The sequence below is a fragment of the Saccostrea cucullata genome, unplaced genomic scaffold, assembly GCF_032062105.1.
Source record: "Saccostrea cucullata isolate Sc308-1 unplaced genomic scaffold, CSIRO_AGI_Scuc_v1 ctg962, whole genome shotgun sequence".
Lineage (NCBI taxonomy): Eukaryota > Metazoa > Mollusca > Bivalvia > Ostreida > Ostreidae > Saccostrea > Saccostrea cuccullata.
Genome location: NW_026925544.1, coordinates 96,315 through 240,493, shown reverse-complemented (window position 1 = coordinate 240,493; position 144,179 = coordinate 96,315). Strand labels below are relative to the sequence as shown.

Below are 144,179 nucleotides of genomic sequence, written 5' to 3'. Positions count from 1 at the left end.
AAACGGAACGGAAAGTGGAACGGAACGGAAAACGGAATTTTCTGTCAAGCAAATAACATATAGATTCGATATAAATCAGATTAAAGAGCAATATTCTTGTTGTAAAAGTCATTTCTAATAAAAATTATTGTAGACTTTTACATATTCATGAGTTATACACACCCTCCGTGGAAAAAAGGTACTGAAAGAAATTCACCCCCCAACCCTCCAACTCGAATAAGGATTATCGTATTTGGGCGAAGGCGTATTCCCCTTTTTTCGCTTGTCAAATAAGTTGTATGTTGGAAATTATTTACTGACCCCTCCCCCATCTTTCTATTTATTTCCAATGTCAATGTCTATAAAGGCAAAAAGAACTAGTTATGATATTCAGATTATGCACGGAGTGTCAAATTCGCGATTCATGAAAGGGGGAGTGGCAGTTTCGGATCTGTGTAGGGGCCCACAGCCACATTAAAAATTGATTTATTAAACCTTACACAAAAAGAGGTGGAACTATAATAACTTCTCAGACTTTTCCGATTAACGGGAAAAAAAGCTCATTTTACGGGGTTATTCATAAGCAGCCCCTACCCACATATGTGCCGCAAACAAACAAAATTTAACTTCATTGAATGCAAAGATTCTGCATTATATATCAATCACATGAAAGTTTTCCAACTTTGTGTCTCCAGAATTTAAATATATTGAAAGCAACTCTATTTTGAATAAAAATTTTAACAACAGTGTGTATAAGAGATGTTTATTCGAGCGTACTGTAAAGGTTTGCCCTAACCGTAATCTTAATCATTATTTTTAACATTTTATTTCTCTGTCCATGGTTCATCTAGATATCAAATGTTTGCCGCCCTTTACACCCCCAGTCATAACCTTTTTCCCACGGAAATGTTCGTTCAAGTTGATATCGTTGCACTTTTTGTGAATGTTATTAATGTGGTAGTTAATGTAGTCTGAAAGATGCTGGAGTTGAAACTTATCCCCCCTCCCGAATCAAACAATTGTTTCTTTTTGTGTTTTATCCCCCTCGCGAATCAAACAATAATCTTCTTTTTGTGTTTTTGCTTGTCAATACTTTTATAGTTCGTTTACCCCCCCCCCCACCCCTTTCAAATTCAATTCTAGGTGACTGATATGTTTGCCATTTTCGTAAATAAATGAAAAAAATTGTATATTTTAAGTGTTTTAATCCAAAATAATATATTCCGTTTTCCGTTCCGTTCCGCTTTCCGTTCCGTTTTCCGTTCCGCGTTTTAGCAACACTTATATATAATGTATGTGAAAAAAGTCTTATAGGCCCAGGTTTTATATAGGGGGGTTGTCCTGTCCTTAAGTATCTGTGGACCAGACCAGTCTACCTTCGTCAGCTACACAAAACAACACCAGGCCGCTCACAGTCGCTCATCTTTGTGAAAAACATGAACCGAGACGACATCTGACTATTGCTATATCCTACCAAAACACACATGTGTCCGACACTTTTACTTGCCATTAACCCTTTGAAAATACAAACTCACTCAGAGACTTTCTACAAATGGCGCAAACTTATGTGTTGTGACGTCACGTCTGCTTTGATATTGAATACCCTCTTTGTCGGTAACGTCAAGGTATATATTTATAAAATTTTTCAGTTTTTTTGTGCAATGTATTATATTTTCCTCTTATTTCACTGGCTATATACATTTCTGGATTATCCTTACCTCTTATTTTAATGGCTACAGACTTTACTGCATTATTCCTACCTCTTATTTTCAAGGGCTACATACTTTTTCTGGATTATTCTTACCCCTAACATTAATGGCCACGGACTTTTTGGCTATTAGGTCATCCCTGACCCATTTTCCTTCTTCCTTCACTTGTTTTAACACTTCACAGGTTAAGTTCCCCGCATCTGCCTTCTGTACGTCTTAAATAAATCGAAAGAACAGAGGATGTTTGTTACATGAATTATGCATATCAAGGTCAGGATCTAGAAAGAGCTATGCAACTGCATTAATATGTTTTTACTTTAACCTTTCCTTTGACTTTGACCCCACTTTTAACTACATAATACAAAACATATTTACCAAACTTAGCATTCTGATACGTATTTGTAAGAACTATTCAAATACATCAAGAACGTTCCGGAGCATTCATGTCTTATGAACATATTTGTAGTTTAAACTGTCAATGAAATATGAAAAAATTCAATGAAAAGTTAAGAAAAAAGTCATGAATATGCATTCACGTTAGCCATAAATTTTGAATAGTTGGTGCTAGGGCTTTCATATTTCACAGGTGCATTTCTTGTGACAAAACCTTTATTGGTTATAGAAATATTTTACCCATTAACCCAAACCTTACAGTTTGGCCCATATTCAATTAAAACAAATTTAACCTTGACCTTGACTTTTGAACCGTTAGTACTAGTTTTGACATTTGATTATCACAACTTCATTTAAATTATTTCTTAAGGTAGGATTCTTCTCACACGAAACTGTATTTCTTGTATTTAAAAATTAATGAAATTTTTACAGAATCAAAAAATTTGTGACGCCAGAATCCAAAAAGTTAAAATGGGAGATTTATTAATAAATGAACCTATTACAGAAAAACAAGGGAATATTTCCTTCGGAATACATCAATTTTCACAAAAGACACAAAAATAATTTACTTTCAATATAAAAATCGTATGGGCTTCGTTTCCACAAATTCTTTTCTTCACAAGATAAAAATTGCTGAAAATATTTTTTTGGTATTTCTGTAAAACAGATCCAGGAATTTTGATTTATGTTTTTTATGATTGTATTCATGTTACCATATTTTGGAGAGATTTTGAAAATTGGTTTCAAGCTATTGAAAATTTTTATGTTATTTAAAAACAAAAGGTGATGCTGGGTAATATTGAAGGAAGTTATGTAGAAAATTTGCTCATCTTGTTAGGAAAAGGTACTTGTATTACTCAAGAACTCAAAACATACAATACCTAGATTTACAGAAGCAATTAACATTGTTAAGTATTACAGGAAAATTAAAAAAAAAATTGAAAGCAATTTTCATTGTAAAACTCTGAATAGTTGTTGAACAAAAAGTCTTTAGAATCCTGAGAGCTTTAAGATGAGATCAAGAAAAAGGGACTGGGCACCCAAATTAGGGGCCAACTAAATTGTATAGTAAATGGGCGATGTTTAATTTGATTTGCTATACGTAAAAAAAATTCTTCTTATCTCTAATTAGATGTAATAATGAACAGCTGGCATTTTGGGAAAGGTGCACAGAGTGCATGTGGTGTGTTACGTTTGTTAGGGTGTGTTCGTCTATATATGTTTTGTGTTTTTTTGTTCTTTTGTATGTTTTTTTTAAAAAAATCATAATAAAAAGAAAGGTCTTGTCACAAGTAATATACATTTGTAATATGAAGACCCTATCTCTTCTCATTCAAAAGATATGACCAATGTTAAAGTTTTTGTGACGGACGGACAGAACTACAGACTAGAGGGTTCTTCTCTGGTGTCTGACTAGATGAAATATTCAATGTATATTTGCTTATATATCTCTTATATATTTAGATGTCTGAGATTTAAAAGATCTTTTTTTTTCCTCATCACAATTGTACATCCTCGAATAGATATGTTAAATTACGACCTTGACCTTTGACCTTAAAATAAATAGGTTTTTTTTTAAGCCAAGGGTAGTTGTGATATGAAATATTATTGCAACATCTCAAAGGTATCGGATGGAAACGAAAGTATTAAAACATATAAATATTAAAAGTGTTTTTATTTATGACCTTGAACTTTTGACGTCAAAATCAATAGGGTTCCTCCTTAAGCCATGGAGATTATTGTGTAAAATTTCATTACAAAAGCTTAAAGCTTTCGCGATATCGCTTGGAAAAGCGTTACGAACAGACAGAACTACGGACGGAAGGCCAGCTGGACGGACAGACAGACAGAAATTATCATATTAATACCTCATTATAATTATTCTACATAATGTGTTTACTTATTTGAGTAGTTATAGATTATCACATGACCGGGCTATTAAACTTCATATTTCTCGGTCCTTAGCATGCTTTTCATCATATTCCACCACTTCGGAAACCTAGTGCATTTTCCCGCAACATAGTTAAAATGATATCGTTGGAAGAAAACACTCTAGAGAAGTAGACATACGCGTCAAGATAGTCTGGTTTACGTCACAAAACTGCTTTTTAGTGATGTGTCAAAAATTTGGTTACAGTAACTTTACATTAAAAATGAGAGTGAATTTGAGAACGGTGACGAATTTGAAGTTTATGTTTATTTAAAACTTATAATTATTAATTTACTTATTTCGGTATAATAAACAATTCATTGCATGAATGTTCGGGAAACATAAAATTTTATTCAGCCAAGAAATATCTCATCCTCTCGGATGTAGCCGTCGGGGAATAAGATTTTTCTTGGCTGAATAAATCCTCATAGCTCCATCACTGTAATGCAATAAATGTATAACGTTCCCCCACTTTCAGCGGGGGATACTGACATTCAAGCAAGTTTGTCTTTGTAAGGCAGATCGACTCCAATTCCAAGATATTTAATTTCATTCATAAACAAGTAATTACCGAAATTTCACGATTTTGGGGACACTTTTTCATATAGAGGCCTAAAGAGAAAAGGGGACCCCGCTAGGGACTTGTACCTTCTTATGCAATACTCTCAGAATGCATGTTCCTAATGTTGAGGGAAAATAAATGACTTTGAAATGACCTTGATTCCAATACAGATCGATCAAACTTAATTTCAGTTAAAATAATAAATACCATCACTCGGTCATGTTGTCATCTTGAATCAAAGAAAATACAAGAAACATAAGAGGAATCCCTCTTTTAGTAGTCCATTTATTATCGCGAAACTACTTACTTCTTACGGTAAATTCTAAGCTGAGGTTGTTTGCCTGAGGGGAGAGCACACTACAGGCATACTTGTCGAACATAGAGGGCTCCTCGAATTCACAGAGACTGGTCAGCTGGCGGCCATTGTGGTACCACCTGACCTTGAGTTTACTGATAATGTCCAGGGCAGACAGCCCGGGTATGTTACACAATGCCGTTAAGTTCTCTCCCTTGTTAAGCATGGCTGATGCAGGTGAAATTAACACTGTATACTCCTGAGCCTGAGCCATCCCTATACATAACATGATTATTACATTATGAAGTAATTTTTTTTTATGTATACAAAATTTTATTCACATAAGTGAATGGGATTGGGCAGCAGGCAAAGCCTATTTTAGCCCTCTCCCTACAAGGTCAAAATGAACACACAATATATAGATATAAAGATAAATAGACAAACATAGTAACAATACATACAAAAGTAAATCAAGTTCATGAGTTTGATCACAATCAATAATATTTTGAATTGTTTGGAAAAGTACATTTCTTGGAGAGTTATATTTTGGACAAGCAAAAAAATAATGATGAGCATCGTCAACAGAGTCAATACAGTATTCACACTTTGGTGTTTCTGATAAAAATTGGTTATATAAGTCTGCCTTTAAATTACTTGCATTATTTCGCAATTGGCAATGTATTATATTGTACTTTCTTATTCCAAAATGATAAATTTCTTTACCTTTTTTACAATAATAAGAATTTAAAAGACTTTTAAATGAAGATATTCCAGGGGCATTTCTGATATAATCAGGCAAATCATTCCATAGTTTAATAGTTGATGGGAAGAAATTTTCCATATATGATGTAGTTCTAATAGAAGGAATTTTGAATTCTGCATCATTATTTCTAAGATTATAGGGGTGGTTTGTAGGACGAAAAGGTTCAATCAAGTCCTTTAAATATTTAGGTGAATAGCCATTTATGATTTTATATAATAGTAGCAATTTATGAATATTCCTCCTAGTTTGTAAAAGATTTAACCCTAATTCATCATACAATTTTGATCTAGAGGAATTTGATCTTAATCCAGTAATAATTCTACCTGCTTCAACTTGGATATCTTCTAAAAGTTTTGCATCTTTTTCACAATTGTCCCAAACAACATCAGAATATTCTAAAACAGGTCTAATAAATGCAAAATATATCTTAATAAGTGTTTTTCTTTTCACCTTATACTTAAGCATTCTGAGGATATTTAGTCGTTTTGTAGCTTTTTCATAAATTAATTGTATATGCGAAGTCCAGGTAGCATCACTTTGAAAATGTAATCCGAGGTGGGTATGAGATGCATTTTGAATAATGGATGGGCCATGATGACCAAATGTTATAGGCGGATATTTTATATTTTTGCGGGTGAAATCAACATTTACAGTTTTGTTTGGATTAAAGTCAACAAGCCATTTTTTTTGACCATTTATCAATTAGGTCTAGATCACTAGTAAGCGACTGTGCTACATTTGTGGCTTCTTTTTCTACAATAGCATATAAAGAGGTGTCATCAGCAAAAAGACGTATATTATTTGCTAAATCATCACAAATATCATTTATGTATAGGAGAAAAAGAAAAGGTCCCAAAACAGAACCCTGGGGAACACCAGCATTTACTGTCTCATGGTTTGATGAAAAGCCATCAATTACAACTTTTTGTTGTCTATCACACAAATAATTCTCAATCCAGCCTAATATGTTGCCATTAATACCATATTTTTTATATTATGAAGTAATGATTGCTGGGTGATGAAGAAATTGCCACGGTGGCAGTGGCAGGCTTTTTGAAATTGATATTTATAACATCATTACATCTAGCAGTATCTCTAAAGTGGCTTTGACCTTTCTGTATCAATAAAAGAAAATCACAGAAAATGTGCAATTTACGGCGCATGACTTTTTGCGTTTTGTTTGGGACAATTTCTCCACTTTCCAACTTTCGTTAATCATCTACCTTTCATCCCCTAATTTTAAACACATTCTTAAACTAATTTGTATATTTCATCCATTTCTCAAATCTTTATAGTCGCCTCCTCAGGCGATAAACTGGCTTGATTTGAATTTTCTGAGGGATTGCAGAAAATTATAATTCAAGCAAGTTTAAAGCTTGTAGAGATGACTATTAAGGGGTTGGGATGTGGATGAAATATACATATAAAAATATGTCATAATTGATGGTGGGAAAGGTAGATGTTTTACAGATTTTAGCTCACCTGGCATTGTTTTACAGTTTTTAGCTCACCTGGCATTTTTTTTTTACAGTTTTTTGCTCACCTGAGCTCAAGTGAGCCTTCTGATCACCCGTTGTCTATCGTCCGTCCATCCGTCCGTCTGTATACTGTTTACATTTTTAACTTCTTCTCAAGAACCACTGGGCCTATTTTAGCCAAACTTTGCAAAAAGCGCACTTTGGTAAAGGAAAATTTAAATTGTAAATATAAAGGGCCAAGTTTCCTTTCAAGGTAAGATAATCAAGGAAATAGAAAATAGGGTTAAATCATTAAAAATCTTTTCCTGAAGAACTATTTGACCAAAAAAGATGAAACCTATGTGAAAGCATCCTGGGGTAGTGTAAATTCTGAATTGTTCAAATTATGACCCCAGTGGTAGGACAGGGTCAAAATAGGGAATCCAAATTTAACATTGAAATGTAGCATGTGTAGTGGGGAAAAACTTTTTAAAAATCTTCCTCTCAAGAACCCCTGGGCCAGAAAAGCTAAACTTTATGTGGAAGATCCATTGGTAGTGTAGATTCTAATTAAAAAAAATTATGACCACCTTTGGTAGGGCAGGGTCACAATAGGGATTTCAGTTTTACATAGAAATATATAGGGAAAAAACCCTTTTAAAATCTTCTCAAGAACCACTGGACCAGACAATACTGTAACTAAAAAGCACAGAGAATCCAAAAAAACCCTGAAAAATACTGAGTGGTACTGAGAAAACTCTGAGTGGTACTGAGCCCGGTATTGAGTAAACAAAGGTAGTCCTGAGTAGCACTGAGGTTTTCACTGTGTACACTGAGGATATACTGAGAAGCAATGAGGTTGACTCTGTTGGTACTGAAGAGGTACTGAGGGATTTTGAGTTGGCTCTGAGGTCACTGAGCTGATACTGACATTATTAAGAAATCAGTGATCCAACCACGTCTAGATTTTGCTTTTCTATTAAGAAATCAGAATTTGTTAATACATTGTTCGAATTTTGTAAGATTTATCATAAATGCTTTGTCCTTCGTTTAATTTAATGAATAAAAATCATATAAGTGACAAAAATGCATTTGATTCACTTTTAAAGGGTTAATTAAAAGCAGATTTGAATATCTATTCTTCAGAAGATTCAGCAGTATCAGGATATTTTGATGTGAAAAAAAAATGGAGTGAATCCTTTAAAATATTAATATTTTTATTTACGACATTTAAACTCAAGCAAACTTTTTGTTTTATTCTGACCTAGCGATGTTTTTATATACAGTGTATTGTAATATTTTTATTCGGAAAACGTGGTCTGAAATCAGTGTATCTTTTTTAAAGTAATATTTAATTTTTGTCAACGTTTACTCCTGCATTAATTTCTGGAAAGGAATAATTTTATTGAGATAAAAGTTACAATTGCCACAAAAACAGTGCAAAATCCTCAAAATGAAATGCAGCGAAGAATTATTCAAAATAATGTAGAGGATTATTAACGTGAAATTTTTAATAAAATCTGAAATTGTCAAAAAGGTTTCAATGTCAACAAATGAAAGACAAATTAACAGCTACCGAAAAAATTGCTTTTTTGCACATTTGGAAATAATATTTTAACATGGTTTCTATTTTGAGTGGCTAGTGTTACAAAATATCTATAGTACTGGGAATGTAAATGGTCTTAACATGGTAAAACAGGCACTTGTTTCGGAAATAAATTTTTGACCCATTTGACGAATTACACTCAGTACCCCCTCCCCATAAACGCTCTCATTTACACTTTCAAAGGAAATGCATTGGCAAATTGTTTATTACCAATATCTTCTACGATAATTTATCTACACAACCATATATAGCATGCGAGTCTTTGTTTTCATTCATTTGCGTAAACAGCATGAAAACCCTGCTCACCGGGTGAAAAGTCGAACTCAACCATAAAACGGTATGTGCTAATCCCGGGCAAAGAGCAAAATTAGAAAATGAGTGGGTTTAAAAATTCAATCCAAATTTTTAACTATTGCTTTGAAGAAGTAAAATTTGATTGTGACTCATTTTTCTGTAAAACATTACGACATTTTTCTGATGTATTCTAGAAACAGATTTTTAGCCAATCAAAATCACTGTGTGAGATATACCGTTTCATGGTTTACAGTATACATTCCGATTGACAGTTACATATATTTACTGAACAGCTAAATAACCACAATGTGGACATAAATTAAAAAAAAAGATAACTTTTCTTTAAGCGTTGAGTAGCCGATTACTCATTTGTTGAGCACTCGTGAGAGCGGAAGGTTTTACTCATTAGTTGAGTAGTATTTTGATTACTGTAATTTTGTATATAGTTTGTTTATCTTACTTAGTATTTTTTATAGTGATTTTTAACACTGATTTGTTTTGTTAGTTAATTAAGGGTAATCATTTTTTTTTATACAAGAAATGGTTTTGAAATTCAAAATATACTTCACCGTTTTCTATATTTTGCCAATTATTTTAAGGTATTTTTTTGAGTCTCAATCTCAGTTTAGTTACTGAGGGATCCAGTATCAGAAGAGAACATGTTACAATATCTACTTTTTAATGTGCCGCACAACTGCTTAAGGGGGGTCGACTAGGGTTTTGTTGTCTACAATACAGAAACTCTTTATTCCATACCATATATAACTTACATTGACTTCAGTGGACATGTAAATTTTGGGGGAAAATCTACCGCCTAGGTATTTTTAAGGGAACGTCTCAAATTATAGGTATTTTACTAAAAGATTATAGGGAAAAGTGCAAAATTTTTGCTCTTTAAAGGATATTATGCAAATACTGCTATAGACATTTCGCTCAAACTATAATATATGACGAATAAAACTATATTGTGCATTATATGTAAGTACCACAAAATTCTACCGCCTTGTTTCCAGAGGGGACTTCTCAAATGCAAAGAAATATCAGTTTTTCATGTTTTCACATAGTACTATAAAATATGACGAGTACAAAGAATTTATACCAAATAAAAATATAAAAATGATAGAGAGATTCTCAAATTTCTATGTTTTAAATTTCAAGTGTATATATTTATTACCTTTCCTTTTATAACATTTTTATTATCCCCTCTTTAAGACTTTCACCAATCTCGTATCAGTTGGAAAATCGCTCTAAAAATCAGTTATTTAAAATTTTTATTACATTTCTAAACTGAAGTTTCTTAATTTTGTTATTTTTTTTTAAAAAATGACAACATTGCTTTAAAACAGTAAAAACTCTTCATTTTACAAAGATGCGTAAAATATTGCGCAATGGAAACCCCAGTCGGCCTCCCTAAATGTTATTAATATAAATAAAATTAAAAATATGCAATGAATGATTTAAATAAATTTTTTATTGACAGTATGCTTTACAAGGAAAGGTGGTAATATGTTTATCAAAATTTTCATGTGTGTTATGCAATAGTATTTGGTATGTTAGAAACATTACCATTTCCCTGAAATTAAGGACTTCTGCGCCGCATAATTGTATCACTTTTATTAAACTTTCAGGTGTGGTTCAAGAATCCTTTTAAAAATTCCAAACAAATTATGTAAATAATTTTATCAATTAAATGAACAATAAGGAAAAACAAATTCAGTTTAATTGTTGACGTGTTTCAAGATACTTGCACCTACACATTTTGATTTGACAAGAGTTTAAAAACAAGATGTGTTTGTGAAATATGAGCCCGGCGTTTTCAAAATTCAAAAAAGCTATTTTATGCATATACTGTAAAAGTGGTTATTTACACTGGTTGTTAAGTATGCGCTTGTGACCATCAAGCATTGCGCGTGGGTGTAAAATACGCGGTCGCAAGAGTTGTAACTAACATCGAGTAGGTCATGGTCAAAAGGTCATTGACCTTGGAGTTATTTGAAAGAAATTCTATGTTATTAGTGGAGAATGCATACTAAATATGAAGTCTCTATCTCTCATGGTTCAAAAGTTTTGCCGAAGGTTCAAAAAGGCATATAGGTCACAATCAATGTCATTGTCATTGACCTTGGTGCAATTTAAAAGAACTCTTAAAATTAGTGGAGTTAGCGTACCAAATATGCATTCTCTATCTCCTATGGTTCTAAAGTTAAGGCGAAGATACGAAACCTCTATTTGAGCATATAGTTCACATCCAATGTCACAAAGTTATTGACGTTTGTGTCATTTGAAAGAGCCCAATTAGTGGATTTTGGATATCAAATATGAAGTCTCAATTTTTTTATTGCTCAAAAGTTATGGCGAAAGTTAGGGTTAGGGTTGCAGACAAACAGACAGAACAAAGACAATATGAGCCCTGAATAATGATCTGGTTGCAAAATGAAAGAAATTTGACCATTAGATTACAATAAAACTCATAAGAAAAATAATTAATTTTTGAAAAATAGCCTCAGTGTAACTCAGGATTACCACAGTATTATAAACCTCAGGGCTACTCAGTATCAGCTCAGTGGCCCCAAAACCACATCAGTATCCCTCAGTAATCCTCAGTACCACCTCAGTACCAACAGATTAAACCTCAGTGCCTCTCAGCATGGTCTTCAGTATCTACAGAGAAAAGCCTAAGTGCTACCCAGGACTACACATTACCTCAGTTAACTCAGTACCGGGCTCAGTACCACTCAGGGTTTTCTCAGTACCATTCAGTACTACCTCGGGGTTTTGTTTGATTCTCTATGCTTTTCAGTTACAGTTGTGAGAAAAGCTGAAACTTGTGTGGAAGCATCCTTGGGTAGTGTTAATTCTAAATTATTCAAATTATGACACATAGGGGTAGGATGATGCCATAATAGGGAATCCAAGTTTTACATTGAAGTATATACAAAATAAAAACTTCAAAAATCTTCTTTTCAAGAACCACTGGGCCAGAAAAGCTGAAACTTAAGTGGAAGAATTCTAGAATAGAGTAAATTCTTAAATGTTCGAATCATGACCCTTTTGGATTGAGCAAGGTCAAGATAGGTATTACAAAGGGGGAAATCTGGAAAATAACAGAATGGCCAAATTCACTCAGGTGAGCGATGTGGCCCATAAGCCTCTTGTACACTATTGGTATAATTTAGAACATCGATAGAATTTCTGTGTATTGTTTTCACCTTCATGTAGATATTTAAATAAAATGTCGTCTCTAATCAATATATACACTGAACAAAACTTCTAAGGGCTCACCTTACATTTTTTACGTTTTAAAGAACAAAAGCTTACAATTAATAATTTCTTTCATTCATGGTTAATGATTGATGTATATTTCAGTTCCATGTTAACGTTTCATGTAAGTATCTTGTCAGAATTTTAAGCAAACTGTCAAGGAGATGATGTGCCATCAAAATGAAAATTCACATAAAATAATCTCTATGGAGTAAGACCACCACTCGCTCTAATTATTGCAAGACACACTTTTCTCAGGGATACACATACATGTCCAAGAACGAATTTGATGTCGAAATCGACGATATCGACAATATTATGTCGATATCGTATCGATATCGATGATGATGAGCACTGTTAATTTGAAATACTTGGTACCATATATGACTTTGTGCTATGTCGATATCGTCGATATCGACAATAACATGACGATATCCTATCGATCCTTTTTATAGAATTTTCATAATGTGGTATAACATTATTTTTCAAGATCACAAGTGATATCAAATTCATTATTAGCATGAATTTGTAATAAAATTATGATAAGGAAGAGGTAAGTGGTTGTTATTGATTTATGTTAAGTTCAGAGCAAGATGTTGGGTGAAGGTGAAAGTTGTTAAATATATTTAAACAATCATGATTCGATATCGATACGATATCGTCGATATCGACAGTAGGGTAAACTAATTAATCAGAGAGTAAATATACAAAAGCGTTGCATGAGGAAATAGAACTTATTGTCATGGGATATGTTAAAATTTTAGATTTTGTATTAGGGTGAAGGTTGGTTAAGTAATATATTTTAACAACTATGAGTCGATATCGATACGATATAGTCGATATCGATGGCAGGTATAATCTTTATTTAAGTAAAGTAACTGTTATTAAACATAAATACACATACAATGTAACGGGGACGGTATTTACAAGGAAGTGAGCAAACATGATTCGATATCGAAGCGACATCGTCGATATCGACGATATCGACACTACAGGGAAAGTTTGATAAAAGGTAGTTTTCAAATAACACGTTAAAAATACAGTACTTGTATTATAGATGGAAACCATAATTCTTTGAACAATCATGATTCGATATCGGCACGATGTCGTGGATATTGAAGGTAAGGAAGACTTTTTAAGACAGAAAGTAATGTAATAAACACACAAGAAATGTTGTAGTAAACTATAAAATAGTAATTTGTCGATATCGTATCTACATCGTGTCTTGGACATAACTCGGGATACAGTGTACCTATAATAGATTGACCCATCTACTGCCACACCTACTGTATGGATCAGTCTAATCCGTTGAAATTGTGTGGAGGACGAGGGTTGGGGTGGGGGGATAACATTCCTTATAAAATTCCCAAATGTGTTCAATGGGATTCAGATCAGGGGATTTGGCAGTTCATCATCACACAGATTCCTTTTGGTCCATATCCTAAGACATTTAGCTCATAACTTCAATGCTTTAAGAATGAATGATTCAGACTGTTTGAGATGATATTAAACTATCATGATTACCATCTTATTATTATTATGTCTTACCATTATCTTACCATTGAATTTGTTTATTTTGATGTTTTTAAAACTATTTCAGGCCAATGTAACTGTTACAATCTTTTGACCTGGCTGTAACGCGAAACCTAGGCCCCAGGCAAAAATCCAGATCACTTCCGGTTCGGTTAAATGTTGTCCAATGCTTTCAATTTGTGATAAGTTGGCAATGAAAATGACGCACATCTTATAGAAAAATGATTTTAAATAGTTAATTTTTTACGAGTTTTTTACTGTCAAAAGTAATATCAAAGACAAATAAACACTATGAAATAAAAAAAAAGCGTAAAACATGGTGCAAAATAGAGTAATCCAGATATATCAATATTCCAACGGCGCTCCCTCCTATTTCAATGGTCATTTTGCCAATGTTTTGTTGTTTTTTTTAAAACAGTTTTTAAAAATTGATAATTGACACAAAAAGATGCTGATTACACAAAACACGTGCCACAAAGTGAAAATTTATTGTTTTTACGTTTGGTCACGGGAGCTTGGTTTTCATCGTTGATAATTGCATTTCTTTCAAAAATTGTTGACAAGATTAATTATTGGTTATAATAATTTAAAAATATCACACCATCATAGTATGTATAGTTTTAAACAAATCTGACATTATCTCCTAAATTGCATAAACATTACACATAAAAGCGTGTTGCAAAATAAATTCTGTATTACAGAAATTTTTTTAAAAAAATCAAATCTCTGAAAGAGTTTCTTTTGTCCAAAAAAATTATAATTGATTAAAAAAGCTAATTATTTTGGAAATCAAGGATTGCTGCTTATCATAATTATTTTCATGAGCTCTACACACCTTCTATACACCTTAAAATTTTACTGCAATCATTCATTAAAAATTCTTAACATTGTACTCTTTTCAACGTTTGTTTTTTTTTAACTGCAAAACATAAAGTAATTATAAAAATGATATACTCACCAAATACAGATTTCATTAATAGAAGGATACATATTTGTAAAACAACTGCTGTATTGACTGCACGCAACATTTTGAAGAAACTGAAAGTACTAGTATCGAATTATATCTTTATGTCAATAACAGTACTTCCTTTGCCGTAGAAAACTCATAATTAAGTTTCTTTTTATGTACAGTCAGTGAAGAAGGAAATGAACCTTTTTCTAATTGTTCTTCTCGTGATATTATCCTAAAGTATATTTTTGCTAAGTGGTTGAACAAGACACTTAAGGTTAACAAAGTAAACTTTTTAAACAGGATTTAACATGTTTAAGACTTATCTTTATAAGATAGCTTATAACGTGTTATTTTATATATCTACATTTGCAAATATCTTTTTAGATGAACCTATTGAAGAGAAAATATGTTCAATTCTGTATGAACTTCATTTCGGGGTCAGAGGTCAAATCCCTACCCAATCCCAGAGTGAGATGATATTTTTTCTACATTTTCTGTCACGGTGCAACTTGTTTTTAAATATTTCTAAGTTAATAACGACGAAAAAGACAAAATGATTAAATCAGTAAATCTTCTTTCGATGTAAATAATGTTTTGAATCCTGTAATTAGCCCAAAATCGCACTTACCTTTTTAACCCGAAATTCCTTTAGAGTTATGTAAACTAAATCATGCAATACCACCGCTTTTGACTTCAAATATATTAAGAACTCATGAATTAGTAAGATTATTTTCAGAAGCGATTACCTTGCATTGTTCTTTCACAATATATTTCACATATTTCACATGTATATTCCTTGAGACAAGAACTTTCTTTTGATACCACCAAATTTGATCTTTTGACCTTGACCTTGGGAGTTTAACCCATCTTTACATAAAAAATCAAAACTTTTACTTTGGTCATATTTTTTTAACAGTAGATACCTGGGCATTTATACTTCACATATGTATTTTCTGTGGCAAGACCTTTCATTGAGTATCAACAACCTTGACCTTTTGACCTTAGAGATTTCTATACTTATAAAAAAACTTCAACTTTTGCCAAAACTTTTGAACGGTAGGGGCCAGGGCTTTCACACTTCACATATGTAATCCTTATGAAAAGGCTTTATTATATAGCTAGAACTTTGACCCATTGTCCCTGACCTTGGAGTTTGACCTATTTTTAAAATACAAACTTGACCATAATTTTGAAGAGTTAGGATTCCGGCTGTCATACTTCACGTATCTAATCCTTGTGACAAGACCTTTCATTTGATATCAAGAACTTTAACCCTTTGACCTTGACCTTGGAGTTTGACCCATTTTTACACAAAAAATCCAAACTTCTACTTTGGCCCTACTTTTTAAACGGTAGGTACAAGGAATTTTATATTTCAAATATTAATTCACTTTCACTTGAAACCAACTATTTTGACTTTTTGACCTTGGAGATTTCCGTACCCACGAAAAACTCTTATCATTGCCACAACTTTTGAATGGTAATGGCTGGAGCTTAGTACATAATTCATATATGTTATCCTTGTGAGAAGACCCTTCATTTGATATCAACAACTTTGACCCTTTGACCTTGACCATGGAATTTGACTTACTTTTAACAAACTTTAACCTTGGCCATAACTTTTGAAAAGTAAAGGCTACAGCTGTTATACTTCACATATGTAATCATTGTGACAAAACCTGTCATTAGGTATCAACAACTTTGACCCTAGCCTTTGACCTTGACCTTAGACTCTGACATACTTTTTACAAACTTAAGCCTTGGATATAACTTTTTGAACGGTAAGGGCCAAGGCTTTCATACTTCCCATATGTTATGTTTATAACAAGGCCTTTCTTTAGAAACCAACAACCTTGACCCTAGGACCTTGACCCCGGAGTTTGTCCTACCTTTAAAAACGTAAACCTTGGTCATAACCTTTGAACATTTGGTGCTAGGGTTTTATATTTCACATTTGTATTGTAAAAAGGCCTTACTTTAGGTACCAATACATTTGATCTGCATTTGAGAAAGCTTAACCTTCGCTATTTGTTGCCAAACGGGGACATCAGTGTTTCACAAACACATCTTGATTGTTTCTATCTCACTTCTACGGACAGATCACTCTAACAGTAATTGTATAGTGCTGTAAATATTTTCTGTTTGTATCTTCTCTATACTGTTTTTACAGTTTAAGTAAATAAATTTTTGAAATTGAAAACTACACTAAATTAGAATAATTTAGTTTGTAGTGTTAAGAGCTTCCTAAAGTTTAATATCGACATATATTTTATTTTTTTTTTGTAAGTGCATGTATTGATTTTCTGAATTGGAAATACATGTATAATTATTTCAAACACTTTTTGCATTATATATATTCCGGGGAGAGAACAAAAAGCATTTTAATAATTATAAAATTCATAGCCTATAAGAATATATTTCTGTTTGAAATTAAATATTCCACTGAAAAGGAGACTATTTACTTCCGAACGTTCCAAAAAATGCAACCGTGTTTAACAGACACCAAGTCCATACCATACAATTAGTTTTGTTTTCTCGATCGCTAATTTTATTACTGTTTTTTTTTTCTCTCACACTAGAGATGAGAGTATCTTTGTTTCTGATTTTGCATTCAATTTTCCTTCTTCCTGATTTATAAATGTAACCTATCTTAAGGGGACAACAGTGTACTTCACTTCTCCAGCATGGCTGTAATTGGTTATCTTGATGGTTATGGAGGATCAGCCAGAACTACTAGAAATACTTATGTTCTTCCTGAAATCAGCCTTGTCCGCACTCTCCTCAATCTCATTATCTTTGAATCTGACCTTTCCTTAGTCAATTTGAAAATTATACATTTTAAACTTAGCATCTTCATCTCTAACGCCATTATTTTGCAAAGTTAATGGAATAAGAATAAATAAAAAGCTGCTGTGATTTTTCCCGCCATTCACAGTAATAGAAATCCAATTATAAAAATTCATCCATGATAGAAATCTTTAGAATCTAAAGAAATATTTCCAATTATCTATTAATATATGGAATTAAGTAGTGTTGGCAAATCGGTCGATTTTTAGTTACCGGTTACTCCCTTCATCTTCCAATCGAGTACCCGGTTACTCGGATGATTTTTGTTTAAAGTATCATTATCTATTATTTATCCGGTCGGTAGTAATGATGCACAAATATACTGCATAGGGACAATACACACATTCGATATCGTCAAAGAATTACGATTTCAAAATAAAGAAAATTAATACGGAATTCGACACACAAAGACAAATAAAGACGTCATCGTCAATCATCATTTTACACTTTTCAGCCCCCGAAGTATGTCGCAATGGAGGAGAATAATTATTTACATACTCCATAATTAATAGGCGGCATATCATCAAATTATCAAATGAAGTAATTGTAACTCAGGCCTTCAAAATATGTATACCCCAAGCAATCAAAGCTATCAATTATGTAAACTGTGAAAACTAATCAAAACAATTTGATTCACTATAACCATGCACTAGATCAAGTCTAACGGTACCTAAAATTAGGGAAATGTGTAAGTTAGTATACATCTATAAATTATAAAACATTTATTTTAAATGCCTTTTTTATGTAGAATTTATTTTATCCGAGCAACCGAAAAGCAGTTTTACTAACCGATACTCGAAACGTTCGACGGTTAACCGTTAACGGTTAACTGGGTACTCGTTGCCAACACTAGAATTAAGACATGAAAAGTAACAACAACATTAATTTAATGAACATATTAAAAATACATTTTCACAATACTAAGCATTCAATAGCTTTCTTTCATTTGCTTGCAATATGAGAATACACAGTATTTGATAATAATAAAAAATCAACATACTCTTGATAAAAAAAGATACAATTACTTATGGAACAGGCAACAGAAGTATATTAAAATGAATATAAAACTAGAGGTACTATGAGCAATGAGCTCACTAAATAATACCCCCGCCTCCCATAATGTCCAAGTGTTGCTATATATTGTTTTACGGTTATGTGTAAAGAGGAATAATTCGTCCTATCAACTGTTATCCAGAAACTTCTATGTGACGTCTTAGGTAAACATATAATGACAATGTCCATATTTTGCTATGGGAAACCTAAAAACCTAAAACACCAGTGAAGTTAATGGAATTATTAAAAGTGTATGTGAAATGTATGGTGGTTCAGTGATTCCAACTTCTAAATTTTTTGGTCGTGGAAATCCCAAACAAGAGTATTATTGGAAAGACAACATTCATCTGTCAGACAGAGGTACAGCAGAACTGCTAAAAATATTCCATCAATACGTGAGTATCCTCAAAGTCGGAAAGGTACATACGAATGGTGAAGAATCGGAAATACTTGGCAGTACTTCCTTCCGCCGTCCAGCCTTCTGTTATTTCTGCGGGGAAAGTGGACACATATCACGACACTGCAGACATGGAAGAAAGTTGGACTGTTGGAACTGTGGGGAACTGGGTCATAGAACCAAGCTTTGTCCGAATGGACACTAGGAAACTGGCAACGAATGTGTAGCCGACCATAGTTCCCATCGATTTCTCTTGACAACAATGTTTATTCGACTCTTAGTAGATTATGTTCAGAATGTAATAAGATCCACTGTTCATGCAAACAATGTGAATATTTTTCTCTAGATTTGTAACAAATTCAAAAAATTTAATTACTTCACCAAATACATCTAAATTCTCAAAACCAGACAAGAATACTCATAGATTTCATACCAAGAAGGTTTCACAATCTGCTAATCATACTATATCTAAAAATGAGAATATACATGTACCACATGTACTGAGCAATAATGGGTTTGGTTTGGTGAAAAAAGGTCTAAGATTTGGAAATCTAAACATATGCCACTTATTGCCTAAAATTGAAGAAATTAAACTATTACTTCATGACAAACAAACTGTAAATATTTTAGGACTTTGTGAAACCTTCTTGGATGATCAAGTCAGTGATTCTGAATTGTATATTGAGGGTTTTGATATGGAAAGAAAAGATCGCATTTTGAGAGCATATGGTGGAATTATTGTCTACATTTCTAATAATATAAGATATAAACATAGGCCTGATTTTGAAATCAGCGATATTGAAACAATTTGGCTGGAATTAAAAATTAAAATTTCTTAACCAATTTATTACTGTTCAGCATATCGTCCACCCTCTGCTCCCTCCTGCTGGGCAGAGGACCTGGCTAGAGAGATTAACTGTGCCTCCTACTGTGACGATGCAGAACTTATCTTAACAGGTGACTTTAATGTAGACTTATTCAAAGAACCCCATCAAAGTTGGACATATGCTATGGAAGAGTATGGTTTATCACAATTAATTACAGCACCAACCAGAGTAACTAATACCTCAAGTACCCTAATAGATCACTTTTACACCAATAAACCAGATAACATGTGTGAAGTAAATATACCTTTTATAGCCATCTCTGATCACTACCCAATATGTGCCACTAGAAAAACAAAATGCATGCCGCAAAAAGGAAAACACATAGAAATTCAGTATAGAGACTTCAAAAAGTTTGATGAAAATAAATTCCTCCAAGACTTAAAACATGTAGAATTTAGCAATCTCCTCCAGATGCATGACCCTAATGAAATACTAACTGAATTCTATGAATTATTCAATAGCGTACTTGACCAGCATGCACAGGTTAAAACAAAACGAGTAAAGAGTGAAATCCGTCCTAAATGGATGACACAAAAAATAAACAATGCTAGACATTTACGGGACTTTTACCACAAAGAAGGAGACATGGAGAACTATAGAATTTATCGAAACAAAGTTAGCGTTCTTATAAACAAATCAAAATCTTCTTACTATAAAACAGCGATTGAACAGAGATCAAATCCCAAAGAAATGTGGAACTATCTTAATCAATTAACATGTAATCTTAAGAATACAACTCCATCTCATGTGTCTTCTAATGGGGAAATTGTTGATAATTTACAAGATATTGCAAATACTTTTAATAACCACTTTACGGATGTCTCTAACAAGCTTCTATTGGAAATGCCAAAACATGATTATGATCCTAATATATTATGTAATTTTGTTAGGTCTAAACTTGATGAGGAAACCTTGTTTAGTATTCATCAAATTGAGGAAAGTGAAGTTTTTAACATATTAAATTCTCTAAATATCAATAAATCAGCTGGCATCGACTTTATTGGACCGCGTCTTCTGAAAGTCACATCTAAATATATATGTAAACCTATAACTCATCTTATTAACGCTAGCATAGTAAGTGGTATTTTCCCGACAAATTTAAAACAAGCCAAAGTAACACCTATTTTTAAGACAGGTGACAAAGCTGACCCGAATAATTATCGTCCTATTTCTATTCTACCAACAATATCTAAATTGATAGAAAAACATGTAGCTAAGCTAATACACACAGGATGAAAAGCCAGGTTTCCCAAATTTGGAAACCCGATGGAAACATATGGGAATCGTGACATCAGTAGTTTCCATATAGTTTCCATTTTATGGAAACCACATAGTGGTTTCCACATAGATTCCCGACATGGAAACAATCAACCTGTGGTTTTCCGTACGTTTCCCAAGAAACAAAATTTCACTAAAGAATTTGATCTACTAACACAATCCCAGTCGGGGTTTAGGAAACTCCATTCCTGTCAAACTTCACTTACAAAACTAACAGAAAGTTGGCTTACTGCGATGGATCGTGGTGAACTAATCGGTATTACATTTATAGATTTTAGTAAAGCATTTGATTTAGTGAATCATGATATTCTTCTAGAGAAATTAGCCCATTACAAATTTGACCAAACAGCTATAAAGTGGGTTAAATCATATCTCTACGATAGGACCCAGTGTGTTAAATTTGGATCATGTGTCTCCAATATTCTACCCGTCAAAGCAGGAGTGCCACAAGGGTCAATTTTGGGCCCACTTTTATTTTTATTGTACATAAATGACCCTCCATTACATGTAAACAATTCAAATATTGATATGTTTGCTGATGATGTAACTCTGTATTCTAATGATAATAATGCAAGATGTTTAGAAAATACACTAAATTCAGATCTTAATGAGATTGAGAAATGGTGTGCTCAAAATCAAATGGTTTTAAATGTAGATAAAACAAAATGTATGTTAATGGGAACACAGCAAAGAAAATCAAAATTTGATAATCCAAATTTACAACTTTATGCCTCAGACAAAACAATTGAAATGGTTGAAACTGAAAACATTCTTGGTGTACACATTGATGATAAGTTACATTATGCAAATCATATTGATTCGGTTTGTTAAACGGTAAATTATAAGTTATTTACTCTTCGAAGGATTAAGAAATTTCTCCCTCTACATACCAGAAAACTATATTACAATGCTTATATTTTACCATCCATTAACTATTGTTTGACTATCTGGGGTAAATGCCCCCAAGCAGGACAAGGACAGACTTTTTTAAATTACAGAAAAGGGCAGCAAGGATTATTCTTAACGCAAGTCCCGATTCTTCTTCTAAACCACTGTTTGAGAAACTTGGATGGTTAACAGTTTATGAGCTAGTTGATCTATACAAATACATATTATTATACAAAATTTTCAGTGGAACGACTCCCCAATATCTACGTAATTTATTTGAATTTCATTCATCATCTTCTTATAACCTTCGATCTGAAAGTAATTATGATCTAAGATTGCCGAAATTTCGTACAAACTTATTCAAGACATCTTTTCAGTATTCAGGTGCACACCTATGGAATAAACTTCCCAACACCCAACACATTAAACTCTCTCAATCTCTAGGAGCATTTAAGCGTAATATAGAAAATTACATCATCAGCTGCCGCACAATTATTTGAGCACAATAAGGTTTCGATATTGTATAATGATTGTTAATTAACTATACATGGACACTATATTCATAATCTTGTGATTGTAATTCCTTAAACATATAACTATTACTAATGTTGTATTGTATCCAGTATATTTTTTGTATTTGATATATATAGAAGGCCCTGGGGAAGAATAGTGCATGCACTAACCAGGTTACCTTCTTTAAATAAAGTATTTATTATTATTATTATTATTATTATTATTAATAATAAAAAAGTAAAATAGGAGGTGCAAAATGGCAATATGTAATAAAGATTCTGTGAAAGTTTCATTAAATTGCACTCAGTAGTATAAGGGCAGTTGCAGAAAAGAGATATAGCGCAACAGACGGACGGACGGACGTACAGACGGAAATCCCGATCACTATAAACCCTTCCACTTTTCAAGCGGGGGGTATGATAAACCTTAATGCTGAACTGTGTTTTGCTAAAAATAACGAAGAACTATATTTAGATAAAGAATACTTCTTGAAACATTGAAGAATTTGACAAAGACAACAACAAATATTTTTTTATAAATACGGTTTCCCTTAAATAACCATTATTTTACATCTTTTAAAGGTCAAATTTATTAACAATAGGTTTATTGATACAGTCTTAATACTTATATATACATGTAATCGACACATTTTAATATTTAGTGAATATGTAAATGTATATCATAAGATGTCCTGCATTCATTTACATAACATACATTTTTAAAAAATTCATTTATCTCAATGTACCATTTAAAAAAACTTCAAAAAAATGAAATATAATTTCAACTTTATTTACGCCAAAATTTTCAGTGACATTCAGTTTCCTTTTCTTAATAACATTTTCTGAGCAAAGATTATGTCTTTGGTATTCATTTGTAAATGAAAAATAAATTTTATACATTTGATTAGCACTTCATAACTTATATAAATCCTCTCTACACTTGGTTTAAGGTGACATATTCTCAAATCTCATGAACTTTTATCATCAATGAGAATATTACACATATTGAACAGCTGCAATATTGAAAAATTATATTTACATTAATTAGGATAAAAATTTAAGAATTGGCTACACTAGAAGCATTATTATAATGATTCGTTTACTTACATGTAACATAAATACGGTCAATGAATGCGATGTTAACACTGGAATGTAATATATACTAAAGTCACAATGAACTGAACAGACAGACTGGTTCACAATCACCCTTAAAAGCAATGAACTTTGAGATATAAAACAAGAGAAGATAAAAATTCATGTGAATATGACAGCAAAATGCTAATGCACAATTGATATTCTAAACAAGCATACAAGTGACATGTGTATCTTTAAATTTCCATACTTTTATAGATCTTCGAAGACAGAAGATAAGCATGGGTTAACCCATATTATGTACAATTTGCTACTTTAACTTCCACTAAGACAAGGGAGCATAGAATGGGACTTCTAACAAGTTGTAGATCTCTAAAACAATTCTGGCAAATCCTTCCTTGCTTTATCTCTCATAAATCCAATGAGGTATGTACATGATGAAGAACATACAGTCTCTAAAATTTGTTCCTTTGTTTGCAGATTTCAGAAAATTAAAGTCTGACTCAGTATTTGTTATAAAAAATAATACAAAGATTTGAAAACAAAAATGTAAGAATCTATCTCTACAAGTAGGCACGAGTTGCTGTATTCTTGCGTAAGTTAATTTTTAAAAAGGCCTATGGCAGTGTACGTGCGTTACAATATAAGAGAAAGGGTCAAAGATAAAAGTGACACGAAAAGTGCTGATGTTGTTGTCATTGGCATGGCAGAGTTACTGTATTCTACAAAATAAGAAAATTCAGAATTATTACAAAAAAAATTGTATTAATGACCCATAAAAAATAATTTATTTACAGTTTGTGTATATTTCTTTTTACCCGTGGCATGCTAGTTGTACAACCTATGAACCATGACTTTTTTTGCTGTTGTGCGCCTCGTATTAAATTCACATAGTTTACATCAATAGACACAATTACAAAATAATGACTCACCTTGTGTAATTGAGAGTTGATATTCATTTGTTTTTGCATTGGGATCATTGTAGATAACCCGGAATGGAGTTTTGAAATCTTCCGCCGTAACCTGTTTGATCTCCATAGTTGTTACTAACTTATCATCACCCTCTTGCTGCAAAAATGAAATATTTTTAAATAAAAATAAAGCTTTTGAATGGGCTTTTTTTTTTTCATTTTTAACACTCATTTAGTGAGTTAAACATGTTAAAGTTATCTTTCTTATGCCTGCACTGTGATGGTTTTACTCTCACAATATTTAATACACTCTTTGAGTCAGTTAGAGCTATCCTTCACAGTTACCCTTCATTACATATAAGCCTGCCCTGTGACGTTTTTTTTACACTCACCATACATTCTATATTTAGTCGACCGTGGTCGCCGGGTGGATACGACTTTCCATCGTTGCCGCGCTTCCACAGAACTTTGTTACACATGATGCCCTCCACCCCGAAAACCTCACACTTAACCTTATGTCGCTTGTTGTTCACAGTGGCGGAATCATTGGTGCATTTGAATTTGGGATCAACTGGAATAAGATAATCATTATCATTATCTTTTATACTTAATACATAAAACATGACATAAATTTTCTAAAAATTCCTTTTTCATGGAGGAAGAGATGTACTATTATTGAGAAATACATGCATATACGGGTATTATATAAAGCTATGGGGACTGCACAGAGAAAGACTGATCAGACACAAAATTATAGTACAGTTACAACAACATACTTACTTGTACGAACAACGACCCTGTATGTCCTTTCCTGCTTAGAACCTGGTAAACCATCGACACTGGCTCTGCACATTATTAGGGTGTCAGTGTTTCCTGTCAAAATTCAAGTAAAATTTATGTCAATTCCATCAAGGTTCACACCACTTAGAATACTAGAAAGTTCTTCTAAAAATATTTTTAGTATAGTTTATTGAATAAGTATACCTTTGTCACCTACTAATTTTTATTCTCACATTTTCAAACATGAAAAGCACTGAGATGTTCTTCTTTTGAAGAGATACAAAGCTTACTGTTTATTCTAACAACAATGAACAAATTGCCAGAATTTAACACTTACAATAGCATGATTAAGTCTCAGACTAGAAAATTTCGATTAAGACTTATAAAACCTTTGGCTTTTATCATGTTCATTCAAGTCAGAATAGACCAGGAATAATAATTTCTGTAAAAGAATATGCATTAATAAATGATGTCCAATTCTTGCCTGTGTACCGTAGATTTCTTATTTTCCATGAGTACTTGTTATCACTAAATCGTGAAAACATTCGTTTTGCAAGGGGATGTTAGATCAAGATATTTTACATACGTAGATTTCAGTACCATAAAAATAAAAGCAGGTAATTTGACTATGCAAGTGGTATTATTTGTGAAATTATTTATTATTTATTTGATTTCTCATGTAGGAATTCATAAAAACATATATTGCAATGCTAAATTTTTACTCTAGAAACCTCATCAAACTGAAGTTTTGATATGATTGTGCAGCCCTAATGATTAAGACATATTGACATTTTTTTTTTAAACAAACCTTCAAATTCCATTTTATCTGCCACATACTGTGTTCCTGCCTCGTTGGGCATGTCCACCACTCTACCCTTCATCATCTCGCCCCCCATCATGATCATAACATTAGCTTTTGGAGTACTACCCATCACCATACACGACGGGCCATACATTCCTGGATCGACCTCAATACGGTGCGGAGCTGGATTGTTTTGGAGTGTGAGGGTTTCTGAGTGGGACTGGTCAAACTTGAAAGTCATTGAAGTGATTGGTTCTGTAAGAAAAGTCAGACATATTTCATTTCAAGTGGAGAAATGCAGTAACAATTAAATGGTATTTGAAACCTCCTACTGCAGTAAAACTCATATTCTATAATTGCAATAAAGATATCATGCCTCCTTTAACTTCATAAAAAAGGGTTAATCTAGGCAAGTCCTTTATTTAACATATTTAAATTAAAACATTCCAGCAAATTTTTTTTCTCGTATTAATAAAACGAGAAAGCATTTAAATCCCAATTTTAGAAAATGCTATGCAGTTCTTAGCAAAGAGTAAAAATATGTTTTATGTTACTGTCTTAACCTCTCTCTTCAATGTGAATGGTTGCACACTTTTCGGGATTATCCTTACCCCTAATTTTCATGGCTACATACATTTCTGAATTATCCTTATCCCTAATTTTAATGGCTACAGACTTTTCTACACTATCCTGACCTCTGATTTTAATGGCTACACACTTTTCTGGATTATCATACCTCTAATTGTGATGGCAACATACTTTTCTGGATTATCCTTACCTCTTATTTTAATGGCTACAGACTTTTTCTGGATTATCCTTACCTCTAATTATAATGGCTACAGACTTTTTCTGGATTATTCTTACCCCTTACTTTAATGGCTACAGTCTTTTCTGGATTATCCTTACTTCTAATTATAATGGCTACAGACTTCTTCTGGATTATCCTTACCTCTAATTATAATGGCTACAGACTTTTTCTGGATTATCCTTACCTCTAATTATAATGGCTACAGACTTTTTCTGGATTAATTATTCTTACCCCTTACTTTAATGGCTACAGACTTTTCTGGATTATCCTTACCTCTAATTATAATGGCTACAGACTTTTCTGGATTATCCTTACTTCTATTTATAATGGCTACAGACTTTTTCTGGATTATCCTTACCTCTAATTAAAATGGCTACAGACTTTTTCTGGATTATCCTTACCTCTGATTTTAATGGCTGCAGACTTTTTCTGGATGATCCTAACCTCTGATTTTAATGGCTACAGACTATTTTTGGATTATCCTTACCTCTGATTTTAATACCTACAGACTTTTCTGGATTATCCTTACCTCTGATTTTAATGAATACAGACAATTCTGGATGATCCTTACCTCTGATTTTAATGACTACAGACATTTCTGGATTATCCTTACCTCTGATTTTAATGGCTACAGACTTTTCTGGATTATCCTTTCCTCTAATTATAATGGCTACAGACTTTTTCTGGATTATCCTTACCTCTAATTATAATGGCTACAGACTTTTTCTGGATTATCCTTACCTCTAATTATAATGGCTACAGACTTTTTCTGGATTATCCTTACCTCTAATTATAATGGCTACAGACTTTTTCTGGATTATCCTTACCTCTAATTATAATGGCTACAGACTTTTTCTGGATTATTCTTACCCCTTACTTTAATGGCTACAGTTTTTTCTGGATTATCCTTACCTCTAATTATAATGGCCACAGACTTCTTCTGGATTATCCTTACCTCTAATTATAATGACTACAGACTTTTTCTGGATTATCCTTACCTCTAATTTTAATGGCTACAGACTTTTTCTGGATTAATTATTCTTACCTCTTACTTTAATGGCTACAGACTTTTCTGGATTATCCTTACCTCTAATTATAATGGCTACAGACTTTTCTGGATTATCCTTACGTCTAATTAAAATGGCTACAGACTTTTTCTGGATTATCCTTACCTCTGATTTTAATGGCTGCAGACTTTTTCTGGATGATCCTTACCTCTGATTTTAATGGCTACAGACTATTTCTGGATTATCCTTACCTCTGATTTTAATACCTACAGACTTTTCTGGATTATCCTTACCTTTGATTTTAATGACTACAGACAATTCTGGATGATCCTTACCTCTGATTTTAATGACTACAGACATTTCTGGATTATCCTTACCTCTGATTTTAATGGCTACTGACATTTTCTGGATTATCCTTACCCCTAACTGTAATGGCTACAGACTTTTCTGGATTATCCTTACCTCTAATTATAATGGCTACAGACTTTTCTGGATTATCCTTACTTCTAATTATAATGGCTACATACTTTTTCTGGATTATCCTTACGTCTAATTAAAATGGCTACAGACTTTTTCTGGATTATCCTTACCTCTGATTTTAATGGCTGCAGGCTTTTTCTGGATGATCCTTACCTCTGATTTTAATGGCTACAGACTATTTCTGGATTATCCTTACCTCTGATTTTAATGACTACAGACTTTTCTGGATTATCCTTACCTCTGATTTTAATGACTACAGACTTTTCTGGATGATCCTTCCCTCTGATTTTAATGACTACAGACTTTTCTGGATATTCCTTACCTCTGATTTCATGACTACAGACAATTCTGGATGATCCTTACCTCTGATTTTAATGACTACAGACATTTCTGGATTATCCTTACCTCTGATTTTAATGGCTACAGACTTTTTCTGGATTATCCTTACCCCTAACTGTAATGGCTACAGACTTTTCTGGATTATCGTTACCTCTGATTTTAATGACTACAGACTTTTCTGGATTATCCTTACCTCTAATTACAATGGCTACATACATTTCTGGATTATCCTTACCTCTAATTGTAATGGCTACAGACTTTTTCTGGATTATCCTTACCTCTAATTATAATGGCTACATACATTTCTGGATTATCGTTACATCTGATTTTAATGACTACAGACTTTTCTGGATTATCCTTACCTCTAATTATAATGGCTACATACTTTTCTGGATTATCCTTACCTCTAATTGTAATGCCTGCAGACTTTTCTGGATTATCCTTACCTCTAATTATAATGGCTACATATATTTCTGGATTATCCTTACCTCTGATTGTAATGGTTACATACATTTCTGGATGATCCTTACCTCTGATTGTAATGGCTACAGACTTATTAGCTACGAGGTCATCCCTGACCCATTTCCCTCCTTCTTTCACTTGTTTTAACACCTCACAGGTCAAGTTTCCAGCATCTGCCTTCTGTACGTCTAAAATAAATAAAAATAACAAAGGACGTCAGGTACTGGAATAAATCAAACACCAAACATTGTATATTAGTAAGCTTGTTGTGACTTGCTCAATTACAACAAATTTTTTAAAATGTATTTTTTTAAATTGGGTTTCAATTTTCTCTGTTTCAAAATTGAGATTAAAATTCACAAATCATGGTGTATTTTTCATGTTTTTATGTGGTTTTGATATTAAAATCCAAGAAAATTTAGATTTTCATGTTGTATAAAAATGAGAAAGGAAAGAAGTCTCTAACATGTTCTCTAACTATTGATTTATTAGCATTTAAACTTAACACAAGAAACCGATTTTTCCAAGTTTTGCCACATTTTCATTTAAATTTTCGAGTAAAAGGGACCCTTTACCAAGAAGGCCCCATTTAATTTTTTTCCTCCACATTTATTATCCCCGAACTTATGCATTTTAGAAACTCACCCAGTAAGGTAAACTCCAAGCTGATGTTGTTTGCCTGAGGGGAGAGCACACTGCAGGCATACTTGTTTTCTATAGAGGCCTCCTCGAATTCACAGAGACTGGTCAGCTGGCGGCCATTGTGGTACCACCTGACCTTGAGTTTACTGATAATGTCAATGACAGACAGTCCGGGTATGCTACACAGGGCCTTAAGGTTCTCTCCCTTGTTTAGCATGGCTGATGTAGGGGTTAGTGACACGCTATACTCCTGAGTCTGAGCCACTCCTTAAAAAATAACATAATTATTACAACTTTGAAGTTAAGTAATGACATCTGGGTAATGAAGAAATTGCTATATAGATGCAGGCTTCTGATATTTATATAACATAACTACCTGTAGCAGTATGTCTTAAGTAACTTTAACTTTTCTGTATTTACTAATAAATGCATTTACAATTTTACAAAATAGTAAATGTATTTTATTTCTTCAAAAATCTACTGGTTCATTTATAGGCGGGGTAAAAAAATATCACTTGCGTGGCGGGACAGAAACGGGGCATAGAGCACGTGGATGTGCAGATTCAAGACAATGTAAATATTAGGAAAAACTGTCATATTTTGGGGGTTCATGAAGATAAGCAATCAATTGGCTTGCTTGATAATTTGATTCATAAACGGAGATGGACAGAGTTCCAACTAATTTTTACAAAAAAAAATTTAATGTTTACAATTTCTAATAAAGGCAATCCTAATAATCAGCAAATATTTGAACATTATATTGATGATTGATTGTATGTACGTTGCTTAACATTTTAAACTCATATTGAGACGCCACCACTTGCCGGTGGAGAGCTACAAATATTGTCGTATACTCGGCACTTTGGGCCATTGAGCAGTGAGGAATCTTTTTCGAGCCACCACCTACTGCGATACGGGACCTCGGTTTATACGGCCTCATTTGAAGGACCGGTCTCAACGTCCCACAGTGGGATTCGAACCAGCGAGGTGATGATCAACTCCTTACTTCGCTACTCTAGAGCAGACGCTCTGACCGTGCACGGCGCCACGCGGACAACTATCATCATATTGTGATTTACAAGGGAGATGCAGAACTTGAAATTCTTCATACTGTATGCAAAACAAGGCTCGTGCCTTGTTTTGCTTCAACGTAGATAATATCATATTAATAGCAAAAGGAGATTCAGCAAATCACTAGAAACTGTCAAATTGTATTTAAAATTAACTTCTTTATTGAAAAATTCTGCTTTGAGCAAACATTTACTATTTTATTTAACCTTTGTAAACAAAAACATGGCACGGGTCCTGTTTATATAACAACAGTTTGGAGCTTATAAGTGTTTTTATCTAGACAAGTGAAATTCAAATATTTTATTATCATGAGTAATATTTTAGTTAGATAATTATAAACAAAAAATGAATTCGAAGATAAATATACATTAATTACTTGACACATGTTCTAGATGTTTCATTTATCAAACATGTTGTATAAGAAAATTTATGTACAACATCATATCAAAATTTAGCACACAGTTCCTTTAAGTATTTGAACTAGGAATGTCAACGAATAGTCAACTATTCGACTATCAGTCGAATGAACCGACGATCGTATGATGAAACCACATTCGATTATTTAATAAATGTAAGAAATGGAGGTAATGAAGAAATTCTCATTTCAAATTTGATAAAGCGTCATTCCTCAAACCATTAAATAGTACTCGCCCTCAGGAACACAGCTACAGTACATAAAAAAAATTCCGCATTGGAAAGTACAGTTATTACATACAATGATAATTTTTTTCTCAATTACTGACCTCTTTTGTTATTGTAGTATATTATGCAGCGCTATACTGGACTTTGAAAATCATTAATTGGATTTGTACGATATAAATTAATTGATTACCTCTAAGAATGTTCAAATGCTATAAAAACATCTGTTAGAACATGTAGAACATAGCCGTGAAGTTTTGAACTTTAATAATCATTAATACAATTATCTTAAATAGTAAGGACATTTTGATAGCCGGGCTAATAATCATTAATTGAACAAGCAGTATTTGATAATAACACCTATATGTGAATAGTGTGTATTTACCCTTACCCTTTTCCAATTTATTTTAAAATTAAGCTTTAAAAGCGCCGTGCTGACAATTCTCTAAGCGTAAAGTACTAGAATGAAAGAGTGTACATGTGATTTACGAGAATCCATACAATTTGAAAAATTGCTGGTGTAAATCTATTTCATTTCAATGTCTTATCCCTACTTTAATACTCTACATAAATTTACAAGAAGGGTTCTTTATTTATACTCGTAATTACACTATCGATATTTTTTTTTAAAAATGTTCTGAACAGTCGACTGTTGTTCGAATAATGCAATCGAATGTTCGACTAAGGAAAATAAATATTTTGATATCCCTAATTTGAACTCTTCAACTCCAGGGAAAATGACAATAAAATTCAAACCACGTTGCGTATGATATGATACGATCCTTCAGATAAAGTAACTGCTATAATAACATATATTTCATGATACACCAAAGGATTTCAAAGGGCAAAATTCAATTTGCTTGCAATTCTTTCATATTCAAACACCATTTGGAATTTGTTAAATCTGCTAAATTAATGATTAATAATAATTTAATGATTCTAATTTAATAAACTTGATGTAAATATAAGGGCATTTATATTCTATGAATCAACTTTTTTTGTATTCCACCTCTCAAAGTCAAAGTAAATAAAAGATTTTCAATCCGAATTTCAGATTTCAAATAGTTCTTCTAGTTCAAAAGTTACATCCATTTGACCTTTATTGTAACAAAGAAGATGGGCACATTTGGCGAGTGATCTGCAGGAATCATTTGTACGAAACATTTATTGTTTAAATGTCCATGATTTGGTTGGCTGAACATAGCTGGTCAGATTTCACAAACACGTCCATAGGTTTCTTTTTCATTTAGCTTGTGAAATTGTAACAGTTATGTCCGTTTTTCCTAGGGGGTATTATAACATAGTAATGTTACACAAAAAATAAACACCTAAAATATTTAATGCATAGATGTATGATACGTGTACATGTACATTATGAAATATAGAATAGAAGATTAGAATTGATTTCGCTCGAGAACCAAACTGAACCAAAATTTATCTAATTCAAAGTTTTAATATATCAGTACATACATGTAACACGAAACTGACAAAATAAATGGTTGTTTGTATGAAGAAAAAAAAATAACGCCCCATTCCAGGCTCGAACCAAAAGCTTTTCCCTTCGAGTACACTGAACAGGTAGCCCTACTAACTGAGCTATCACCGCTTCACATACTTAGTCGATTTTAAAAGGACAAAAGAGCACCACATTCACACATAAAAAATTTTGGGAAAAGTTCATTTTTCGTGGTCTCTGGGTCTTCTCTCCATTTTTAAAAAGGTGTATTCGTTTCTTTGAATTAAAATAGACACAAACTAGAGGTACTGTGAGCGATGAGCTCACTAAATGATACCCCCCGCCTCCCACATGGTTATAACTGGTGAAAAAGTCCATGTTTTCCTGTGGCCGGGAAACGCAAAATATGTGTCGGATCAAAAAGTAGAATAGGAGGTGCACAATGGCAATATGTAATAAAGATTCTGTGAAAGTTTCATCAAAATTCATTCAGCGGTATGAGAGGAGTTGCGGATAAAGATTACCCCAAAGCGTAACAGACGGACGGATTTTAGACGGAAAAGGATTTTTTTGATTACTATATACCCTCCCGCTTTTCAAGCGGGGGGTATAATAACGTTTCAAAATCATGGAGAGAAGACCCAGAAATAGAAAAAGTATAGAAAAACGTCTTTAAAATGTACCATTTGTACCAAATGTCTTATCTGGCCAATTTTCAAGTTATTTTTTAGCAAATCAAAGCTCAATTTCAAGGAAATATTTTCCTTTCCTGTTGCACAAGAAATTAAAAAAATGTTAAAATTTCATATGACATGTCGATAAATTTTCACTTTTCAATTACGCCCAGATTCCTGCCGAATGCCAATCAAAAGCGCCCTCGTTCTTTATTAGCCCAATTCTGCATTATAATTCGAGAATCAAGAGACCAGAAATCTGAGAAAACATCCGAAGAAGCAAAAAATGAATAAATAAATAAATAAATTCTCTGAAAGTGTTTCTTTTTCCCTCAAAAGTTCAATTGTTAAAAATAAATAAATAAATTCTCTGAAAGTGTTTCTTTTTCTCTCAAAAGTTCAATTGTTAAAAAAACAAAAACAAAAATTTATTAAACTAAGGTATGCTACTAGGAATAATTTATTTTACTTATTTTACAACTAAAAACTTGACTGCAACCAAGTTCATTGAAAATGCTTAAAACATTTTACTCTTTAAACGTTTGACTTTTTCTTACAAACATAAAGTAATTGAGAAAATGATGTACTCACCAATTGCAGATTTCGTTGATAGAAAGATATATAATTGTAAAATAACTACTGTATTGACTGCAAGCAACATTTTAAAGAAGCAGGAATTATAAAATTATATCTTCATGTGAATCATTAGTTGTTTCTATACCTTATCATGAAGCTTTTTATGTACAGTCAGTGAGGAAGGAAAGGACCCTTTCTAAAAATAATCTTCACGTGATATGACCAATGATATTATCTTAAAGTCTATTTTTGCTATGTAGTTGAACAAGATGGTACAGGTTTACAAATTACATCATATTTTTAATATCATTCGAGAATCTATAAGGAGTTTTATACATGTATCATACGTATTTCAAAGAGGAAAATGTACAAAACGAAACTTTAAAAACGACCGGTTTGTTAACTTTTACGAAACAAATTTTGGCCACATTGATAACTGAAGTTATTTAGTCCAATCTGTTTTACGGTTTTACCAATTCCAACATGTCTAAAATTATATACTTATTATAGCTTCAAAACTATGTGGTTTATAAAGTTAAGACTTAAAAAGTTTATAAATGTATCATTGATTAACAGATAGAAAGTATCCATTGATAACAAACATATAGAGAGAATCACTTGAAACAAAAGTAAAACTTAAAAAAATATTCTTTTACGCAAATGGATGTATCCCCCCCACCCCCACCCCTATCCACCCCCCCCCCAAAAAAAAAAACACCAAATTTATTTCATACTTTTAGTGAACGCCATCGCTGAATAAAGGATATAAAATGATGTAAAATATCCTTGAAGGGCAAGTTGACTTCGATAGCCTCTGAAAAAATGTCTTCCCTGTAAATTTTGTTCACATGTTAAAGTTTGAAACTATTTCCTATGGATTCAGATACAAGAGGAGCCAATTCAGTCGATTCTTTTCGTAAGACTATAAGCGATAATAATCCAAAAGTACCCTCTTATGTTTTATTTGGTATACGGATTACTAATATTAAGAGGGTACTTTTGGATTATTATCGCTTATAGTCTTACGAAAAGAATCGACTGAATTGGCTCCTCTTGTATCTGAATCCAATAAAATCCATTTCTTAACAGCATCAGGAACAAATGATTTGTTGAATATTTCTAGCTTGTCTCTTGGGATACTAAGTAGTTAATTGATCTTTATTTCGTGTATTGTATCTTAATGTGTGTTCTCGTTTCTTTGGGACTATGTCTCTTGTATATTCCGTACATCATTATTATGAATTTTGAACACTGTATTCATTTTTGCTTGGTAACAACGGTTTTTCAAGGGTACCCTTCCTGTTTCAAAATAGAGTGATTCTCTTGAAGCTAGTATCGGAAGACCAGTAACTATCCTAGCGACCATTAATAGTACTTTTTCAAGTTTTTTCTACATCAGGTAAAGAGCAACTATCCCAGACATGTTACATGTTACATGTAACTTTATAAAGTGAAAACACTAGTACAGGTATAATTCTTTCATTTTTTTTTTTGCATTATATATATTCCGTGTAGAGCGCAACAAGGATTTTTTTTAATTCTAAATTCATAGCGGAAGAATATATTTTTGTTGAAAATTAAGAAAAAAAGTCCGTAGAAAAGAAGACCATTTACTTCCAAACATTCCAAAAATACAATCATGTATAACAGACCAAATTCCATATCATACAATTAGTTTTGTTTCCTCAGAAATAAATGATTGGCTTTTTTCTCACACTAGAGAAAAAAGTATCTTTGGGTTTTTTTGCATTAAATCTTCCTATACTTCCTGATTTATAAATGTAACTTATCTTAAGGGGACAACTGTGTCCTTCATTTCCCCCGGCTAAGTTGTTATTGGTTATCTTGATGGTGACGGAGGAATAACTAGAACTACTAGAATTACTGATTCAGATGTTCTTCCTAAAACTATCTGCAGATCAGTAGCGTTATGATTTTATATATTTGTCTTTGAGAAAAATCTGTTGAAAGGGTGATTTTTTTCATTCACATAAACTGCTCTCTAAAGCTGAAAACTTACTCACAAACTAGATAAAAATCTTAAGAATCTAAAGAAATATTCCCAATTATCTATTAATATATGGAATCTTTACAATAAAAGTAACAAAAGGATTGAATTATTAATTTAATGAACATATTAAACTTCAATTAAAATACATTTTCACAACACTAACCATTCAATAGCTTTCTTTCATTTGTTTGCAATATGAGAATACACAGTACTTAATAATAATAGAAAATCAACATACTCTTGGATAAAAAAAGATACCATTACTTATGGAACAGGCAACAGAAGTATATTAACAAGAACATAAAAATGAAACAATCCTTTCACTACCTTCACTGAAAATCTCAACTCAATATCTTAAGTCATTTAGGAGGAGATCTCAAGACGAGCAGACCCTTCTAAAAATCAGAAAATCGTCAATATCTCATGACCTGAAGTGATGTTATCGATTCATTTTGACACAACTTTCGAGTCAAATTTCCTTTGACCTTGATTACTGGTCGTTATCTTAATATTTCACCTCTGCAAATAAAATACAGATGAATAGGGTTTAAATAGCAGAAGTATAATAAAAATTACCACTTACCAAAGTTTCCACACGTCTTTTCATCACTATTATCCCCACAATCATTTTCATTGTCACATTTATAACAGGAAGGGATGCAGCGGCCATTGTCACATGTAAACTCGGTACTCTTACAGGTTCGTCCTGAAATTTTATTTTTAACTAATTTAATAAAATCATAAAATAAAAAATCTATTCTTTCAGTTGCTAAAAAAAAAGAAATAGTATAAAACTTTTCAAGAACTCTTGAGCAGGTGTAATGATATTAAACTTGTTATATATATTCTGGTACATTTAACCCATCAGGCAACCCTCCCTTATAAAACTTTATCAAATCAATGTTTTTACAGTTCTCAATGCATTTCCTATGTACAATGTTAATAAAAAGGACCTACATAATTTTTTACCATAATTTTTTTTTCAAAATCCATTTATTTCAGAATTTTTATGTATTATATACATTATTGTATCCTCATTTCTGGAAATGATTTCTAGATATCATGACTGAAAATACAAATTTAGAAACATGACCACAGATGTACCAACACTGTTCTTTATTTTAGAGCTACTTCCCTTAACATCTAATTCGTATTCAGAAATTTATCATAATTATGGTAAAAACTGGTGAACTGTTTCCGTTATGTTATTTACTTTATGGGAAACAAATTGTCATAAAACATCGGCATGGATTTGTTTTCAATATTTATTTGTAGTTACTAAATGGTGCCTCCTTAGCACGACCGTATACAGTTATAGGAGCTGTTCCCAGCTAGCTATTGTCACATCGTTGTCCAGTATAAGTATGGTAAAGCCTGATGACCATTGTTTACCGCCTGAATGTCCCTGAACGCAATGTACAACAAAGCCATCACTGCTTTTCTTACTTCCTGTAGAGATGATTCTACCCGTTGAATAGCTGCTGAAGGAAGCACATGCGCTTTTGTTTACCTTTTTAAAATACGCTTCATAGACCCTTTCACGATAACTGCGGTACTGCTCTTTTGCAGGGCAAAATGATATATTTTTGTGAAATATGATGTAAAGGCAATTGTTAAAAAAAACGTCATTTAATTATCTATCAACAAAAATTCCGCCAAACGTTATTAATATGCCCTGCAGAAGAGCAGTATCGCAGTTACCATGGAGAGGCTAATTGGTTTTCATTTCGAAGAGAATTCTACACGGGAGATCACTCTCAAGCACAGTTTTATAAGAGAAAAAACCCATGATATTAACCCTTTTTCTCAGGATAACTGTGACTTTCCAATATCCTTAAAATGAAGACGACAAAAGTATTAAACATCAAAGTCAATAAAACAGTTTTAAAAAATAGGATCAGAGTAAAAACAGATCCTTCAAAATATCAGAGGTGGGATCAGGTGTCATGTAGGAGTAAGTATCCCCTGCCGACCGGTCACCCTCGCCGTGAGAATAAATAATCTATTAGACGAATAATTAGCAGTAAAACGTCAGACAGCATTACTAGCTAAAAATGGGTATTTACGTTCAATTATGAAAAATTCCTTTAAAAAAGGTTTAGTTCCATCCGTTCCTTTTACTGACTAGTAAAAAGTTGTTCTACTGAAAGGCAGATAAAATAATAATGTGACTTATCATCTCCGTTACAGAATATAACTTGTATAAAATGAACCTTGTACATTTCTTGTACATTTGAACATTTCTAATTACAATATCCAATATATTTTTATATCACTTGGTGGGATTTCTTAGCAGTATATCAGGGTCTCATGATAAACTCACAAACACTTTCACTTTTAAAGATATGAAGTATAAGAACTCAGAATCCCATGGGAGAATGGTGGGATTTTCAGTCCCACCGACTATCCCACCATTCTCCCATGGGAGAAAAAAGATGGGATATTTTCTCCCAGGGATGTTTTCTACCATATATTTGTTCAAACGGGATAAATCCCACGGATATTGACATTGAATTATTTTCTCCAATACGTTGTTATATTTTGAATATATTCTAGATATAATGATGAGCCATTTGTTATTGTCATAATTTTTGGGATATATTCTATGTTTCACAATGTTTGGGAGAAATTGTTTGATTGTCAATATCCGTGGGATTTATGCCATTTGAACAAATATTGTGGAAGAAAAATCCCCTGGGTGAAAATACCCCATCTGAGTTTTTTTTTCTCCTATGGGAGAATGATGAGATAGTTGGTGGGACTAAAATTCCCACCATTCTTCCACGTGATTCTGAGATTTAAGACTTCATTTCTTTAGAAGTGGAGGTGTTTGTGAGTTCAACATAAGACCCTGGAATACTGCAAAGAAATACCACCAGGTGATTTAAAAATATTTTGGATATCGTATCTAGAAATGGTAGTAAAATGTCTGGACTATGTCATGACCAGAGTTAAATGTCGTACTGTTCTCTAGAAAATGTTAATTGAAAGTCTGGTGGGTCCCTAGGGTAATTTGTAATATAATATGTTTGAAAAAGTAGTACTAAAAGAAGTTTGATCCACCACATGTTCCCCTTCGGCCCTCATTAAAAAGGAATTTCGAGTCTGGACTATATTTTCCAATTTTTTTTTTGTTCGTAAATTTTTTGGGGGGCTGGGAGTATATTTTTCTGCCCCCATCCCCCCATCTTTTTGAAAACGATGCAACGTCATTGGAATTAGCCAGGGCTAATGTTCTGATTTCTAAAGGCTATGAGATAGCCAAACATAAACAAATAAATGAATAAATAAAAGCTGAAATTTATTCCTGCAAGAAAAACCGGTTAATTGGTTTTAAGACATAACTCAAACTGATAGCAGACACAGGGACATCGTAGTTTAACTAAACCTTATCCACAAGACCTGCAACTTTCAACCTTGATTACTGGTCGTTATCTCAATATTTCACCTCTGTTTAAATAAAATACAGCTATATAGGGTTTAAATAGCAGAAGTATAATAAAAATTACCACTTACCACACGTCTTTTCATCACTATTATCTCTGCAATCATTGTCACATACATAGGAGGAACGGATGCAGTGGCCATTGTCACATGTAAACTCGGTATTTGTACAAGTTCGTCCTGAAATTTCATATTGTTAAAAGTCCATTGTCTACATCTTTTCAATGAAGATTTTAAAGACACATGTACACATCTACATAAAATCTAATCACAGATCAATATATATAAAAATATATTTATTTGAAAAAACACATAATTGAGATAGCAAATCTGACATGATCTCCGGAATCACATAGATATTTAACATAAATATTACACATAAAGGCTTGCTGCAACACAAATTCTGTATTTAAGAAAAACGAAAAAAAAAATCTCTGAAACTGTTTCTTTAGTCCAAAAAAATCGTTTATTTAAAAAATCTAATTATGTTTTATCTCAGGCATTGATACTATGTATAATTATTTTCTTAAGCTCATTTTTATATAAGCGAACCTACTAAATATTTTATTTAAATATATTACTTAAGTTCATTAAAAATTCTTAACATTTATTATTTAAAATGTTTTCTACAAAACATAAAGTAACTGTTAAAATTTAATCACCAAATGCAGATTTCGTTAATAGAAAGAGACATGTTTGTAAAACAACAACTGTATTGACTGCACGCAACATTTTGAATAAACTGAAAGTTCTACAGTGTATAGTATCAAATTATATCATGATGTGAATAACAGTACCTTCTATACCGTAGAAAAATCATAATTAAGTTTCATCTTTTTATATAGTCATCGAGAAAGAAAATAACACTTTTTCTAATTTTTCTTCTCTTGATATGACCAATGATATTATCCAAAAGTATTTTTATTTGTAAGAAATCTAACAAGATGGTTTACACTATTTTTTTATCAGTAGAGAACCAATAAGGAGATTTATATCAAACATTTCTAAGCGGAAAATGTAACTTAAAAAAGACCGGGTTTTTAAGTATCACTTGATTACAAATACTTTAAAAAATGTTTATAGAGAAAAAAATCTTTCAAGAAAATTCATACATTTTAAAAAATACATTTACCTAATTAATGTTTTCGTACTTAAAATGAAAGCCATCAATGCAGAAACAATATATACGAGGGTTGTTGATTTGAACATATTTTATTGATTATACTTTACAATTGGGATTGGGACGAGGGTTGTTCGAAAAGTTCGTGGACTACTGTCAAATATATATATATTTTTTTTGACGTCGTATGTTATAAAAATTTGGTAGAAATAATTTTGCAATAAATTCAAATAATTTGTTTTTTTTTTTTCAAAATAACTATTTATAATTCAAGATATCCAGATTTTAAGAATACATAAAAAAATCAGATCGCAGTGCAGGTCAAAACTTAATAAGCTATAGACATTACAGTATAAAATGTCTGTAGTCATATTCTCTGTAAAATATAGCGAAAGCGAAAAACAATCTAGCTAGAAATTCAAATTAAGAATTGTTACATCAATCGATTCGTATACCAAATTATGGCTTTATATTTTTTTTATTGAAAAGAAATTATCTTTAGAAGATAGATAGTCCTTATTGAAAAAGACAAACGCTACATATGACGTTTAATAACGACACAGAGCAGCAGATAACGATTTAATTTGTGTTTTACTCAATTAAGGAAACACTAAACACTTAAAAACTGCTTTTTGGACTTGGAGAAAAATATATCATATAATTTTGTGTATATTGAGACTAAGTGTAAATAGAAACACTACTGTTAACTTACATTTGGGAAGTTCATCGAAATACATGTACATGTATAATGAATTCAATTACTTATTCTTGGTCTATTATAATGCTAAGCATATTTAAGTCAATCAAATTGTATAATAAACTGTAAATAACCATTTTTTATCTCCCTTTTACGGACAGATCACTCTAACAGCAAAACAAGAGTCCCAGGGGCAAAATCGCTTACCGGCGCAACTGGGTAGGTAAAAGCAAAAATTAGTTCAGTATTCAAAGTTTAAATATATTATAAAAATGGGTTTGGGGAGCTGACTATTTCAACAAACTTAAATCTGCACTTTCTTAGAATGCTTTTGTGACACATAATGGTTTTCTTGTTTATAAGATGAATTTTTTTTTATTGATATAACCTTTGTGTTTATTTGTCCACTTCATGGCTCCTCAGCTCCTCTATACATAACCTTTTAATACTTTTAAACTGATGATCAATCATCATGATAGCTTTGTGAAGAATTTTAATGATTTTTACCATGCATTCTTATGTAAAATCTTGATTACCCATTGTGACCACACCCTTGCCCTAGGGGTTCATGATTTTAACAAAATCAGGTCTTCCCTTTCAGAAGATGCTTTTGCATGAGTTTCATCTTTCCTGGTCCAGAAATCTTGAGAAGATTTTTAAAGATGACAAGGAGCACACGGTGGGTGTGACCGGTCGGCAGGGGATTCTCACTCCTCCATGGCACCTGATCCCACCTCTGATGTTTCGGGGGTCCGTGTTTGCTCTGCTCTTATTTTGTATTGTTTTAGGGACTTTGAGATTAAATACTGTTCGTGATCTTCATATCCTTTCTCTATATATTCTTATGTCAAACTTTGATACATATGATATATTTGAGGATGATTCTACATGAGTTTCATCTTTTCTGGCTCAGTGGTTATTGAGAAGAAGATTTTTAAAAGACTTCACTAATTCATAATTATCTCCCCTTTGGCTCAGGTGAGCTAAAAACTAGTTTTTAAGTGCTTTTAATTTTGATATTTTTTTCTTTTGTAAGTACATGTATTAATTTATGAAGACTTTGACATTGTACATCCAAACTTCACAAACATAACAGACACCAAGTCCATATCATACAATTATTTTTGTTTTCTCGGTTAAAAATGATTGGCGTTTTTTCTCACACTAAAAAAGGAAGTATCTTTTTTCTGTACATGTATTTTTTCTGTTTCTTTGTTATGTTCTTTTGCGTCTCTATGATGAACTGCTTACGTGTCTATAAAGGTGTGTCTTATATATGAATCCCTGTCTGTTGCATTCCCTATATGCATCTGTGCTGTATTTTTGTGTGTCTGTACATGTCCGTCTTTTACATGTATCATTAACTGATCAATATGTCTTCTAAATGAGACTATGTGCTGTAGTGTTACAAGTAATACTTTGATTACTGTATACAGGAAAATTTTCGTTCCCGTTTTATTTTCACCCTACCCTCATTTTGGCTAATATAAAACGGTGCGAATTCAAAGAATACAGTATAAAATCTTAAACAAAACTATAACTGGGCGAATTGAAAATGTGACAAAATTGTTTGAAGATGTGAAAGCGCGAAAATAACCCTGTATGCAGAATATATTTCTGCATGTTTTCATTGTTTTAACTGTAATGCATTATGTTAACAATGTCCGTCAAAAGAGTTTGTGTTATTCTTTTAACTACCCTCTACTCAATTTAAATAAAGTTTATCTGATCTGATCTTTTCTTTTTTTGTTTTCATTAAATCTTCCTTCTTCCTCATTTATAAATATATCTTGTGATAAGGGGACAGCTGTGCCCTTCATTTCTCCAGCTTTGTTGTTATTTATCTTGATGGAGTAATAGCATTAATTAATAGAAAAAACTGATGCTCATCCTAAAACGAGCCTCGTTCTCACTCTCCTCAATCTCAGTATCTTTGAAGCTGACCCTTCTCGAGCCAATTTGAACGCTTTAGACTTAACCCTTTCATCTCCAACGCCATTATTTTCCAAAATTAATGGAATAAAAATAGAGAAAAATCTGTTGAAAAGGTTATGTTCTTTTGGCATTCACAAAGATGGCTCGCCAAGGTGAAGAAATGGCTCACTAAAGGTGAAGATTTACTCAGGATGAAAATCCTAAGAATCTAAAGAAATATTCCCCGTTATCTATTAATACCTCGTATATGGAATTAATACATTAAAAGTAACAATAGCATTATATCATTAATTTAATGAACATATTAAACTTTTAATTAAAATACATTTTCACAACACTAACCATTCAATAGCTTTCTTTCATTTGTTTGCAACATGAGAATACACAGTATTGATAATAATAAGAAATCAACATACTCTTGGATAAAAAAAGATACCATTACTTACGGAACAGGCAACAGAAGTATATTAACAAGAATATAAAATGAACCATAATGCTGAACTGTGTTTGGCTAAACATTACAAAGAACTATATTTAAATAAAGAATACTTTTTGAAACATTTAAGATTTTGACAAAGACAACATCAAATATAGTTTAATAAATACAGTTTCCCTAAAACAAACAAAATTTTACATATTTAAAGATCAGATTTTATAACAATAGGTTTTGCTGATACAGTCTTAATACTTATATATACATGTAATCGACACAATTTAATATTTTGTGAATATGCAAATGTATATCATCAGATGCCCTGCATTCATTTACATAAAATACATTTTAACCAAATTCATTTCTCTTAAAGTACTATTTTAAAAAAAATTCAAAATATAAAATACAAAATAACTTTATTTATGCTAAAACTTTCAATGATATTCAATTTCATTTTCTTTTAAAAATTTTCCTTGCTAAGACCCTGTCTTTGGTATTCTTTTTAAAATGAAAATAAATTTTATACATTTGATAAACATCTTTGTTTTTCTTAGCACTTCATAACTTATATAAACCCTCTCTACACCTGATTTTAGGTGACATATTCTCAAATTGAATGAACTTTCATTATCAATGAGAATATTACATATATTGAACAGATGCAATATTGACAAATCATATGTACATTAATTAGGATAAAAACTCAAGAATTGACTACACTAGAAGCATTATTACAATGATTCATTTACTTAACATAAATACGGTCATTGAATGAGATGTTAACACTGGAATGTATATTATACTAAAGTCACAAAGCACTGAACACTCAGACTGGTTCACACTCACCCTTAAAAACAATAAACTTTGAGATATAAAACAAGAGGAGATAAAAATTCATGTGAATATGACAGCAAAATGCTAATGCACAATTGATACTCCAAACAAGCAGGGTGTTTCACAATATATGTCACACATCTAAATGGACATAATCTGAATATCCAGCATGATACCAAAAATACCAAAACACGATAGTTAAGCTTATTGATCTAAATTTATTATATTGCATAGTATCGGAAAAATTACAATAAACCATGAAATAACCGATGATATAATCAGTGATGTCATTATTTCAGTCATCTCAAAATTGCGTAAAACTTGCAGCCCAAATTTTTTGTAAATTTTTATTATAAGAACCGTTTACGATATCTTTAATATTTTACAGGGGGTGATGATAAAATATATCTAGACTAGCAATTACTGTCTATTTTTCTTATATTAATAATATGTAGAGGGTTTAGATTAAATTAAAATGTAAAGATGAAAGACAGAGACCCTACCTCCTCTTCACCCAACCATACCCCACCCCCAAAAAATCAAGAAGAGATGAGAACAATATCAGAGAGAAGTCAATCATTGAGAATACCTCATGAAAGTCAGGTCTGAGTTTAAGGAAATGGTCTGTAACAATGCAAGTAGGTGTATCAAGAGTATTTCGAAATCTTAAAATTTTAGTCAGATGTGTCTGCATACAAGATTTCAACGTTTAAAGTCAAATGACATTCAGAGCCAGGGTTAAACTTTGCAAGAATGACTGAAAGGAAGAGCGAAAGAAGTGGACACCAATTAACACATACAGGTAGTTCTGAAACGACACATTTATTTAAATGCAACTTTGAATAAAAATAGATTTGCACTTTGGGGGTTCTAAAAAGCCAGATATAAAACAAAAAAAAGTTTCAAAAATCTTGGGAATCTTACAAAAACTGTGATTAGAAATTTATAAGCATCAGTCTCTTAAGTTATTTAGGAAAATGTTTGGAATACACTTGAAGAATAACATTTGAGGATTTGTTGCCATAGTAACTGAAGTAGAGAATTTTGGATACTTCTGACATGAGTTTACATGTATTTCTCTTGAAAATGGTTTTCACGTAATTCAGGGATGGAGTCGATTACATTAAAAAGTAATTAATGAAATTACAATTACTTTGACTTTCTCTTCAATTAAATTATAGCTAGGTTTTATAAATCAGGTAATTAATTGCTTTATAATTACTTTACAAAACTGTAATTAATTAATTACAGTCAATTATAATTACTTTTTTGTTCAATTACTAGTACCCCATCCCTGTTACGTATGAATTTATAGAGTGAAGGGGGGGGGGGGGGTTAGATTCTGTGAGATTTCTCATGTTTCCTCTAGATATTGTGTACAAGCTTACAGAAATTGAAAAAAAAATATTTAAAAACCATCAAATTCTGTCGGAAGTTATTGTACGGTAAATTGGAAGTTATTGTACTGCTAAGCTCCGCCCCTAGAAGTTATAGTACGTTGGAATTCAGTCAAAGGTTTTCTATCTGATTTAAAGTATGGCCAACATCAAAAGAAAAAGTACCGCACCATGCCACAATTTTTAATTTTTTCTAAATAGTTTAAGTATCATTTTGTTTATCATTTAAGATAAGAAAATTTCAAATTGAATAATTCAGCATGTTTCAGTGAAAAAATCATGAATATTGAGCTAAAATTGACTTCACCACAAGTTTTTAGAAAAAAAGGTTTTTCAATGAAATATATAGTGTAAAAATCAAATTATGACTCACTTATGGACAGGTACTGTAGTTTACATCAATAGACACAATTAGAAAACAATGACTCACCTTGTGGAATTGAGAGTTGATATTCATTTGTTTTTGCATTGCGATCATTGTAGATAACCCGGAATGGAGTCTTGAAATCTTCTGCCGTAACCTGTAGAATCTCCATAGTTGTTACTAACATATCCTCACTCTCTTTCTGCAAAAATGAAATATTTTTGTAATAAAAATAAAGCTTGTGAATGGGCACTTTTTCATTTTTAACACTCATTAAGTCAGTTAAAGTTATCCTTCTTGTGCCTGAACTGTGACGGTTTTACTCTCACCATACACTCTTAGTCAGTTAGAGCTATCCTTCATTACATATAAATCTGCCCTGTGACAGTTTTTTACACTCACCCTACACTATATTTTTAGTTAGAGTTATCCTTTTCTACATATAAACGTTTAAAACATACACCGTACACCTTACATTTAGTCAGAGTTATCTTTCAAAGTATATACCTGTGACGGTTTTTAACACTCACCATACATTCTATATTTATTCGGCCGTGAACGCCAAGTGAGTATGTCATTCCGTCGTTCCCTCGCTTCCACAGAACTTTGTTACACATGATGCCCTCCACCCCGTAAACCTCACATTTAACCTTGTGTCGCTTGTTGTTCACAATGGCGGATTCATTGGTGCATCTAAATTTGGGATCATCTGGAATAAGAAAATGTATTGTCAATATCTTTTTATTTTACAAAAAAAGATGGAAATTTTCTCAGATTTTCTTTTTCATAGAGGGAGAGTTGTAATACTATTGAGAAATACATGCATACACAGGTATTATTCAAAGCTATGGGGACTGCACACGGAAAGACTGATTAGACACAAATTTATAGTACAACAAAGTACTTACTTGTACGAACAACGACTTTATATGTCCTTTCCTGCTTAGAACCTGGTAAACCATCGACACTGGCACTGCACATTACTAAGGGCTCAGTGTTTCCTGTCAAAATTCACGTAAAAATTTATGTCAATACCATCGAGGTTCACAGCACTTAGAATATGTTCTTTCAAAAATTTTTTTCAGTATATTAGTATACCTTTATCACTTATTTTTTTAATTCTTACATTTTCAAACATAAAAAGCTCTATGAGTTTCTTCTTTTGAAGAGATAAAAAGTTAACCGTTTATTCTAACAAATTACCAGCGTTTAACACTTCCATTTGCATGATTAAGTCTCAGACTAGAACATTTTGATTAAGACTAAAAAAAACTGTGGCTTTTACTCAAGTCAGCATAGACCAGGAATAATAATTTTTGTAAACAGTATATGCATAAATAACTGATGTCCAATATTCTTGCCTGTGTACTGTAGATTCCTTATTTTTCAGGAGTTCTTGTTATCACAAAATCGTGAGAACTATCGTTTGTGAGGGGATGATTGATCAAGAGATTTTACATTGAATTCAGTACCAGTAAAATAAAAGAAAAAATCTACGCAAATTGTGCTTTTTGTGAAATTACAGGATAATTAATTTTTCATGTATATTTAGGAATTTGTGGCATTGCTACTGAGAAAACATACATTGCAATACAATATTTTTAATAGGTGTACCTCATTCTCCAGAAGTTTTGATATGATTTTGCAGCCCTAATGATTAAGACATATTGACATTTTTTTTTTAAACAAACCTTCAAATTCCATTTTATCTGCCACATACTGTGTTCCTGCCTCGTTGGGCATGTCCACCACTCTACCCTTCATCATCTCGCCCCCCATCATGATCATAACATTAGCTTTTGGAGTACTACCCATCACCATACACGACGGGCCATACATTCCTGGATCGACCTCAATACGGTGCGGAGCTGGATTGTTTTGGAGTGTGAGGGTTTCTGAGTGGGACTGGTCAAACTTGAAAGTCATTGAAGTGATTGGTTCTGCAAGAAAAGTCAGACATATTTTATTCAAAGTAGAGAAATCCAGTAACAATTAAATGGTATTTGAAGCCTTCTACTGCAGTAAAACTCATATTCTATAATAATTACAATAAAGATATCATGCCTCCCTTAACTTTATAAAAAAGAAGGTTAATCTAGGCAAGTCCTTTATTTAACATGTTTAAATTAAAACATTCTAGCCCAGTTTTTCTCATAATTATTAACTGAAAAAGCATTAAAATCCCAATTTTAGAGAATGCTCTGCAGTTCATAGCAAAGAATAAAAATATGTTTTAAGTTACTGTCTTAACCTCTCTGTTCAATGTGAATGGCTACAGACTTTTCTGGATTATCCTTACCCCTAATTTTCATGGCTACATACATTTCTGAATTATCCTTACCCCTAATTCTAATGGCTACAGACTTTTCTTCACTATCCTGACCTCTGATTTTAATGGCTACAGACTTTTCTGGATTATATCCTTACTTCTTATTGTAATGGCTTAACACTTTTCTGGATTATTCATACCTCTAATTTTAATGGCTACATACATTTCTGATTATCCTTACCTCTTATTTTAATGTCTACAAACATTTTAGTTACAAGGTCATCCCTGACCCATTTACCGCCCTCCCTCACTTATTTTAAAAGTTCACAGGACAAGTTTCCAGCATCGGTCTTCTGTACGTCTAAAATAAATCAAAATAACAAAGGACGTCAGGTACTGGAATAAATCAAGACACAAGAACGTTGTATATTAGTAAGGCTGTTCTGACTTGCTCAATTACAACAATTTTTTTAAAACATATTTTTTTTTAAATTGGGTTTCAATTTTTTCCGTTTCAAAATTGAGATTAAAATTCACAAATTATGGGGCATTTTTCTGTGGTTTTGATATTAAAAACCATGAAAATTAAGATTTTCATATTGTATAAAAATGTGAACAGAAACGAAGTCTTTAACATGTTCTCTAACTATTGATTAATTAGCATTTAAACTTACACAAGAAACCGATATTTCCAAGTTTTGCCACATTTTCATTTAAATTTTCAAGTAAAAGGGACCCTTTACCAAGAAGGCCCCATTTAATTTTTTTTCTCCACATTTATTATCCCAGAACTTATGCATTTTAGAAACTCACCCAGTAAGGTAAACTCCAAGCTGATGTTGTTTCTCTGAGGGGAGACCACACTGCAGGCATACTTGTTTTCCATAGAGAGCTCCTCGAATTCACAGAAACTGGTCAGCTGGCGGCCATTGTGGTACCATCTGCCCTTGAGTTTACTGATAATGTCCAGGGCAGACAGTCCGGGTATGCTACACAGGGCCGTAAGGTTCTCTCCCTTGTTTAGCATGGCAGATGTTGGGGTTAGTGACACGCTATACTCCTGAGCCTAAGCCATCCCTTAAAAAATAACATAATTATTACAACTTTAAAGTTAAGTAATGATTGTTGGATGATGAAGAAATTGCTGTAGATGCAGGCTTCTTAAATTTATTTAACATAACTACATGTAGCAGTATGTTTTAAGCAATTTTGGCCTTTCTGTATTTACTAATACATGCATTCACAATGGTTTTGGCAGAGATAAAATTACAGAAAGTAAATGTATTTTATTTCTTCAAAAATCTACCGGTTCATCTATAGGCGGGGTAAAAAAATTTCACTTGCGGGGCGGAACGAAAAGAGACAGAAACGGGACTTAAAGCACCTGACTGTGCGGATGCAAGACAATGTAAATATTAGAAAAACTGTCATATTTTTGGGTTTCGTGAAAATGAGCAATCAATTGGCTAGCATGATAATTTAATGCATGAACGCTTTCGCCTTAAACGGAGATGGACAGAGATCCAACTGATTTTCTTTTAAACCAATTTTAATGTTTACAATTTCTAGTAAAGGCAATCCTAATAATCAGCAAATATTTGAACATCATATTGATGATTGATTGTATGTTATTTAAGGTAGAACATTTATCGGAGAAGTCTTTGTCACAAGATTTTCTAACTTCATAATGATAAAGAAGCACCCGTTTATCAATCAGTCAGAAGCACATGACATGTTTCCTTGTTATTAAATGTAGTGCAGGCAGTTAAACATGGAATGATAATTACGTATTACGTCTTCACAATTTCAGTCATTTTCAGGGATTCTTGTCATTCAAAGAAGACAAAAAATAAAAAAAAAATACTTCTTTAACATCGTTGTTTTTATTGTTTATTAACTGAACAGTATAAAACAATATTTCCCGAGAATAAATTCTTTTTTATTCAATTGACATAAAAGACAAGTCCACTATTTCAAAACTATAGGCAAATGAACTCTATTTATTTCAGTCAATTTTTCACCCTACATTTGTAAATATTTTTTCAGAACTCTTTGTCACAATGTTTTCAATTTTTAATATGATAAAGAACATACCCAAATGATTACAAAAATTGATTAAATTATATACCTTTCCCCTCTAACTAATGAGAGATAAGTAATTTTCCGATCCTAATATTCTTGACCTTTTTGCACTTACACGGGATTTAATTATTAAATGACTGTTTGAAATTACTTTCAGATTAAAAATGTTTATCAAAAATTGTACTTTTATTTTAAAAAGATCATATATAATAGAAAAATTATGTATATGAATAAGTAACAAATAATTATGAAAAGGAATGCACATCATTTCATGATAGATATCACAAAATGTACACACAATCTAAAACACATACATCTTTGACCTAGACACATTTCATCAACATATTACAAACATTTAGTTGGAAACTGAAGATATTTTTTTTTTTAGGATTTTTGCATTCCTTCAAAATAGTTACATGTACATACCATTTACATTATTACAGAAAGTTGTATAAAAACAATTATAATTGTTATTTCATTACACAAGATGGTCTTGTATTTCTTAACTTAATTAAGGCCAAGATCTATTAATTGAAAGGTGCCTACAGGTTCCCTAATTCAAGAAACATATTTCATTAAGCCTTATAACAAAAAAATTGAATGAAGATTATTTCGGCATAATTTTAAATTGAATTCTGTGAATATGTTTTCTACCATTTCTATTGAAGCTGTAAGGTATGGGAAAAAGTTACATTGAATCAATTATGACGTCTTAATGGATATATTTACATTTGCCAATGTCTTTCCTTATATGACAGTACTAAAAAAATGAAATTCAATTTTCAATGACATGCAGTCGGTCACATGATCAGACTTTCTTGCGTATGGAAAGCAAACTGCATGTGCAATTTGGAAAGTTCCGACTGTGACGTCACATAACGTCATAGTAATGTTACGTTGCATTTCAAAATCTAAGTCTAAATAATGCCTATGTTTGTTTGTAAAATAATGAAAACGTAAAAAATAAATATAAGAAATAAAATATCATTTTTTAGAGTTGCATTGGTGTATGACATGAAGTCGGTACGTGATCAAATCTACTATGACGCCCTTCGGGCGTTATAGAATTTGATCACGTGACCGACTTCACGTCATACCCCAATGCAACTCTAAAAATGATATCTTATTTCTTAACTAGCACAGGCTAAACACATTCACTAGTTATGATGTCATACGACGTAGGTTCTACGTTAACATCCCTCTCGAGAATTTTTAACTCATATTGAGACGCCACCACGTGCTGTTGGAGGGCTGCAAATTATGATTCTATGATCGGTCTATTGAGCAGTGAGGAATCTTTTTCGAGCCAGCACCTACTGCGATACGGGACCTCGGTTTATACGGCCTGATCCAAAGGACCGGCCTCAACGTCCCATAGTGGGATTCGAACCAGCGACGTAAGGACCACGGAGCCACGCAGGCAACCATCATCGTATTGTGATTTACAAGGGAGATACAGCAGTGCGCAGCATTGTTAAGGCTTGAAAAAGGGGGCGGGGCCTAATTTATACGGGAAAAGTCTACTGTGACATCACACAAAAATATGACTTTTTTGTATTTCTCATAATACCTGAAAATGAAATAATTTGCAACTTTTAATTGTATTAGCATAATAAACAACAATATAACTTATCAATGCATTAAAAAAAGTTGCTAGTTAAATCCCATGTAGCTGGTTATAAACAAAGCACTGATCGCGATGAACTTGTAAACATGACGTCATTTTGGTAAAAATGACGTATTTCATGTTCTGTGAGAGGCAGATTGGGGAATTTTTTAACAATGAAAAATGCGTTTTATTATTAAATGGAATATTCTTTACAGGTTTTAAATAATCGATTAATACCAACGCATATCCTTTGTTTAGTGCGATTATTCATTAACTATCAAGAGAATTTATTTTATTAATTATGTCGTGTTTTTATGTACAGGTTACGTATATTTTACATCGAGATTCCTCATAAAATCGTACTTTCGCAAGGGCATACACTGCATAGATCTGTACCATTTTTTAAATATAAAAAAGGATATTTTTCTTAACTTGAAAAGTGCTGCTGCTTTCTTTAATTCGAGGGCATGATTTTATAAGCACACAAATTATTTGGTAAAAGTCATACATATTTCGACATTGCCCTATTTACTTGAAAATTTAACTATTAAAACTATTCAAAGCAGCAGCACTTTTCAGAAAGTACAATGTATGCAGAAACAATTAATAGCTTGTATTTTCAACTAGGGTATGCCCTTGCGATATTGAAATTTGTTAATGACCTACATTCAGTACACGAACTATACATTCATCACGTGACTGTTAATTGATGGGTCTAAACTTCATGCAGTACAAAGTAGGTTATACCATGCTATTTCCATAAGTATTAAAGTTCTGTGATAAATAAACAGCTTAATTAAAATAAATTCAATTAAAAAAACCCTTTTTTGCACGTCTATTCTCCGTTGATTTCTCACAGTAGGCTTTAACAGTGCTGCGTGGCGTAGCCAGGCCACTAATGATGTGGACACAAGAGTAGGCAGGGGGTTGGGGGCCTAATGTCCCCAATGGACCCGTGGTTAAGCCCTGGTGAGGATCCAGAGGGCAATCTCCCCGACAGCTATTGAATTTAGAAGAGCATATTCGACCCTCCTGATCGCATTTTTCTTAAACTTTGAAGTTTGTTAATGCGTTATGCACCCATGTTTTCGAGGTCTGTTTTGTTTTTGTAGAAAATATGGACAAACACTCCAAAATGAGAAAGGATATGCCCGATACATTGTATCGTTGTTTATGCAATATGAAGAGCCCACTTAAAACAATTTTAGAATTTTGAAGAGACAAAATACTTATGAAAAATTAATCGGTTGGAGTTGTACATGTATATGAGAATGTATTAATGCTCTTAGAAAAAAAATCAGCAGTACGTAAACCAGATTCAAGGAAAATCTAATGATTTCAGAAAGAGAGATGTCTACTACATGTATCATATTTTCCTCTAAACTGATTCTGTTTATTTCAGTAACTGTTATTATTTATTGTTTATTAAATTGTTTCTAAACATTTCTTTTTGATATTTTCAAAAGTATTTATTTATTGCAAAATGATTTAAAAGCATAAAATCTTCGACTGCCTCTCGATCACGATCTCCTTTTTTCCCTAAAATGATGTGGACGTTTTTGCGTACAAACGTACGCCTGGCTACTGCAAGAAGCAAAAACAAATTCCGTTTAATTGTTGACGTGTTTCAAGATACCTGTAAATACACATTTTGATTTGACAGGAGTTTAAAAGCAAGATGTGTTTATGAAACACTATGAGCCCGACGGCTACAAAATTTAAAAAAGCTATAGCATATCCTGTAAAAGTGATTATTTACACTGGTTGTTAAGTACGCGTTTGTGACCATCAAACATTACGCGTGGGTGTAATATACGCAATCGCAAGAGATACCGAAAAAAATGTACGCGGCCATTGTACCTAACATCGAGAAGATCAAGGTCATAAGGTCATTGACCTTGGTGTAATTTGAAAGAAATTCTATTTAATTAGTGGAGAATGCATACTAAATATGAAGTCTCTATCTCTCATGGTTCAAAAGTTTTGGCATATTTTTAGCATAAAGGTCACAGTCAAGGTCATCGTCATTGACCTTGGTGCAATTTGAAAGAACTCTTAAAATTACGGGAGTTTGCATACCAAATACAATGTATTCATTCTCTATATCCTATGGTTCAAAAGTTATGGAGAAAGGTACGAAACCGCTAATTTAGCATATAGGTCACAGTCAAGGTCAAAAGGTCATTGACGTTTGTGTCATTTGAAAGAGATCAATTAGTGGATTATGCATATTAAATATGAAGTCTCTATCTTTTTATTGCTCATTAATTATGGCGAAAGTTAGGGTTAGGGTTGCAGACAAACAGACAGGACAAGGGCAATATGAGCCCTGAAGAATGATCTGGGCACAAAATGAAAGAAATTTGACCATTACATTACAATAAAACTCATAAGAAAAATAATGATTTTTGAGAAAATAGCCTCAGTGTTACTCAGGATTGCCACAGTATTATACCTCAGGGCTACTCAGTATCAGCTCAGTGGCCCCTACATCAGTATACCTCAGTAATCCTCAGTACCACCTCAGTATCAACATATTAAACCTCAGTGCCTCTCAGCATGGTTTTCAGTGTCTACAGAGAAAAGCCTAAGTGCTACGCATGACTACAAATTACCTCAGTTAACTCAGTACCGGGCTCAGTACCACTCAGGGTTTTCGCAGAACTACTCAGTACTTCCTCAGGGTTTTGTTTGATTCTCTATACGTTTTAGTTACAGTTGTGAGAAAAAGCTGAAACTAGTGTGGAAGCATCCTGGGGTAGTGTTAATTCTAAACTATTCAAATTATGACTCATAGGGGTAGGATGATGCCATAATGGGGAATCCAAATTTTACATTAAAGTATATACAAAATAAAAACTTCAAAAATCTTCTTCTCAAGAACCACTGGGCCAGAAAAGCTGAAACTTAAGTGGAAGAATCCTAGGATAGAGTAGATTCTGAAATGTTCGAATCATGACCCTTTTGGATTGTGCAAGGTCAAGATAGGTATTACGAAGGGGGAAATCTGTAAAATAACAGAATGGCCAAATTTACTCAGGTGAGCGATGTGGCCCATGGGCCTCTTGTACACTATTGGTATAATTTAGAACATCGATAATTTCTGTGTATTGTTTTCACCTTCATGTACATATTTAAATAAAATGTCATCTCTAATCAATATATACCCTGAACAAACTTCTAAATGTTAACCTGACATTTTTTAAGCTTACAATGAATAATTTCTTTCATTCATGGTTAATGATTGATGTATATTTCAGTTCTATATTAACTTAAATTTCATGTAAGAATCTTGTCAGAATTTTAAGCAAAGTGTCAAGGACATGATGTACAATTATCAATGAAAATTCACATAAAATAATTTCTATGGAGTAAGACCACCACTCGCTCTAATTATTGCAAGACACACTTTTTTCAGGGATACTGTGTACCTCTGAATAGATTGACCCATCTACTGCCACACCTACTGCAGGATCCGTCTAAACCGTTGAAATTGTGTGGAAGAGGGGAGGGGGATCCAGATCACTTCCAGTTTGGTTAAATTTTGTCCAATGCTTTCAATTTATGATAAGTTGGCGATGAAAATGACGCACATCTTTTAGAAAAATGATTTTAAATAGTCTTTACTGGTTGTTTACTTTCAAAAATAATATCAAAGACAAATAAACGCTATAATATAAAAAAGCGTAAAACGTGGTGCAAGGATGATCCAGATATCAGCATTTCAACGGCTCTCCCTCCTTTTTCAATGGTCATTTTGCCAATGTTTTGTGTGCTTTTTTTAAAAAAGCAGTTTTTAAAAATGGATAATTGACTTAAAAAGATGCTGATTACAAAAAACACGTGCCACAAAGTACAAATTTATTGTCTTTACGTTTCGTCACGGGACCTTGGTTTTTCATCGGTGATAGTTGCTTTTTTTTATATTTTTTTTAGAAGATTAATTATTGGATATAATAATTTGAAAATATGATACCATCATATCATGAAGCTTTATATAAATACAATTATTAGAGTGAACACTTAGAAGTTTTGTTTTAAGTGTATATATTTGAATATATATATTTGAAAATGAAAAAAAAAAAAATTTGAAATTATAACAAATCTAAAATTATCTCCTAAATGGCATAAATATTACACATAAAAGCTTGCTGCAATACAAATTCTGTTTTTCAGAAAAACGTACAAAAAAATCTTATCTCTGAAAGTGTTTCTTTTGTCCAAACTAATTATAATTGATTAAAAATGCAAATTATTTTTGAAATCAATTAAATAAGGATTGCTACTTAGCAAAATTATTTTCATGAGCTCTTCCTTATATACACCTTGAAATTTTACTGCAACCAAATTCATTAAAAATTCTTAACATTGTACTCTTTTCAACGTTTGACTTTTAACTTCAAAACATAAAGTAATTATCAAAATGATGTACTCACCAAATACAGATTTCATTAATAGAAAGAGACATATTTGTAAAACAACTGCTGTATTGACTGCACGCAACATTTTGAAGAAACTGAAAGTACTAGTATCAAATTATATCTTTATGTCAATAACAGTACTTCCTTTGCCGTAGAAAACTCATAATTAAGTTTCTTTTTATGTACAGTCAGTGAAGAAGGAAATGAACCCTTTTCTAATTGTCCCTCTCGTGATATTATCCTAAAGTATATTTTTGCTAAGAGGTTGAACAAGACGGTTAAGGTTAACCAAGTAAACTTTTTAAACAGGATTTAACATGTTTAAGACTTATCTTTATAAGATAGCTTATAACGTGTTAGTTTATATATCTACATTTGCAAATAACTTTTTAGATGAACCTATTGAGAGAAAATATGTTCAATTCTGTATGAACTTCATTTCGGGGTCAGAGGTCAAATCCCGACCCAATCACAGAGCAAGATGATATTTTGTCTACATTTTCTGTCACGGTGCAACTTGTTTTTAAATATTTCTAAGTTAATAACGATGAAAAAGATAAAATGATCGAATGAGTAAATCTTCTTTCGATGTGAATAATGTTTTGAATCCTATAATTAGCCTAAAACCGCACTTACCTTTTTAACCCGAAATTTCTTTAGAGTCATGAAATAGTAAGATTATTTTCAGAAGCGATTACATTGCATTGTTCTTCCACAATATATTTCACATATTTCACATGTGTATTCCTTGAGACAAGACCTTTCTTTTGATACCACCAGATTTGATCTTTTGACCTTGACCTTGGAGTTTAACCCACTTTTACACAAAAATTCAAAACTTTTACTTTGGTCATGTCTTTTGAACAGTAGATACCTGGACTTTTATACTTCACATATGTATTTTCTGTGGCAAGACCTTTCATTGAGTATCAACAACCTTGACTTTTGACCTTGGAGATTTCTATACTTATAAAAACTTCAACTTTTGCCGAAACTTCTGAACGGTAAAAGCTAGGGCTTTCACACTTCACATATGTAATCCTTGTGAAAAGAGGCTTTATTGGATAGCAAGAACTTTGATGCTTTGTCCCTTACCTTGGAGTTTGACCTATTTTTAAAATACAAACTTGACCATAATTTCTGAAGAGTTAGGTTTCGGGATGTCATACTTCACGAATCTAATCCTTGTGACAAGACCTTTCATTTGATATCAAGAACTTTAACCCTTTGACCCTTGAGTTTGACCCATTTTTACACAAAAAATCCAAACTTTTACTTTGGCCCTACTTTTTATACGATAGGTACAAGGAATTTCATATTTCAAATATTAATTTCAAATATCACTTTCACTTGAAACTAACAATTTTGACTTTTTGACCTTGGAGATTTCTGTACTCACGAAAAAACTCTAATCATGGCCACAACTTTTGAACGGTAATGGCTGGAGCTTACATACTTCATATGTGTAATTCATGTGAGAAGACCTTTCCTTGGATATCAACAACTTTGACCCTTTGACCTTGACGATTGAATTCGACTTACTTTTAACAAACTTTAACCTTGGCCATTACGTTTGAAAAGTAAAGGCTACAGCTGTTATACTTCACATATGTAATTATTGTGAAAAAACCTGTCATTAGATATCAAACAACTTTGACCGTAGCCTTTGACCTTGACCTTAGACTCTGACATACTTTTTACAAACTTTAACCTTGGATATTATTTTTTGAACGGTAAGGGCCAAGGCTTTCATACTTCCCATATGTTATGTTTATAACAAGGCCTTTCTTTAGAAACCAACAATCTTGACCCTAGGACCGTGACCCCGGAATTTGTCCTACGTTTAAAAACGTAAACCTTGGTCATAACCTTTGAACATTTGGTGCTAGGGTTTTATATTTCACATTTGTATTGTGAAAAGGCCTTACTTTAGGTACCAATACATTTGATCTGCATTTGAGAAAGCTTAACCTTCGCTATTTGTTGCCATTCGGGGGGCATCAGTGTTTCACAAACACATCTTGTTTGTTTCTATCTCACTTCTACGGACAGATCACTCTGACAGCAATTGTATAGTGCTGTAAATATTTCCTGTTTATATCTTCTCTATACTGTTTTTACAGTTTAAGTAAATAAATTTTTGAAATTGAAAAACTAAACTAAATTAGAATAATCTAGTTTGCAGTGTTAAGAGCTTCCTAAAGTTAAATATTGACATATATTTTATTTATTTTGTAAGTGCATGTATTGATTTTATGAACTGGAAAAACATGTACATTTATTATTTCAAAAACTTTTTGCAATAATTTTTTTCCGGGAAGAGAACAAAAGTCATTTTAATAATTATAAAATTCATAGCCTATAAGAATATATTTTTGTTTGAAATTAAATATTACTCTAAAAAGGAGACTATTTACTTCCGAACATCCCAAAAATGCGACCATGTGTAACAGACACCAAGTCCATATCATACAATTAGTTTTGTTTTCTCGATCAATAATTTTATTACTGTTTTTTTTTTCTCACACTAGAGATGAGAGTATCTTTGTTTCTGATTTTGCATTCAATTTTCCTTCTTCCTGATTTAAAAATGTAACCTATCTTAAGGGACAACAGTGTACTTCACTACTCCAGCATGGCTGTAATTTGTTATCTTGATGGTTATGGAGGATCAGCTAGAACTGCTAGAAATACTGATGTACTTCCTGAAATGAGCCTTGTCCACACTCTCCTCGATCTCATTATCTTTGAATCTGACCTTTCTCAAGTCAATTTGAAAATTAAACATGTTAAACTTAAGGTCAAGATCTAGTAAATGAAAGGTGCCTACAGATTTATCAAATTTAAAAAATAAATTCCTTTATTGATGCTTTACAACTTAGCTTGGTCAAATAAGGTGTTTCGGGGTATAATTTGTAGGTAAACCAGATTAAAAACTGTATTTTAAACTGTCATTTTCAATGAAAAATTAAGAAAACCAGTCACGAATATGGAAGATTTTTTCATATTCGACATAGGAAATGCATCCAGATTGCCTACAGTCTCTCAGAAAACGGTAATTAGTATGTTCGTGGACTCTTCTTTAAATCAATATAAAAATTAATATAGGTATCCGGTTTACTTTTCAAATTGAATGTCATGAATGTACCGTAAATCTGGAAATTTTTACGTTGATTTATTTTTGCGAATTTGGGTCAAAAAGCTGTTGATTAATTTTTACGCTTCAAATTTTTGAGAATTGTCACTGGCGCTAAAAATAATCACTTAAGATTTTCATATGAGTTTACGTTTCAAATTAGTATGCACTGTTACAATACCACCAATATACTCGCAACGTGGCAAGAAATTGCAGAATTGCTCCAAAACAATTTTAAAGATAAAAAACAAAAGAATTTGCACTGAAAATAACTTTTAAACTAATTTTAACAATTCTTTAAGAGGTTGTTTATGCCGTATAACCTAAAATATAACCTAAATAAAGACAAAATATAACGAATTTTTCTCAACGTTTGTTTTTTTTTCTCACCTAAAATTTACACGCCGTGTTTACAATTGGAACTTTCTAGTAAATGCACTGAGTTCGAGTTATCGCCCATATTAATACATGGTTAGATAATTAAAGCAATATGAGCTGCATGTTTGACATCAGAATTTTTTTTTTTTTTTTTTGCAAATTTGTAATTAACTATTTCAATGACAGAAAAATAGAACATCTATGAACTTCTGTTGTTCATATTTGCGATGGAAAATCTTTTTATGAGCTTTGGTTGAAGCAAAATTGCATTATTGTCATCCTGTACAATAATGGTTTCATATATACTTTATATTCCATCGTACAGAAATATTTCTTCTGAACCATTTTTAAACTTTATTTTGGTCTTATTGATCATAATGGTTTAAGTTACGTAGAAATTATTCATAATAACACATTTTACCAGCAAAATAAATTTCTCAAAAATGCAGCTCATATTGCTTTAAAATAATTGGTCTCTCTTTTTTGGCAAAATAATTAAAAGAGGACATACCGTCTCAGTGCTTGTCAAACCATCGGAGGATATTGCATATAATGAGGGCAATTTACACGCACGGTTAATTAGCTTGTAGTTACAGTAGTATAAACAGGTGTCTCTTTTAAAATGACCAGTGCTTACGATCGCCAATTTACTGAGTTAAAAATAGACACCAACTTTCAGAAAAAAAATCCTTTACATGTTGATTTATTTTTAAGAAAAATATTTCTACGAATGTAATGCACGCGCAAATTTGTTAAAAATTTATCTACAGTAAAAATTTCCAGATTTACGGTACCCCTTTTTCTACATAATTCTGCTAAAGCCGTAAAGTATATGTTCGGGAAAAAGAAAGTTGAAATTGATTATGACGTCATAATGGATCTACCACCAAAAAATTAGTCTAAAGTTATTTACTAGCTAGATCTTGACCTTAACATCTTCATCTCCAACGCCATAATTTTGCAAAGTTAATGGATTAAGAATAAAAAAAAGCTGCTGTGATTTTTCCCCCGCCATTCACAGAAATAGAAAACTATAGATGAAAATTCATCCATGATAGAACTCCTAAGAATCTAAAGAAATATTTCCAATAAACTTTAATTCATCGAATTCAGACATTAAAAGTAACAAGAGCATTGTATCATTGATTAAATGAACATATTAAACTTCAATTAAAATACATTTTCACAACACTAACCATGCATTCAAAACAATAACTTTCTTTTATTTGTTTGCAATATGGGAATACACAGTTTTTGATAATAATAAAACATCAACATATTAAACCCTCTCTACACCTGGTTTAAGGTGACTAATTCTCAAATTTTATGAACTTTCATCATCAATGAGAATATAACATAATATATCATTATAGACGCCTATATGCTTACGAGGGGTGATAAAAAAGTTCGCGAACTATATCTATATTTACAATACCTCAATTCAGATCAGAATGAAATTTGGCACACATAGAGTCATGCACATGGTATAGAAATAAAATATGTAATGAAACGTTTTGTCCCGTGTTTGTGACGTCACGGTGTGAAAATGACGTCATAAGGTAGAGCACTTGTGACAAATTATGGTTGACTCAGCCGTACTCGAGAAATGAACGGCTGCCAAGTTAAACGTATATCTTAGAAATTCCTTTGTAGAAGTTTATAATAATTTGTACACGGTTTATGAAGACAAAAGATTTGCCATAAGTCTTGTCATTAATTGGATTGAGTGTTTAAGTGAAGGAAAAGATGTCTAAAAATGATGTTTGTTCTGTTGCCCTCTGAAAGCAGACTGGGAGAGAGACGTGTCCTTTGTTAAGCAATTTGATTTGAAAGATCGCCAACTTACAGTTAGAAAAATTAATAAATATCTTTACAATAATATAATTATCAAATCCCTAAAATATCGTTTATTTTAGACTTTAAACATATCATAACACATCTCTAAATTATCTAAAGTGAAAGCACCCATACTTTATCCACATAAAAAAAACGACGCTCAAAAGATAGAGAACTTGGGTTTTGGTGGTCACCATGCATGCTCATTCTGCAAAAGGATATCATTATCCACCCATACTATTACAGAGATTTGGCCATTTCTGACATATAGACTGTTTTTGTTGCAAAAAATAACTTGCATGGTAAGTTATTTAAGAGTCAGAAAAATTTAATTATAAGCTTCTGTGACAGAACGCTAAGAAGCATATCACGTGATCCGTGATGGGCAGAATGATTGCAGATGCGCATTAAAAAAGGAGAGGACTACTTTGGAACATTTTCGTCACTGAAACCAGATATCATTTCTTTTACGGAAGTTATTTAATTAGTTCGCGAACTTTTTGATCACCCCTCGTAGATGTCTACTTACATTATATAATGTTTTGTTTATACTTTGATTAAGTAAAATTCAAACACTTTTTTTAAAACTTAAGAGAATATTTCTCTTTCAGGTTAATTATGTACTTTTCTGATACCAGGCGCGGATCCAGGAATTGAAGTTAGAGGGGGCGCCAAAAGTAGGCAAGGGGTCTGGGGGCTCCTGGATTCTAGAGATTTTGTAGGGTAAAAATGAGGTCTACCAAGTATACCTATTTACATTTTCCATACGAAACTGTGATTTACGTAAATTTTGACAATTCTAGGGGGGGGGGGGGGGGCGCCGGGTGCGCCCCCACCCTTAAATCCGCCACTGGATACTTTTATTAATGAAATATGTCATAACTTTTTGTGTGTTTGAGATACTCAGTAGCTGTGCGGGTTTTCATTTCACTCTGTATCTCTTTTCCAAACCCAAAAGCTGTCTCCATTTGTTGACATTTTGAGGTCATTGAGTACTAGTATTTTATGCTAAATCTTACATTCCATTGTTTAGCGTTTCTTTTTTCTTGTTTCGTGTCTTACATTAACGTATCTCCCTATGAAACAACGGAAATAGATCTGTGTCATACTAGATTTGATTTTGTAGCAGTTTATCCTGATTCAACATTGATTTAACTGTCAGTTTTCAAATTGATAGGGAAAGCTCTGTAAGAGAACATATATTAGCTCATCTAGAAAAGTCCATTTATTATAGAGATTCCTATTAAGATTGTGAATGATGACCATTTAGTTTTGATGTATGTGAGCTAACGTAATTCTCCAGAGAATAACATACCTGTATAGGATATGCTATATCATTGCATTCTTTAGGAGTTTATAAATATCATCATCCCTTAGCTGGCATCAAAGTCCATTCCTTTTCATTAACTTCTAAACTGATAACGTAGAGAGACTGCAATGTACTGTATGCATAATACAGTATTATAATATTAAGTTAATGTGCGTACATTGATATTCTTATTGTTAAAAGTCGCATGTTAAGCAACTAAGTTTGATGTTGCAGATCTAAAGGAAATTATGTAGAGAAATCTATTCTATACTGAAACGCAAAAGACACGCAACAAACAGTGATCTACAAGTAAAAATCGATTTAAAAACATCAGAGATTTAATAAAAATGTTAAATGATTATCTTTTAACTGAAGAAAGTAACACGTGGCTGTTAAAACACCCCCGCCCCGGCCATTCAATATACAGCGTGCAAAATTGCCATGCACATCAATTGAAGTTTGATTTCTACAATGCAAAAGGTTAATAATCAATCTCCACATCTGATCGAAAGAAATATTATTTGCCATTTTTGAATGCCTGTTTTCAAATGATGAGGTCGATTTTTCTCTACTCTAGCCTAGGGCATTGTAATAACCCTGGGACTTCCTGTCCAAGGACTTTTCTTCATGTTAAAGACACATAAGAGCATGTTAAGGCGTGATGTAGTGCATTATATATGCCCCTGCATCTCTTTAGGCACCTTTATTTTGAGACTTTCCTAGCACTTAAGTAATTTTCAAGAAGTCTTTACATCGCCTACGGAAAAGAAAAGAGAATTTATTTTTTTCAAGCTGAAGATATCCTTACCTTTTAGATACCAAAAAATATTTGCGGTATAATTACCCGGGTGTGATATTTCACCCTAAAATAGGATGTTGCGTTTCAGTATAATACGGATTACATAGCACAACATATACACAATGGAAGTTGAAATGTGAACAAAGTTTTAAAAATCTAACAACCGTCTAAAAAACATTTTGACCTACATTATTCAGATTGTTCAGTTGTGGGGTCAAAAAGCCTATCAAAGTTTGTTCACATAGTAACTTTCATTGTGTATATGTAGTCCCATGTAATCATGTCAGAAGAAGAAAGATTTTACTATATTATCTCCTTAATAGATTTTCAACCATCAGCTTAGTTTCTTTAAACATTTTATAGATAGGAATATCAATTCACGAACATTAAATTGAAGAATTAAATAAACATTGTCAAGTAATATTGTAATACTGAATTACTAGTATTTATACAGTATATTGATGATTCTCCGTGTTATCAGTTTAGAAGTTAAATGAAAGAAATGGAATGTGATACCAGTTAAGGAATAATATTTATATAATCTCATATAGAATGCAATATATGATAACATATAATATATGAGAATACTAGTAATGTTAGCTCCGACAAATGGTCATCATTCACAATATAAGCAGCATCTTTGAAAATGGATAGGGTTTTCCCTATGAGCCAATGTTTTCATACAAAGCTTTCACAATCAGTTAGAAAACGAACAGTTTATTCAATGTCTAATAAGGATAAACTGCTATAAAATCAAATCAGATATGATCAATATCTATTTTTGTTGTTTTTTCATGGTGAGTGATGACAACCCTTAAATTAGTATGACAATCGCTCCTATCTTAAAGTAACTTTTAATGCAAGAAAGAAATGGTGTTTGAACCAGTTTATATAATCATGAAGATAGTGGTATAGTGTGTTTAACTTAATTTAAATGTTTAAGAGGGAGTCTATGAGAAAACCATGCAGAGAGCTATTCATGTTAGGTTCTCAATTTCACTACCCATTATCATATCTATTCATTTCAAGGTATTGTAAGACTTTTCGGTAAATTTGGTCAAAATCTGGTGATTAGCAAAGTGTATATGAGCGCCATCTATGTTTGTCATTGGCTCAAAATGTTATGAAACACATGAAAAATACCAGTTACCTTTATAGCTTTACTTTATTACAAACAAATTTCTGGGGAAAGATATGGTGTATTTTATACACATATGAACAGTGTTAATCATTTCCATTATAAAACTTTTGAATTTGTTAAACATCCAATGAGAGACAACTCCAATTATCTCAAGATGTTCTAAAAATAGATTTTTCTTGCCTTAATTTTAAGAGCCATAAAACCTGATACACAGTAAAGAGAGAAAAATTTTTTTTGTTCCTTGAAAGGTCATTAAATAGTGTTTTTACCAAAAATTGGAATTTGTCGGATAATAAAATATAACAAAGTTATGATGAAAACAAACCTTTACCAATTTTTAAATCAACGAGGCCAATTTCAGCCCATATTAGACCTAGTTCTTTAATGTTTCAAATCTCAATATTTATCACATATTTTGTAAAATGAAAATTCCCGGTAATAATCCACACCTGGTACAATAAATATCAATTTTGCTTCAATTACAACATTCTGAAAAGACTACACTAATATACCATTCTTACAATTATTTTCAAACCTCAAAGGGTTTGGAGGGAGTTAACTTCACTAATACTTTTAAAGATGATTAAATAAAAATAAGATGTGTTTGTGAAGCACTATACGCCCTTTGGCAACAAAGTTCTGAAAAGTTATTTTCAACATATAGGTCAAAGTCAAGGTCACAAGGTCAAAAGTTATGGCAAAGGTTAAAGTTGACAACAGAAAAACAGATAATCAGACAAACAGACAAATAGGACAAAAAAATATATCGGTACGACCCTTATCTATGGATCCAGGTGCATGTAAAGTATTCCATTACAATATAATGTACACATCTGTATTTAAATATACTTTCAATATCAAATATCTTCAGTAAGTATAGTTGAAGGAGAGTATGATGATTGATAAAAAGTAATGAGCTCCACAGACATGTATGTTTGGAACTTTTTTGAAGACATCGGGTTGAAATGTACTTATAAGACCACATTTAATAATTCTAAACTTCTAATAATCCTTTGAAGCATAAGGCCATGATTGCTAAAAAATATAAAACAAGAATTGATGCAATTTTCATACCATAAAACTACTTGTATTGTCTCTGTCCTCTAAGACATGATTTGAATGTGAATGGATTTACTTAACCACAATGCAATAAATTCAAGCACAGGTAATACAATCGGCAATCCTCGGCTGACTCCGCTGCGCTCCATTCAAACCTCGGATGTGATTGGTGGAGGAATACGCAGCAAATCCTTACATTTCTCCGCCGGAAACTGCCTTATCACTCATTTCGTATTTCGCTCTGCATAACGTTCTTCGAAAATGTTTATTAATTTGTCCAATTCTTTATCGTAAACAGGTTTAGATTACATCCTCATGTTAATAGACTTTGAAAGCAAGAAAAAACTGCTGAGTCTACCACAAAATAACTCCGATTTCAAATGTATGACATTTGAAAGAAATTCAAATAAGATCACATGACGAAATCAGCAAGATGGTAGATCACCGTTGACGTCCGAGGTTATGTGCGAGGTACGAGTCATCCTAGGAAGTCCGAGTGCAGGTAATATGTAATATGACTGTAAATCTATAAAACTGTATTAGAATGTTTATAGAAGAAAAAGAACATTCAAAATTCTACATTAAGTTACATTCTGATAAATTATTTTACCCCAGAATATGTCTCATGTTTGAGAACAAATAAAAAAAAAATTCTGAAAAGATGTACTTTCATTCTATTGAAAAATACACAGTATATCAATGAAATAACATCTCAACAAAATGATATTGTTTGTTGAAACCCTCGAAGTTGATAAATCCCAACAAGAATAAATGTCAATGAATTAAATGTAATTACACGTGTATATGAGGGACACACATCTGAGTACAGATATTATATATATAAACAATATAAGTAAAACTATGGTACAAAAATATTGAACTTAATTAGTTTCAGTCACAGCCATTTGTTCTGTAAGTTCATTGGCTATTGCTTGGACACTGTCAAACTGTTCTGCTGCCTGGAGTTTCTTCAGCAGGATTAGCATTGTTGTTAACATCTAAAATTGTAGAAAATTTATCTTATAATGTATTTAAACTTTATATAAGATTATTAGTAATCACAAAAAGAGAGGCCTATGGGCCACATTGCTCACCCTTTGGCCAGGAAACTTTAGCCACGATGCTGTTCTTAACCAGATTTCCCCCCTTGCAAATTTATATTGTGCACCCCCACCCTACCCCCCTCAGGGGTCATGAATTGTAAAATTTATAATCTACACATGACAGACAAATTCAGTGTGCGAAACTAACCAGGAGAAGGAGATAGTCCACAGGGCTATCTCATTTTAAATTGGGATAGACCTTAGAGAAATGGGACTGCCAGTAAAAAAACACACACACAAAAGTAAACACGAAAAATTGCACTTGTTTTTATATTCATATTTATAACTTTGTACATTTTCATATATACAGGCATATATTTCTATCATATTCATTTTATTGATGAAGTATATGTATCTGTTACATTCTCTTTATTACGATCTCAAAATAAAGTTCGAAATCAGTGTCCGTGCTTCACGAAAATATGTGCCATGTTTATTTTCAAATTATTTGTATATGACCTTCATTCTTCAGACAAGATTATGTTTGTGAAGGACACAAACTGTTAAATTATCTTTGTTGGCTTCCCTTTTAAGTTTTTTGACTTTTTAAAGTTCACTTCGTGTTTAATGTCACGCTTCCATCTAGTAACCAGGGGCCAGAATTTGCTATGACAGATGTGCAACATGAAGCGAGCATTGGATAAAAGTAGTACACAATCATCATTCATTTGTTGAAAGATACGCAATGTTCTGAATTTTGAGATTTACGGTAATAATAATACTTTAGGTACAAAATATAAAACTATGTCTTAGAATTATTTTATTATTAATTACATGCTTGATTTTCTATTGAATCCAGAGAAGTAGAAGTGTATAATACGTACGTCTCGATCTGTTCAATCTCAATTTACTCATGGCTGAAATTGGGATAGACGATTCGGTCTTTTTAAATTCGGATCAGCGTAGCCCGAGTCAACTTGGGATAAATTCGGACTATCGGTCAGGCGTTAATTTTCCACACTGCAAATTTTAATAGAAAAATGTCACCTGAAAAACTCTGGCGACTAAAAGATACAAGATTTTTTTTATTAATTTTGCATAGTCTGAAAGTTTAATGAAACCATTCATAAACATCATACCGAAATAACAAACAGTATCTGGTGCAGGGCAAATATGGACCTGTATATAATAAGGGACAAATCCAATATCAATAAGTGTCTTGTTTGGCGTGCGTAATTTGGTCAATTTACCAATTCCAACGAACAAAAGAAAAACAAAAGGCTCACGGCCCACATCGTTACCTGAATGGCTTTGACCATTCTGTTCTTTCCCAGATTTCCCCCTTGTAATACATATTGTGACCCCCCTTACCCATAATTAGACTAATTAGACTAATTACACTAACCCAGGATGATTTCAAACAAGTTTCATCTTTTCTGGCCCAGTGGTTCTTGAGAAGAAGATTTTTAAAGATTTTTCCTTTATATAATTTCTATGTAAAACTTTGATTCCCCATTGTGGCTCTGCCTTACCCCCTGGGGTCATTATTTGAACAATTTAGCTCTTCCTACTGTCTGACTGAGGTAAGAATTTGGAATAATTAATCCAGAACTATGTGCAACATTTTGTATGCAATGAATATCCCTTTTTTTTTAAATGGGTGGCACAATAGTAGATAGAATCTTCTATCGTTAAAATGATAAATTTCTTACGGACCCGGTTTAACGATAGAATTCGTTCCGTGTATTCGTAATGTAGCAAAAGAAACACGGGCGATAATTTGTAATCAGTGCATTTACCACTGTTTACTACGAACAATCTAGAGAGTTCCGATTGTAAACATGGCAGAAAAATGTTGACAAAATTTATTGGATTTTTGCCTTTATATGGATTATTTTTTGGGGTAAAAGGCATAATTATATGCAATCTCAAAAAGGGTTGTTTTGATTAATTTAGTAGTTATTTCCTGTGCAAATCCTTTTATATTCTTCAAAATCATTTCGGAGTGGATCCGCTCCGATTTGCTACATTGCAAGTATATGGGACGTATTCGAACTGTGGTGAGGGCGTGTTCCAAGACACAGTTAGATTATTCTAACTAGCACAATAGCTCTCCGGGATTGTCATAAATATGTATTTTTTCAGAGAGTTATAGATCTGCTGCAGCTAAACTTATTGTTATGTCATTTTGTTGCCATAAACTTTTAACTACATAAGTAGCAAGTTTAGGAATCATATATATTCAAGACTTAATTGTTTAGGGAAAAAATCAAGTTTAAGTATAATAATTCAAGGAAATTATTTCATAACTTGGTCAGTTTGACAAATTTCTTATTACCTTCAGGCAGTGTCTATATACACGACCGTCGTTTATATAATTTCAATGACTATTCGCACGTGTATATAATTTCAATGACTATTCGCACGACCGTCGTGTATATAATTTCGATGACTATTAGCACGACCGTCGTGTATATAATTTCAATAACTATTCCCACGACCGTCGTGTATATTATTTGAATGACTATTTACAGGATCGTCGTGTAAAACATCAAATATGCTTTGTATTTATCTTTTCTTGTTTCAGTGCTAGACGATTCGTCCCCACAGACCATTCGCACTGAGGCGTTTCGTCCCAATTAAGACGGTTCGCATACATGTACGACCATTTACTTGGTTAGACTTACATGTATCAAATGTATGTAGTAATTGTCACTTGTTGACAGGAATCAATTACAGTAACTCCTTATTGACTTTTGAACTTTGTTGTATTAATTAAACCATTTGTTTCAATCAATTAAGGATATGGATTATGTGGAATAAACAACGTGAACAAATGACCTGATGCACTGATTTAATTCAAACATCTCAGTGCCAGTGGTGCCGATATCTTGTATAATTGGAAAAATATTGAGAACAAATGATGCAAAACCTTAATAAAATGAAAATTTCTCTCGATCTATATTAGGAAATAAAATCGAGAATCTCTCTTTATATTATTGTATATAAAAATGACTTCAATATATTTTCAAAAGGCACTAAAATTTAATTTTCAAAGAATAATTGTCAAACCTGTTTTTATGAACTTCTGTTACTTAAAAAAACAAAACAAAATTTTAGTAATAAATCTCTTCGACTTCCCAAGCAGAATCTCCAAATTATAGTACAGTGGAGTCGCCAATTCCGGGTCGTCTCCTTTTCCGGATCACTCGCGTGTATTTTATGCCTAGTATTAAAATGTAAGCGCAAAAAACTTATTGAATACGCTGGTCGTGAAGAACTGGTCTTTCTGTATGTAATTAATTACAAAATTTTGAATATTTACTTTAAGAGAGCATCCGACAATAAAAATTCTGAAACGCACGCATTAAAGTGTCCAACCAAAGTTCCCGGCTCAAAACTGGTGTGATGCCTCAGTCTGGTTTCGTTTTAGATAAACCATGACAAAACAAGATCTCTCGCTCCGTTTCCAGTACAGACCAAGCGCGTATCTGATTCTTGTTTAGCTGTGCTAGTGTGATTACATCGATACCCGCTCTGGATAGAATTAAATAACTTTCGGGCAGATCTATATCCTTAGAGTTAAGAGTCCAAATATCTGAGGTAGTGAAAGGTTTGTTTAACACAGCTGTTTAAATAATATATCGCCGTTTCTTCACAATCTTCACCAAAATCACACATACCCGACGACATCGCTGCCATTTTCCCTCCATGTAAATAATGACTTTTTTACTCTTCATACACTGAAGAGTTCGAAAAGATCGATATTTCGGTAAAAAATAAAGAGATTCAAAAGTGTATATCTCGAGATTCATTGTAAATCCAAGAAATTCCTTGAAATATGTTGTGTAAAATAACTAATTAAATCAGATAGATAATTATAAACAAAAGTTCATCCGTTGTATCAAACACAGCACTGCGTTTCTCATAGAGATATAAAAAGTCAAGTGAATTTTCTCTCATAAAACCTTTTGAATTTCCCAAATTAATAAGACCTGGTAAACAAAATTCAACTATAAACAAAAAGTTATACTTATTAATTCAACATAAAACACAAAATTTTTCAAAATCATTGATTCATTTTATTTTTTGAAGGGCTTATAAAAGTGCTATTTTTCTTTGAAAATCCAGCCCACCTGTGGGCTATAATTAGATTCGGGGCTATCTCGACTAGGAGGACATCTTTGTTAAAAAAAATTTCACAATAGTTATATAGGTCCATTCTCTTCAAAATTATGTATTTAAAATAATCTTTTTAAAATGTGACTTGTGTAACAAATTTTTGTCCCCCGCTTGAAAAGTGGGGGATATTAATTTGGGTTTGTCCGTCCGTCCGTCTGTCCGTCCGTCCGTCCGTCCGTCTGTCCGTCTTTCTGTCTGTCTGTAACGCTTTCGTTTCCACACGATATCTCGAGAACCCTTTGAGCTTTTGCAATGAAATTTTGCATAGCAACTCCCTATCGACTAAAGAAGACCCCTATTGATTTTGAGGTCAAAAGGTCAAGGGTCAAGGTCATAAATAAGCAAATTATGTCTGTTATAACACTTTCGTTTCCACTCGATATCTCGAGAACCCTTTGAGCTTTTGCAATGATATTTTACATAACAACTCCCTGTGGTCTAAGGAAGACCCCTATTGATTTTGAGGTCAAAAGGTCAAAGTTCAAGGTCATAAATTTATACATTCTGTTTGTATGAAACACTATCATTTTCGGGCAATATTTCAAGAAGATTTTGAACTTTTGCTATGTAATATTATACCAAAACTCCCTAGGACCTCTCTCACTCCTCTCAAAGTGCCCCGCCCCGTTTGTTTTATTAGTATTTATTGTATTACATGTCGCTATTTTTAGCACAGGGGCATGAGGAGAGTTATTGTGTATAAAACAGGTTCTCGGCGGACGTTATGTTCTTATTACATCTATTAGAACTGTTTAATAAAGGCTAAATAAAACAAACACCGTATATTGTGTAAAATTTTGACAATACCGAACATGAATGTATACATGTATGTGACTTCATGATTGCATATAATTTGCTTTCCGGTAGAGCGCCCCGTGGTCTAGTGGTATGTCTCTCGCTTCACATGTGAAAGGTCCCGGGTTCGATTCCCCGGCGAATCATAAATTTTTTTTTCCCGAAATACTTTTTTTTAAACTAAATAATAGTATCAGCAGGAGAAATGAAAAATTTATTAGGAGTGGCTTGTACAAACTCATAAGATCATCATTACAGAGTGTTAAATATTCCATATAAAAAGAATCTTCTATACACATAATAAAGAATAAGCAATCGAATCTTTATATCCATATTGCCATATTTTATTCGCTTCAGTATACATGTATACATTTAATAATTCTACAAATTCAGTCAGGGGGATCCGACCCCCCCCCTCCCCACGAACTGTGCATTGTTTACTTTTTCCCTAAGCGGGGGACACAAATTCTCTGAATTAGCTTGTTAATTTTGCATGATTTTCTCGTAGACTCGCTCTTAAGTATGATATTGGAAAACTACCGTCTTATTCTATAAATTGCTACAAACTCTGGGCCTAACAGATTTGTTGACATATCTAAGTACATCGTACTTAATTTACGATGCATCTATTGATAAATTATATTGAACTGTGTCCAAACATTTTAAGGGTTATCTTATCATTTGATCGATTCACGACTGGTGTATTTTTTTTTTTTACAAAACTCCAAATACATGCATCACTGTCAGAAACTTACAAATTTTAATTAGGTCATGGTGTGAATTGCGAATCTATTTTGTGGCAAGCCATGAACTGCGAACAAGTATGAAAAAAATTCTTGAAAATCTTTTTCCTTTCATGTTTAAAAAAAAGTAGACTCCAAAATTTAACTCCATACTCACTCCGAACTCTACCCAATAACTCCACTCAAAGCCTCCAGTCCATGATTTACACGGTTCTTGCCGGGTTAAAACAAAATAAAGCTGAATTAGAAAGCTGACGTATTTTAATCTTAAATGTTTCAAATGGCATTATACAAAGAGATGCCATTGGTAATTTTTATGTAACACGCGGCTGTCCGCATGGCACAGTGGTTATACAGAGTGCTGCTCTGGAGTCCTAGCATGCTGAACCTTCACCGTGGGTTCAAATCCCACAGCGGGACCTAGTGACTGTGTACCTCATTTCCACAGCTTGGTTATTATATGTTATCTTGATGACGGAACAGCTAGAACTACTAGAAATACTAATTTTCTTCCTAAAACACGCCTCGTCCGCATTCTCCTCAATATCAGTATCTTTGAAGCTGACCCATCTTGAGGCAATTTGAACGCTTTAGACTTAACCTCTTCGTCTCCAACGCCATTATTTTGCAAATTAATGGAATAAGAATAGAGAAAAATCTGTTGAAAAGGTAATGTTCTACGGCCATTCACAACCAGAAGTCTCTGTCGAGACTGAAGCTCTACTGGTTTGTACATATACCAAAGGAAGAGAAAAGTACTTAAGCAGTTGGGAATTAAAACTTAAAAACAGCAATACTGGTATATAGAATAATGATCCTTGATAAAGTCTCTTTATGTTCTTAGTGTAGTCTACTTGTGTACAAGTTATATTGAAATCAGACCAAAACTGTAGGAGTAGCATTTTGAAAGAATTTTACAGAAACTCATGTTTTTAGTAACCACAGCAACATCGTTCATCGAAATCAAAAACCGATATATAGAATTATGTATCTTAGTGTGGTCTACTTGTGTGCCAAGTTATATTGAAATCAGACCAAAACTGTAGGAGGAGTAGCATTTTGAAAGAATTTTACAGAAATTTCTATTCTTAGTAACCATGGCAACATCGTTCATTGAAATCAAAAACCGATACACAGAATTATGTATCTTAGTGTAGTCTACTTGTCTGCCAAGTTATATTGAAATTAGACCAAACTGTAGGAGGAGTAGCATTTCGAAAAATTGTTTACAGACAGACGGACAGACAGCTAGACAGACGGATGGATGCCGGACACATTACTATCGCATAAGCTCTTCTGCTCTCTGACCAGTAAAGCTAAAAATGGCTCACAAAAGGTGAAGAAATGGCTCACTGAAGGTAAAAACTATGAAAATCCTAAGAATCTAAAAAATATTTCCAATTATCTATTAATACCTCGTGTGTGGAATTCAGACATTAAAAGTAACAACAGCATTATATCATTAATTTAATGAACATATTAAACTTCAATTAAAATACATTTTCACAACACTAACCATTCAATAGCTTTCTTTCATTTGTTTGCAATATGAGAATACACAGTATTTGATAATAATAAAAAATCAACATACTCTTGGATAAAAAAAAAATACCATTACTTATGGAACAAGCAACAGAAGTATATTAGGCTATAAAAAATTGAAATCTTGGTTCTCAGGCCCGCGCGCATCCGTTTTGAGGTAGCCGCATTGCCGATTTTATTGTATTTTTGAAAAAATAAAAAGTGGGTATTGCGGAGACCAATCCGGGAAAAAAAATTCTGCCCTCATTTGTTTCGTAGTTTAGTATTCAAATATCACTTCCGGTAGCCATTTACAATGAGATTTTGGCTACTTCATTTGAAAATACATTCGAGGACATTACCTACGATGTTTACACACTGTTAAGCAATGGATAAGGCAGAGAATTTGACCAGAAATGGAAAGTATATCTGTGATTAAAAAAATTATCTTTATGTTAAAGAAAATTCGGAAATTAAAATAAAAAAAAAATACCTCCCTCATCTACTTTATTGCCAATAAAATTAAAAATAAAATGCCGCCCTCCCGCATTTGTTTTGGAGAAAATTGGCCTGAGAACCAAGGAATTAAATTTAGATAGCCTTAACAAGAATATAAAATGAACCTTAATGCTGAACTGTGTTTGGCTAAAAATTACAAAGAACTATATTTAAATAAAGAATACTTTTTGAAACATTTAAGATTTTGACAAAGACAACATCAAATATAGTTTTATAAATACAGTTTGCCTTAAACAACCATTATTTAACATATTTTTAAAGATCAAATTTTATAACAATAGGTTTTACTGATACAGTTTTAATACTTACTAAACACATGTAATAGACACATTTAAATATTTAGTGAATATTCAAATTTATATTATAAGATGTCCTGCATTCATTTACATAAAGTATATTTTCACAAAATTCATTTCTTTCAATGTACCACTTAAAAAACTTCAAAAAATGACATACAATTTCAACTATATTTACGCCAGAATTTTCAATGATATTCAATTTCCTTTTCTTAATAACATTTTCCAAGCAAAGACCCTATCTTTGGTATTCTTTTTTAAATGAAAAATAAATTTTATACATTTGATAAACATCTTTCTTTTTCTTAGCACTTCATAACTTATAAAAACCCTCTCTACACCTGGTTTAATGTGACATATTCTCAAATTTTATGACCTTTCATCATCAATGAGAATATTATATTGAACAGCTGCAACATTGACAAATTATATGTACATTAATTAGGATAAAAACTTAAGAATTGGCTACACTATAAGCATTATTACAATGATTCATTTACTTAACAGGTATCTTCCGTTATAAACATAAATACAGTCATTTAATGGGAAGTTAACACTGGAATGTATATATACTAAAGTCACAAAGCACTGAACACTCAGACTGGTTCACGCTCACCCTTAAAACGATAAATTCTGAGATATAAAATAAGAGATTAAAATTTGTGTGAATACGATAGCAAAATGCTAATGCACAATTGATATTCTAAATAAGCATATAAGTGACATGTGTATCTTTAAATCTTCATACCTTTATATATCTTCCAAGCCAGTAACTTAACCTCAATTCAGACAATTCATACAGATATCAATGCATGATTTTCTTTGAAAGACCAAAAGTTTTTTAAAAAAAAGACACTTTAAACATGTTAAAAATTTACAAGCTATCTCAACAACCATATCTTCCAAGACTTCTACAAAATGTTCAAAAATGCAAACCAATGCACAGGGTTCGACACTAACGGTGGACCGGCGGCCCGAGTCTACCAAAAAATTGGAAGGTCTACCAAATGTTCTGGACTAGATGGACCGTCGGTCCACTTAAAATTTAAACAGCTTATTGAAAAAAAACCAGTGAAATTCCAGGTTTTTTTCTTAAATCTGTTACTCAAATTATTAACTCCTCTTTACCTGTATTTTACAAAAAATAAATATACATGTAAATAATGTTTTAGGTAATCAGGGGACCAAGCAACTCGATATATTTTACATGTTAAATTGATAACTCCAATATTAACAATAATATTTAGACGCAATAACATACAACATGGACCTTGAATACGAAGCATGAAAAATCCGTGCCAAATTAGCCAGTCCCAGCCTCTGTTTACGTAATGCATAGAGAAGTGTGAAAATCTCTTCACGCCTGAACGCACACAGTTGGAGATAATTAGAATTGATTGACAGCTGCATTTATCATGATTGTTCTTTTTTTTTTTAAATAGATGTTCAAAAAGTCGTTATTTACATTTTATGAAGTAATCTGCAATTTCATTTTTTCTTGATACGTATTATATCACTACTTATTTGAATAAATAATCAAATAAATAAGCAAAATAAATGCATTTTTTAGGTTTTCACCATTGTTAACTTACATGTAAGGCCAGGTAAAATTAATCTTTAGATTCTCATCCTAATTTGCTAAAAAATTGGGGCGGGTGGGCGGATTTTATTTTTTATAATTGTTAAAAATTGTAAGTATCAACAAAACATGGACTCTTCGTACACAGTTTTTTTTTCATTATGTTTATGCAAATATGAATAGATTTTATTCTTTTCATATTCTTTTAAATATTTAAAGAAGATTCTTGCTTTAAAAAATTTTTAATCAAATTATCAAGTACACATTATACGGCACATCCTTAACAAAATGAGGTGGGGATACCAATAAATTGTGTTTGCGTGACTTCTCATCGGCCTTTTCCCAATTATATGTTCCTCTTAGTTTTACCAACAAATCCCTTTCTTTTCTGTAAAATATCATAGATTTCCATCTTCCTAAAAAATTTTATCGTTCTTGAGACTTGACATGTTTTCGACATTAAAATAGGTCATGTTTGCAAAATCTATAAAATGTTCTAATTAATATTCTACTGAAAAATCTAGGCCTGGACAGTTTTAAGATTGACCATTTCCTTAGCACTTAACATTCTCTAAAGTCTGTCTAAGATGTTGTTTTTTTTTATGCAAAATCACACACAGCTGGAGATCGTTTAAACTTGACCAGGTGTCATTTTCCTCGTCTCTATTTTTACTTAGTCACAATCTCTCTAAAACTTGCTCCTGTCAGTGATGTTATCTAAATGTGTTTATGCTATTTTTCTTCCCTGCCTTCTCTATACTGACAAATTATCCTTAAGTTACATATTTAAATTGCGTTTATTGCCGATTTTTCTCCATTCTTCACATGGCTCTTTTGCTATAAATAGCGGCACGCGACTTTTAATACAGACGGGAGATAACTCTTAAAACTTTGATCCAAATTGTTGCTGAATAAAAATACATGAAAAAAACCTTTAAAAAATTAAAATAAAAAACACCGGGGCGGGACACTTTGAGAGGGGCGGGCGGGGATGAGAATCTAAAGATTAATTTTATATGGCCTAATGATAATAATAATAAAAAAAATGGTTTGTGGATTAATATGTTTTGTTTTTTTTAAGTTCAACAATATTTCAGACAAAAAAATCTGACTAGTCCCTATAAATTGATTTGATTCTGTTGACTGGTTAGATTTATGCTTTATTAGTCTGACTGGAATCGGTTTGTATTAAAGTTTGCTTTAATTAATGCCTCATGTAATGATTCATTAATTCAAACATTTATAAAGGTCCACCAGATATTGAGAAGGTCCACCAATAATTTTTGACAAGTGGACCTGCGGTCCACCAAGGTAAAAAAGTTAGTGTAGAACCCTGAATGCATATTTTTAGGTTTCATATATGGAAAAAAATTATTAGTGCCTTTAATATGCATACAAATTCTTGCATTCAAATTACATAACCTTACAAACAAATATTCAATGAAGATACACCCACTCATTGAAATACGGCATCTCTCTCAAGCAATTATTCATTACTCTACAAACTACATGTAACTTGCAATACTTCACATTTCAAAACTACTGGTACTAAATATACTCCACACATACCATCATAACAATACGCTCCAGCAGTTGTAACATTGAAAAAATAACTGAGATGAATTTATATGCTAATTTCCAAATTTCCAATTTCAAATATTTAAGCGTTTTATGATAAAAATGAAATCTATTCATGCTAAAAATGAATATTTACAAGCAAACATTTATCTGCAACTATCTCTCAATGAATGTGAAAGCAGAGCACAAAAATAACTCTAGTGGTACTTTTTTTGCACGTTTAAGCATGTATAAAGCAATTTAAGCATGGGTAAACCCATATTATCGACAATTTGCTACTTAATTTCCACTAAGACGAGGGAACATAGAATGGGACTTCTAACATATTGTAGATCTCTAAAACAATTCTGGTAAATCCTTCCTTGCTTTATCTCTCATAAATCCAATGAGGTATGTACATGATGAACAACATACAGTCTCTAGAATTTGTTCCTTTGTTTGCGGATTTCAGAAATTTAAAGTCTGACTCGGTATTTGTTACAAAAAATTGACACAAAGATTAGAGCACAAAAATGTAAGAATCTGTCTGTATAGGTAGGCACAAGTTGCTGTGTTCTTGCGTAAGTTAATTTTTAAAAAGTCCTATGGCAGTGTGTGTTACAATATCAGAGAAAGGGCCAAAGATAAAAGTGACACAAAAACTGCTGATGTTGTTGTTATTGGCATGGCAGAGTTACTGTATTCTACAAAATAAGAAAATTCAGAATTATTATTTTAAAAAATGTTTTCAGATTAATAATGACCTACAGAAAAGAATTTATTTACAGTTTGTGTATATTTTTTTACCTGTGGCATGCGAGTTGTACAACCTATAAGCCACGACTTTTTTGCTGTTGTGCACCTCCGATTAAATTCACATAGTTTACATCAATAGACACAATTACAAACAATGACTCACCTTGTGGAATTGAGAGTTGATATTCATTTGTTTTTGAATTGGGATCATTGTAGATAACACGGAATGGAGTCTTGAAATCTTCCGCCGTAACTTCTAGAATCTCCATAGTTGTTACTACCATATCCTCACTCTTTTTCTGCAAAAATGAAATATTTTTAAAATAAAAATAAAGCTTGTGAATGGGCACTTTTTCATTTTTAACACTCATTAACAGTCAGGGGCATAATTTAAACAAGTTATTTTCAAAAATAACTCAAATGAGTTATTTTTTTGTCTGAATGAGTTACTTCTCTTTGCTATGACCTACTTTTTCCCAACCTTAATAACTCAAACACGTTATTTTTCCAAAATAGCTTTAATAAATAAATAACTTATTTAAGTTATTTTCTGTCATTCCTCCCTAACTTCACACCCCGTGCACCAAAGGATTTTGCTCGTGCACCAAGACAAAAACAAATGTTTGACTAAATATAAACCTTGCTCAATGCAGAAAAAGTGTTCAAAGTCTTGGGAAAAGTGGGGAATTTTTTTTATTTAATGATTAAAATTGGACATATACACCATGTGGATAAAACCACAAAATAAGGAGTAAAATGCTGTTTATCTCCACCTCCTCACCAATTCTCCATTGGAGTCGGTGAACTCCATCTAGTATTACATAATGGAATCCCAAAATGCAATGCAAATTGGCAGGAAACATGAAATTTCCAAGAAACCAATGTCCAAGTAGGATAAAATAACTTATTTAGGTTATTTTTCAAAAAAAAAATTGTGTCTGTGAAATAATGTAAAATAACTCATTTGAGTTATTTTTGAAAATAACTTGTTTGAGTTATGCCCCTGACTGATTAAGTCGGTTAAAGTTATCCTTCTAGTGCCTGCACTGTGACGGTTTTTATCTCGCCATACACTCTTAGTCAGTTAGAGCTATCCTTCATTACATATAAGTCTGCCCTGTGACGGTTTTTTACACTCACCCTACACTCTATGTTTAGTTAGAGTTATCCTTCTTTACATATAAACGTTTTAACACTCACTGTACATTTAGTCAGAGTTATCTTTCAAAGTATAAACCTGCCCCATGACGGTTTTTAACACTCACCATACATTCTATATTTATTCGGCCGTGATCGCCAAGTGAATACGTCTTTCCGTCGTTCCCTCGCTTCCACAGAACTTTGTTACACATGATGCCCTCCACCCCGTAAACCTCACATTTAACCTTGTGTCGCTTGTTGTTCACAATGGCGGATTCATTGGTGCATCTAAATTTGGGATCAACTGGAATAAGAAAATTGCATTGTCATTATCTTTTTATGTTACAAAAAAAGATGGAAATTTTCTCAGATTTTCTTTTTCATGGAGGGAGAGTTGTAATACTATTGAGAAATACATGCATACACAGGTATTATACAAAGCTATGGGGACTGCACACGGAAAGACTGATTAGACACAAATTTATAGTACAACAAAGTACTTACTTGTACGAACAACAACCCTGTATGTCCTTTCCTGCTTAGAACCTGGTAAACCATCGACACTGGCACTGCACATTATTAAGGGCTCTGTGTTTCCTGTCAAAATTCACGTAAAATTTATGTCAATACCATCGAGGTTCACAACACTTAGAATATGTTCTTTCAAAAATGTTTTTCAGTATATTAGTATACCTTTATCACTTTTTTTTTAATTCTCACATTTTCAAACATGAAAAGCTCTATGAGGTTCTTCTTTGGAAGAGATACAAAGTTAACCGTTTATTCTAACAAATTACCAGTGTTTAACACTTACATTAGCATGATTAAGTCTCAGACTAGAACATTTTGATTAAGACTAATAAAAACTGTGGCTTTTACTCAAGTCAGCATAGACCAGGAATAATAATTTTTGTAAACAGTATATGCATAAATAACTGATGTCCAATATTCGTGCCTGTGTACTGTAGATCCCTTATTTTTCAGGAGTTCTTGTTATCGCAAAATCGTGAGAACTATCGTTTGCGAGGGGATGATTGATCAAGAGATTTTACATTGATTTCGGTACCAGAAAAATAAAAGAAAAAATCTACACAAATGGTGCTTTTTGCAAAATTACAGGATAGTTAATTTTGCATTTATATTTAGGAATTTACGGCATTGCTACTGAGAAAACATACATTGCACTGCGATATTTTTACTCAATACACCTCAGTTTACTGAAGTTTTGATATGATTGTTCAGCGCTAATGATTAAAACATATTGACATTCTTTCAAAATCAAAACATACCTTTAAATTCCATTTCATCTGCCACAAACTGTGTTCCTGCCTCATTGGGCATGTCAACCATTCTACCCTTCATCATTTCGTTCCCCATCATGATCATCACATTAGCTTTTGGAGTACTACCCATCACCATACACGATGGGCCATACATTCCTGGATCGACCTCAATACGGTGCGGAGCTTTATTGCTATCCAGTGTTAGAGTGTCTGACTTGGACTGGTCAAACTTGAAGGTCATTGAAGCAATTGGTTCTGCAAGAAAAGTCAGAAAGATTGAGTGCTGAGACTGTACATTTCATTGTTCTGATAAAAGTTATTTCAGAGAAATTGGACACAACCTAATTCTTTATCATGATAATACACTGAGAAAGTATAACAATTCCCATTCTAAAGAATGCCGTTCACTTCATCATGTTCATGGCAAAAAATAATTTTGAAAAATGTTTTAACAGTCACTTTTTCATGCGAGATGTGTTTGCATTATTCTTCCCTCTAATTTTAGTGGCTACAGTAAAACTCGGTTATAGCGAAGTCCTGGGGACCTATGAATTTAATTCGCTATATCCGTAATTCGTTATATCCGTATAACGAATTCGTATAACCATATATAGCGAATTCGCAATATGCATGTTTTCCTTCAAGTGTTACTATCAAATATGTTAGGGAAGCAAATATTACAAAACATACCTTCGATAACTAAGGTTTTATTATGAATTGAGTTTTATATACAAATGCTGAAAGAAAACAAAGTCAGTTTAATTGATCAAATTTTGAGATCTTTAAAAGTTCGTTACAAAAGATGTAAAATTCATTATATTTAACCTCAACGGGACTCAAAATCAGTTCGCTGTATCCGTAAATTTGTTATATCAGAGTTCGTTATAACCGTAGAATTTTACAAAGATTTGTTAAGAATTTTGCCGGGGACCCAGAAGAACTTCGTTATATCCGTGAATTCGCTATATCCGTGTTCGTACTAAACGTGTTTTACTGTACAGACTTTTCTGGATTATCTTTACCTCTAATTTTAATGGCTACAGAATTTTTAGCTACGAGGTCATCCCTGATCCATTTTCCTCCTTCCTTCACTTGTTTTAACACCTCACAGGTCAAGTTCCCCACATCTGCCTTCTGTACGTCTAAAATAAAATTTTATCAAAATAACAAAGGACATCAGGTACAGGAATTAGTCAAACTAAAAAACATTGTAAATGTGTAGGATTGTTGTGACTTGCTAAATAACAATAGACACAAACCTTTCCATAAGCTTTTCTGTCTCTGACCAGTAGAGCTCAAATCTTTGTTATAGATTTTTTTAATTGGGTTTCAATGTTCTATATCTCAAAATTTAGATTAAAATTCACAAATTATAAGCCAATTGAATTTTTCAGTGGTTTTAACATTTAAAACCTTGAATTTTGAGATTTTCATAATGTATAAAAATGTGATCAGGAAACATGGGAAATAAGCCTTATTGATCAACATACTTAATCTACTGATTTAGCAGTAAAACTTAATAAAATACACCAATATTTCCATGTTTTGCCACTTTTTCCATTTAAATTTTCAAGTAAAAGGGAAAAGATTCTTAACAAAGAATGGTCAAGGAAGTCCTGAAGCCACTTTTGATCCCTGTTCACTTTTCAACATTGACTTCCTTTTGAAAAAGTGAGACTGTGAAAAAAGGTGAGCTCAGGCCATCTTAAAAAAAAACTGTTTGGTTGCCCTCTATTAACCGACTGACTTAAAACCTTTTTTTTTTTAGATTTAAGGACACCATATTTTTTCCTTTTTATTGCTCATATCCTGTCAGCTAATTATGTTTAAATTTTCTTGAAATAAGATTGTCCCACCTACCTACTGACCCAATTTTTATTTTTCATGTGTCATGCGAGGGCAAGAAAACATTCTAAAGATGGCGCTATCTAATTTTTTTTCCTTATTCATTTTTCCCAGAACTTGTATAATTTGAAAACTCACTCAGTAAGGTAAACTCCAAGCTGATGTTGTTTGCCTGAGGGGAGAGCACACTGCAGGCATACTTGTCTGACATGGAGGGCTCTTCAAATTCACATAGACTCGTCAGCTGGCGGCTATTGTGGTACCACCTGACCTTGAGCATACTGATAATGTCCAGGGCAGACAGCCCGGGTATGTTACACAGGGCCTTCAGATTCTCTCCCTTATTTAGCATGGCTGATGTTGGGGTTAGGGACACTGTATACTCCTGAGCCTGAGTCCATCCTTAAATAAAAGAAAATCTTTTTTAAAATAATAAAAACTCTGATTGAATTAATTTTATAACAATGTCATGATTGTTAAGAAGTGATAAGTAAAACAGAATCTGTCTCAGAGGTTATGAATTCACATATAAAAAAACTCTTTCTGATCATAACCTTGCACTTTTGCACCTCAGTTTAGTAAGATTTAATGAAATTTTAACAGTGTCTTGTCAATATATGATCAATAACATGAATAAAATCCCAACTCTGAACCAGCTGCAGGAATTTCACAATTCTGGAAGAGGTACCCTTGTTAATCCAAACTCTGTTGATCCAAAGAGTACAAATCTCACAATTTTAAAAGAGGCACACACCTCTGCTTCCTATAATTTAGTTCTAACCCTCTGACCCCAGAAAACAGGTACCGTAAAATTCACTATTTTTGTTCCCCTTAATTCAATACAAAATGACTTGAGAATAAATAAACACAGAAATAACTTGAGGAAAATTGAAGTTTTCTTTTAATGAATGAGAATTAATATCTCAACATGCTCAACAGTTCTTTTTCTCTGGTTTTCTACATACAAAGGAAACAGATGTACAGTATGTATATATTGCTGTCCATAGTAAGTATAATCTTTATGTCAGTGGTGTGTAAAAAACCTCATGTTTAGGATATTTAGGATGCCAGTATAGGGACACCTATTAATAATGGGTTTCATATGCTAACACATTATCAGGCATGTCCACATCTCATAAAGAATTCATCTGACACCCTGGGACATCTCGTAAATCTGTCAGGCTGTATGATTAACCGACTATATAAAAAAATAATCAACTGGTCACCACTGAACGAAGTTATACTGGCTGAGGGAAGAGAACGTTAGCTTACAGGACTGATGAAAACCTAATAATAGAGAGAGGAGACTATCACTAGCCAGATAGTAAGACTCTCATTAGAAAAGCCAGGGATTATAATTAGTCAGATAATAAATGCAGGTACCAGGGATAGCCAGATAATAAGTCTCTCTTGTAGGAACCAGGGATAGCCAGAAAATAAGTCTCTCATTAGAGGAACCAGGGATATCCAGATAATGTCTTGAGCATTGAATGAACCAGGGATAGCCAGATAATAGAACCAGGGATAGCTAGATAACAAATAGGAAGAACCAGGGATAGCCAGATAATGTCTCTCATTAAACAGTTAAAGGGACCAGGGATAGCCTAAAACGGAACCTCCAAGGATCAATCTCAAATCCTGAAACCTTCAGTTTAGACCATCAGCATTAGACATTAGGATTTATTCAATACTTTGCAACAGTACTCTTTAAATTTTTTCTTTAAATATAGAGAAAATTATGAATTTATATGGTGCTTCACTAGACCATAAGGAGCTGTCCACTTCAGTTATATTTCCTCCCGTTTCCTGTTTACTATTATTCCACTTAGCTCCTAAGTGGATGTTATCTTAATTTTTAAGAACAGGTCCTTCACAGAAGTTTTAAAATTTACCATTAGAATATCAATCTTCTCTTTAGTTTTTAAATGTAATATGTCAAATCTTTTCTTCATGTTGTGTTTTTTTTTCAATAAAATTCAATTTACAAGGACTTGGGGCATCATGACCCAGGTTCAAACAAAGCGGTGAATGAGCAAAGTGATGTTGATAGATCAAGCCCTGGGACCATTAAAACTGCTCTAACTACCTGTGCTACCTGACGCTTTACATGGCCATCCATTATTTTTGTTATAGGTCAAGCCCCTGCACCTATAAGACAGTTACTCCTACTAAAAACGGACAATGCAATTACAAATCTTTGTCAACAACCTCCAAAAGCCGCCTATTAAAGCATTGTCCAATGTCTATAGATTTCGTCCTTAATGGCGGGGTCATGGTGTGATGTTGCACAACGTCTATTGTTGGTCACAGACCATTGGCTAATCCTTTCATTTGTTGACAAATTCAACACAGCAGAAAAAGTCAATACCTTTATAACCCTCAGAACAATGTGAAAAGTACCCCTAGAGGACATCATAAACGTTATGTAGAGGTTGTAAAAGGAAGGCAACGTTTTCATTGCTACTTGATCAAAAGTGTTTGCAATTTCATGCCGACTGAACATGGATACATATATGGCTATATATAAGCACATGTAAACCTTCCTTTATCAAGATAAAAGCTCTGTACTGTGTTTGGAAGAAAAAAGACTTAAATGATTGTAGAATTTTATGCATGAGAGAATTTAGATGCAACATGTGGCAAGCAGTGAAATACTATCTTCCCTGATTTTGCATTGAAACACAGTTAATGTTTAGGTCTAGTCAAAAAGAGCTTGAAAGCCCCGATTTATAACCAGGTAATATTTCCACAAAAACGTGACCCTCTGAAAAATAAATAAAAACAGAAAACTTTACACTTAGAAAAATTGTTAATGCATTAAGAATTAACTTTAAAAATATTCCACACAGTCGCATTAAAATGGAACCAACACTATTATGATAGGCTAATCATAAACTCTCCGTGATATCATATAATGGACATTCCTGAAATAGCTTTGCCATTTTTCAGCCTTAATTGTGAGGCCAGGGTGATTTAGAATTTCTCACTATATTATGACAATCGAGTGTAACAATACCCAAGTGGCTTTTATACAAATGTAATGGTCTACACACTCATACAGATCAAGTTCTACTTTTAAGGACCCTGAAATGTAATTGTCCTTTTTTGCCTACACACAACAAAACAACACATTGAAATCATAATAATAGCAACACACACACACATACCACACGCTACAACTTACTGGCAAACAGGGCTCGAGCTGTGATTCGCCATTGTCGCCAATTGCGAATTTTTTTCAAAAGTGGCGAAAAGAAATTCATAAGTGGCGAAAATTAATTTTTTAGATGTACCATGTACAAAATTTGTGTAGTCCTGGTTAGCTCCTTTGTTTATTCAATGTACACAGATAAGTCTCTTTGTTTACTTAATGCACAGAGGTGTGAAAACTGAAACCTACATGTAGGAAATCACGTCTCGCTTGAACAACAATGCTTTTATAACTAGCCTTTTTAAAAAGGGTTACAAAATTGCTTGAAATAATATAATTTGGATTAAACAAGGGGGGATAAAGTGTTATTGGGAGATGAAGTTAGTAAATAAAAGATTTTTATCAACAAAATCTGGATCTATGTAGATCGTTTTTTTTAAACCGAAAGTAGTGAAACATGACGAAAATTGTAAAGAATTAATTAATGGCTTCAAATTTTACCTAATGAAAATTGAAAAATGTGTATATTAAATACCATTAACTGACAAAGAGTGAAAAAGAAATTGGTTTGGAAACAGAATTATCTTTAGTTAGTAAAATACACTGAATTTTCAATTAAATTTTGCATATTAAACCCTGGACCTCCAAGTTGTTAAAATAAAGTTTCCCAATTTTCAACTATTTCATTTACTTCTTTTCACAATTAATTAAGAAATTATGAAAATTTCCATTTTTAAAAAATGTCATATTTTTACAAGGTCTGTAGCCCCCCCCCCCCCCCCACCCTTTTCCCAGGCGAAAAAAAATATAAACAAGAGGACATTTTCTGTCAAGAGTTGGATGATATCAATACAATATCAAATTAATTGTGTATAATTCCAACATTATTATTTTTTTTTTTTAAATGGATACTACCATAAGCTTTAAACATTACAATTTTAAAACAATGTCTGTGTCAGATAAACATAACAAGAGGCCCATGGGCCACATCGCTCACCTGAGAAGCTTTAACCATTCTGTTCTTTACCAGATTTCCCCCTTGTTATACATAATGCATCCCCACCCTACCCCACTGATCATAATTTAGACATTTTGAAATCTACACTACCCCATGATCCTTCCATGGGCACATATGTTTCAGCTTTTTTGGCCCAGTGGTTCCTGAGAAGAAGATTTTCAAAGATTTTTCCTATATATTTCTAAAAACTTTGATTCCCCTAAATTTATAAAAGGGGTCATGATTGTACAATTTAGAATTTACACTACCCAGAATACTTCCACATAAGCTTCACTTTTTCTGGCCCAGTGGTTCTTGAAAGAAGATTTTCAAAGATTTTTCCTATATATTTCTATATAGAACTTTGATTTCCCTGATTGTGTTATACCCAGGGGTTATTTGAACAATTTAGAATCTACATTATACCAGTATGCTTCCATATAAGTTTCAGCTTTTCTGGCCCAGTGGTTCTTGAGAAGAAGATTTTCAAAGATTTTTCCTAAATATTTCTATGTAAAACTTTGATACCCCATTGTGGCCCCGCCCTTCCCCCGGGGGTCATGATTCCTACAATTTAGAATATACACTACCCCAGAATGCTTCCACATAAGATTCAGATTTTCTGGCCCAGTGGTTCTTGAGAAGAAGATTTTCAAAGATTTTTCCTATATATTTCTATATAAAACTTTGATTCCCCATTGTGGCCGCAATCCCCCGGGGGTCATTATTTGAACAATTTAGAATCTACATTATATCAGGATGCTTCCACATAAGTTTCAGCTTTTTTGGCCCAGTGGTTCTTGAGAAGAAGATTTTCAAAGATTTTTCCTATATATTTCTATGTAAAACTTTGATACCCCATTGTGGCCCCACCCTTCCCCCGGGGGTCATTATTTGAACAATTTAGAATCTACATTATACCAGGATGCTTCCACATAAGTTTCAGATTTTCTGGCCCAGTGGTTCTTGAGAAGAAGATTTTCAAAGATTTTTCCTATATATTTCTATATAAAACTTTGATTCCTGAATGTGGCCCCGCCCAACCCCCCGTTATATTTGCATTTAGAATCTACACTATCCTAGGATGCTTCCACATAAGTTTCAGCTTTTTTGGCCCAGTGGTTTTTGAGAAGAAGATTTTCAAAGATTTTTCCTATATATTTCTATGTAAAACTTTGATACCCCATTGTGGCCCCACCCTTCCCCCGGGGGTCATGATTCCTAAAATTTAGAATCTACACTACCCCAATGCTAACAAAGTTTCAGCTTTTCTGGCCCAGTGGTTCTTGAGAAGAAGATTTTCAAAGATTTTTCCTATATATTTCTATGTAAAACTTTGATACCCCATTGTGGCCCCGTTCCCAATTATATACAATTTAGAATTCCTACCCTAGAATGCTTCCACATAAGTTTCAGCTTTTCTGGCCCAGTGGTTCTTGATAAGAAGATTTTCAAAGATTTTTCATATATATTTCTATGTAAAACTTGGATTCCCCATTGTGGCCCCGCCCTTCTCCCAGGGGTCATGATTTGAACAATTTAGAATTTCCTACCCCAGGATGCTTCCACATAAGTTTCAGCTTTACTGGCCCAGTGGTTCTTGAGAAGAAGATTTTTTAATGACTCAACCCTATTTTTCTCTTTTCTTGATTATCTCCCCTTGCGAGGGGATATGTCCCTTAAAAATTTAAATTCCCCTTCAAAGGATGCTTTTTACCAAGTTTGTTAAATTTTTGGTTCTTGAAAGAAGTCCAAAATGTGAAAAGTTTACAACGGACGGACAGCATCATGACAGGTTCAAACAAAGACGGACGGACGAGCAAAATGTGATCAGAAAAGCTCACTTGAGCCTTCGGCTCAGGTGAGCTAATAAAAAAAATTGAATATCAAAAAGTGCATTGCATTGTTAAGAAATCAGTTGTAAGTATGCCTTTCCTTAAAGCTTGTGTCACGAAAAGTGGCGAAAAATATTTTCGGTCCAGTGGGAGCCCTGCTGGCAAAGCCGATAGCATTGAAGATAACGCTTGCTATAAATTATTTTTTTTAAAGGCATTCAATATAATAAATCAACATCGTTCAGATTTTTATCTAACTTGATGACATAATACACTCATCAAAAAAGATATCGGCTACTATCAGGACTTTAAATAGTCGTTTTTATGAATGAACACTGGAACATGTTGAAAAGGATGAATATTGAATTTGAATGCTATCAATCAAGAATCAATACCAGTAATAAATATCTACAATACTCTTTCAAGGTGATTTAATTTTCACAGGCAAAAAAAATACACCAATGGGGGTTCAATGAACTGAAAATTGACCAAACATGGCTATATCATTAATATTTCATACAAGTTGCTGTCCTTTAAAAAAGGACTTCAATACGTGGACCATATGCATGTGTTTCTAACCAAAATTCAATCTAAGACATTTTTTAGGTGTAGTGAATATTCATGTAGGTTCGTTAACATTTCCTACATATATGCCAATATATATACACATGTAAAGCCTTTAGCTTTGTCAGTTTAAAAAATCGGGCTATTTTGGTACATGTAACCCATAATGGCTAAGACTTAAAACCTGTTCTGGATTTTTACGGAATTTCTATCATGGGAAGAGATCTAATGGTTCACATGTAGCACAGCTCTGTGGTAAATATTGTTCTTTTTGCATTAAAACAATTTATTGCTACATACCTCTATCAAACAGTATTTGGATTGCTTAAAATATCGAATTATTTCGCGAGCCTTGAAGCACAAAACTAATGCCGGTAAAATTTGTTTTATCTTTTAAAAGTTAAAACTAGTCGTTGAATGATATGAAAAGTTACATGTTTCTATATACTCAACTTCTTCCTACTTTTTAAAATGCTTGTGCCACAGAGTCAATGTTTACGTTGAATGATTTGAAAAGTTACATGTTTCTATATACGCAACTTCTTCCTACTTTTTAAAATGCTTGTGCCACAGAGTCAATGTTTAGTTCGTTTAAGAGAATATACATGTACATAGGTTTATGTATAAGAGAGAAATTCAAATCCGCCAATAAATTCATGTATATAAATACGGTATGCAGATTTGAAAGCATGATTTGCCAACGAAGGACATATTCTAATTCGAGTAGGGCGAATTATTCTACACAAGTTGCCTTAGGTGCGAATTTCTACTTTCGCGCATGGTACCTGTCGTTTGCCCATGGCATTTCAACCTCGCTTATATATTGCGTACACACAACAAAACAACACATTGATAACAACTAGAGAATGATATATATTCCCAACGTGTTGTACATTACACACACATTCTGATGGAATTATGGGTTGATCCAATTCCAGTTTCCCAACAAAGAGACTGTCATTAAGTAATATACCTTAGGGATATACAGTATATTTTATCTTCTTTCAGATAATAATGTTGCAACTTGTGGAATATAGTCTTTGATCTTGCAAATTTTTATATGTAAATGCATTTTACTAGCCAGGGAATATAAACAGTTTCTTGACAGCATTTCCTAATCAGCCAGATACATTCCTAATTCCAACTGTGCATTAAAACATCACAAAATGGAATCTATGAAAATTTTTCACTTTTTCAATCACCAGTCAGGGGCATAACTTAGACAAGTTATTTTCAAAAATAACTCAAATGAGTTATTTTTTTGTCTCAATGAGTTACTTCTCTTTGCTATGACCTACTTTTTCCGAACTTTAATAACTCAAACACGTTATTTTTCCAAAATAGCTTCAATAAATAAATAACTTATTTAATCATTTTGTATTTCATTAACACCCCGTGCACCAAAGGATTTTGCTCATGCACCAAGACAAAAACAAATGTTTGACTATATATAAACCTTGCTCAATGCAGAAAAGGTTTCGAAATCTTGGGAAAAGTGGAATTTTTTTTATTTAATGATAAAAATTGGACATATAGACCATGTGGATAAAACCACAAAATAAGGAGTAATATACAGTATATTTTATCTTCTTCTCCATTGAGTCAGTAATGTCTGTATTACATAATGGAATCCCAAAATGCAATGCAAATTGGCAGGAAACATTTTATATGAAATCAATGTCCAAGCCAGGAATAAAAAAATAACTTATTTAAGTTATTTCCTTAAAAAAAAAATTTTGTGTGTGAAATAATGTGAAAAACATCATTTGAGTTATTTATGAAAATTTTTTCACTTTTTCAATCACCAAGAATTTTCCTTCAGATTAATGCAATGCCTTTCATTGATCGCAATGAATCTCTCCCCATCTCCTTAATGAATGTTGACACTCTGTTGTAACATCGTGCAGCCAGCATAAACCACCAATAACCCAGAACATGCTTGATACACAGCCAGGGAGCGGACATTGACTTGGGGGTCAATGCCTTCACAGGAATCACTCAAAATGACCAACAGGAAAGCATTACACCTGACAAAGATATATCTACCACCAGGAGCTAATTAAGCCATAATCCACACTTTGGACTCCATGGAATGCTTTGTTTTGGAGCAGTATCATAAACAAGGAAGAATTTGTGTTTCTGTAAATGTAGTTATAATACTGAAGGGTTGAAATTCAAATGAGTTAAGAAATATGACAAATGACAACTTTGATGGTTTCCTTTCATATTAAAGAATGCTCTTTATTAAAATGAGAAAGCTCATGAGTACATGAGAAGGCCTGTGATATGGTCATTGTCTTCAAATCAATGGACTTACTACAAATATACTGATGTTCAAAAATCACAAAATACAATGAGTCCGTCATCCCAAACCTGACACTCTTAGTAGCCCTAGAAAGCAGCCACAGGACTGTTCTTGGACTGCTTTATCAAGATATGGAACTGTTTTAGGACTGATATGGGTAGCTAGCTAAGATGATCGAGACTGTTGTGGGTAGCTAGCTAAGAGACTGTTGTGGGTAGCTAGCTAAGAGACTGCTATGGGTAGGTAGCTAAGAGACTGTTATGGGTAGCATGCAAGAGACTGTTGTGGGTAGCTAGCTAAGGGACTGTTATGGGTAGCTAGCTAAGAGACTGTTGTGGGTAGCTAAGAGACTGTTGTGCGTAGCTAGCTAAGAGACTGTTATGGGTAGCTAGCTAAGGGACTGTTATGGGTAGCTAGCTAAGAGACGGTTGTGGGTAGCTAGCTAAGAGACTGTTATGGGTAGCTAGCTAAGAGATGTTGTGGGTAGCTAGCTAAGAGACTGCTATGGGTAGCTAGCTAAGAGACTGTTATGGGTAGCTAGCTAAGAGACTGCTATGGGTATCATAACTACCTTAAGCCATGGGACTGCTACGGGCATATAGCAAGCTTTGACTAACAGCCTAGGTAACTTGAGTTATTGGAATGCTAATGGTATAGAAAATCTTCAACATAATACGCAAAAATATTTGAATTAAAGAGATTAACTTACCAGATACTAAATAGCACCATGAAAAAATGATAGACTGAGATTTACATACTCAGAGGACATACCACATTGAGGATCCTATTGCATGTTTAAAACATGTATAAAGAAGCAAGACTTAAAAACCTTTTCACAATAAGCATTTAATATTATTTGAATTTAATCATGTTAATGAAATTTAAAAGGGCTTTATATGCATGGTTTTTAAAGTTTCAGATCTTTGGGATAGCTGTATCTACATGACAAAAAGTTCAAAATCAAAACTACTGCACTATATCAAAGGGAAAGTAAAAACTTGGGATAGTCCTATTTTTCTCCAATCGACACATAACAGCCTTTTTCTGCGCTGCTCTGTATTCTCGTGCTGATCAATACAACCAATTAAAATCATTACAGCATTAGACATTTCTAGACATCCTACCTAAATACTACACAGTGTAATTGTTCCAAACTAATCAATGCATTAGACTGCCCCTGACTACATCCCTATTGATTAAAATCTCTCCTCTCCTGAAGCAGAGCAAATATAACAACAGGCTTGACATTTTTTATCAGGTTATATCAGGGCTGGGGATCGAAACAAAGGGCTTATCAAGATATTGTGTGACCATAAGGTCTCCTTGTGTTAATTTGTCCTTGAAGGAAAACTGGAGTGAAGGGGGTGTTGCTTTCATTTCAAATGAATTTGAGTTTATATAGGGGAGCTTCACTGAAAGGCTTGTAAATATATATCCATTGGACATCAAGGGTTAGGCAAGAGTTACTGAAGTTAGTGGAAATACTCTATACAAGGAAATTTTTGCCCCTGTTTTATTTTTGCCCCTTTTGCCCTGACCTCTGTTGGGTGAATTTAAAACGGGAGAATTGATAGAATACAGCATAATTTCTTAAACAAAAGTGTAACTGGGTGAATTTAAAATGGGGCAAAATTTGATTGAAAGGGTAAAAAAAAGCAGGGCGAAGATAACCCTGTATACAGTAGTATTACACCTATTAACGATTATTATGTAAGTAACTAAAGGAACCTTTGGCAAAAATAATTTAATCTTTAGCAACAAAAAAATTTATTCCCAAATATGTCCTGACATCAAAGTTTATATTCCTTTATTTCATCTGAACATTTCATTCACTGTAAACATTAACATTCCATAGTACCCAGTGTCTCTACAAATACACAGCCTCAACTTAGATAACCAACTCTCCATTAGATATATATATCCATGTGCAAATAACCAATATCATAGTTATAAACATGATAAATATGAATCAGCATTTAGGCCAGCTAAGTATATATTTCCCACGTGAATTCCTGATCATTCAAGCAGCATTATCAATGAATTACATTACTGAGTAATAGATTTTATAGTTCATCTGCAAAAAGCTAATGGAATTTATATATATATCTATACATTAGCCATTCACTTTAGAGACCTACAATTCTGAGAATGGCATAATTAAACATGCTAAAACAGTCGAGATCCACATTTGAATAAGACTTGGTCTATCTGCCTCTTATTAATGACTTTAAATAGACTCTAAAATTCCAAAGCAGCGCTACACTGATTGTTTCTTGAAATATTTCATATGTTAATATATACACACACCACCAAGATCAAAATATATCCAACTTCATAAAATTTCATGTAATGATTTCTAAAAAAAAAAAAAAATACATATCATCTGATATATCAACATGTTAGAGAATATCTAAATATATTTGCATTCGTAGCTGGAAATTCCAAAACCCTCCCTGAATTAGACACACGTTAAAAAGATTCTTCGATTGATAAAAAAAAAACATCATGCATCCTCATAGTGACATACGGAAAAACTTTATGGAATTCATTATAGTATTAGATTTACCAACAAAGTGACCAAATGACACGTGTGAAATCATAAATGTTAATTGATTTTAACATGCACCCGCATGCAGGTACAAAGGCTGTTACAGAACAACATATGGAAATTCAGGACATTATTATCGAAAAAAAATAATGCATGCATAAAAACAGCATACTAATGGTTAACCTAAAGCAAACAGCTTTTAAAATCTGGGGTGTGAAATAAACCAAATATGCCAGAGAGTATAAAATCTCTATGTGGTTTCTATATAAAGATGCTACTAAAATACAAGGGTTATGTTGCAAGGCAGTAACATTACCAGGGTATTAATTATAAATGGGCCGACATGTCTCTGATCATATTTCATGGAATATTTACTCCCTTGTAAAAACTTACAGATAAAAAAATCCTTGGCAGATATATCTACTTTAAACTTTTAAATGTGGTCCCTATAAACTAAAGAAAATTATACATTAATTCTGAAAGTTTTCCTTCTAGTTCTCCGCAGTAAGTTCATATGATTATACTGCTGGATACATGTATCCTGACCAGCTATTAGATGATTTGACATTTCCAGTCCATTTTACAGTACCCCCTGAATGCAATACAACAATGACTGGTCCCTAAATGCAATACAACAATGACTTCTCCCTGGCTGAAAAATAACCACCTGCATTTGACAAATTGTCTGACTGTTTACAACCATGTCACAATGTCAACACAAAACTATGCCGGATTTTACACAGGTGCCTACACAGTGGCTCCACACCTATACTGGGCTATAGTCTCCCATACTAAGCTTATTACCTAACCACAAAATTACACAAAGGCACCAGGTACACCAGGAAAATGAGTAATCTCGGGATCTGATAATACCAAAGACTGGTGCTAAACAAGTTTTTGAGTAACAAGTGCTATAATAAAGTAGATTTTACAACTGCTTAAATTGCAATAACAGAACAAAGACTATGAAGTTATGAACTAGCTTTTTTCCATGTTTATCCAAATACAAGACAATTAATTTTCATAAATTAACTCTCATTTTGGATTGCATAGATTCATATATTCCAAAAAAAAGATGTACTGATTTGTAAAAATGGTCATGTCTTTAAAAGAACTAAATAAGAAATATCTTTTCCTTGGATTTTTATTGATATCAGTGTGTCTCATCCACATGTGACGTTACACATTGTGACCTTGAAAATGTTTTCAATTATTTATAACTTTAAGGAAATATGAACCTCCTAAGTCAATTATGCTCCTAAAAACATCCCAGCTATGATGCACAGATGTCCTATGTTATCAAATTATTAAGTATATACACCTCCATGAGTCAACATAAAAAATGAAGTTTTCAGAAACTTGAGAGTGACACAGAGTTATGGCATGCCACTGGGTTCTAATGATGTTATATCCACAGTTAGGGGGTAATTACACTGGCAGGATAATCAACCCTCACTCAGTCCACCAATATGTATGTACATCTTATTATAGAGTGATACATGTACCATGTCCTACATGGAGGAGGGAGGGAGGCCATTATATAGTGATAGAAGGGACGGGGGACTGGAAGGGATGGAAGGAGGAAAAGAAAAGAGATAGAAAGAAAGAAAGAATGAAGTGGAACTCTCAAGGACAATGGAGGAGGAAACAACCGAAAATTTGTCACATTTACAACACAACTGTATACATATTGCTGAAGCATGACAGCTAGCATACAATCTCCTGCTACCAAACTGAATACTGAAAATTATACAGTTAAAATCTGAATTTTAATTCAATTCCCCTTCCTCCGTAAAATAGCTCAGTAGCTACTTTATTTGACAATGAAACTCCTATTCCTAACACGATAGACTATGATCGAGATATGACCTACAAATATAAGTAAGTAGAAAGTGTTTGTGTTAAGATTTGAGTATGTGGAGTATACTGAAATCATAATTGTGTAAGAAATATATAATATATGTATTAAAGCTATGAACACCAGGAAGACTGTAAATCTAGGTTCCTCGGTAGCAGCAAGTAATCTTCAGCACACTCAAGTTTTGCTGTTAAATAGAAGAAGTAGTAGCTGGTCTTTTCCTGTAATTCAGGGCTGCACAATACAGGGATTTATACATAATTTACAAATCTCATGTTGTGTTGACATTGCAGAATGCAGTCTATAGATATAACCTCATTGGATGAAAATGCATTTATAATTTATATACGTATTGCTTGCCTCTAGGGAGTTTCATAACTTATACTCATAAATATGTCAACATGTATGAATTATGAAAGGGGTGGTTAAGTCCTTGAAATGTCTAATTTTTGCATTATAAATATGATAAACAGAATAAGTCAAGAGAAAATTCATGAATAAAAAAAATATTGCAATACCATACAGTTCTATTTTAATCTTTAAGTTTTTAAAAAAGAATATTCCTGGGCCTAATTAATTCAATAAGGCCTAGTTGCACTTTCATGTGCGACTTTTTTTTTTAAAGAGTAGATGATATAATATTCATAATTAATCTTAATTAGCATGCGTAGGCATATACATGATATGTCCCCCAAATTACAATTTATTTACATTTAGGGTATTTGCATAAAATTCTTCTAAAAAGACGCTACGCACAATGTGTTTATCCATTACGCAACCCCAAATATAGCCAGGTCCAGGAAAATCACTATATTTAGCTATATAGGTATATCTACCTATATAGCTTTATTTACCTATAAAATATAGCTATATTTAGCTATTTTGGAATAAGTTTCTGTTTTATGAAAAGCAGACAAAAAGTCGCATGTAAATTATGGCTGATATATATTTTAAAAGGATTAATAAAAACAACCTAGGGCATAGATAGTAAAAACATTGCCTCTTATAAACACTTTTTAACCAAAAAATGCATCTCTATTGTTTGGATAGCTGGAAGTGCGGTGAGGCATGACTAAGTGTGATTGCCTTGCATTGTGCTCAATTATTACCAATCAATTATCCTGTTGACCAAAACTGCTTTTCTTTGTTAAAGTAGCTTTACAGATTTGTTACACATAGCCCCAAAACTTTTAGATCTTTGATTGCAATTGCACAAAAGGAGAAACATTTTTATAAGTGGGTTTTTGGTGAATTGTTTTCAGTCCATTTCAAAGTTGAAAACTAATACTGACTCATTATGCGACTTTTTGTCTGCTTTTCATAAAACTGAAACTTATTCCAAAATAGCTAAATATAGCTATATTTTATAGGTAAATAAAGCTATATAGGTAGATATACCTATATAGCTAAATATAGTGATTTTCCTGGACCTGATAGCATGCACCTTTGGAATTTCCCAACAAAGGTGTGAAAAACAGAAACAAGATTTACTGGTCATCAACATAAAATATGGCAATGGGTGACACGTAGTATCCCAGTTCACATAAATCCATATTGTCCCTCTTTAAAAATTAAAAATAGTCCTGGTCATTTTTTCGTCGGGTGCTGTTTGGCTTTCCGCCAAAAAATGGCGTCACCCTTTTCTACCGGCATTTAGGTGAAAAATCCCAGGTAAATCACACTGCATAATCAATATATCCAAATAACACGCTCTCACTTATACTCCATAAATGTGATATGACCTACCTTGCATATAATATAACGTGAAGGAAATCAAAAAATAAGTAATTAATCCCATTTTCGCTTCTTCTTTCAGTACACTGTCGTCCAAGTTCAAAAACACACCGGTGACTCTATTCCACGCTTGTATTGTGACGTCACAGGAACAAGTGCCCTCTATAGTCTATGCGATATCTTGCTGCATTGGAAAGTTATGAAATGATTATTGATGACAATATGGAATGTGCCTTTGCTATTCTTTTAATTAAGAATCAATTGTATTAAGAGTGTGCATGAAATCAAGATATGTTGTTTGGACTTTATCAGTTTATACGCACTCTGGAATTTATCGATTTGTTGGGTAACAGTGCGTTCAGATATAAATCATTTATCAGCAAGATAATCGATGCTAATTCAAGATATATGTCGTCACATTTTTTCTTTGTCCAAAGTATAATGCTGGATAATTGTTAATTAATGCATTAATGGGTACTGATCACTTCAAATATTTATTTTTTTAATAAACGAGATTTGTTTTAATTATAGAAACTAGAATTGAACTGAAACTTACCACGTGGTCTAAGGTATATTAATTACCGTGCACTCCAAATATCTCGACGAGTCTTACAGGTATACAAACAAACACATGTTGCAGGAAAGTCAGTAAAAGTCAATCTAATTCATCAACCTTCAATAAAGATGAAAGTAACTAAGAACAATGGCCAAATTTCGGAACATTATGTACAAGAGACACATCCATTGTGCTCGTGGCTATATAATATTGTATGTTTATCGGGTTACACAGGCGAGTTATGAACATATCTAAACAGTCAAAGCAATATTTATGAGATTGAAATGGAAAAACGCGATGACAACAAAATTTGACACAACAATTGTCAAATCGTAGCCTCGGTATATATTTTTGACCGTAAATATATTATGCAAACTTATTAAACTTGAACTTCAAGAAGAACTTTGCAAACTCTCTCTCTCTCTCTCTCTCTCTCTCTCTCTCTCTCTCTCTCTCTCTCTCTCTCTCTCTCTCATATCCTGTTTAAATTTAAAACAAATATTAGATATTTTAAATTCTTGAAACGGACAGATAATTATAAACATCACGGTCCCTTGCCTTCTCTTACAATATTAACTGTATCCATGTATATTTTTACATAAACATTTTTTTTAAAATCGGCATCAGTATGAAGACGTAAAGTTTTTGCACGAAATACAAAATAACATTTGGCTGAAGGGTTACAACTTTATTTTAAAATACAGTAACTGTTGTATTTTTATGAGTCCAGAGAATTCAAGGCAGTAAATGGATTGTTCATTTTAAACAACGCAGATAGACAAAGAATTCTAAACAGAATTTTACATTTTTATGCACATGGTTACATTAACATGCTAGACTGATATTACTTCATGCAGTGGAGCCCAAACTTTTCAAGCAGGAAGATTTTTTTTCTGCCTTACAATGGAACAAAAATTAAATTTAAATATTTTAAAGAAAAACAGCGAAACAACTTTACATTTCATTGCATCTAATTATAAATAAAGCAGAATATGTAAGAAACCAAACTGAATAAATATACATGGTTAAAGATTAAGACGTATTCATTTACCATTGACTTCATGTATTTATGTACATGAATGTACGAATATTGATTCCTTTATACATGTAAATTAGAGAATATTTTAATCCCAATAAATTCTAAGATGACAGTTGTGTAAGTTCTATATGCGAAATACGCAAAATGATATTGATTTCTGTCATGAACTTCTATTTCAGATTATTATTATTATTTTGAATACAAAAAGTAGTTTGTAAAAAAAAAAAATAATTTTTTCACAGCTAGATACCAAAGAACTTCGGATGAACATTATGATAATTTTTGTATTTATGGAACATAAAATAACTTCAAATTTATACTGTGTAGATACGAACCCTGATGAAAAACACCCTGACTTTTAAGATAAACCTTAACGCAACCCCCCCCCCCCTCTTCAACTTGCTATAGGTTGCCGCTCATAGTGTACAAAACAACTTGTTGTGTGAAAAGCCATCCTATTTATTCTTTTCAAGATTTTTTTATCCCCACTTTAAAAAGTTTTTACTTTGAAAAAGGATTACAAACAAATGTAAAACATATTAGTTTCCTCTATTGGAGCACCTGACTTCGTTAATTCCACAATCGTTAGCGAGGTGCTACCGCTTTAACCTGATAACTACATTCCCAAGGTTATGAAATATTACGAGCTTTACAATAAAAGCCCTAAAACTCCTTTGTATTTTACCCCACAACTTGGTTTTCAATGAACAACGAAGTCGGCTGTTTTCGCCACAGGGACGCGAATTAAATACAATTAAATCCATTTTGATGATAAAAGCTCTTACAAAATAGCGGATTTTACTTCAAAATACTCGTTTTTAACTGATATTAAAAGAGCCTCTCGCAGGTTTCCAAGTAACGTGGTTTATCATATTTAGGAAGAAAGAACAAAGAACATGCAGTACTAAATCAGGTGATGTTAAGAAAACATTTAAAAATTGTGCCATGATTTTTTGAAAAAAATCTCTCTCTCTCTTTCTTAAAATTCATGCAGCTTTCATTTCAGACTGAACATTTATTGTCCTTGCACAAAAGAGAGAACACAAAAAAGAAAACATTGCAATTTAAACATTTTTTAAATTGTTATATTGTGTAGTTCTCTCAAATTAATGTTGTAAAATGCTGAAAGCCAAACAGGTTCTTATTGTTAAATAGAAACCCTGCTCAGTGTACGGGAACGTTCTTTGTAAGTGTTCCAATTGCAAAAGCCATTACAAATAACGGTAAAAAACCTTTTTTGTCGTTTCAGCATTTGTTATTCAAGTTACAAAATTATCTTTAAAGTCAATATTCTATTCATTCCAGTCGTGTCATAATCATTGACAACACTTGTTTAAATGTTTTGCGTTTTTTAAAATCCTTTCATGACCTTAGAGTTGTAACAATTTAGATTTTTCTCTTTGCTTATTGATATGGATAGGAAAACGCAATAGACTGCACGAGAGAGAGAGAGAGAGAGAGAGAGAGAGAGAGAGAGAGAGAGAGAGAGAGAGAGAGGAGAGGGCAGGCTGAATTTATTTTCGCATAAACTGCAAGCATTGGATCTTTTTTCGTGTCAGCACCTTCTGCGACACGGGATCTAGGGCGGTTTACGATGACACTGTCTCATCCGAAGGACCGGTCTCCATCCTACAGTAGGACCCCTATAAGCGATGTAAGGATCCACTCTTTACTCCGCGACTCTGGTGCAAAAGTCCAAGTGCAGCCACTGCACCATAATCTGTAGTGTATATTCAGTGTATGCAACAAAGTGTCCTTTTTTATTTATACACCTGTGTATAAATCAATCAAGAGAGGACAATGAATGGTTACGGTCAAAGCTTACATTGGGTACAGAAGTCGGTCAGTTTTCCCCAATTTCGGTCGAATTTCGTCAAATTTGAGACACTTTTCACTTCAGGAAACATAGAGCCAGAGCTTGTCTTTCTGAAATTTTCATACATAAGATGCATCTGATACTGGTGTATGAAATATATCAATTTGGTATCCAGGTAAGCTTCTGAACCAAACAGTCCTTGAAAATCAATGATAATTTGCATTTAAAAAAAATGAAAAAATTCGAAAATTGACATATTTTCTGTCCTTCATGTGACCCCTGTGTATCCAATAACTTAGAACAAATACTCATTTTGTGGCTTGATTGATAAACTATTGCATTATCCTGAGAGACTGAAAACCAGGGGGCAAAAATGGGTCTTAGCTTATTTTGCATTGGCGTCGGAAGCAAATTTAAAGTGGGGGGGCTAAGTGTAAGAAAAATTTTTTTTGTACCTCCAAAAAAACCTGACAAGCAAAAAATTAAAAAAAAAAAAAAAAAAAAAAAAAAAAAAGAAATGTCTATTTCCCAAACACGAAAATCCTATTTCGCTGGGGGGGGGGGGGAGTTATAAGTCTAATACCAACAAATTTTTCTCCCAAACACCAACACTTTTACCAATTTTAACCTATACTAAGACATATCTATTGAAAGTGGGGGGCTAAACTTACGAAGATATGTTCAATGTCTATACTAAGTATATATTGGGAAAAAAGAAAGTGGGGGGGCTAAGCCCCCCCTAGCCCCCCCGGTTCCGACGCCTATGTTTTGTCCATTTATATAAATATTGTATATTTTACCTACAGGTGTATCTGGACCTGTGTTTATAGAATAAACCTCATTAGCTAAAAGTTTATCAAAAGAACACTGGGATGTCATGCATATCTGATGATTCAATATTCATGCATAGAACCCTAATATCAGTTCAAACTAAATGGTAAGCTTTAGTTTAGTGGGGTGCTAATGACAGAACAAGATGTCCAAGATGCAGTTGGCCATTTACATACGTAATATGAAACAACTCATTAAGTTTAATGCTTTCTGGCGTTTTTCAAATTATATATTGTTAACCATTATTCAAAACTGAAGTGTCGATAGACATTTTCGTTATTTCACGATCACGACAGGGAGCACACGGCGGGTCTGATCGGCAAGGGATGCTCACTCCTCCACAGCCCCTGATCCCACTTCTGATGTTTCGGAGGTCCCTGTTTGCTTATTCCTAATTTGTGGTTTAAATGGACTTCTGAGTTTGAAAACTGTTCGTTATTTTCCTATAATTATAAATTTCACAGAGATGATCACCCAGTAGCCCATACAAATATTACAGTTGTACATGTATCAAGTTCACCACCTCGATCATTGTTCTAGTTTAACCCATTTCATATCTATTGTATAGTAAATCATTTGTACCCTCTGGGTATTTCGCGCGGTCTGGTATTTTTAACAGATTGTAAATTTCTTGTTGACCGTTGACCTCCTCAGGTACACTATCTTTGACAATTCAGGATTAATGGAGTTTTAGTATCGTACTGTGCGGAGATGGTCAGCTGCCAAAGGATTAAAATTTTATTTATAGTGCCCCAGCGGTAGTGAATATTAATATATACATGTATACATATAATGTGTGTATACTTTGAATGAATCTAAATGTTAAGCTATATATAGAATTCCCTTTTGTATGGCAGTCAACAGCACAGTTTGCCTTTAATTTGTTGTTAATTAGTCGCGTCTTTGTTGTTTTTCTTTCATAATATATGTTCGTAAACAAGGTAAAAATTCAAGACCTTATGGTAGCTTGAAATTATGGGAAGTATTATAAAATAATTAAGAAAATTGCATGTTTTGCAAAAATACTCGTACAAATAAAAGAGAATATACTTTACAGGGAAAAGAAATTTACGTGTAGTTGAATATTGTTAATGCATTTTAAATGTATTTTTCTCGTCTATCTAAATACAGCCCCGTGTCTTGTTTAATTATGTCTGTATTCATGCTCATGCTCTGTGCTTTTGAACCATTGGAATTCAATTACGGTGAACGAAAACAGATACTTGTATATTGTAGATGGTTAGAGATAATAAATTGAAAAACAAGGAAACCATGCATTGTTAAAACTTAATTTTAATGTCTACGGACACACACGATGTTGAAACACGACTGAAACAACTTTATTTTAATTCGAGAAATGTTTTAATACTTCTGGGTTTCTTTGTGTGTGCATGTTTTAAAGGAAATTTTAGTTAAGTTGTCATTAAATTTGAATTTCTTTTTTCTTGTTAATAGTGAAGTTTAAAAGCATTTTTGATCAGAATAAAGCAAGAATATTCCAATTATTAACTAATTAGTCCAATGTAACATAAAAATAACTTGGCAATTTTGGGGTATATATAAATTATATAAAAATATAATTTCATATATATTTTTACGTACAAGTATATTATTACACATTTATAGATATACTGAATAATGCAAATGATTCATAAACATTGATTAGATAAAATATATGCGTCACATATAAAGCAATAGATACGTTTTCCCTTCAGTTTCGGTATCTCTTCAGAGGAACTTGCATGTTCAAGTCAGCAATGGGAAAAAAACCTCTAATATCAATTTATTCATGTGACTGACTATTGCATCGATGCATCGACGATAAAACACCACTGAACTCAAACGTGGAAATTAATATTCATTGAATACTTCTGTTTTATATAATAGCGTAAGCTTGTAACTCGTTAACAATTTACCAAATCGAATGAATTATAAATATTTATTGATGTAATTCAAGATTTTGTGTAAAAACCTTTAAAACTGAGGGTCTTTTAAACCATATCCTTGTGTGTTAGAATATTGACTAATTCTGCAATATGACGAGGGTAGGTTTTACAGTTACAGGGAAATAGCATCCGATATCCACCGTCGACTTGAATTGGCACAATGTTGGTTGCAACAACAGAATAGGCATAGTTATCCAATAGTCTAATTTCGTTTTGCACGTAATCTATTTATTACATGTATTTGTTAATGGCGTGTTGTATTTCCTAAAGGAAATATCTAGTTCTGCATTGTTATTAGCTTGATGGTTTTTCTATAGCACTGAAACAAGTTCAATTAGGTCAAGTTTGCAAAATTTCTTGAATGTTCATTATATAGTGCATAACCATCTTTGGAGCATTGTTACACTTTTTTTGCAAGAATGAACAGAGTGTAGCGCTTACACATTTAAATAGGACAAAAGTTGGATCGAATGTTCTAGATAGCGGATGCTTGCGAGATTTGCCTTGAAGGTCTTTACAACAACATACAACAGTCAACTTGACATTGATAAAGTACATGTATATAGCATGGTACCTGGTTCCTTGGTCCAGGAGGAGAGAATCTAGGTTGTTCTGTAGAATGGTATAACGGGCTTTTCATTAAATTTCACTTAGTGTAGCGAGTAAGTTGTCTTTTATACCTACTATTTTGTAAATGTTGCGACTTGCATAAGATTCTCTACTGGTGCTGGGGATGAATGGATGCAGATATTGTGGTAGCTGAGTCTGAAACCTTGAACATGATTCCGTACATCAGCCCCGCCTTTGGTCTGCTGTGCAATAAGTAAATTTTGCATTAAATTTCACTTACTGCTTGTAGTCCTGTTGTTACGTGCAACAAATTTTCTTGTCTTTTATACCTTCTATTTCGTACATGTTGCTCTCAGTACGTGGATAACAAGCACCCCGTATACCATAATTATGGTCCAACTTCATTGCTAGACTATGGCGGGACAATTTGTCAAATGTTTTACTGAAATAGAGTATGACAACACTTCTCCTACTAAGACGCTGTCAAGGTCGTGTGCTGTTAGTTGACCAGAAGAGAATTTTGTTTTGCCACCTGCATATTTCAGTGTTTAGCAGCAAAATGACGTCAGAGAAATGAGTGTATTATAGTTAGCAGGGGATGGTGCCGTAAGGACCTGCAAATCTTTGACTATAAGGAAAAAAGTGATGCTTCAAAATGACTCTAAGTGATGGTGATACATGTATTTCGAACGCGACTTCCTGTACACATTATAGAGTTGAAATGAAGTGATAATTGTAATTACATGTATAAGTATTTTTCACCCGTTGAGATCTGAGTAAAAAAAATTGTTTTGTTTAGGTTTCATTTTTTTTTTGTTTTAGTTGATTGCTTTATTTTTTGACATCCAATTATGGAAGACACCACGGTTAAACAGCCAATATCCTTCGTTAATTTTGATTAAGTGTTTTTCTACAATGAATGAAATGTAAGAATTCACGTTTTTTTTATGAGTTTGTTACCGTCTAGTTATAGCCAAGATAAAAATGGCCAATGTCCATCAGTATGTTGACCGTTACAGGGATATGCCTTTAACTGTTCTTAGGAAGGAATGTTTATAATTTATTTTTTTTATCTCAGATTTTCTTGTATTGACTGCGATCCTCTATCTGGAAGCAAGCTACTACAGCAGCACTGTAATCCAAGGTCGTATGAATATTTACGTACTTCTGTACTCTATTGATTCTGAATTATCTGATTATAGGAAAACAGACGCCATTTTTATGCCACTTCTTTTTTTAAAAAAAATGCAAAATACAAATGAAAATTGCCAATGAGAATAAAATGTTAAAATTCTCATGCAAGGCCTTTTCCCTTTGACTAGAATTTACCTATAAATCTTACTGTACCCAATAAACAGGGTAGTTCAACCCTATGAACTCAAATTAAAGATGAAGTACAGTGTTAAGTCTCATCCAGAGTCTAAAATTCTTGCTTGCAATGGTTTTTGTTGCCCAAGTTCAGAGTTCCAATCCATATTGGTCTCTGCAGAGAGAGAGAGAGAGAGAGAGAGAGCTTAAGGCCCGAAATTAAAAAAAATAGATAACATTCTTTTATCCATATAATTAAACGTATATTCTCAAATAATCTCATTAATGCGATAAGGAATCCTACATTCTTTGGGGAAACGTTTTTTATTTAAGCTTCGCATGTAACAGCGACCTCATCTGTGTGCTGATAGGAAAGAAATTATCATTATTGCTTTCCGTGCGTGACCTTAAAAGCCTTTGAAAAAATATTTTCCTGTTAATGGTAAAACACGATGAGACTTTTTCTGTCCCATAACATGTTTTTCGATCCCGTCTTTCCCAGAAAAATACTCATATTATAACTTTTTGCCCCTTGGTTGTATTACTCAGTATATATACATGTACAGTGTATATGCACTATATTTGTGTGTAAGTCTGCATAGCAGTTTGTAAGAACTGCTGATTAAGTTTCTATTGACTGCAGGAAAAATTTCATTATTTACTAGCATTAAGAAGGGACTTGGCAGATATATACAATATTACCCTCTTGAGAAAATGTATATATTTCTGGAAATGTATTTATGCATATGTTCGAGGTAATATGACAGCTTCAACATCATAGCTTCGACATTTAACATGGAAAACCTGCCAGTAGGCTAATTCCATCGATCTACATGCAAATAACAGCTTCTTGGGAAGTATGTCTGAAAATATAGTCGATGTTCTCTCAACGTTCTTACCATATTGTCTCATTCTAATGGTACAAATTAAAAAATATATATATATATACATGTACTCCTTTTCGATTTTTTTGTTTTTCCATTCTTACACTTAATGTAACGTTACTATGACTATGTAGTCAACTTTGATAGCTCAGTAGCCAGCGAGACGTCAATTGTCCTATTCCTGGGGTACTACACTGCTATTTATACAAATAGACAGTCCATACATTATTTATTTAATGTATAAATATATTTGCATTGTTTGTGTTAGTACTAAGAAGGCACATTTAACACCAATGATAATGACACTTATTTTACATTGAAAATGTACACTTAAAGGTACCGAATAAAAGTCAACAAACCATTAATTCCTCACAATGCACCACACACTGAATCACACACACACACTAAAATATTTATTTTATTGATAGAATATTACCACTGTGTAGTGATATAAACCACAGTATAAGGAAATGTTTATCTGTATTTTTTCATGTATGCCAAAATTTTCATTTATTTTTGAAATCTTTCATTTACCTTAATGATACCACCTCATTTTACGCCATTGTTTTCCTTTTTTTTTCTTTCCCTCTTTAAAAAGTTGTGTTTGTAGGTAGGGACTGACCCAATCACTAGGCAGGATGTGTATTGATGAGGAACATAAATCATTTTTAAATTATTGTTTTTTTTTTTCTTTTCTCCTTCTTCTTTCTAAATTTGGATTAGCTATGTCTGTGTGAATTTTTAATTTTCTAAACTTTCAAGTTTATTTGTTTATCGTTTTTTATTTATTTATTTTTATTATTATCAATAATACAAATTTATTTTTAAAACTTATGGGTTAAACGACTTAATTTTTATTACTATCATATGAAATTTATTTATTTATAATACTCACGATATTTATTTTTGTTCCTCTTAATGCAATCATATTGCTTTTCAAGTTGTCTATTTTTTTCTTTAACTTATTCTAAAGAAATTATAAATTGTTAAAATTTGTTAAATTCAATTATTTTATCCATATGTATGTGTATATATGTACATGTGTTTTTGCATTTTTATTTATGTTGTAAATGTTTTCTTGTGATATTTTAACTGTGATAAAATAAAACATTTTCTTTTTATTGATAAAATTTACTTACTTACTTACTTACATTAAGGCCTAACAGTAACAACTTCCATTAAAATGACGTCACAATAAGCAGGTGTTTGGAAATTCGATGTTTAACTTTTCCTCATTTGATTTATTACCAATTTACAGATTTCCAATAATGGCAAAATAGTCCATAAAACGGCTTTGCAAGCATTAGTCAATTAGAATGCATTGTCATGGGATATTGAGATATTAATCGAACAGACAGGTGGTGTTAATGCAGAGAGAGAGAGAGAGAGAGAGAGAGTTTTGTAGTACGTATTGGATATTAGTGTAGGGATGCGTGCCGCATCTTTTTGCCATTTTTCTATTTTAAACTTAATCCGATTTTTATTGAGAAAAAAAAATTATGCACGTAATTAATCCGTCTTTGGTAATTAACCTTTTCCTTTCTCCCCCACTGTACTGAGCAATTCTATCTGTACTTTTATGTCAGTTCCTTCTCCCAGAATAGACCGACTCAAGTTATACCAGGGCAAAGGATTTCTTCAGGCTGGCAGTATCGTTCTTGAAAAGGGGCATGCAGTCAGAATAAAATAAAAATTAACCTTAATAAAAAAAATTAGCATGCAAAAAGAAAATAAAAAAAAATACATGCAAATAAAAATCATAATAAAAGGTATAATGTTTTGTGAAAAGGGAAGGTAGGCTCTGTCTAGACATAAATGCATTGTTAAGACATTTTAGTAAAATTTCTACTAGAAATAGTGTACATTTCGATTAAGATTGTCTTACATTTAACATGAGAGTTTATATATAAAACCAAATTGGATTGGGGATGGTTTGACTCTGGAGAATTAGATTCAATTTCTTTAATGAGGTCTTACGATTCTGAACAAGGAGGAATACCAAATTCTAATTCAACATGTCAATCATGTTGCATGTGTTGTCTTAGATTTAAATAAATCTCTCTCGCTGAAAAGTGCACACAGGGTTCAAAAATCATTGTCTGAAGTACTTCTAAAAGCGGTAACACATATTTCCTGTTCCGAAAAAGCTTATTTAAAAATCAATTCCTGTAGATATAATGAAATATTTTCAACAGTGTGATTTGCTTTTGCACTAGAATCGAGAACAAGCCCTAACCCTTCACCCCCTCCCCTCAATAATTTAAAATAATGTACTCATTGCGAATTAATTTTTAACCAAATCGTGAAGAAATTATTTTTTTGAATATACTTTTACTACAGAAATAAAATAAACTGAAAGGATAAATTTTCCAATAGTGGCATGATTGTTGAATTATTCGTATCACACTTGTTTGAATTTAGGATTAATTCTAATCTTAAATCTATCTTAAGTCTTAAATTTGCGATAGTTTATAGATAATTTCTTATACAATTGACTGATAGTACGTATCTCTGTACACACAATAGTGTCACAAGCACTCATTACTGAGTCTTAACCCTAATACAATTGAAAAGCTATCTTAATTTAGAGGTATTTACTTCGGATTAAGTTATCCATAATGGGCGGAGGAATGTACGTCGTATTTTGGCAGTCTTTTTGAATTCTTTGGTCACAGTCACAGTACCATAAAGAAGTGCTATTTCATCAAACCTCCAAGACATACAGAGAAGTAAAAAAAGAATATTCATCATTAAGTATTATATAGGAAGTGAAAATTTCGCTTAAAATTAAAAAAAAATCAGTAGAAGAACGCGAAATATATTAGTTCAAAAGATGACCAAAACAACACCAGATCAAGTTATTTCAAAGATAAAAACATTGAATTTATAAGTTCAATACTAAAGCACATCTCTGTTTCCGGGTCACATGATGCGTCGCCCACTTGGCGCAGTGGTTAGAGCGTCTGCTCTACAGTCGCGAAATAAAGAGTTGATCCTAAATCGCGAGTTCGGTTTCCAATGTGGGACGTGGAGACGGTCATTCGGATGAGACCGTTTAAACCGAGGTCATATGTTTCAGTAGAAAAATATCTTTCACTGCTTAATGGCCCTGAATGCCGAGTATAGGACAACATTTGCAGCTATCGACCAAGTGGTGGCGTCTTCATTTGAATGGAAAATTCTCGAGAGGGACGTTAAATAACAACAATTAAACATATACAAACAAACAAAAAATTGGATGCATGAAAACCACAACCTATTGCTGTTATGACAGCCTTGACATTTACTAATATTGGATAAAAAAGCCATTCTCGTGGACATGAACATTGACTCAGCTCTGAAAATTGCAGTCTTTAAAATTGTTTCTTATCACAAAAGTAGATCGCATTTACATATCCTTGCTATTCTAGCTGACTCAAAACTCTCCTAGCTATACTAGCTGACTCAAAACTCTCCTAGCTATACTAGCTGACTCAAAACTCTCCTACATGTAGCTATACTATGTGTTATGTCATTTTTAATAACAAAGTGTGCAGCAGATTTGTTAACACGTACCTCCAAAACATCAGAGACTGGATCATATTTTCCATTTTGGAAATGCTATCCTTAATCGACCCACTGCTTGTCATGATCTGGGAATGACGAAGAAACCCGAAGACAACACGAGTTCTATTCTTCTAAAACCACTTTTTGTCATTGATATTGAATGTCAAGATTTGCATCAATAAAGGTACATGTCCATTGTATAACTTGGGTATCTTTTTTTCCGCATAATTGAAGCAGAAACGTGTCAATCGATAATGAAACAGACTTAGATTAGCTGTATGCTATTTTATATATATATGCAATTTGCATAATTTCAGTGCTAGACAAGGAAAGATAAATCCAGGCATTCAAGCACACATTCACAACTTCATTTTTTGTGCATCTTCCTATAGTACAGAAAAGAATTGAGTCAGATGTTTTTTTTTCTTCAGGAATCAGATTAACTAATTTTAAAATAATGTAAGGGAAATTGAATGATTTTTTTTTTAATTTGGGATGAATTTCATTTTAATTTGAATGTTGGGAATGCTTAATTTTACAATTAAACTAATTGGGAACAAACCGCTCTGTTTTGTACTGTTACGGCGATCTGTCATTGATTTCATTTTACAAGTTAAAAGAACACCATTGTGAGATATAGCTGTATATAGAAGAATGACTATTAGAAAGTAGACAAGGTTTATAAAAGTGTATCAAAAAGCTATGTTGCATAGAGAAACAAGTAGCTAATGGAAGTTATCTATACAAAGATGAGATAAAGAAGGATAACTCAGTTTAATGTTATCAGAAATTATATTATTTGTTTGCAAAAAAATCATAATTGTCACCCCAAAATTATGACCTCTAACCTCGAACATGATTATTGCAGAAAGGAGGACCCAAAATTGTTGGTGTATGGGGACCTAAACATTGAAAAGATTGTTAATCAGAATGTTCTTTCCGTTTATAAATCATGGATACATTATATTTACTTCTATAAAAATATATATGTTAATAAATATATAAGTTTTCATGTACTATCAAAACAACGACAGCTGTGCCCATAAAAACGGGATATTCTAAAATTGAAAATTGATACATTTTTAAATATAAATGTTGCGTGTGTCTTACTTTAATTTATATTTTATGCAGCCAAGATTTACCTGAGGAATTGATCAAGTTTAAAATGGTATCGTTTTTCTTTGATTTTTTTCCGACTACAAGTTTTTAAAAATATTTGCGACCATCGTCTTTTATTTTTTAAATTACGGTTTGTTGATCAAGAAATTTAATATATTTCCCGGGCGACATTTGATGGTTACATCAATGTTTTCTTGCTAATATAGTTTTGAATAATAAGTTTTTGTGCTGTGCCTATGGGATTGTTGTGCTAAATTTATTTTGTCTGTTGTTGATGTCAATATACATGATATATTTGTGTGATGTCAATGATGTGTGTACGTGTGAAGTTTCATTCCATTTAATCTAAAACAATTGACGTCATTTTCAAATCAACGTTTTGTAACCACGGAGCATACTCAACGGCAATGTAACGTCAAAAACATAGCGTCAAGAACATAAAAAAATACAATCCCTATACATTTTACACAATATAGTTCCCTAATCACTTATTAAAGACCTTTTTCTAGCAATTGACTTTATTTTTCTAACAATATAATTGTTCTCCTTGCATAATTTCCTTTCTGAAAAGGGGCTGGACAGAGTTTCAACTGATTTTTTAAAACCAGTTTTAATGTTTACAATTCTTACCTAAGGCATCATGTATATTGATTTGCAAAAAATTGAACATCATTTGTTTATTAACAAACAAGAAACAGAACTTGGAATTCTTTATAATGAAAACAAGGCTCGTGTCATGTTTTTGTTTACGTATAGAAAATATATTTATAACAAAATGAAGTTTAACAAATTTTTAGTTACTGTCGAATCGTATTTAAAATTAACTCTTATTTGAAATTATATACTTTGAACGAACATATATTATAATATCAACCTGGGTAAACAAAAACACGACACTAGCCTTGTTTACATAACAGAGGTTTGGAGCTCTAAATCTGTCTTGTATCTGGACAACTGGTGCAAAAATTTTTGATGATAATTAGAAAGGCCGAAGTTAAATATTTGTAAAAATGGAAAAATAAATTTTGAAATTTTAGCTGAAACTGTGTCCATGCCCCTTTAAAGGGGCATGGGCACAGTTTCCACTGAATTTCTAAAATCAATTTTAATGTTTACAATTCCTAACTAAGGCATCATCTAATGATCAGCAAACATTTGAACATCATTTGTTGATTAATAAGCGAGACACTTTAAGTTCTTAATAATGTAGACAAGGCTCGTGCCTTTTTTTATTTACAAATTTAGAAAATATCATATTTATAACAAAAAGAAATTCAGCAAATCAATAGAAATTGTCGAATTGAATTTAGAATTTACTTCTTTATTGTTATCTGCATTGAGCTAACATATAGTATATCAACCAATGTAAACAAACACATGACACGGACCCTGTTTACATTACAAAGGTTTGGAGCTCTAAATACAGCTCTACGCACTTTTTAAGCTCACGTGGTTTTTCGCACAAATTAAGGTTGCATTGTTTCAATGCGAAATTGTATAACGTGACAACAAAATATATATTAAGAATGATTTATAACAGCTTTATTTTGATCATATTCCACTACTTTAAACATAATTCACACATATAATGATAGGTAGGATTTCTATATGCTCTTGAATGATAAATTATAAGAGGTTCCACATGGTTTTTTCATGGTTTCTCATCAAATGCAATCTTCTTTGTATCCGTTCATTTTGAATCATACTTTTGCCTTGCCTAAGTACAGAAATGCAGTTCATGTAACTTCCGTATTTTCTGTACATTAAGAAGGTACTTAGGCGCAAGATGAAAGTATTTCTCATGTGTCCGACTGCTTTCCATGTTACAAAGATGGCATTTTTCAGGTTAACTTCCCGAAATCTACCATCATGAAAGATACCTTCCAAGGCAAAATTTCAAATTTTCAGACCATAACAGATTTAGGGGCAATATGAAAACCATCTATCCTTGCGTATTCAATAATCAAGAAGTGATAAAAGGAATTAGGTAGATTACATGATCAGTACGTAATGGCCCCTGCCGACAAAGCAGGAAACAACATTGTAAGGCTCATTATGTTAATTGTATTTTAGAAGAACTTGGATTTAATTCTACAAGTGGTAATCCTACTTATACTCATGCTTCCCTTTCTAAGGAAGAAATTCTTCAAAATCGTATTCTAGTTTTAAATATTTTTAATATTCCACAGAGCCAAAATGAATTTGAACTTCCCTATATATACTGGATTCCGAAACTTCATAAAAATCCTTACAAAGATACATCGAGGGTTCCAGTAAATACTTCCCTTTCTAAGGAAGAAATTCTTCAAAATCGTATTCTAGTTTTAAATATTTTTAATATTCCACAGAGCCAAAATGAATTTGAACTATACTCTATATATATTGGATTCCGAAACTTCACAAAAATCCTTACAAAGATACATCGAGGGTTCCAGTAAATGTTCAACCGAGCCTCTTTCGTTACTCCTCACTAAGATATTGACAGTAGTAAAGGAAAAACTTCAAGAGTACCATGCAACAATATATTCAAGAAGTGGTGTGAATCAGATGTGGATACTCAAAAATTCCAAAGAACTCTTGGACAATTTGAAATCACAGGAAATTACCAAAATCAACAGCTTCAAAACTTACGACTTTCCAACTTTAAACACAACCATTCCCCACGACAAATTAAACCCCAGCCTTTTTTATATCATTGACAACTGCTTTTTCAATAAAAATGGAACTCTTAAATTTACTTACCTTGTCATTGGTCATTTGCAAAATTATTTTGTTAAAAAAACATTCTGATTGCACACACAAGTTCTCTGAAATTGACATCAAAGAGATGCTTAAGTTTCTAATTGACAATATCTATGTGGTTTTTGGAGACCAGGTCTTCCAACAATCTATTGGAATTCCAATGGGAACCAATTGTGCTCCGTTATTAACAAACCTATTTTTTGTATTCATATGAATAAGAATTTATGCAAAATCTTATGCGTGAAAAGAAGAAAACACTTGCTGTGGCCAACTCGACCTTCAGATATATCGACGATGTATTGTCAATTAACAATGGTAATTTCCATTCCCAAGTCCATAAGATACATCCAGGAGAGCTTGAGATAAAAGATACCACAGACTCTGACACACCTGTTTCATACTTGGATATTTTACTTGAAAAAGACGTTAATGGTTACCTAACAACCAAGTTTTATGATAAACGTGACGACTTTAACTTTTCTATCGTCAACTTCCCTTACTTATGCAGCAAAAAACCTTCATCACCTGCATACGGAGTGTATATATCTCAGTTGATTCGATAAGCAAGAGAATGATCAACGTATGAACAATTTCTAAAACGAGGTAAATATTTGCAAGCAAGTTGATTAAACAAGGGTAACAGCGTTTAAAGTCGTTTAAAGTCATCATTTATTTCACGATCATGACAATGAGCACACGGCGGGTGTGACCGGTCAGTAGGGATGCTCACTCCTCCATGGCACCTGATCCCATCTCTGATGTTTCGGAGGTTCGTGTTTGCTCTGCTCCTATTTTGTATTGTTTTATGGACTTCGATATTGAATACTGTTCGTTATATCCATATCCTTTATATATATTCTAAGTTGCAAGATCTTTTATTGGATTGGATTTCAACAAAAACCTTTTTACCTTGACCTCGGAGATATTCATACTTGTGAAAAAAATTTGACCTTGGTTATAACTTTTGAACGGGAAAGGATAGGGCTTTCATACGTCACATTTGTAATCCTTGTGAAAAGACCTTTCATTTTTGATACCAAAATCAAAACCTGACTATTACTTTTAAAGAGTTAGGACTAGTATTTTCATACTTTACATATTTAATCCTTGTTACTTGATAGCAAGACCTTTGACCTTGGAATTTAAACAACTTTTTTAAAATTTTTAACTTTAGCCATAACTTCTGAATGGTTTGGGCTAGGGCTTCCATACGTCACATACCTTTTTTGTGGCAAGAGCTTTCACTGGATACCAATGCCTTGAAGATTTCCGTACTTGTGTAAAAACTTTAACCTTGGCTTACTTTCATATTTCCCAATTGTACTTCCAGAGAGAATACCCTACTTTTGGTACCAATATAATAAATTTGCATTTAAGACAATTTCATCTCTGCTATGTTGTCATAGGGGTATCAGTGTTTCACAAACACATCTACAATGTTGTTATATTATGATTATTAGTGGTTTACTATATTAGAATAATATAATATACCGGTAATACAAATCACAATAATTGAAAGTTGACGCCACCTGTACACATGAGAGGAAATTTAAAAGAATTCGGTGCTCTCTTTTCTTTATTAAAAGAAGCTATAACAACACAAAGTTTAAAGCAAACTTCAACTCTGATTAATTAAATAAAAATACATGCATTAAAAATTTGTTCATCAATTACAAGTAAATTTGCATGTAACAATATATGGAAATAAAGAACAATATTCAAGCTCAAAAGTCCATTACATAATTCAAAAAAGCATGGACCTCCAAAACATTGAATTATTTTTAAAAAAGTTTTGTTTTAAATGTTGATATTTGGTTGTCAGGACTCACATTTTTATATTCTTATTTTAAAAAAAATTGTTGACAAAAGTATGTTCCTTTTACATTATTCTGTTTCATATAAAAAATCTTGATATAGATTGGTTTATTGTTTTACAGTTGAACTGAACTCCTCATAACGCTTAAACCTTAATATAATTTGTTCAATGACTTGAACATTAGTTAAGACATTTATACAAATTAAAATTAGTAAGGCAAAAACTTACAATAACGGACAACAATTAATCTCAGCATAGAACACAAATCGTAAACAGGACAAACACGCACTCCTGGTAAGAACATAGGCGGGATCAGGTGCCTTAGAAGGATTAACATCTCCTGTTGATCTTAAACACCAGCGCTATATCCATGTATTCCAATTGTTATTAGGTAGAAATTTAGTACAGAGACAATGCTTAAGATTTATTAATTTGAAATGGATGTAATAGACTAGAGAAATTTTTTTGAAGAAAAATAATATACAGTATCTTTTTAGTATTTACCTTCAGCCGTGAAATAGAATAATTATACTGTAAACCAACTTTTATTCGCGTGCAAGAAATTTTCGCAACGTTCGCGAGAGCCTCGTAATCGCGAATATTTCTCGCCGCGAACGCGTCCATAAAGTCTCTTTTTCTACTAAAACAGTTTCACAAAGGCTTGATCGCGAAAATAAATCGTTGCATGCGAACTAGCTATAGTTTACTCTCGGTAAATCGCGAAATGAAGTCGTCGCGAATAAAAGTTGATTTACAGTATTCTACGTTTTTTAACACAGGTTGGTATTGTCCTATGCAGCTTCCATGGTTAAAGTTTGAGTTTTCCCTTCAGATTACACACTGGGGGGTTGGTATTAAAATCATCAGGGTCAGGCAAGTCATAGAAGTACACGTTGAGCTCTCTATCAATGACCAGATATCTGTTTGTGTCTTGCTGACCAGTTATGGCTACCGTGTTGTCTGGCAGGTTATACCACGGATTTATTGGTTTTTGATTTCCGTCCTTCCCTGAAATGTCATATTTATCAAAAGTCCCTTCGTGAGGTGGCTGGTTTCTATAATACCAAATCGCTGGCTTTCCTGACTCCCCGAAAAACAGCTCTTGTGCCCCATGTCCCCTGTACACTCCCCATTTAACGGTACTGAAGATATTTGTTGCTCCGTAGTACAGCGACTGTAGAATGTAGTCGCTTTTGGTTGTAGGATAACCGGCATATTCAACAATATCCCCGCTCTTCTGCGTCCAGCGAAATACACGATCATCAAAATCTGAAAATATAAAATTCACAGAACTGTATCGTGAAAATATTCTCCAATATCCCCCTGCAATTTTGCGATCAAATTTACTTAGATTACATTTTCAATAATGGAACTGCTTAAAACAGATAAATGTTCTGTTTTATTTTTTTTAAAATGACTCACACAAACTTATATTCATGATATATTCAAATGTATGACCTGTGTGGATTGTTCAAAAATAAAATAGTGTGATTGGTTAAACCTCATTCTAAAAGTAAGGAAAATGCGCACTATAACATGTATAATAGACAAAACAGGGCTTTAATAGCAGAAAAATATTCATATATATATTAAAAAGAAAAACTACATAAACTTGAACATTTTCTGCTAAGTATCTTAATTTAGCAGAAAACGTGGCCATATGTTTAATGAACAATGAAAATGTTTAAAATAATAATCTAAACAATATAAATGTGAGCCGAGTCAACCAAAACCTCTTTAAACTGAGGTGGGATCAGGTGCCATGAAGAAGTAAGCATCTTCTGAAGAGCGGTTACGCCCCCCTTATACCCCTTCTCATGATCGGGTGCACAGAAAATCGGTCTCAATTAAGTTAGAAAATAACAGCATAACAATTTATGTGAAACTGAACGTAAAACGCTAAATGTTTTAATCAATATACAAGGGCCGTTCAAAAATTACGCGGACTCTGCTATCATTTATTTTTAGAGACGTCATATAGCTATGAAATTTCACAGAAATATGTATCTCAAAGATTCCAATACATTTTTGGCAAAATTTTTGTATTTCAAAATAATTGTTTTCAAATTATCGCCGTGTTGATATCGCTGATGGAGAGGTACGGAGTACGACAAAAAGTTTTAAACAAAAACATCAGGAATTCAAAATTTAACTCATTAATTTTCTATAATTCGCGATATTTTTGGACAATTTTCTCAAAATTATCCATACATTGTTTTATTATTGTATATCAAAAAATCTGGCGTGATATTTGCAGTACTAACAGAAATATAATGATTTTTCTGCGACGCTATCCTTGTGAAGATGACTGTAAAAATGACGTATCCTAATTTGACTGAGCTCTACCTTTTTCCTAAATTATGTGTAATGCTCAAGATTTCGTCAATTATATAGATCCAAACTATGCATAATAAAACATGTAGTAAATTAGGGTACTCGAGACATGTCTACAAATAGGAAATTGGAATTTTAGGCTGTTAGATCTCTGTAAGTAGGCTATACGGGAGGTCGGGAAGAGGATTATCGACGAAAACTTGAACCAAACTGTAAAGAACGTGATTGAGAGTGACCGATGTCACACTATATCACATTAATACCTGAAATATTTGGTTTTAAAACCAAAAGAATGCTTTACTTGTTTTATTTTAAGCTTAACAAGAATTTGTGTATAGATTTTGAGTAGATAAGGTAACTCAAACTGTACAGGAACTCTTGGAAAAATGTTGAGAAAATGAAAGCTCATATTTTTACAATGCCCGTGACTTCGAAGATTTTGCTGCTCCGTGACTTTATGATTTGTCCAGATAAATCCCCCGAAATTGATACCAATTTTCAACATTTTGATATGAAATTTTGAAGACCATATAAGTAAAGATTCTTTAATATAATGTGTGACATTTTGTCCGATTATGTCGTTAAATATTTTTTTCTGTGCAAATCGGATGTGAGACAAACTCCATTTGCAGGTGAAAATAGTACCCGGAATGTGGCTATACAAATAATTTGTTATCATGTTTTGTTGTTAGTTTGTATTCCATGTCTTTCTTCAGTAATAAAAATTCAAATATGAGACACACATTTTGTGTTGTCTTTCACTTTAATTTCAAAAGGATTTCGTAGAAATGAAGAAATGGAGCTTTGTTAATTGATACAACGTAGTCATTAAATTGTAAAATGACGAATCGAATGCCACAGCAGGAAATTATCATAATGTCATGTACGCGTCATAGTTGAGTTCAAATGAGTACATGTGTATAGAATCGGGACAAATTGTCATTTGACACAAAAACATGTATGTGCAGAACCCACAAGTATGGCACGCCACATTCACAAAAATGAGCTAAACATACTTTCACAATTAACTAAACTACGTTTATCGACTGTAAACTATAGTTTACAAATCGTGAATTATACGAGTTAACAATTCGTTAACCATAGTTTTCATCTGTAAAACTATATTTAACGGCTGTGAACTAAAGTTTACGAATGTTAATTTAAGTTATTTTGTCTTTAATAAAACGTTTACAATAGATTTTGTTGATAAACATAAATTTACTTCTGTTAACTATTATTTACAATCGTGAACTATAGTTAAAAGTTGTTAATCATAGTTTCACAAATATAAGTAGAAATTTTAGCGAGGATTTAATTTTGGCATTATTAGTGAGGGTGATGAGATCGCTAAAATTACATATAGCTGAAAATTTATTGCGTTTTATTTGTAATAGGTTCTTCAATGAACATTTTAAATCGCTAGAATTGCATTTCGCTTAAAATAAAATCCCAGTTTTTAAGGACAAATCGCTAAATTTGCGTCTCGCTAAAATTTCCACTTATACGGTAGGTTACGGTCCTGAAACATAGATTATCGCGTTAACTATGGTTAACAGATGTAAAATATATTTTTATTTACAACCAATAAACCTATTATATAAACTGTGGAACTATGATTAGCTCATTTTCGTTAATTTGGCGTGTCATACACAAGAATTTAAGGGGGGGGGGGGAGGGGGTATCCGGTCACCTTCAGTGCAGTGAGAACAAAATGTAAACATTTCTTTAAATGGCTAAAACACATTATATTTTGAATAAATTTTGAGTCCTTATGATAAAGATACAATAAATATGCATAACTGAATGCATTACATGTATAATTTATACTTTTGCAGAAAATGCTTTTAATATGCTCTTTAAAACTACACAGCTACAGAATTCAGCAGAGCCTTAAAAAATCCAAAAAATATGCAAACTGTGTATTAATGTTCTCTCTACAATCATTTCTTGAGAAAATGTCTAAATTTTGCACTTTTAAATGGTAATTTTAAGTTCAAAACAAGGTACTGTTGTCTTCAAAATGAGTATAAAGAACCATGAAAGTAGTTCATGGATAGCAGCGCGTGGTCTATTTTTAGCACAGAATTTTGTTTTCCAGACTTCTTTTTAATATGGAGGGACATAACAATCTTTAAAAGTAGAAGAGAATTACAGTTGCAAAAGATTTCAAATAATATGAACACTTCTAAAATAGGAAATGTGTTATAGTGCGGCTTCAAGTAATTTATTTAGTAATATGTTGACGGTGCGACCGTTAGAGCGAGCGCAAACTCTTCGATTGTTTCAATTTAGATCGGGCTCGTCAAACCGCACGTGACATTTGGTGCGTCTAGACTCTGACGTCACATGACGTCGTATGTGAGTTTCAATTCCAAGAAAAAGCCTAAACAGTGCTGAAAGTTAATGAAGAACGTTTTGCTTTCTATTTATCTTCAATATATATCCATTAAATCAAGGCGGGTAAACTTTTTGTTGAACATTTGTCGTTATTCTCGCGAGAACGTAGCTAAAACAAGTGATGCATTGTGGGTCGAAATTATGGCATCAAAAAATTCTATCGAATGAATGTGCAGTAGTCCGAATTTTCTCTTCGCACAGGCGTTGCTTTAAGAGCTCGGAGTGACGAGCGTCGCTTCGCGACGCTCGCTGCGCTCGCTATTATTATCGAACAGTTGTTAAATATTGTACGTATTGATGTAATAAAATTCGTTAACTCTTTGATTCCAGGTAAAGAAAAATGAGCACCATCAAAGCTTAAAATTAAGAGTTTGTAAGTCTGCCACAGATGAACTTATTTTATCTATCAAAATCTAAATTATCACCAATGAAGCACAAAGAAAATTAGACACATAAAATCGATATGAATGACCTTGTTTTAGTACCTACTAGTACGAGGGGTGATCAAAAAGTTCAAATCTATCTACATCTACAAAACCACAATTCAGATTAGAATCAAATTTGGTACACACATACAAGTTCTATAAAAAGCTCATGCTGAATAAAGTTTTGCTCTTTGTTTTTAACGTCACAGTGTAAAAATGACGTCATTATGCAGGTCACTTGTGGCGAAAAATGGTTGTCTCAGTGGAAGTCGCAAACTTCCGCCAGAGTTCTTTTGTACCAAACCAAAAGTTTGTTAGTACCAAACCTGTGTCTGTGTGCGGAGACCCAGAGGACTATAGATAGTATGTGGAACTCGTTCAACAAACGACTGTCATATTTATGGAATATCTTAGAAATACCTTTGAAGTAGCGTATAAGAATTTGTACACAGTTTATTTAGACAAATGACTTCCTATAATTTCAATCAATGAGTGGATAGATCGTTTTAGTGAAGGAAGGTAGATGGTTAAATATGATACTTGTTTTGTTGCCCGGTGAAAGCAAGTTTGAAATCATGATTTTAACAAACTTGAATCTACACTACCTGAGGATGCTTCAACACAATTCTGATCAGTTATGGCTTTGCTATTCTTTAGACGAAGATTTTCAAAGAATTTTCCTATATATTTCTATGTAAAACTTTGGTCGGCCATTTTGGCCCCGCCCTACCCCCAGGGGGTCTTGATTTGTACAAACTTGAATTTACACTACATGTACCTGAGGATGCTTCCATAAGAATATGATCAGTTATGTCTTTCCTATTCTTGATAAGATGATTTTTAAAGAATTTTCATATATATTTCTATGTAAAACTTTGGTCGGCAGTTTTGGCCCCGCCCTACCCCCGGGGGTCATTATATGAACAAACTGGAATCTACACTAACTGAGGATGATTCCGTATGAGTTTCATATTTCCTGGCACAGTGGTTCTTGAGAAGAAGATTTTTAAAACATACCACCAAATTTTCATTAATTCCCAATTATCTCCCCTTGAATGAGGGCGTGGCCCTTCATTAGAACAAATTTGAATCCCCTTCACCCAAGGATGCTTTGTGACAAGTTTGGTTAAAATTGGCCCAGTGGTTCTCGAGAAGAAGAAGAAAATGTGAAAAGTTTACAACAACGACGACGACGACGACAACGAAGACAGACAACGGACAAATTGTGATCAGAAAAGCTCACTTGAGCCTTTGGCTCAGGTGAGCTAAAAATCAACATAATTAAATATTTTAGACCATCTTTAAAATGATGTTTGTAGGTCCTCCCAACTCAGGGAAAAATTAATGGGTCCGTATTTATAGTTGAGAAAAAAAATCCTTAAAATTTAAACATATTTGTTGACGGAAGAAAAAGAAAAAAAATATCGTGTAATGGGATGTAAAAAAAAAACTGAGTCGGGCCATTTCTAGGCAGTAGGTTGGGAGAGAGGACAAACAAATGTTTTTATAAAAAGTGGTCTTAACAATATAAGGCTAGTACATGTTCCATCTCATACTAATTAGTAATGCAAAATTTTTTAAGCTTTGGCTCAATTTTGAAAAACAAACATAGGATTTTCGGGGAGTTGGGGTTGGAGTTTGCCTCTCACTCTTTTTTTTTTGCGAAGATAGGACATAGCATATGCAATGGACTTTACTTTGCAAACATTGTGCTCGCTTCTAAATTTCAAAGAAGCAACTTTATATATATTTTGTCAAACTTCATATGATTGTTTAATGAGTGAGAACTTACAACATTGTCAACATGATGAAGCATGATGTGTTTTTATGTCCAAACATTACTCCATACAATGTGTGGGTCATTGCAAACAATCTAGCTATTTATGTGAGGTGCCTAAAGGAAATCCTATAACTGCCTATTTTTCTATCTAACTGCAAAAGAAAATAGACATACGTACCAATTTTTCAAATGTAATACATATAATTACAATTTTTTTCATGCACCATATGTTGTTTAACATTTTCAAATTAAATGCTAAGCATCCTCCTTGCAGTGCCCCATTTGAAAATTACTTCTATCGCCAAAGAAAAGAGACCCGCCGTAAACACATGTTTAGGACATTTTTAATCTGTTTTCTTGAGTTTTAAAGAAACTAACAAATAAGCAAGACTTGTTCCGTGAAAAATTAAATATAATAATGGTAATAAACGCATCTATCCACAGCAGATATATATGCACTTGCCAACCACATACTCAGTGGAATGATATGATAGAGGAAACTCGAGCGATTAACAGAACAGTATTTCCCGATTTGATGGAGTGGGTTTAAAATCGCGTTTTGCATTAATCATATGATGCGATGCCACAAATAAAAGTAGTAAGTTATATAACCTAATGATTATTACTTAGTAATTTCTTGTATTGATGTTGTTAGGGTCGCATTTATTCTAAAATCAATGTTATTTGAACTCTGTGTGACAGAGGAATGGCGGACAAAATAAACACATGGTCTCAGGAAGACCCCATGTGAAAAATCAAATTTTCAAGAATTATGGATAATGACAAGAACAAAAGGAGATAAATGGTTGTAGCCATATTATCAATGAATCGAACTGACTTCATTTTCAATGCATTTTTCATATCGTTAATGCTGTAGCTGCGCGGTTCTAACATGATTAATTTTCTCCTTATTAAAACAAAATAAACTTAATTATTCACTAATTTTGGTCTCTAGCAGTAAGTAATGAGTGCATTACAAATGTAGCACTTTCAGTAACTTTGGGTTATTTTGGTAGAGTATTAAGCGCATTCTTTGTATTTCTTATTCTAAACCAGACTTGATCCAATATGGCTTGTACATCCCCCTTAAAATAAGGTTTATTTTCAAATAAAGCAATTTATGTTAAAAATTTCATGTATGTATTTTTGTGGATGTCAATGTGTTTATCTTTTTGTAATTTTACAAAACCTTTAATTTGTTAACCCGGTTCTTCCAGTGACCCAGTTTTACCGCGTCCATAAATTTTGTCAAGGCCCTAGCTATTTTCAGCCAATCAGATTGCCGCACAAGGCTTCCTATTTATATACTTCTTGTTTACTCGGAGTGCTGCCGCGTAATTTTTGTGAACAAAAAAGCAACCACCACCTCCACTCCATCCACCACATTTGTTTAATTAACCACATAATTTTTATTTGTGTGTCCTGAGGCGCTTTTTATGCACCACTTTTGTTTCCAATAAAGTTTGATGTTGTATTTTACCGCATTATCACATCTGTATGTTGTAACAATATTGTGGCTGGGAGACCATTGTTTTGTAATCATTTATTGAATTGCATTTTTTGTCAAGCTTTCCATGATTCTGTTATGTCTCCCAGCCAAATTCTTTGGTAATTGTTTTTTATAAATGGATTTCATTTTTGTCATTTAGATAAATGACAAGATTTTTACACTTAAGATATCTTCTGTTATGTATTTTGGAAACAAACAGAGCTGCTATGTTGCCTTGGTCTGCCAGTAAAGTTTTAACATAAAAAGTATTACGAAGATACATTTTAGATAATTTAAATGAGAAACTCCAGGTGTTTCAGATCATAATCGGTTCTTTTGGGTAGATATTCATTTTTTTTTTACAATAGAAGATTTTTGTAGATGACTGTAATTTCAAAAGTCGTTATACTTATTTACAAATTCCTTTTTTATTGATGAAGCAGATGTCCTTTATTAATGGCAAATAACATTCGTGTGTCTTTTTTCATTTGAAATCTATTGCAATTAAAAATAAAATAAAAATGAATGCACATACGTGTGAATAGATCATAGTAAGTATTGTAGTATGTCAACAAAGCAGCCCATGTTGATACATCTGGCATTGTGGGATATCCTGGAAACAGTTCACCAATCGTCATGTTCTTGCACGCTCCAGTGGTTAGGGAGTCGGCGTTGTCATAGAGATGGGCGCCTTGTGTGGTTACAAGGGCGATGTCGTGCCGCGAGTTTTTATAACATAGATCGTAGACGTCTATCATATCGATGATTGTCTAGATAAATCATAAAAAGGAATGGTGTAAGTTTCTTTAAATTTTTATTTTTAATAAGAATTTTCAAATGTTTTTGAACATAATTTTTCAATATACAGATTATCATGTTTATGATGTAACAGGAAAGGAGAAAATGTATGGTTGGACCAAGCATTGACTCTGGGACCCCATGCAGATGGCTTACCATCACCAAACCATTACAATAGTAAAACATTTAAACCTATTCTGGGGAACCAAATGGCTCTCAGTTCCCTCTCATAATGAAAGTAACCAGATAAGTATACAAAAAGAAGATACGAAATAAAATGAAATATCTTTAAGCACTGTTTTGGCGTATTAAAATTCTAATATGAAAAAATAAAAGTAAATTTATTCCCTGAAAATAATTCCGATACAACAATCTCCCTTTACAGGTTTTATAAAGAAAACATCTCAAAAGGCGTATGGTATGTATACGTATTAACTCCGCAAAAGATTTACTTTTATTTTTTTCATATTAGAATATTAATACATGCGAGTGATCTCATTCCACATTTGCCTGAGTAAGTCAAGTGAGTTATTAACTACTGCAAAAGCTTTCCAGTAATCATTTTAACATTAAATAGTTATAAAGTCTATCATTGAAGGAATTTGCCTCAGAAAATTGTTCTCTCTCCGGGAAACTGTAATCTTCCCAACTTCCGTAAATAGACTTAAAATGTATATACTAATCATTTTTTTTTTTTAAAAATGAAAAATAAATAACGATCTAATAAACTTTTTAAAAAAGTGATCAAAATATGTTATGTCTTAATACCTCTACTGATTTTTCATATATAGAAGTTAGACAGTTAAATGTAAATAAATCCTAAGAAATCTCTGAATGGACTAATCTCCGTGTCTTAGCCAAAAAAGCTAATCTCTGCTTCGGAAGCCAATTCCTCGGTTATCCATAATCTTCTTTTTGTATCGGTCTAATGTGTTAATTGACTAATCTCCTTGCGTTAAACCGGAAGCTAATTTCCAGCCATTCGTAATCCTTTGGTGTCTTTTACATTTGTATGGTTATTTGCTGCGCCTCGGAAACTAGTCCTGACCTCTGGGAACCGTTATCTTGCCAACTCCTTTAATGATAAACTTTAACTCTATAGTAATTAAAAACCAACAGAAATATAAGATAAACACGATTACATACTTCAGCATATTGCAACACTGTTGCCGCTGTTGTTGTCGTTGTCGTTCCTGCTGCTGCTGTCGTTGCTGTTGTTATCGCAGCTGTCGTTGATGTTGTTGTAGCTGGAGTTGCTGCTGCTGTTGTTGTTGTTGTTGCTGCTGCTGTCGTTGCTGCTGTCTTTGTTGCCGTTGCTGTTGTTATTGCAGCTGTCGTTGCTGTTGTTGTAGTTAGTGTTGCTGTTGCTGTCTTTGCTGCTGCTGCTGTTGTTGTTGCTGCTGCTGTCGTTGCTGCTGTCATTGTTGTCGTTGCTGTTGTTATTGCAGCTGTCGTTGCTGTTGTTGTAGTTGGTGTTGCTGCTGCTGTCTTTGCTGCTGCTGCTGCTTTTGTTGTTGTTGCTGCTGCTGTCGTTGCTGCTGTCTTTGTTATCGTTGCTGTTGTTGCTGCTGCCGTCCTTGTAGTTGTTGTTGCTGCTGCTGTCGTTGCTGTTGTTGCTGCTGCTGCTGCTGTCGTTGCTGTTGTCGTTGCTGTCGTTGTTGTTGTTGCTGCTGCTATCGTTGCTGTTATTGTTGCTTCTGTTGTTGTTGTATTTGTTGTTGCTGCTGTCGTTGTTGTTGCGGATGCTGCTATTGAAGTGCCAGTAGTTGATTCTTTTGCCGTTGTTGAAGAAGGCCCTGTTGTTGATACTGCTAAAGAAGTTTCTGTTATCGTTGACATTTCTTGTGATGTTGAAATTGAAATCCCATCTCCCATCATAAAGCACGTTGACGAGTTATCCGCCAGTATATAAGGGTCTGTGGTAGTTGGGGCGCTAAGTAAGGAACACACCCCCTTTTCTCCATGGTCAAGTTTTCGTTCATACGATATCACTTTGCATTCCTTTGTTAACAAACATTGGGCAGCACATTCAATCTGTAGAATATTTTATTTCGATGATTATATATGAAAAAAGGAATCTCAGGAAGTGGGAGAATTAGGGAATAACTATCTTCTAATTTGGTATTTTCGACCGTTAATGCTGATTTAACGGTCGCAAACCGAATTTTACTGGCGACACGTAAGCGGAGCCGGTAAAAACGAATGTTTGCGACCGTGAAATCAGCATAAATGGTCACAGATACCAAATTAGAAGATCAGTTAGTTCCACTCTTATGTATTCCATGCATTTTGTTTGTTGTTTACGTCTTATTTTGTTGAGTTTCGTTACATGAAATACGTCACAGAGCATTGTTTTTGCGTCGCTCTGTTATGACGTCACAATGAAATGCTTTCGCTTACGTTAATGCTCGTTTTACTGCTTCAACATTAATGCATAAGGCAATCAAAAGGTGTTTTACAGAACAATTGCATAAGAATTACAAATCAATGCAAATATCAAATTGAACTTTGAGACAGATCCTGGTTCTCCAATATCCTGCCTGGACTAAGAAAACAGTACGACATTTAACTCCGGACACGACATTGTCCAAACGTTTACTATCGTTTCTAATTGTGATATCTAATATAATTTTATATCAGTATGCAGTATCAAATGGCGTCATGTTGAAGTCACAAACATGTAAATGTTTTAAGATATGAATGTGCAAATGTCATAATCATTAGTAGAATCATTGGGTTTTTCTGTCCCACCAGCTATCCCACCTTTCTCCCATGGGAGAATAAATGTCAAGTGCCAGGATATTTTCTCCTACCAAGATTTTTTCCCCACAATTTATTCAATTGGGATACATCCCACAATATTGACGATGAAACATTTACTCCAATGTATTGTTAAACGTAGAATATATCCCCATACCGGTATATCATGATTTATGGAATATATTCCATGTTTCACAATGTATGGGAGCACATGTTTAATTGTAAATATTCGTGGGATTTATCCCATTTGAACATATTCATGGCAGAAAATATCCCATCTGACATATTTTATCATATGGAAGAATGGTAAGATAGGCGGTTGGACTAAAAATTTTCCAATTCTTCCATGGTATTTTTAATTTTAGGACTTCATATCGTTAGAAGAGATGTTTGTGAGTTCAACACAAGACCCTCGGATAACTGCTGAGAAATCCCACCAAGTGATAAAAAAATATATTTGATGTCACAAATTAGAAATGGTAGTAAAAAGTCTGGACGATGTCCTGTTCGGAGTTAAATGTTGTACTGTTGTAAGTATTATTCCAGTTCAGGCATTGGAATACTTTTTTAAGCTAGGTCCTTTTCATTTTCTATTCTCAATGTATGCTAGTATACTTGCCGTTGATTTTGAAATGGTGTTTGTCCTGATGACTATGGTTTAATATACTTTTTCCACACACTCTGTTTAGTAAGTATAGCTGTTGAAAGTTTGTTGCACTGAAAACTAATCCAGGTATTAGAGAGAAGATTTGTAAGGTCCAACATATATACATGATGAGTGTTCGAGAGATAATAAGAAAAGGATTTAAACTTTCCCCCAGGCAAAGGTAATGTTTCACGCTGTCTTGTATTGATTACACAGAAAAACGCCTCCCATTTTAACTTGATCACTTTCATTTGATCAGTAGCTTCGCATAATTTTTAAGTACAGAATAGACATCTAAAATCTATGCAGACGTTTAACATTTTAATATCCAATTCTTACTTAATGCTTGTTTAAAAACATTTTATATCATGCATATCTTAACGATTGTTTGTTAAGCTGAAAGAATTCTTAAATTGTTAAATAAAATTAAGTTAAACTGCTACATTCTATATAGAGTCTTAACAACTGCTTGTTAAGAATACCAAAAGAATTTTAAAGGATTTATTCTTAAAATCCATTTGTCACAAATACAAAAGGAAGACAAAAAGTATAAAGTCTTCACAAGCGTTTTTCAGAATACCAAAATAATTCCATATATTTAAAAAAATGATAGTTAGAAATGGAAAGGACTTCAAAGTAGAGTCTTAACAACTGCTTGTTAAGAATATTGGTAGAAATGCAAAGGAAGTCAAAGGGAATAAAGTCTTAAAATTACTGCTTGTTAAGAATGCACACTAGTCTCTTTGGCACCTGATCTCTCCTCTCGATTTTTTGATGCGAGAGTCTGTTGATTCTTATTTAATTTTTGTAACCAGTAGAGGTTAAACCGGCTAACAAGATGGCAGATTTGAAAATACATGTGAGAATTTACTTTTTAAACAAAGACATGTGCGTTTTTTGTTCCTTGTAAAGCAGACAGAGGTATTTTATTATAAAACCAGATAAAAGTAAAGGCGCAGCCTCTGACTTTTTAAAGAATACAGATCTTAGCATTCGAAAAGAATGTATCAGCCAAAATGAATGAAAATCCATACCGATTTCTCGGTATGGTTTGATATTACAAAAATTATCCATAATCTCGACAGAGTCTGAGAAAAAATATATTTTATATAATGTACAAGGAATTTCAAAAAATTTTTCTTGACAACTGGTTGTTAGAAATGCAAGAGACAATAGAATAAAGTGTTAACAACTGCTTGGTAAAAATACCAAAAGAATTTCATGAGATATATGATGTAACAAATGGTTTTATAAATGCAAAGGAAGACTATTGAACAAAGTCTTAACAAATGCTTGATAAGAATGCTAGATGTAAATCCATGGAGTCCTTTCAAAATGTTCTAGAAAACTAGAATAAAAATTTCATGATCAAACTTCCACGTCCCGGCTTAGTTTTCAACGGTCTAAGATCTAAATTCAACACCTTTGGTCTCAGTTTGGACGTTAAAAAATGATTTTTCCAGTCAAATAACGTTGACATGTCGGCAGGGGATGTTCATCCTCCATGGCACCTATCCCACTTCTGATGTTTTGGAGGTCCGTGTTTGCTCTGCTCTTGTTTTGTATTGTTTTTGTATTGTATGGACTTTGATATTGAAACTGTTCGTAGCATGCTCTACGTATGTGCGATTTCTAAAATGAGGTAAGTTATCTTAAACAAGTTGATGAAACAAATAAAAAAATTCATTTTCATAAGTTCTATGGTCATTTTGTGAAATACAATTTATCATTGAGTCAAATGCTGACTGGTTTTTCATACTAATTGTTAGTCCATTATTTATACACTGTTGTGACGGAATCATGACAAGGAGTGACCGTTGTGATGTTGGGGATGCACACTCCTCAATGGCACCTGATCCCATATGATTTTTTGGTGGTCCGTGTTTGCTCTGCTACTGTTTGGTATTGTTCTATGACTTTTGTTGATTACTTCGTTATCTCTATATTTTTCATTCAGTTGCATTCATGATGTTAAAAAGCCTATTTTGCAATTTCCATAACCACGTGATCTGAGAAAACACTTGCTGATATCCAATTCTCAACATTTAGATATATCGACGACGCATTGTCAATTAACAATGGTAATTTCCGTTCCTAAGTCGATACGATATATCCTGATGAGATTGAGATAAAAGATACCACAGAGTTTCATACTTGGACATTTTACTTGAAAAAGACGTTAATGGTAATCTAACAACCAAGCTATATGATAAACGTGATGACTCACTTTCCTATCGTCAACTTCCATTACTTATGCAGTAATATAACTTCAACAACACGGAGTATATATATCTTAGTTGATTCGATACGCAAGAGCATGCTCAACGTATGAACAATTTCTAAAACGAGGTAAATTATTGACAAGCAAGTTGATTAAACAAGAGTAACAGTCGTCTCGTTTAAAGTCATCATTTTGTGAGTTCTATGGTCGATATAATGACCTTGTCAGCAAATACAATTTATCATTGAATACAAATATTGATTGACGTTTTTCATATTAATTGTTAGTCTATTATTTATACACTGAATTGACGACAGATTTTTCCGTTATTTCCCGATCATGACAAGGAGCACAAGGCGGATGTGACCGGTCAGCAGGGGATGCTCACTCCTCCATGGCACCTGATCCCACCTCTGATGTTTCGGAGGCCCGTGTTTGCTCTGCTCCTATTTTGTATTGTTTTATGGACTTTGAGATTGAATACTGTTCGTTATCTCCATATCCTTCTTAAAGGTAGACTACAAATGCTTCTTAACAATAAATATTTTAAAAAGGACTAAAATAATTATGATAACAAAGAAACAGAATGAGTATTGTTACATGAACGCTTTCCAAGCGGTTAATACGCCCGATTAGAAATGGTGAACAGATAAATGTTTGCGAATGTCAGTGGTTATCACGATGAAATTTTACTGTTATAAAAGATTTTTCTAGTTTCTAAAATTAAGCTAATGTTTTAGTATTAATATTTAGTTTCATATTCTGATCTTTTCTTCTGCTTATGAACCTTATTCTTCTATGGACAATATACCGGGATTTGTAGTTTGAAATAAGTTGTGTACATTTGTATTCCCAGTAGATATTTGGGAAAGTCTTCTATTCCAGCCACTGTCATGCGTGTACCGATTCTCAAAAGCCGAGGTATAAACCGAAATCTGTCCCACGATTGTTTCAGGTTGATAAATGAATTGTTCTCTTAAGTCTTTAAGCAATGCTACACAATCTTTGACATTGAACTTGCGTCATATACCGGTTTATTCTGCTGTTCAGTTATAATTTGCCACATTAAACATGAACATGTATTCCATTAATAAAAAAATCGATCCTGTTTTTTTTTGTCAATGCAGTCATGCAGTATGAATTGTACATATATCTACTTCAAAGAAAACGACTAGTTCAAATAACTGAATCTGGCCCATGTGTATTTGTAGCTCTACACACTACAATTTTTTGTTGAGAAATTAAAGAAAAAGATATCATCTTCTCGGAAACTAAATTTCTGGATGTTATAAAGAGTCAAGGCCATTGGAGAGAATTACGAGGTATGTTAAGGACATAATCAACACACCTTACCTACTGATAATTCTTCAAGTTATTCTTAATTTAAGATTATAGTGTCATTAGATGTTCATAGCGAAAAAGTCAATATGCATCACCAGGGATTTTGAAAAGATATGATCATGAGTTGAGGAAAATTTTTGTTAAATTTAAATAAAAATATGCAAAAGTTATAGAATATATGTTCCACGTGTTTGGTTTTTCAAAACTTGTTGTAGAAGAAGTGTACAACAGCATAGATAAAGATGTTAAAAAGTAGCCCACAATTCGTTTAAGCATCGGAACTCTTCAATTCCAGCAAAAAATACAATAAATATTACATGGCGTTCGGGAGAAGTGTTAAGCGTCGAGACTGTCAAGCCTCTGAAAAGAAACCAGAACTCTAGAACAAGATTAATTGATGCAAAACATGAAAACGATCACAAAACGCGTAAAGCATCATTTCAGTATTTTATAGAATTTTTGCAAATATATTTTCCAAGGAATAAAAAAATCAAATTATTAAAAAGCAAAAATTACATTACCAAGCATGGTACACTTAATTTAAAAGCTGTTCCTGTTTTATTAACGCATGGAAAGTGCCATTTTTGCAACTGTAATTATTCATGTATTCAAAACGAAATTAACTACCTTTAAAAACGTTAAAAACTAATATATATTACGTAATTACATTACAGAAACTTGCTACGTTTTCCTTTTATAGCTTTTGCACACCCACCTTGGGGAGCAGTTCATACATTTACTTTTTATAAGAAAATAAATTAATGAATATCTGCTGAAAAGTGAAAATTAAATTGAAACGTAGAAAAGCCATAAGGAGAAGGTTAAAGAGAATTTTTAAAAGGTTTCATTCAATAAAGAATTATCTCATCGAGACAATGAAAAAAATGCCTCAATTTCCCATGTGCACATTCTAAAACAACTGAATAACGGAGCGTGGAAGAAAGAAAAAAAAATATATTCGTTTTAGATGCAAACATTTGACATCAAAGTAAACACGTTTTTTTCAACGTCAACGCCTCTGTCATTATGCTTGGCTTTGTCAATTTTAATTTAATAATCCAAGATGTTAATAAGGACCTTAATTCACTTATTTTAAAAGAATCCTTAAAACGGAACCCTTATCTTTCAACTAGCGTCATGATTTTATAAATATTAGTGTATGAATTCTGTGGAAGATTGGCGATGGAAAAAAAGTAGACCTTGACACTTTCTCAGAATTGATTAATGTATCGCGGGTGTATTTTAAAATCTCTTATAAAGCAATTAAGGGTAATATGATAATCCTTCTACAAGTAAGTTTAGTAAGTAAGTTAAGTAAGTTTAATAATTCATCTATGTGAAAAAATAAGATAATTACAAAATCACTATGTAAATATTTGTCCCAGCTGAAAAAAGCAGGTAAAAACATTATCTTTGTAAGGTTAGATATTAATTTGTATTTCAGCATGTTTAGAGAAACTGAGATTTAATTCTACAAGTAATAATCCAACTTATACCCATGTACCCCCTTACTAAGGAAGAGATTTTTTTTCAAAATAGTATGTCAGTTTTGAAAAATTTTTATACTCCCAACAAATAAAATAAATTTTAATTAAAGTCAATTATCCATCGCTATCAGATTCCGATATATCTTTGAAACAAAGAACAAACAAAAATTCATAGCGGGTTCAGGTAAGTGTTCCACAAATCCTCTTTTTTCTTTTCACTAAAACATTAACATCAGTGAAAGGGAACCTTCAGTGCAACAATATATTCGAGAAATTCCAAATAACTTTTGGAAAATCTGAAATCACAAAATTGTTTGAGACACCTCCAAAAATTAAATCATTTATGTTATATTTTATGCATACGTATTGTACATGTACTCTGATATTTTCACTGCATGTAAATTTCTAGTCAGTCTCTAGGGGATCACACCTGTACCTTTAACCTATGTACATGTTTTAGCCTGTATTGTTTAATATTAATTGACCCCCCTTAATGGTTTGTTTAATGAAATGTAATAATCGAAAAAAAACTGCATATCTATGTTTGGTAATTTTTGATGCACTAACAGACTAATAATTGGCAAAGGTGGCATAAATACTGCATATTTACAGTACTTTTCTTTATAAACAAAAGCATGAACACAATTTTTATTACTAGTTGTGTAGCTTTGTTCTTCATAAGCATCCCATTACCACAAGAAATTATATTTAGCCTACTTACATGTTCATTTACGCCAATCCAAGGCTAAACTATATTTTCATTAACCGCATTGCATCTGCGCCAAGTTTACGGTCACTGGTGAAACAACATTATGGAGTTATATGATCACTTTTATCGGATTTTCAATTCTTCTGTGCTTGTGTTGTTTTCTTGTATGGGTAAGCGGTTATTTGCTGATTGACAAATTTCAGATTTCTAACTAGAATTATTGTATCTAACTTCAAACACGGTCTTGTATTTTGCTCTCTAAACGCATACAGGGTGATCCAAAATATGTGTCTCTTACACTCGTTTTCTATCACTCTACCTCTCTCTGTGTATACAAGTACAGCGTAATGTTGTTTGACATATTCTTAATTTGAAAATATTCTTTGTTTTTTGTGTTCTGACCACTTGTAATATTGTTGCTTATATATTTTATTAGATCAAGTATTGTTTTCAATGTTTGAGGCGGTATTGTAAATAAACTAAGTCGGAGTAACCCGCATGTGAAGCGGTGATGATGCTGGTAAAACCATGTGCCGCAACTCATTAATGTCAAAACCTTTTACGTATCAACTGCGCTTCTAAAGAGCATACATAGATCACTCTTAATACCTCTGCAAAAATGCTTCTCGATCAAAGGGTTTTTATTCAAGATACGGGATATAGATATTATACTTACAGAAAACTTTACATGATTGAATTTTACAGTAAATAGCGTCACTTATTACCGTATTATAAGTGGCATCAGATAAAATAAACCATGAAGATAATAAAAAAAAATGATAACAAAGAATTGAAAAATTGGGGTATGAAATTTCACTCAAAGCTAATGACTACACCAGATTATTGTTTATGTATTTAATAATCATTCTGAAAAATCTGTATCATAGTCATCTCCCTCGGGAAATGATGCATTAAGGTCAAGATCTAGTAAATGACCTTAGACTAATTTTTTGCTAAGCCTAAATCAATTTCAACTTTCTTTTTCCCGTACTTTCTTCAGTTGTAGAAAATAGGCTCATTCAATTTGAAATCATATGAAAAGTAAACCGGATACCTATATTAAATTTGAATTTTAAAGATGAACAAACAAATTACACTGTTTTTTCCGAGAGACTTAGGCAATCTGGATACATTTTCTTAATATAATAAAAACTCCCATATTCACGACTGGTTTTCTTAATTTTGCAGTGAAAATGACAGTTTAAAACACAGTTTTCCATCTTGTTTACCTACAAATCATGCCCCGGACCAAGCTTAGTTGTAAAGCATCAATAAAAGATTTTATTTTTCAGATTTGATAAATATGTAGGCACCTTTCATTTACTAGATCTTGACTTAAGTTAGAAAGCCCAAAATCGAATTCCAATGTATGCCGACGTTTTCTAGTTGGTGGTCTTACAAATAAGGACTGAAGATTGTTTAATTTGACATTCTTAACAGTGGGATGAAAGAAACGGGAAATTTTAAACTGATGATAGCGACTTTTCTAAATATAGACTTCGGTACGCGGACAAAAGAAAAAGGGAAACTAAAATGAAATCAAATTCAAATATAAATTCAGATATAAACTTCAAAGTAAAAAACAGTTGGAATGTAAGGAAAAGTTGACCTTTTTGTTTTGTATGACCTTGAAATGACAAATGCAGAACAGATATAAATAAATAATTTGCAAAAACAATAGTGGTTGTGTAAATTATAAATTTTTAAATTATTTATTGGAAGAAAAGAGCAACCTGAAAAGGTGGCATGGTCTTTTCTTATAATCATATATTTTTTAACATTTTCCATTTTTTCTTTTCATAATAAAAAATCAAAAAGTTTTCATCATCTTAAATTCATTTTTTTTTATTTGATTATTGTGTCTAATAGAAAAATTAACTACAATATCATTTTTATATACATTTAGATGTGGTCACGGCCCTTGAATTCAACGTGACGGTACCATTCGGAGCAGAACTCCACCCGGGAGACCGATTCACGGCGTCCTGTAACATCTGGGGATATCCCCCCATTGACCTCGTCACAGATCTGACGGTGCACTGGAAATTCCAGGATAGCTATATTTGTGTTTTTGGAGATAAAATGGAAGATGTTTCTGAAAAATATCAATGTTCCTCAGTAACGGAATATGACCAAGAAAGCTTTATTTTATCAATCTCAGGTAAATGTTCGATTATTTACTGTAGATTGTTGTGTGCGCATTTTTCCCTTGAACAAATTGATCAATGTTCCCTTTATTTGAACAAATTTGAATCGCCTTCTCCCAAGGATACTCTGTGCAAAATTTTGACCAACTAGACATCTAGAACTGAGAAAATTTATTTTTAATTTCATAAAAGTCAACTACAAGTTTAAGCATTTTTTATTTTTATGTTAATTTTTCTATTTATATTGTAAGAACAGAACAGTATATATTAACTTTTTTATTAATACGTTTTATAAAATGTCTAACATTCACAAACGTTTTTAATAGCAATAAATGTTGATTAATTTAATTTTGATATTGAAAATAAAGTATAATTTTAATCATTATGAAAATATTCTAACCCGCTTGACAAGTACTTTCAGTACTTTGATTTCTACCATTAGCGGTGTCTTCAGAAGACAACGGTAATTACACCTGTGAAGTCAAGGAAAAGAAGAAAACATCACCGATGCAATCCCTAGTAGAGCTTATAGTTGTTGGTAAGTTCTGTGATGATTGATTAATTGTATATTGTTTAACTTTCCTCTCGAGAATTTTTTACTCATATGGAAACGCCACCACTTGCCGGTGGAGAGCTACAAATTTTGTCCTATTCTCCACACTTAAGGCCTTTGAACAGGAAGGAATTTTTTTCTTGTCAGCACCCACTTCTACACGGGAGCTCAGTTTATACCGTCTCATCCGAAGGACCGGTCTTCACGTCCCACAGTGGGATTCGAACCCTCGACGTAAGGATCGACTTATACTTCGCGACTCTAAAGCAGACGCTGTAACCACTGTGCCACGGGTGACTTTTGTGATGAAGGTATGAGCCAAACTTAAATTCCAAAGGCACAAGTCGCAGTATATCATGAAAGATAAAGAAGATTAACTGGATAGTATATCAAGAACTATCTGTTGAGCACATAAATATTATTATGATTTCACTGCATCTTTACCCATTATTTCTAAAATTTATACTTTTTTAATCATGATGTTCACAAAAAGAAGCCAGATGGTCGTGATTTTTTTTTTTAAATTCTTTTTCTTGAAACATGCAACAGTGAACAGAAATGACAGCTAGATGGTCAAAGATTAAGATTTCCACACATAGACATTTAGGCCATTTCAAGTTTTTTTTATGTTGAGAGTCGGATAATATCTTTGAAATTATAAAATCAAAATGAAACACAATTTTAAAATGATAAATTTTTACAAATCTTTGAAACGTAATATTCTCTTTTGGCTTTTGATTAGCAACTCTCTCCTTTTTTATGGCGTTCCAAAAATATTTTGCTTTAATAAACTAGTAGTTAAACTTAGTTACAATGTTAAAAGAATTTTTCAATGATGATGATCAGAAAATCTAGTGTTATGCCTTAATTGTTGCTTTATTTCCTTACGGTTTGTGTTTTTTTTTCCTGATAGAAAGATAGGATTTCTAATTTAGGGTGGACGCTTAACAAAGAAAAAAAAAATGGCCTTTTGATGTTTATGTATGATTTTGGAGTGAGTACAAGGTTTCAGTGTGTTTAGTTTCAAAGGGTATTGAAGGGTAGAATAAACTGAAAATTAATATTAATACATTGATTTTTTTTGGCATTTGCAAATCCAATTATTGAGGGAGAGAGAGAGAGAGAGGTCTCATTATATCCACGGTACATGTATCTTTCAATTTCCTTTCAGAACCTACGACAGTGTTACAAATCACGGGTAAGTGCACTCAGTTGAAATCATTTCTTTAAATCATTAAAATGCACTTACAATTCGCTAGTGAAGTTAAAAATTGAACCACCCAATATGATCTCGATATTTAATTTTTACATATTTTATGTGGCAAAAGATCTGAAAAAGAAATTTATAAAATAATGATTTTTTGAATTTTTGTTTTCTATGCAGTAAAAATAAAAAAAGATTTTTTTAAAACAATAATTAAGAATTTATCAATTGTGTGGCACATTAATTTCTAAACTTCTTGTCTCTCACACTAATGTTCTAAGCTTAAAGCAAGATTTGTTTGTTACTTAATCATTTTACAACTGAAGTTAATAAAAGTTTTGCTAATTTTATTTATAACAGAAAATCCAGAAACCACCGCCGCCACAACCATGGCTGCTAAAAACGGATGTCCTTCAAGTCACTTTCAACACCTTTTATTGCCTCTGTGTATCCAAATATTGTCATTTGTTATCCTACATTTTTAGTTAAGTAATGTTACAAAATTTTTACAGCCTGAGTAATGTTTTTTCACATATATTACTGTAAAATATTTTTCTCATAGCTTTTTTTTATAAGCGGAATGAAATTTGCTGTCATGTTTAACACTTGTGATCCCCCTTTTCAAAAGTCGAATTTGTTTTTTAATGAGATTTGTGCAGATTTGTAATTGCTGGATGTGAAATTTCAATAGAAATGAGTTGCGGTTTACAAGAAGTTTTTATTTCAATTTTGTGTCCAACATATTTTATTCAAATTAATTAGCCCCCCCCCCCCCAAAAAAAGAGAGGATTTTTTTAAAAATTTTCCGTTGATGTATTATGTTGTAGGAAGATATCCAGATCTCTTTCATCAACATGGATATGTTTAAATATGATATGATTTGAAATATTGGCCAGTAAAATGCCAATTTTGATCAAGAAGAATGTTTATGTACATGCAGTTTGTTTATTAAAAAGTGAAAACGTTTAATGGTTTTGACATCTTTTAAAATGTTGTAATATATCACTTGATTTTTAAACGTAATATTATGCGGTCGTCCAGTTCTCATTCTTGTTAAATCTATGTTCAACATGTGCCTGCCAGAAAAGTTGTTCATTTATGATTTTATTGAAAATAATATGTCAGCTTCTATAGATACGATTTTAGTAATAGCTATTATCACCATATTTTGCCTGTTGTCGACGTCGCTTCATGTAATATAGTAGGATTTATAATATCGGGGAATAGAGGGTGATTTTTTCATTTTATGTTTTGGAAGCCATCATACATTACTGGGATCGTCGTTTCCGGTTTGATGACCTATATGTATTTCCTAATAATGTATTGTTCTATTCAAGTTATGAATATGAGATCATATTCTACATTTTGGTTTGAGTTATTTTGTAATTTGAAGCTCAAGTTGTTATTTATTGTAAGCATTAACTTTATAATCAGTCAGCTTTATCGGGACTACATTAATTTCGCTAGTGTCGGTAGTTACGATATTCATACGCTACATTGTTCAGCATATATTGTACAGTCTAGAGATGTTTTAATAACATTGAAGGAATCTATTGATTCGTCTAGTCGAGCTTATTTTATGTATTCTATTCCCCTTTGTTAATTTTACATAGTTTTACTTGTTGCGATGTTGTACAGTAGCTTGTGTGGCAAAAGTAGTTCTGTGCGAGAACTCAGCCTCCCGTACAAGCTACTGACTGGTTAAGAGTTCGTACGGCATAATTTCATTGGATAATTTGAGTCATATGACAGTGAATAGGAGGTTATATAAGTAAGCGCGTACTACGCTAAGACAGATTTCAGCTAGTTGTATGGCGGCAACATTCGAAAACTGAAAGAAGAAAACAAAGACGAGGATATTGATGATTTTTGATCAAAACTTTTCTGATCATCCATTACTAGTATCCGTTCTGAAAAATAGTTGGGACAAAGAAGCTGAAACTTGCGTGGAAGTATCTTTAGGTGTGTTTAATTAAATTAAGTAAATTGTTCAGATAATGGTCTCCGGAATAAAATGGGGGCTAAATATGGATATGGGAACGCATATCTTACTTCTACTTTTCTGCTCAGTAATGGAAATATTAATGCTTTGATGAATCATGCTAAATAATGTGACCCTAATCTCTGGTGGCCCCTATATATAGGGTGAGGCCACAAAGGCAAATGATTTAATGAAAGTCTATGAAAATCTTTTGTAGAACAGAAGGGTGAAAGCGACTCAGTTGCCATTGTAGCCCATGGGCCTTATGTCCGTTAAGTTATTTGTTTTATTCTGTAGGAATAAGAACAGATAACACAATTTCATGTGTACAAGTATTGATATTGTATATACATGTAGAATTAAGGTACCGTAAAATAAAATCAAAATTATACACATTTAAGCGACTTTAAAGTTTGTTCGTTTTTCTAACCAACAACATCAGGTGTGCATGGAAGATCCACGACTTTCTGGAACTGGTCCTGATTGGTGTTAAAAGTTTTTTGATAATTGTCCGGATCTACGTAACTCGCCAGAATCCAGTGGGTTTTGATATTATCGTGCGCGGCATAGTACACGCCAGTCCAGCTCGCTACGGACCTGGCATTCCGGAATTCATTCTTATAAGCGACTGACCATCCCACAATGTATTCCGTGGTATTTACCTGTACATATCTTCCGATCAGGTCGTATTCTTTCTCAGCGTTTCCTACGGCGCTGTAATAATGCCCAGATAGTGTTCCGTTTTTACAAGAAAGTTTCATCTCTGACTGTAGTTGATTTCTCCAGACCCCTGCTAACGCACACTGTTCATCGTGTGATGATCTGCAAGATGATGAACCTGAAAAACATCACACTTAATATTTTTACAAGCAATTTACAGTGAGATTTTACTTGCTATTTATGATCAATTTATATTTTTTTCACAACGTGATATACGCAATACTATAAAAAATAGTGACTGAAGGATAGTTTTGACAGTACAGTAAATATGCTTACAGAGAAGTGCGAGGGAAGGACGTGACAAACAATGGTTCGATTCTTTATTACGGAAAACAATTAGAACCAGAGACCGTCTTCATAAAAAAGCACATAAAACTAAAAGAGAATCTGATCGGTCTGAATATAGAAAGGTACGGAATTCGGTTAACAATATGAAGAAACATGCTATGGCTAATTATTACGACAATATTGAAACATATTTAGAGGACTCAAGTAAAAATAATAATAAACTTTATTGGAAATTGATGAAGGTTTCATTCAACATTAAACTCTCTAACGAGATACCACCTATTGAAATATATAATGATAAAGGTGGTAAAAAGTTGACTTACTCTGACTCAGACAAAATTGAAACCTTAAATTCTTTTTTTTTCATCTATTTCTACTATTGATGATTCAAACGAAACACTACCAAACATGTACAATCTATGTAGTAGCACATTTTGTAAAATATCAATTGAAGAACATGAAGTATCAGACATTATTTCAATACTTCCTGTGAACAAAGCTATAGGTCCCGACTGTATAAGCCATAAAATGTTAAAATCCACTCTTCAGTCTGTTGTTAAACCACTCACTATGTTATACAACAGGTCCCTGTCAGATAGAATATTTCCATCTTTCTGGAAAATAGCTCATGTTATTCCTCTTTTTAAAAAGGATGACCCCTCTTTGGTTTCAAATTATAGACCTGTATAGCTGTTATCTTGTGTTAGTAAAATTATGGAAAGAATTATTTTTAAACATATATGTACAATTATTTTCATGGTAATAACCTGTTTTATCGATATCAAGGCGGTTTTTTACCCGGACATTCTACTGTGTATCAAATACTAGAAACATATCATAGTATTGTACAAAATATTGATGAAGGAAAACTGTTGTATGGTTTTTTGTGATTTATCTAAAGCATTTGACAGAGTATGGCACAAGGGTCTCATTATTAAATTACAAACTTATGGTTTATCCGGAGATATCCTTCAGTGGTTTTCTAGTTATCTAAATCATAGGTCACAAAAAGTAATGTATAAGGATTTGTTCTCTTCAAAACTTTATTTAAATGCAGGTGTACCACAGGGCTCTGTATTGGGGCCACTTTTATTTCTGATATATGCAAATGATGTTGCTGAAAATATGATGTCCATGTGTAGATTGTTTGCTGATGATAATTCGCTTCAACAATGTTCATACAATATTTTAGACATTGAATACAAGCTAAACCACGATTTACACATTTTAGAATCATGGTCAGATAAATGGCTTCTAAAATTTAACCCATCTAAAACAAAGGTAGTCTTCTTTAACACAAAGGCCATCTCTATTATGCCAAAATTAATTTTTAAAGGAGATAGGCTAGAATGCGTCCCAGTCCATAGACACTTGGGTTTATAATTGTCACACAATCTCAGCTGGTCTGCATATATTGACGGTATTGTAAATAAAGCTTATAAAAAACTTGGGCTTTTGAAAAAACTAAAGTTTAAATTGAGTAGAAATAACCTTTCAAAATTGTACACCACATTTATTAAACCAATGCTCGAATACGCTTCTGTTGTATGGGATGGGTGCTCTGAACAAGATTCTGAAAAGCTGGAAAAAGTACAACTAGCTGCGGCTAGAATTGTCACCGGACTTCCTATTTTTGCATCTACTGAAACACTTTATTTAGAAACTGGTTGGGAAACTTTAAAATTTAGGCGTTATGTTGCAAAAATGTCTACTATGTTCAAAATACATAAAGGGACTGTCCCTGAATATTTAAAGACATGTAATATTGTACCAAACAAGCATGAAAATGTATCAAAATACAATACCCGCAATAAAGAACAGTTCATTATTCCAAGATGTAGATTAGAACTATTCAAAAAGTCATTT

The 144,179-nt window shown here is 32.8% G+C and overlaps 5 protein-coding genes and 1 long non-coding RNA gene across 12 annotated transcripts in view; 1 reads left to right on the top strand and 5 right to left on the bottom strand.

The window, feature by feature from the left end:
- Positions 1 to 14,899, bottom strand: part of LOC134269187 (uncharacterized) — a 15,889-nt gene extending 990 nt beyond the window's left edge. The window contains exons 1-3 of the mRNA XM_062751404.1: positions 14,741 to 14,899; positions 4,881 to 5,144; positions 1,764 to 1,903 (exon numbers count right to left, since the gene is read on the bottom strand). Of these exons, the coding sequence (XP_062607388.1) occupies positions 1,764 to 1,903; positions 4,881 to 5,144; positions 14,741 to 14,810 (474 nt within the window). The 5' untranslated portion in view covers positions 14,811 to 14,899. The remainder of the gene's footprint in view (positions 1 to 1,763; positions 1,904 to 4,880; positions 5,145 to 14,740) is intronic.
- An 8,123-nt stretch (positions 14,900 to 23,022) lies between these two features.
- Positions 23,023 to 99,095, bottom strand: LOC134269188 (uncharacterized). Of its 7 annotated transcripts, none has more exons than XM_062751411.1 (8): positions 98,873 to 99,095; positions 29,923 to 30,186; positions 29,346 to 29,465; positions 26,188 to 26,436; positions 25,380 to 25,472; positions 24,992 to 25,170; positions 24,621 to 24,756; positions 23,023 to 24,410 (listed from the first exon to the last, which is right to left on the bottom strand). In XM_062751411.1, exons 1-8 carry the CDS (start codon positions 98,922 to 98,924, stop codon positions 24,325 to 24,327), a joined length of 1,179 nt encoding a protein of 392 aa, XP_062607395.1. In that variant the 5' UTR covers positions 98,925 to 99,095; the 3' UTR covers positions 23,023 to 24,324. The 7 variants fall into 7 exon arrangements, with proteins under 7 accessions (XP_062607395.1, XP_062607396.1, XP_062607389.1 ...); XM_062751412.1 differs by lacking the exon at positions 98,873 to 99,095 and adding an exon at positions 98,618 to 98,757; XM_062751405.1 differs by lacking the exon at positions 98,873 to 99,095 and adding an exon at positions 56,967 to 57,103.
- On the bottom strand, positions 74,820 to 75,612 carry LOC134269190 (uncharacterized). Its single transcript, XR_009992519.1, has 2 exons — positions 75,500 to 75,612; positions 74,820 to 75,020 (listed from the first exon to the last, which is right to left on the bottom strand). It is a non-coding gene; the product is annotated as an uncharacterized LOC134269190 (long non-coding RNA).
- An 18,746-nt stretch (positions 99,096 to 117,841) lies between the features above and the next one.
- LOC134269185 (uncharacterized) lies at positions 117,842 to 128,131 on the bottom strand. The gene is made up of 3 exons (XM_062751403.1): positions 127,403 to 128,131; positions 125,994 to 126,228; positions 117,842 to 118,302 (listed from the first exon to the last, which is right to left on the bottom strand). The coding sequence occupies exons 1-3, from the start codon at positions 128,129 to 128,131 to the stop codon at positions 117,842 to 117,844; spliced, it is 1,425 nt and encodes a 474-aa protein (XP_062607387.1).
- A 7,307-nt stretch (positions 128,132 to 135,438) lies between these two features.
- On the top strand, positions 135,439 to 139,809 carry LOC134269184 (uncharacterized). Its single transcript, XM_062751402.1, has 5 exons — positions 135,439 to 135,590; positions 137,327 to 137,581; positions 138,010 to 138,105; positions 139,292 to 139,318; positions 139,685 to 139,809. Exons 1-5 carry the CDS (start codon positions 135,524 to 135,526, stop codon positions 139,807 to 139,809), a joined length of 570 nt encoding a protein of 189 aa, XP_062607386.1. The 5' UTR covers positions 135,439 to 135,523.
- A 1,921-nt stretch (positions 139,810 to 141,730) lies between these two features.
- Positions 141,731 to 143,620, bottom strand: LOC134269183 (streptavidin-V2-like). The gene is made up of 2 exons (XM_062751401.1): positions 143,536 to 143,620; positions 141,731 to 142,143 (listed from the first exon to the last, which is right to left on the bottom strand). Exons 1-2 carry the CDS (start codon positions 143,618 to 143,620, stop codon positions 141,731 to 141,733), a joined length of 498 nt encoding a protein of 165 aa, XP_062607385.1.
- Positions 143,621 to 144,179: the final 559 nt, after the last annotated feature.

Excerpts from the sequence above, each read along its gene's own strand:
- LOC134269188 (XM_062751405.1), bottom strand. The coding sequence starts at position 57,036 with ATGTTGCGTGCAGTCAATACAGCAGTTGTTTTACAAATATGTCTCTTT. Across the intron at positions 26,437-29,345 it reads TGTAGCCATTACAATCAGAG|AACCAATCACTTCAATGACT; the intron begins GTAAGGATCATC and ends CTTTTCTTACAG. Across the intron at positions 25,171-25,379 it reads CAGGGTCGTTGTTCGTACAA|TTGATCCCAAATTCAAATGC; the intron begins GTAAGTATGTTG and ends ATCTTATTCCAG.
- LOC134269183 (XM_062751401.1), bottom strand. The coding sequence starts at position 143,620 with ATGGCCTTTGTGTTAAAGAAGACTACCTTTGTTTTAGATGGGTTAAAT. Across the intron at positions 142,144-143,535 it reads TGACCATGATTCTAAAATGT|GTTCATCATCTTGCAGATCA; the intron begins GTAAATCGTGGT and ends GATGTTTTTCAG.
- LOC134269185 (XM_062751403.1), bottom strand. The coding sequence starts at position 128,131 with ATGGGAGATGGGATTTCAATTTCAACATCACAAGAAATGTCAACGATA. Across the intron at positions 126,229-127,402 it reads CAGTGTTGCAATATGCTGAA|ACAATCATCGATATGATAGA; the intron begins GTATGTAATCGT and ends TGATTTATCTAG. Across the intron at positions 118,303-125,993 it reads TTACTATGATCTATTCACAC|ATTTTGATGATCGTGTATTT; the intron begins GTATGTGCATTC and ends TTATATTTTCAG.
- LOC134269184 (XM_062751402.1), top strand. The coding sequence starts at position 135,524 with ATGGAGTTATATGATCACTTTTATCGGATTTTCAATTCTTCTGTGCTT. Across the intron at positions 135,591-137,326 it reads TGTGTTGTTTTCTTGTATGG|ATGTGGTCACGGCCCTTGAA; the intron begins GTAAGCGGTTAT and ends ATATACATTTAG. Across the intron at positions 138,106-139,291 it reads AGTAGAGCTTATAGTTGTTG|AACCTACGACAGTGTTACAA; the intron begins GTAAGTTCTGTG and ends ATTTCCTTTCAG.